Source organism: Hakea prostrata, chromosome 9 (genome assembly GCF_041222555.1).
Source record: "Hakea prostrata isolate BN-2017 chromosome 9, UWA_Hpros_2, whole genome shotgun sequence".
NCBI classification, from domain to species: domain Eukaryota; kingdom Viridiplantae; phylum Streptophyta; class Magnoliopsida; order Proteales; family Proteaceae; genus Hakea; species Hakea prostrata.
Genome location: NC_142608.1, coordinates 12542375 through 12664016, shown reverse-complemented (window position 1 = coordinate 12664016; position 121642 = coordinate 12542375). Strand labels below are relative to the sequence as shown.

General features: G+C 38.5%; 7 protein-coding genes and 1 long non-coding RNA gene across 20 annotated transcripts in view; 4 read left to right on the top strand and 4 right to left on the bottom strand.

The window, feature by feature from the left end:
* Window positions 1-26064: 26064 nt before the first annotated feature.
* On the top strand, window positions 26065-28173 carry LOC149004697 (riboflavin synthase-like). Of its 3 annotated transcripts, none has more exons than XM_089135657.1 (2): window positions 26065-27035; window positions 27969-28173. In XM_089135657.1, the coding sequence occupies exons 1-2, from the start codon at window positions 26207-26209 to the stop codon at window positions 28001-28003; spliced, it is 864 nt and encodes a 287-aa protein (XP_088991783.1). In that variant the 5' UTR covers window positions 26065-26206; the 3' UTR covers window positions 28004-28173. The 3 variants fall into 3 exon arrangements, with proteins under 3 accessions (XP_088991783.1, XP_088991782.1, XP_088991784.1); XM_089135656.1 differs by having other exon boundaries at window positions 27960-28173; XM_089135658.1 differs by lacking the exon at window positions 27969-28173 and having other exon boundaries at window positions 26066-27928.
* A 7242-nt stretch (window positions 28174-35415) lies between these two features.
* On the top strand, window positions 35416-36111 carry LOC149004696 (uncharacterized). The gene is made up of 2 exons (XR_016175713.1): window positions 35416-35775; window positions 35938-36111. It is a non-coding gene; the product is annotated as an uncharacterized LOC149004696 (long non-coding RNA).
* A 3723-nt stretch (window positions 36112-39834) lies between these two features.
* Window positions 39835-42351, bottom strand: LOC149004695 (uncharacterized). The gene has a single exon (XM_089135691.1). The coding sequence runs from the start codon at window positions 42349-42351 to the stop codon at window positions 39835-39837; it is 2517 nt and encodes an 838-aa protein (XP_088991817.1).
* Window positions 42352-45131: 2780 nt separating this feature from the next.
* On the bottom strand, window positions 45132-78101 carry LOC149004694 (DTW domain-containing protein). 3 transcript variants are annotated; one of them, XM_089135511.1, is made up of 8 exons: window positions 77757-78101; window positions 64872-65012; window positions 64586-64678; window positions 64377-64503; window positions 48279-48385; window positions 46581-46661; window positions 45503-45588; window positions 45132-45402 (listed from the first exon to the last, which is right to left on the bottom strand). In XM_089135511.1, the coding sequence occupies exons 1-8, from the start codon at window positions 78093-78095 to the stop codon at window positions 45156-45158; spliced, it is 1221 nt and encodes a 406-aa protein (XP_088991637.1). In that variant the 5' UTR covers window positions 78096-78101; the 3' UTR covers window positions 45132-45155. The 3 variants fall into 3 exon arrangements, with proteins under 3 accessions (XP_088991637.1, XP_088991638.1, XP_088991639.1); XM_089135512.1 differs by having other exon boundaries at window positions 45226-45402; window positions 45528-45588; XM_089135513.1 differs by having other exon boundaries at window positions 45345-45402; window positions 45486-45588.
* Window positions 78102-78581: 480 nt separating this feature from the next.
* Window positions 78582-91320, top strand: LOC149004693 (uncharacterized). Of its 2 annotated transcripts, XM_089169449.1 has the most exons (3): window positions 78582-78677; window positions 78833-79125; window positions 90677-91320. In XM_089169449.1, exons 2-3 carry the CDS (start codon window positions 78870-78872, stop codon window positions 90988-90990), a joined length of 570 nt encoding a protein of 189 aa, XP_089025575.1. In that variant the 5' UTR covers window positions 78582-78677; window positions 78833-78869; the 3' UTR covers window positions 90991-91320. The 2 variants fall into 2 exon arrangements, with proteins under 2 accessions (XP_089025575.1, XP_089025574.1); XM_089169448.1 differs by lacking the exon at window positions 78582-78677 and having other exon boundaries at window positions 78764-79125.
* Window positions 91321-106920: 15600 nt separating this feature from the next.
* Window positions 106921-110304, top strand: LOC149004692 (E3 ubiquitin-protein ligase RMA1H1-like). Of its 3 annotated transcripts, none has more exons than XM_089169423.1 (2): window positions 106921-107196; window positions 109086-110304. In XM_089169423.1, the coding sequence occupies exon 2, from the start codon at window positions 109131-109133 to the stop codon at window positions 109908-109910; it is 780 nt and encodes a 259-aa protein (XP_089025549.1). In that variant the 5' UTR covers window positions 106921-107196; window positions 109086-109130; the 3' UTR covers window positions 109911-110304. The 3 variants fall into 3 exon arrangements, with proteins under 3 accessions (XP_089025549.1, XP_089025550.1, XP_089025552.1); XM_089169424.1 differs by having other exon boundaries at window positions 106921-107206; XM_089169426.1 differs by lacking the exon at window positions 106921-107196 and adding an exon at window positions 107218-107990.
* A 2353-nt stretch (window positions 110305-112657) lies between these two features.
* On the bottom strand, window positions 112658-119068 carry LOC149004691 (pentatricopeptide repeat-containing protein At2g20710, mitochondrial-like). 6 transcript variants are annotated; one of them, XR_016175653.1, is made up of 4 exons: window positions 118587-119068; window positions 113974-117020; window positions 113642-113697; window positions 112658-113520 (listed from the first exon to the last, which is right to left on the bottom strand). XR_016175653.1 is itself a non-coding variant. In XM_089169241.1 (2 exons), exons 1-2 carry the CDS (start codon window positions 118869-118871, stop codon window positions 115812-115814), a joined length of 1494 nt encoding a protein of 497 aa, XP_089025367.1. In that variant the 5' UTR covers window positions 118872-119068; the 3' UTR covers window positions 113715-115811. The 6 variants fall into 6 exon arrangements, 1 of the variants encoding a protein (XP_089025367.1); XR_016175654.1 differs by having other exon boundaries at window positions 112658-113697; window positions 113974-114543; window positions 114993-117020; XR_016175655.1 differs by having other exon boundaries at window positions 112658-113697; window positions 113974-114125; window positions 114993-117020.
* Window positions 119069-121574: 2506 nt separating this feature from the next.
* Window positions 121575-121642, bottom strand: part of LOC149004690 (pentatricopeptide repeat-containing protein At2g20710, mitochondrial-like) — a 2940-nt gene continuing 2872 nt past the window's right edge. The window contains exon 2 of the mRNA XM_089168687.1: window positions 121575-121642. This exon is cut by the window's right edge and continues 1757 nt beyond it. The gene's annotated coding sequence lies outside the window, so the exon portion shown is untranslated.

Below are 121642 nucleotides of genomic sequence, written 5' to 3'. Positions count from 1 at the left end.
ATCCTTTATTGACTTATATTATTAAAGTAATTGAATTCAAAGATTTGTTCTTGCTTTTGATTATGTTATTGTGCTAAGTGGCTATGATCGTTCCGAAACTTGATCGGCGGGACCGTGAATCACTTCCCTGGGCAATCCAGATAGGGTAACCCTTGGTGGATTAGGGCGGGATGTGACACTCTTGACTGTTATACATTCTTGTAACCCTATGCCTAGGTGTCCTCTGTTTCTACTAAAAGTCTTATAATTATTATTGGATTGCAACTTAAAGAGGTTCTACTAAATTACAAGGTAAGGACATGCATTCTTATTTATATACAATTACATATACATGATGATTCAGCTATTCTATTTACTATTCTTTGATCATGTATCTTGATATAATTATATAAAGCATGTGAATCTTATTGTATACTTGTTGTTTGTGGTGTTCCTTGATGAACTTCATCTTTTATGATATTGCACAATTGTTCATGGTATAATAAAGAGTGATGTAGTGTAGTTGTGATGGAAGGGGTATTCCATTGGGATGCTTGGCTGGAGATATCAGAGGGCTGTGGTATGGGACACATGCTCACTGATGCCTCTAGCACTATCATGATTACTGGATGACATACCTAGGAGAGTCTAGAATTGCATGGCTAGGTACCCCACATGCTATTTGTCACATCCCGCCCTAAATCCACCAAGGGGTTACCCTATCTGGATTACCCGGGGAGTGAATCACAGTCCAGCCAATCAAGTTTAGGAATGATCATAGTCACTTAACACAATAATATAATCAAAAGCAAGAACAATTCTTTGTATTCAAATAATTTAATAATTAAAGTCAATAAAGGATCTCAGAAGGATCACAAAGGACATCAGAGTGCGGAAAAGATACCAATAAAATAAATGATCAACATACAAAGATGAGGTGGAAATTCCCTCTACAACATTGGCGGAAGGTAGATCGAATAAAATTAAGGGTTACAACCGGTTCCCAAAACGACAAGGGAACAAACTAAACTGAACTGCTCCAGATAAGTCCCAATCTTGAACTACTAGTCTTTAACAACTTGTACACCATAACCAGTGTGGTACGAGTCATCAACTTGGTCTTCAGAGTGTTGACTGTCATAGTCAACAGTAGTAGTACCTGCAATAGAGTCTAACAAAGATGTTGCAAAAAAGAGTGAGTTCACAAGAACTCAGCAAGGCAATTATTCCATAAAACATAAGCCATATGATACAAACCATGACATGATGCAATATATATGAAACACATGATGCAAGCATGATTCTAACTCTATGAATGCTAGTCTCTAAGGTAGACATGCTTTAAGTCATAGCATCATACTTCTTTAGATAAGTCTCAGTCACTCAATCACCGGGGGGAATTAGGTCCCACATCCCTCTCGGACAAATCCATGGTTGGGGTTTTGGTCACCGCTCTCTCACATCACTATTTGGTCTAAGTATTGGCGCATGTCACAGTAAAGCCTAGCCCAATGCAAGTCATCTACTTAGTCATATCATGTCAGATCTAGATACGTCCATTCCTCCCATCCCGGGATCCTTTTCGGTATCCTTCACACTAGAGTCATGGATATTACCCACCAGACTCATCAACCTTATTGGTCATCCACAAATAGTAGACAGGAAGCTCTCACATCCCCTCACGGATATGACCCACCAATCCTTAAGCGCCCGTGAGCCCAAGTCTATCCATTTGCAACCCTACCAATAAATGGCTCCCACAATGAGATTTATGACCTCTCACAGATCATCTCACCGGTCTTGAGTGCCCACAAATCCCCACTGCTACCACGGGTCGTTCGGTCTCAATGCCCTTCCGATTCGGGTCTGATACGACAGGGACATCCTAGCCAACCAACTAGACAATCCTATGTATGTCATCCAATAACCCGGGAAAGTGTCAATATGCATCTTCAGAGAACATCCCATACTATTCCCTCCGATGCCCAAGGACAGAAGCATCAATAGGACACTCCCCAATCCCAAGTTATACGTAAGAAATCACATACTCAAGTCCATCATATCACATACATTTGATACATCATCATGATAGAAGTTAAATCATAACATCGAAGTGATCCATCATATATACAAGTAGCAAGAATAATAAATCATTATAACAAGAGTATATGAAATCACAATACTACCGTTCTAAAATATGTATAGCAGTCCTATGATATTCAAAAGTAATTAAGAGGTTATGTTCACTAAGTTATGAGCATCAAGACATAAGCAATAGCCTATGTATTTATGGCGATAATCATCCTTACCTTAAGTCGCGATGATGATAATCCAACAATCTCAAAAGAATGATCCAAAGATGGTAATAAGACCTGATGCGTCCAAAATCTGCTCAGCCCTTAGATCTCCTCGTGATGACCTGCAAAACGAAAGCATCAGATGTGGCCCGACCGCTGGGGTCGGGAGTCCACCTCCGAAGGCTAAGTCAGTTGATGAACTTAATCACAAACAGCTCTGCTAGAAGCACAGAGCTAAGGAATGAAGAACTGGGAAAGGTGATTTAGATAGCAGGGCGCTGATAGTTTAAGTCTATCAGTATGTATCTGAACCTGAGTCTCAAATTGTGTCTTTTCGATCTTTTCTTCACCTCGTATGGTAGTGAGGTTTATATAGAGTGTACCTTTGAATCTCCTTCGTTGGATGCACTTGAGCCTTCTTCGGGTAGTCGTTGGATCTTAACAGTTAGATCCGTTGAGCAATAGACTTCTACTAGTTTGGACTAGTAGAGGACTCCTGAGATAACCTTTAGGTTATGTGATGATTATCCCTTCGATAATGATTATCCGCAGCCGTCAATTCGAGTCTGCCATCATTATGGTAATTACCCTAATCCATAAGTAGGATTAGGGCGTGCTTGTAGCTGAATTAGTTTTCTTCTTCAGCAAGCCATCTTCTGGATCCGGTTCGCTCGGGAGCGAGTCGGTTCCCTCTGTCTCGACCGGGGTCGAGGGTCGAACCAGGTATGAACCCAGTCTGATCATAATTTCTCCGTATCACGAGCCCCCCAGACCAAGCGTTCGGTCGATCCCGAGGGCTTGGTTTTTAACTGGGTTCTTCGTTAGGCGTTAATCTCTGCGTGCTTCATTAAATGTTATATCACATTTAATGCGGTGGTCACTTTTCCTCGAGCGTTGTGACGGTAAGGCCACGTGTCTCCTTGCAGTCGATCTGTCGTGGCTCACGTCATCCAAGCGATGGTTTCCGAACGCCTATTTCAGATTCGTGAGTTCAAACTTTCAAAACGTCTTTCAATCTCGATCGTTGATTTTGAATCAATCTCGATCGTTCAGATTCCCGAACACTCGTGCGGGAGTTTTAAAAGCGGTTCGTTGTCTTCGTAGGTTTCATTCTTCTTGTCTAGAATTTGAACCTTTGTTGTCTGCTTCGCGCCTTCTTGCTCTCAAGCTTCTGCGTCACTGAATCAGTAAGTTTACTGGTCTTTTTCTTTTTGTAGTTTACTGAAACAAGTAATGGCGGACGATGGGGCTTCTCTGGTACCCAGTGTTGGTAATAGCAGTGAGGCTTTTGCTTCTCCTGCTTCCGAACAGTCGGATAGTGATAACAAAACCCTAACTGTCCTCTGGCGCGAGTTTGCTGAAGTTTCTCAGAAAGGTTCAGAGAGAAAAACCGAAACTCCTTCTGCCTTCCTCGAGCCTGGATCTTCCAAGATAGTCGAGTCTTCTAGGCAGCCTCAAACTTCCAGGTCCGATGGTGGACCTGGCTCTGTTCCCTCCATTTATAATGAGGAAACCCTTCTTTCAGCCATCCAAGATTTTGATTTTCCTTCCTCTTATCAAGTTAGGGCTCCCCTTTCTGATGAGAGGGTTGATTCAACCCTTTCGGGTGAATTTTCTCTGTATATAGATGCACTGGAAAGCGGGGTTCGCTTTCCCTTTTTTAATCCTTTGTTCTTCGCAGTTCTGAATCATTGGGACATTTGTCCCGGAATGCTCCTTCCCAATAGCTGGCGTCTCATCATCGGCTTCTTGGGTTTGTGTTTTGAACTTGGCATTACGCCATCTCTTTCTCTCTTTGTACATTTTCATGTTCTTTCTATCTCCCATCCTCCCGGATGGGTTTTTCTGTCCAAACGCAATAAGGCTGAACTTGATTGGAGGGGTAGCATCCTTGTTAAAGAAACTTGCCCTTCTAACCACAAAAGATGGCGCGAACGATACTTTTTCTGTCGAGCGCCTCCATCAGATCTTAACTTCCCAACCGCCTAGAGGAGGTGTACTTCTTCTTCCGAGAATAACCGAGGCCTTCCCTTATCCAGAGAAGACGAGGCGGCCGTCAGGAAGATCAAATCCATTCCATGGTATCAAGAGATACATGGACTTGAAGTGGAGTATAACTCCATTCTTCAGTACTGGGGCTTGGCTCATTGTGAGCTTCTAACCATCATCCTTTAATTTTACTGAAGTGATATGTCTTTAATTCTGACTCTCGTCATTCTTCTTTGCAGTGCCTCCAAGAATGAACCCTGAGAACCTGCGAGTGAAGGCTGCTAGGGCCATTGTAACAGCCAAGCAACGATCACCCAGAGCCTTGACCGTAGATCAAGAGGCTTCTGTTCCCTCTCCCGACCCCTCTTATAGGGGTATCAGGAATATCAGGCTCGTGGCTGATGCTTCAGGTAAAGGGAAGAAGCCGATGGTGGAGAGGTCTAATGTCTCTTCCTCCGCCTGGACCAAAAGGAGGCATAATACAATTGATGCTTCCTCCCATAAAAAATCCAAAACAACGGATTGTGAGGAGGTCTTCACCCCCCCCCCAGTGGACCCTGAAGTTGACCGACAGGGTGACTCGGAACCCTAAGAAAGCTGCAGAGTGGAGCTCCCTCAGTCTTGCTCCTTCTGATCGCCAGGAATTTGAAGCCGTGGATGACATTTCCCTTGTTAGTCAATCCACAAGGTACCAGTCTTCTTGCTTACTTATTTTTTCATAATTTCTTATGACTTCTTCTGATATTTTCCGCCTTCCCAGGAATGCTGTGTTGAGCTTTTATCAACACATGGAAGCATTGAGCCGGGTTGGTCGCACCAGCTCCTTGCTGCAAACCTGTGAAGAGAATTTGGCCAAGGCCAATTCTGAAATAGATCGGCTGACTGCAGTGCTGAGGAGCTGCAGAAAAAGCATGAGGAAGAAGTGATCTCCCTCAAGGAAGCCCTCGATGCTTCGAAGATTCGTGCCGCTACTGCCGAGCGCGAGGCCAGGAAGCAAAAAGCAGCTGCAATATTGTTTGGTGACAGGCTTGAATTCCGATGTAGGGAGAACGAAGAATATCTGAAGTTGGTAATCCCTAGCAAGCCCAAGCATATAAAGCCAGAGCTTCGGAAGGAGTGTGTTCGGAAATACCTGAACAGCATACCTTTCTCCGAGCTGCTAGGTGCCTACAACATTCAAGCTTATCGTTTGGGGCAGAATGACGTTTGGGAGCAAATTCTCGCATCAATCCCTTCCTTCGATACTGCTCCCTTCAGTGAGGTGTGCCATAAAGAGGTCTTCGGGAAATTAGGCATGGATCTCCCGGACTGGGCTCGGGAAGAAGATGATCCTTTTCTAGCTGACCCTCAATATGAGGCATACCTGGCTGACGAGCTGGCGCTTCCAGAGGAGAAATCACAAGCCGAGTCTCAAGTTGCTGCTGTAGAGGACTCAGCAAATGTTGTTCTTGAGGAAGGCTCTTCTCAAGATCCTGAGAAAAGTCCTCCCGATCAGGGTCCCTCGGGCAACAATGAAGAAGAGGCTTAGGGAGTTATCTTTTATTTCTTTTGTAAAGATTGACCTCCTTATTAATGAATAGACATTTCTTTTTCATGTTTGGCCCTTCCATTTCCCTGTCTTCTGCCGAAATCTTGCCTTGAATATCAAAGTATAAATGATAAAACTTATCACTTAACTTTACATTCCTCGCCGAATAATAATCTTGTAGAAATATTGTGAAGATGCGTTTCGGAAAGATGCATTAATCTTCCCCACTACTTCATTTATTGCAAAGTCCACACGTTTCCCTTCTGCGAAGTTCACACGTTTCCCTTCTTGCTTTTGTATACCATTCACTGTTTCCAATGATTCGAAAATACATCCATTATTATAATGGCGGTGCGACGATTGGAGGTATCTCTGCATCGGGTGCTCGTTTCCACATGTTTCCATGTGGCATCCCTCCGACCGTTGATCTTGCTTTCTGCGGATTTCGAGCGTCATTTCGATCTGGGTTGTTGGTTATCCTTAGCCTTCAACCGTCGTCTTAATACCTAAGGCTATTTAAAGCCTTCATGGGTACTCTCCATCTATCCTGCTATCTGCAAGTTAGATTTGCTAAAGTGCTAAAGCGACATTCCGTCCTTCCTGCTGCTTCCGTATTCCTCGTACTCCAACAATAGCTCTATCAACTTCTACACAAGTGAGTTTTTTGATTACTCATCTCTTTCCCCACTTCCCCCCTGAGTAAACGACACAGTAGTAATACTTGGGGTTTATTTAATCGGGTTTTTCAAAGGTGATAGAGAACTAGGGTTTTCTCTCTTTTTTGTTGTCGTTGGATTTTACTACTGATACGGCTTTTTTGTTTGCATAGTGGCTCCCAAAATCAACCCGAACTTTATCAGAGCGAAGTCTAGCAAGAAAATCGTTTCGTCGGCGGTGGTTGGGGCCTGCGAGGTGGTTTCAGCAAGTGAATCCTCCCAACGTAGGGCGACTGCTGTTGGTGAATCTTCATGTCAGATTCCCACAGTTTCTATTGATGTCGTCCCTGCGCCTCTTTTGCCCGAAGTGATCGCTCGTCTTTCCCAAGAAGATCTTGATCACTCCGTTGTTGATGGCGCTGCCGACGCCCCTGTTGGTGAGACTGTTGGTGCACCCCCGAAGGAGACTTTTCGGGCATCTGAGGCAACTATGTTGGCATCTGATGAAGGTGTGGTCCCAGCAGGTGCTGCTCCTATTTCCAATTCTAGTGCTTGTTTGGCATCCTCCTCCTCTCCTTCCGAGTTGGAGGATTTTTCCACCAGGAAGCGCCGTCGGGTGACAAGTGATGCGGCTCATCCTTCTCTTGATGTAGCTCATCCTTCTCATCCTTCGCCTGAATTAGTGTCAAACGAGTTTGACAGAGCGTTGGAATGGTGTACTGCTGCTCGAATGACTTCTGAGAGCGCAGTTCTTTCCAAACTTCCAGATGAAGTCTTTACGAAGTCACTGGTGATGTAAGTCTTTCTTCATTATCTTTTGATTCTGAAAAATTACTCTTCTGCTCCTTTTTAACTCGAAAGTTGTTTGCAGGAGTCTTACTGGTAACTTCCACAACCAAGTGGAAGCGGTTTCTAGGCTCAGTAGGTTGAGCAATGAAGTTTCCAGGCTTCGGGAAATCTGCGAAGCTAAAGATGCTTGAGATTGCTCGCCTTCGGAAACTAGCTTGGGAGGTGGCGGGGAGAAAAGAATTCAATGATCGGTCGTCTTCGATCGGACTTGGATGATGCCAGGGAGAAGATCCGGCGACTGGAGCGAGCAGTTGGAAAGTCAGGAGCCAAAGGATCTGAAACGTTACCTTAAAGGCAAGCTGTCGTTCCTTTGCCCGAATCCCTTCCAATTGATCTTCGCAGAGCCTGCGTCTTCAAGTATTTACACAGTAAGCCCTTTGTTGATATGCTGAATGCTTATAACTTGCAGGCATACCGGGATGGTGAGAACGAAGTATGGGAATCAATATTAAGGAAGGATCCTCATTTTGATACGACTCCCTACAGTGCTATTTGCCATCCTGAAGTATTTACCGACCTGGGTATTCCTCCTCCTGACTGGACCAAAGATAAGATTGATCCTCCACCTTCCGATCCAGATATTATGCATTATCTGGAAGATTCTCCTGTTTATTCTCCCCTGGAAGAAGTCAATTATGACGAGCTCATCTTGAATGCAAGTTTGGTCGAGGACCATACTTCTCCTGGACAAGCTGGACAAAGAGTATGAAATTGCGGAGGATTTTATGCATACCGAAATATTTTTTGTAATCCTCATTTCTCCTCTTCTTTTCCTTGAATCCACACCAATGGTTGACTCATATGTTTGTTCTAGCAAAGTCGTGTCGATCTTGTATAACTTCTTAACAGTCACCGATGATGACTTTCTTTTTTTACCGAAGATTGTATCCAGCTCTTGTAATTGTTTTGATATGGCCTCTTTCGATCTTTTGAAGAAATAAGAAATTAACTTCATCTTGAACTTTGCTAGCCACTTGAATCGCTGTTGAATTAGGTCTTAGTTGTTTGAAACAATGCCTTTACTTAAAGATTTCCAGAGAAATACAATAAGTCTGACAAGGAACTCACTCGGGTTTTAAACCGATGCCTTTACTTAAAGATTTCTGGAGAAATACAATAAGTCTGAGAAGGAACTTACTCGGGTTTTAAACCGATGCCTTTACTTAAGGATTTCCGGAGAAATACAATAAGTCTAAGAAGGAACTCACTCGGGTTTTAAACCGATGCCTTTACTTAAGGATTTCTGGAGAAATACAATAAGTCTGAGAAGGAACTCACTCGGGTTTTAAACCGAATGCCTTTACTTAAGGATAATTCAAAAATTCAATAAGTCTTGAAGGAACTTACTCGGGTTTTAAACCGACGCCTTGCAAAAGGAACTCACTCGGATTTTCATCCGATGCCTCGACTTAAGAAAGTCCGAAAAAATTCCATAAGTGTTGAAGGACCCACACGAATTTTCATCCGATGCCTTATAGTTGGATCTTGTTCTTGAATGTGGTGTATGATGCCCCCCAATCAAAAGATAGTTGGTTGAAAGCCAAAAATTGCATTGATTGGGTTGAAAATGATTACATCGCTAACAAAATTGAATCATCATCAAGGATAAAACTTTTTGAGATGCCTAGCATTCCACGAATGATCCAACTCTTTCTGGGTGTTGATGTTCTTCAGCCTGTAAGCTCCTGAACCAACTGGTTTTACAACCATATAAGGTCCTTCCCAGGAAGGGTCCAATTTTCTTTGGTGACACGGGTCGGAAGCTAGGGTGTTTCTCAACACCAAATCTCCGACTAAGTACCGACGATTCTTCACTCGAGTATTGTAATGAGACGCTATCCTTCTTTGATAATGTTGAGTTCGTGCTATTGCCTTTGCCCGAACTTCGTCCAATAGATCAAGACTATCAAGCAGTCCTTGTCCATTTGCTTTTTCCTCGAACTCACGATCCCGTAATGTCCCCGCCATTATCTCCACTGGTGCCAATGCTTCGGATCCATATGACAACCTGAATGGAGTTTCTCCTGTGGGTGTTCGAACCGTAGTTCTATAGGCCCACAATACATTATGAAGTTCTTTGACCCAAGAAGCTTTGTCAGCTTCGAGTCTTCTCTTTATTCCTTCCAGTAGTGTTTGGTTAGTAACCTCTACCTGTCCATTGCTCTGGGGGTATGCCACCGAGGACATACGATGCTCGATCATATATGTTCCATAAAATTGCTCAAATTGCGGACAGTCAACCGAGTACCATGGTCGGTGACGATAATCTTTGGAATCCCAAAGCGATATATGATTGACTCAAGCACGAATTTCTCCACTTTTTCTCAGTAATTGCTGCCGGTGTGCGGCTTCAACCCATTTCGTGAAGTAATCAATTGCTACTATCAGATATTCCCGTCCGCCTGACGCCTTGGTGAATTTGCCCATGATATCAATTCCCCACATCGCAAAGGGAATGGGATCTAGAATTGAAGTCATGGTTTCCGCCGGGCGCTTCAATCTTGTAGCGTGAATTTGACAGTTACCACACCGACGAACATATTCCATAGCAGCCTCTTGGACCTTAGGCCAATATAACCCAAGTCTCAAAATTTTGTGAGCTAGGGCTCGTCCACCCATGTGAGCTCCACAAATTCCTTCATGAACCTCAGCCAAAGCTGATTTTGCTCCTTCGGGGCCTATACATCTCATAAGGGGTCCAGAATAAGATCTTTTGTATAGTCTCCCATTCTGAATGACAAATCTAGCTGATCGAATCTTGATCAACTTTGCCTCTTTCGGATCCTCGGGTAATTTGTCATCTCTTAGATACTCGATTATCGGATCCATCCAGCAACGTTCTGCTTCAATATAAGAAATTTCTTTCTCATGATAACTTGGAAAAGTTATCTCTTCAATATAGACCGAAGGGTCTAGATTCTTTTCTTTGGCATTGGCTAGTCGGGATAGCTCATCTGCCACTGAATTTTCATTCCTCGAAATCTGAGATATCTTTAAATTCCGAAATTGGCCTTGAAATGCCTGCACTATCTCTTGATATTTCTGCAAGCGTGGTTCTTTAATACCATACTCCCCCTGGACTTGGTTGACTATAAGTTGAGAGTCACTATAGATAGTAACATCTGCAATAGATAATGCTTTTGACAACCGAAGTCCTGCTATCAGAGCTTCATATTCTACTTCGTTATTACTTGCTTCAAATGCAAATCTCAAAGCATATCGAATAATAAATCCTGCTGGACTTTTTAATAGAATTCCAGCTCCTGCTCCATCTTTATTACTCGAACCATCCACATATACCTCCCAAGTGGTTGGTATAATGGGATCCTCGATAGTGGGTTCCACCGGTGCAGTAGTTTCTACTACAAAATCGGCTAATGCCTGAGCCTTGATTGCAGTTCTGGGCTTAAAGCTCACTTGGAACTCACTGAGTTCAACTGACCAGGCCACCATCCTTCCAGACAAATCAGGTTTATTAAGAACTTTACTAAGAGGAAAAGTTGTAAATACCTCAATTGGATGAGCCTGAAAATATGGCCTTAGTTTCCTGGCGGCCATCATGAGAGCCAGAGCCTGCTTCTCAATCTGCGAATATCTTGTCTTTGCATCTAGCAGCACGTGGCTTACATAGTAAATCGGCCACTGTTTTTTATCTTTTTCACGAACAAGTACCGCACTGACCGTTGAAAGGGACGTCGCTAGATATAGCTGTAATATTTCCCCCTTCTCTGGTCTGGACAAGATCGGTGGTTGTCCAAGTGCTTCTTTTAACTCCTCGAAAGCTTTCTGGCACTCTTCAGTCCATTTTGCTTCCTTGCTGCCCTACAAGTCTTTAAGTGCCCTGAAGAAAGGCAAACATTTTTCTCCAAACTTGGAGATGAATCGATTCAAAGCAGCAACTCTCCCTATTAAACACTGCACATCACGAACAGTTTTGGGAGCCTCCATATCAACCAGGGCTTGAATTTTGGCAGGATTAGCCTCAATTCCCCTCTGTGATACCATGAAGCCCAAAAATTTGCCCGAGGAGACTCCAAAGGCGCACTTTTCTTGGTTTAGCTTCATTTGATACTTTCGAAGTACTGAGAATACCTCAGTCAAATCTGCAATATGATTTTCTTCTGTAAAGCTTTTCACTAGCATGTCGTCAACATAAGCTTCAACATTCTTTCCTATCAGCTCTTTGAAAATCTTGTTGACGGCCCTCCGATATGTTGCTCCTGCGTTCTTGAGCCAAAAGGCATGACCTTATAATAATAGCTTTCACGATCAGTCATGAAAGCCGTAAACTTCTCATCCTCCTTATTCATAAGGATCTGATTATACTTTGAGTAGGCATCCATGAAACTTAAAGTTTCATATCCTGCAGTCACATCCATCAAGAGGTCAATCCGAGGTAACGGATAGCAATCTTTAGGGCAAGCCTTGTTAAGATCTGTGTAATCTGTACACATCCTCCACTTCCCATTCGCCTTTTTTTACCATTACCACGTTGGCCAACCAAGTTGGGCATTCAATTGGTTCTATGAAACCAGAATTCTTGAGTTTTTCAACTTCACTACGAACAGCTTCATATTTTTCAATGGAGAAATTTCTCCTTTTCTGTATCACTGGTTTTGCCTTAGGATCTATCCAGAGTTTGTGCTCTGCGACGGCTCGATCGATTCCTGGCATGTCCTCGCAAACAACCCAAAACCCACCGGGAGAGAGAAAAAAAAAGTGGCCCCCCGCCCGCACCCCCCCCCCCCCCCCAACCCCCGCCGGAGCAAGAACACCCCCCCCCCCCCCCCACCCAAACCAAAATAAAAAAGATGGCTTCTTGAAGAAGAAAACTGATTCAGCTACAAGCACGCCCCTAATCCTACTTATGGATTAGGGTAATTACCCTAATGATGGCGAGACTCGAATTGACGGCTGCGGATAATCATTATCGAAGGGATAATCATCACATAACCTAAAGGTTATCTCAGGAGTCCTCTACTAGTCCAAACTAGTAGAAGTCTATTGCTCAACGGATCTAACTGTTAAGATCCAACGACTACCCGAAGAAGGCTCAAGTGCATCCAACGAAGGAGATTCGAAGGTACACTCTATAAAAACCTCACTACCATACGAGGTGAAGAAAAGATCGAAAAGACACAATCTGAGACTCAGGTTCAGATACATACTGATAGACTTAAACTATCAGCGCCCTGCTATCTAGATCACCTTTCCCAGTTCTTCATTCCTTAGCTATGTGCTTCTAGCAGAGCCGTTTATGATTAAGTTCATCAACTGACTTAGCCTTCGGAGGTGGACTCCCGACCCCAGCGGTCGGGCCACATCTGACGCTTTCGTTTTGCAGGTCATCACGAGGAGATCTAAAGGCTGAGCAGATTTTGGACGCATCAAGACCATAGACAAACATAAATGAAAGGTTAGAAAAAAAATCGGGAAAATCGGAGATTGAACGGGTCAAAACAGAGCAAGGTTGCTGTCAGTAGCATGTTTGGTCGATGCTCTTTGGTCGATGGCATCGACCAAAGATGATCGACCAAAATGTCTTCGGGGCTGCATAATGGGTTTTGGGGATTTTGGTCCGAAATTGGTCTTCCGGGGTTCGGATCGATCCAAAACTTCGAGGGATGATTAATAACAATGTAAGATCACTACCTAGCAAGTATTATCAAAATCCAATGGTCCAAATGAAAACCCCCAAATTGAGGTCCTATGTTCTAAAGACAAGAATCCTAGCATTCATGAGAAATCGATGAAATTGAAAGGGAAGCTAGAGAATAAGCTGGGGAATGGGTTAGGAACAAGATTACAATCAATTGCAAGCCAGAAGTTAGGCTAGTCATACTCCACATTTCAGTCTAGTATAAGAAATCAAGTTGTTAAGCAAAGAATCATGGTAATGCATATGCAAGGATCAAGATACAAGTGAGGCATAGCAAGAATGAAGGAAAAACAAGTATAAATGGGAAGAGACATTCATGGCAAGGTGTTTGCAAGGTTGCAGCACCTTGGCCATGGTCTCATCAGTAAAAAGAAGAAGAGAAGTGGGTAGGATAGAGAGCAAGAGAGAGAATCATACCTTAGAAGATGATAGTTGGAGAAAAGAGACAATGATTCTTGTAAAAGATTATCACCCAAGCCAAGGAGGAGCCTAAGAGGAGTCTTTCCATGTTCTCAGGTGTTGAAATGAGTAAAATACAGTTCTAGGTTCGAGGTTTCACTTAAATAGAGGAAGGAATATCCAAAAGCATCTTTTTTTCTCGAATCTGGGCTTGTTTGGTCGATGCTCTTTGGTTGATGGCATCGACCAAAGAGGATCGACCAAAACAGGTTTCAGCAGAAAAGTCAGCAATAGTTCAACAACTTCGGACAGGGATTCGGAGGGCTATACGGGGTCAAATTGAGTGAGGTTTTCTTTTACAAGTCAATAAAGAAGTCTAGTTTCTAGAAATATCTTCGGATCAAGTATGGGAGTTCATTAGGTCCACCAACTAAGCTCACCTTCTTCGATGCGCAAGCAGGATTTTCCAGACATAGTTCAACAACTTCGGACAGGGATTTGGAGGGCTATATGGGGTCAAATTGAGTGGGGTTTTCTCCTAAAACTCCATCAAGAAGTCTAGTTTTGGGAAATACCTTCAGATTGAGCACAGAAATTCATTAGGTATTTCAACTAATTCACCCCTCTTCGGTGCGCAATCAAAACTAACACTGACAATGCTCTCAAGTGAGGGGCATCATCGTCAATGTCAATGGGCTTGGGCTCCGACACCAAATCATCAACCAAAAGGGTCCACAAGTCTCTTTTCCCCCACTTTGGGTCTTCGGACCTACAAACATAACAAATTCCGGGCCGGGTCAAGGTTAGGATAAGGCCAGATATTACAGATCTACCCTAAGGGAAAGGTTTGGCATGACTTCTTAAGGCTTTCAAAGATAATAACACTGAATCAAGGTCCAACTTCAAGGTCTAACATCATACAAGTCTTTCTTCACCCAAAACAAATAGGGTGTCCTGGCTAGGATTGGGTTGGATGTAACACTATTACCCTTTCGGCAGGGAATTGAAGCCGGGTGACACGTGACAATGGTGATGTGACTCTGTTTCATCCTACAGCAGTAACCAGTCCCGTGCGGAGATTCAGTGCTCCACTGTTAGTCATGCAATGGTAGGGTTGCATATGTTAGGGTTGGGCTCATGGACATCAATGGAGCGGACCGAGTGTCGTGAGGAGTCATGAGAGCATCCGCCCCAATAATATGTGGATGACCATAGGTTTAAGGAGTGGAGTCCAATAGCTGTAGCCAGTCCGTGAGGGTTCTCACTCCTAGGTTGCAAAGGATATTGAACCGAGTTGGTTGGTGCCATAGGGCAAGTATCTGGACTTCATATAGTATGTTACCATTATGACTTGCGTCGGATTAGAAACCCCGACATGCGCCAGTACTCATTGCCAATGGTCGTGGTGAGAGAGTGTTGACTTATCCCCAGCCATGGTTTGAGAGCCAGGTGTGGACTTACCCCTTTGCCCAGGATCCCTACAGAGGTAACCAGTCCGTGCCAGATCAGATTGACTAGACCTACCCAAAGGAGGGCTGGTGTATATCTTAAAGCATGTCAGTTGTTAGAGACTTGCATAGTTAGATCTTAGTAGCATTCATATTTCTACATACCATCCATATCATTTCATATATGTATTCGTGGATTGTATTGACATATATATGAGAATTGTTTGTTCCTTATTGAGTTCGTCAGAACTCATTCCTTTCATTGTATGTATTATATGAGTTGTACAGATGGTGGCACAACATCAGAAGTTGGAGATGATTCATATAAAAGAGCCCTCTCGTATGAAGCTGACGTGGCATAGACAGTGGTTCATGAACTTGCAGAGCATGAAGCCTCCTGAAGATGCTTGGTGTGCGCTTTTAACACCCATTGATGGCCGACGGAGACAGAGTGCCAGGATTTTGATGATCGTATGGAGAGAGATTGGAGGACCCCTTTACTTGCTAATTTAGAAAACCAATTTTTAGATTTAGAAAAGAAAACCGGAAAGAAGATTATTTAGTTTTGCTTCCACTGAACTCGATAATACATTTGATTCTTTCTTGGATATTTATTGGAGTATTTGGACTCCTGTAACCTTTTTATTAATTATTGCACTTATTTTTGCTGTTGATTGTCTATACTTGTGTTTATTATTATTGATGCGTAAGACCGTGGATCCTGTGACGGTTCACTCCCACGGGTTGTCGAGCGGATAACTGAGACCGGCGGGTGGGGTGTGACAATGAGAGTGGGAACGCCCAGTACCAGCTGCTGGAGGGAGAGTTTGTTAAGCAGACTGACGTGGAGTAACCCAAGCAGAGGGCCTTACCATATTGGGTGTGTACCAGGGGGAAGGAGTAATCAGCTGTGATTTTCCACCAGCCAATAGAAACACTTTGGGTAATGAAAGACCAGCAAAAGGAATGAAGCAATATTTCCATAATGGAAGTATTGGGGTAGGTGTTCGTACATGTCTTAATGGCAGAACAGAGCCAAGCAAGAATCATCCCTCGTTGTTTTAGAGAAGTTTATGATTCTTAGATGGAGATCTCACATGTCATGGTTCCAAAAATGGAGTGTGAGACCTCAGTCAAGCATTAGATGTGATGGGATGGGCACGCACAGAGGGGGATAGAAGGGTAACATAACAATTGCATCCCTGCAAACAACTTGAGTGTTATACATAAAATTAAAGGGGAAAATAAACCAACACTTAACCATCAATTTGAGATCTCAGAAGATGGCCTTTGGAGCCAAGGCCTATTCCCCCAGCATGATGCCTAAGCTATCATCAATCCGTTAACAAAATGAGACCAGCCAAATAGAAAACAACATCTATTCATGTTTGAAAAGAAGATAGCCAGGAGAAAGTGTAGTTTTTAGTTGAAAATTAAACGCAGATCTAGAAGATAGGTTTGGATGGAGATGAAAACTATTTGCAGAAACATGTACAAGGAGGGGATTCTGGATTTTAGTTTGTGATGTGTCCAGAAATTGTTAAGCCTTCGGAGCTATGAAGATAACCTGCAAAAGATGGTTAGACGTGGCCTGACCGCGGCGGTCAGGGGGCCACCTCCGAAGCTTAAGTCAGTCGTTGAACTGATCACAAAGCTCTGATTAGATGCAAAGCGTAAAAATGATTATGAGTACTAGGGAAATGATTCAGATACCACCGGAGTGAGTGAGTCACTCGTTTATATAGACTTTACCTCCAACTTTTGACCGTGAGATGAGTTCGTAATCTTTGCGGATGACTGTCTGATTGTAGGGTTCTTCCCTAGATATTCGGGGGTGCAGGTAGTTACCGATCTTATCACGATTCCCTCTCCGCCTTGACAATAGTTGCTTCCTATAAGTTAGCTCCGCCTACCGTAAGATTCGGAAGGTCGTTCATGACTGGTAACAATAGTGCGGCGCCCACATAAGATAGTGAGATTAGGTTGAAGTGGGTCCCGATTATGGTCTAATCGGGACAGAGGATGCGAACCCGATTCGATGGGTTCGGTGTAATTTTCTTCATATCAGTTTGATTTTGAATAAGGTTTTACCAGATCACAATTGGAAGGGAGGTTTAGATTTGTGATTAAAGTTCAAGAAGAGGAGAAAGGAAAGGGAAAACAGAGAGTGGATTCCGGCCTTCAAATCTCAGTGAAATTTGGGGGGGGGGGGGGGAGAACTTTTTCTAAAACACTAGGGGTAGGGGAGCACTTTGCTTGATGTGTTTGATCTACTCCTGCATCTAGTCAAAAGAATCTTAACTAACAGACTGCTGCCTTCCTACACCTTGCCTTTACCAATTCCTTTGTGGAGAAAAATGAAAGAAACAAAATAAAACAAAACAAATTGAACGGCCCTACCTGGCTTTTGTCTCTCACTAAGAACATTAGTCTTACCAACAGACCAACCCCACAATAGGATAAATTAGGTGTTTTATCTTTAGCCTTCAGATGGACATCTTACTAGTGGCATCTCCGATGACTTCACTGGGCACTCTATGGAGATATTCTCCTTGTCTAGCAAGATCGAATTAGACCTCTAAATGGACCAAAATCCACCTTTGGATTTGTATCGTATTAGTTTTAGGGTATCCGTATCCATAATTTTTCTAATTGGAAAATATCCGTCCGTTAAGCAACTGGATTCGGATAATTGCTTATTGGATCTAATAATATCCAGATAAAAATTTATCTAGATAGAGTAAAGTATTCACCATTTTTTTTCTTCTTAAAATGGATGATAAATCGGATTCGGAAACCGGTAAGCAGTAACCGGATAATTAGAAATTGGAAATTATCCGGTTAGAGTAAAGTATAAAATATTTTTCTCTAAAAAAGAGGCTAATAATCGGATTCAGAAACCAGTATTGGAAATAATACTTTTTAAAAATGATCATCACCTATCAATAATAGGATAGTTCACCGGACTAGATTATTATCAGATATCCGATAAAGTTTCGCATTCGAATTCGGATGCCTTTTCTAAATTTCTGTTCGGATTCGATTCAAATTTGGAGAGTGATTTTGCTAATAAGAATCGGATTCAGATAATGGTGTATCCGATCCAATATGTTTGCAGGTCGAGATCGAATCAGCCTAGCAAAATCGCCGATTTTGCTTCAGTCCAGCGCATTAAATGCGCTGGATGGTTAAGTGGGCCGTCGGATGCACTCTAATCAAATCCTAGCCATTGATCGTAGTTGGAAGGTTAAATGAACAAACGGTTCCGGTTTTCTCCATAAACCGAACTGGAGCACTGGACCAGACGAACCAAAGTTGTACGATTTTCAAAATCGTTTGAAAAAACACAAAACTAAAAGGGGCGGGCAAATCCTGATTTCGTCCAGTAACCTGATTTCAAAAGAAGACGCCGGGGAAGAAGAAGCTCCAGAGAAGGTATGCGTCGATTCCTCTTCTACCTAATCTCCCAACTCATTTTTTGAATGTCGTTGAAGGGAATTTTGATTTTGTCTTCTTCTATTTGATGGAGATAAAATGAAGAACACTGAACTAATGAAATCCCTGTTCCTGAAGAACTAGGGGAAGGTGAATGACGCTCATACCTGATTTCGTCTTCTACCCTGGTTTCAGAAGAAGATCTGAAGAATAAGAAGCTCTGAATAAGGTATGTGTTGATTTGTCTTCCACCTGATTTCTCAACTCGTTTCTGAACGTTTGTCCTATCTCTCCTCTCTGTTCTTCCATCGTCCTCATCTGTTTCTACTTTTTGTTAGGGTTTTAATCATTTTTTGGAAATTAGAATCATTTTGGTTAGTAGACTCAACTGCTGATCGACCAAGATTATACCGGAATTGCAAGATAAACAAATGGAGGGTTTAAAACTTGTCGAAGATTTCAATCAGTCCAGTATTGAAGATGGTAAGCATTTTACGTTTCTAATTTTTTCTTTGCTGGTTAAGGTTGTTCCAACCCATCCACCCCTTCCTTTTCTTCTTCTTCATTGCGCTCACTACACGCAGAGCCGGATTGCTATTGCAAATTCGGCAAGTATCAATTTCTTGTTTTGGTTGCTAACGACTCTTTTGCTTCCTATTTTCAACATATTGAACCTGATTTCTTTGATATTAAGTGTACTATTAGTTTGCTGTCTGTTGTTCATTCTTGATCTTCACATTCAATTATTTTGCTGCTTAATCCAAAACAAATTAAAGAGATACATTTGTATCTTCTAATGTTGTTGGCTACTATTTAGCAATAGAATTGTTCGATGTAATGCCTCAATGGGACAAGGGAACTCAGAAACCCTTATGTATTGCAAAGCTCACTCTGCTAGACCCATTCTTAGATGAGAACAATGAGAAGCAATCTTTTTTTCTTTTCTTTTCTTTTTCCAGTTTCACTGGATTTAGCAATGAAGTTTTAGATGGCTGGTCTCGCCCTTTTCTGTCTCCCCTTTGTATATTCTTTCTATTTGTTGAAGATATCAATACTGAAAGTGATTGAAATCAGTGAGAGCTTAGCAAATCTGAGTTTTTTTTTTCAATTTTTCCCAAACTTCATCTTGATGATGACTTCTTAAGAACTTGGAATAGAATGACAAGGTATTACCGAGTAAGCCTGTTCGAATCAGTGAGTTCCTTACTAATAGCAATAGAACAAAAGCTTATTCATTTAGGGATTATGGCTGGTCTCGCCCCTTTCCGTCTCCCCTTTGTATATTCTCTCTACTTGTCGAAGATATCAATACTGATTTGATTGAAATCAATGAGAACTTAGTAAATCTGTTGAGTTTTTTTTTTTTTTTTTCTCAAACTTTATCTCGATGATGACTTCTTAAGAGCTTGGAATAGAATGCTGCTCTCGCCCCTTTCCGTCTCCCCTTTGTATATTCTCTCTTCATCTCTTATCCTTTGGGGCTTTTTGTAATGATTATTTCTTCATCCAAAATAAATCTGAATCAATATATATTTTTATGCTTATGTTCTCAGTTTGTAAGAATACAACTTGCTTCAAGGGAGAAGAGATGTAGAAACTGTACTGACAATGGGAATCATGGAAGATGTTAGCATTATTTCCTTTTTTTTTACTAAATAATTTTGTGATATTGTAGCTTTATTTTTCACTCACATTTTTTCATTCTTAGAGATGGTAAACTTGGTTAAACTATGTTGTTCGAAGCAAATGAAAATACTATGGTATTCTAGTGATTCTTCTTGTTGATTTTATTATTATTATTTTTGGGTTCCATTTGTAAGTTTTCCAGTTATCTTTTTAATGTATTATTAAGTTGTCACTTCACTTAACTTGCATCCCTTTGAGTCCTAGGAAAAGTGTTTATATATATATATATATATATATATATATATATATATATATATATATATATATATATATATATATATATATATATATATATATATATATATATATATATATCATTTGTTTATATTTCCTATTCAACCTCTTTCATGCTTGTGCTTCATTTAAATAGCTCAGTCATTTATGAATTAGTGATGGGATTATTTATCTTTAACTTTTTATGCATTGGAAGCATATTAGATTAGTTGGCAGTGTTATGGTGCTATCATAGTCTTTCTATGTTGTTAGCCATTGAGGTATTACGTCTGTTTACTAGGGTTTTGCATAAAAGGGTGCGAACCTGGCGCCAAAGGCTTCCACACAGGCAAAGGCCAATGGCAGCTTCCTACGCCATCTTACCCCCACAATTTTTTGTGGAAGGCTGTTTTGATGCCTTGATCTCAGCTGATCTTAGCAACCACCATGGAAAGAAAAAGACTATGGGCTTTTCTTTTGTTGTTTCTTGGTGTCTATGCTAGAAGCATGTTATGTAAATTTTGTTGGGATGAAATCCTTTGTAGTGCAATTTTTGGGTGGCCATCCAACAGCCGTTGGATGTGCACCACATGTACATTTTAAAATCATGACCAGTGTTATCTTTCAAATGAATTTCTCTTTAAACCAGTTATAGTGAATTTGGTTTTAAACTAACCATGTATGGTTTATTCAACCAAAACACAAACTGTATATATGCACAAAAACAAAAACTGCATTTTGGATCGAAATGATCTAGGACTCTCGTCTCTGTCCGCCGGAGTTGACAAAGACTCCAGCGAATGAATATGACCACAATGGCGACAATGACTGATTATGATGACAAGATGGAGAAAACCGAACTTCCTAAATCAGTAAGTAGTATTCTCCACAATCTGTTTCCAAATGATGCATATTCTACGAACTGATTGATGAAATGTTTGTCAAACCTATATTGTACAACTTGGTTTAAATGTAAAGATTGACAATGGTATTTTGTGGAGGTTTTTATTTATTTATTATTCTTTTTTTTTTATATTGCTGATACTGAGTCCTTAGCTCAATATGGAAGAGCACTTGGAGAAAAACCAGGGGATGGTGGTTCGATTCCACTGGGATTCGTACATTATTGTTCTTTTTTTATTTATTTGTTCATTTTCTTGGAGAACTAAATTGGGCAGAAGCACATTGAAATGTCATACCAAATTTTATCCTGATTCTCTGACTTGGTTTTGGATAAACTTGTAGACCTTATCAAGAGATCAGAAAAGATTAAGTACTTCCAGTTCATCTATATCTTCTGCCATTTATCATCTGAATCATCAGTCAATACATGTTTAGACTTCCAACTCTCTCTAATAGTCTGAATCTCTTGGTTCAATGAATCAAACATGGATTGTTTTTCATCTGTTTCAAATCCATTGAGACCAAAATTGGTCAAAATCTGAAACGACAAAGATATTTATAAATCTTTGGTATTTGAAGCTTCTGAATGAAAATTTCTGCATCAGATTCAAAGTAAGCCCAAGAGGCAGAACCAGAATTGCTATCATTTGGCTCATAAACCGTATAGTCTGAACTCATTGGATCTTCTTGAACTTTGATAAAACACTGTAAAATGAAGGAGGTCTAAATGTTGAATGGAAAACTAATAATGAAAGCCCAAATGATATAAGCTTGACCCAAATCGTTCCAATTCCAAGTTCTCACTCTGATGCTTCTCTTACCTTGTTCTTAACTTCTTACAGGCTATCTTCAAAGCTGGATAATCAACAACGCCACCAATAGGAAGCATTCTCTGCTTCCCTCCAAGCATTCAAGTCAGAAATCTCAATGTACTGGTTCCAATTTTTCTAATTTGTATTCCAAACCCAGATCACAAATCCTCACATCGTCTTGGGTTCAGCAATGTCTACGACTCCTTCCCAGCATAAACAGAGCATTTAGGAAACTCCTATTGATATGAACAATCCCATGAACACATGGTAGGTCCCTGTGGCTGATGTATTTATGAAAGAGAGCTTGAAATTTTTAGAGCTCCTCAATTGCATGTCCTTCTCTCTTTCTCATCTGGGTCAAACGCACTTATCAATCTCTCAATGTAAAAATTATGGAGTATCCGTTGGTCATATATTCCCTGGAGTAAAGCAGCACAGGGTATAGGTACAAAATTAAATTTGAAAAAAAAAAAAAGGGAAGAATGCCCAGACGGCGCGCGCCTTCTTATCAGACGGACCAGTCCGTCTGAGCATTGTGATTGTGGAGCAATTACAGGGCGCGCCGTCTGAGAGTCCGTTTTGTGTTCCGTCTCAGATGGCTCGCCTTCTGGGGGACTTTAAATAGAGATGGCGCACCTTCTGCAGGCCTTCTTAGTAGAAGGTGCGCCATCTGCTCAAACGATCTAATCCGTCTGAGCTACTGTGATTCACTAGTTACAGGTAAATCACAGTGGCTCAGACGGACTGCTCCGTCTGATCAGAAGGCGCCGTCTGGGCATTCTTCCCTTTTTTTTCTTACCAAAAAAAAAAAAAAAAACCTTCCTCAAAATGCTGCACCTCAGGATCTGGACAAGACCTAGCCAGGCCCAATTTACTTTTAGACCCATTCCAAGTTATGAAGACCCAGGAAGTGAGCCCAAGTTTCTCTACCCTAAACATGCAATTTTCATTTCTTTGAAGTAGGACACCAGATACCCATCACTTCTAGCATGTCTCACCAACCATCACTGGTTTCCTTCTAGTTCAGTAAAAAAACTCTTGCTTTGAGAACCATTCCCTTGATGCTTCCATACCGGTCATGACAAATAAATGCAATAGTAGTTTTGCATTGATCTTCATATATAGGTGATTCAATGATCTCATCTATGCCAATAGTTTAATAATTAATGATGGATTTGGGCATATTATCCTTTGATGCTGGTGGGGCAATTGCAATTTGCAATGGTCAAAGGTGGTGATTAGTGACTTCTTTGTTTCATTTCACTACTTCCTTGCTTGGGCAAGGTTGAGCCCTTACACTTGCACTTGAATAAACTGTCAGAATTTTGTGGATTTCATTGATGTGTTACTTGTCAGAATCTGATAACAAATTCAAGAGAGATTAGTGAATCTGAAAGTAAAACACCTGGTTGAGAATTAGACTATTGCTTATTGCGCTCCACTGCTCATCTATTCACAGGGTAAGTTGTAATTCAAAAGCATCATATATCAAATAACAAATTCCGGTAGTCAATTTCAGCCAACATTTTGTAGTTGAGGACAATTCATTACAAATTGGAGCAAAATGGTTTCAATTTATTATGGAATTTAATGGCTAGTAGATGACCCCTTTGTGATGGTTACATTTTAAGATGGATATAAGATCAAATAACAATAAGAATTAATGGATACAAAATATGACATTCTATTACTCAAATGTATCATTACATTTCAAAGAAAATCATACAAAAAACTTTACCACAAAAATATATATGATCAAACAAAGTATCCAAACAAAAAGCCATATGAGACTCGACATCATCATCGGAAGGCTGTGGTGCTGGAGGAGGGATCTTCAAACGGTCCATGATATGATGTATCACGTGCTCTAGAAGTAGAGGCACCTTTACTTTTGCCTCGAATTGATGCATTCTTAGCACGAACCATTCTTGACAATAAATATCTGTCAACCAAAAGAATGAGTCAATTATCAACTAGAAATGATAGTTTGAAACTCATCAAAATGAATTTAGAGAAGTTAGAATAGCATGCCTTTGTAGCTCATTATCACAATTTATTGAACTTCCTATAAAGAGATTTATCAGTTTATTTTTCACTATAATGAATTTAGAATGAAGTTAGAATATCATGCCTTTGTGCTGAAGTGGGAATTTTGGCACAGAATGGTTACCATACAACCCCTTAATGTACCAGATGCAAATCTTGTACCTGTTACATCAACATTTAATGTTTTTGAACTGATGAACCCTGGGCAAAGAAATCGAGCAGTGAGTGCAACAGCCCTCAATGACCATGGTAGTCGATCTCATAGGTATGAAAATGTGCAGTTGCTTGAGAATTTCTTTCAGAGATTTCTCCCTTACTCTAAGGTCTACACAGAACAATACTGATGGCAAACACAAACTAAATAAGGCCATGGCATTTAAATAATAGCTCTGCCACTTCATTTCCCATTTTCATCTGTTTTGTAGTATTGGATGACTACTTATGTAGGCCATGTCTCCCTTAACTTCCCACATAGATGTAGGAAAGTGGAAGCTTACTATAGGTTTCTCAATTGTATGCAATCTCCAAAGTTCTTCCAAGAAAATGACTGAATCAAAACAAACCTTAACTCCAATACTATCTTTCAAAGACAACGTGAACTTTACTAACTCCCCTTCCAGGTATAAAACAGAGTATCAATACTTTTCATGCTTCAAGACATTTAGGGAAATCTTCAAATCACGTAGACTATAACTGAAGTAGCTTACATAAGATGAACTTAGAAGCTGAATTTAAGGCTCTCATGGTTGGATTACATCATGTTTACATGGAATGGGGATCCAAAAGCTATGGGTGAAGTGCCATTCAGATGCAGTGGTTGAGTAGATCACCAACAATCATAATTTTAAATTCAAAACAACAATAAAAGCATCCATTGATACCCAAATTAATAACCCATACCTGTGCAAGATAACCTCCAACAGCTGGACCAATAATCAATCCAATGCCTCTTGATGTACTAACCTGAAATCAAATGCATGCTGAGCTAAATTATATTCTTCTCCGTAAATGAATACATACCTAATACAGAAACTAAACTCTAAAAATAAAAAATATTTCAAATAGACAATCACTGTTTAATCCAAGTTCATTCAGCCATTAAACCCACAAAGAGAATTACAAGAACACGCCTTAAACCTAACATACATTCTCTATTTTTCTTATACAAAATTCAGTTTTAACTAAAAACCATTCTAATAGCAGAGCATGAAAAGGGTGATTTTCCATAATTTTAAATTTTCTTTTAGCGTCTGAAAGAATAAATAGCAGTGGCAATATAAATCAGAATACCTGAAGAAACCAGCAAAACCAAGGCAGCTACTGCACCATCAGCATATTCACAAGACAGCAAACCCAACCTGATCTCAATCGCATTCACCATTGATAACACCAAGAACACACAACCCATCACAGAAACAGATGAGGACGATGGAACGAGATAGAGGGACAAACGTTCAGAAACGAGTCGGGAAATCAGGGTAGAAGACAAATCGACACATACCTTATTCAGAGCTTCTTCTTCTGAAACAAAAGTAGAAGATGAAATCAGATAGGAGCATTATTCATCTTCCACTGGTTCTTCACTGGTTCTTAACGAGCAGGGATTTCAACAGGTTGGTGTTCTTCGTTTTGTCTCCATCAAATGGGAGAAGACGAAATCAAGGTTCCCTTCAAATATATTCAAGAAAGAGTTGGAAGATTAAGTAGAAGACGAATCAAACCAGCATATCTTCTTTAGAGCTTCTTCTTCCCCAGAGCATTTCTTCTGAAATCAGGATACGCAGAGCATTTCTTCTGAAATCAGGATACGCGCCCCCATTTCGTTTTGCTTTTTTCAAACAATTTTGAAATTAGTCTCGGTTCGTCTGGTCAAGAAGCTCCGGTTCGGTTTGTTGAGGGCAACCCAAACGGTTTCCTCTCTCAACCCATCTAATTCCAATCAACGTCCAGTATTCATTTGGCGCGATCGGATGGTCCGCTGAACCGTCCTGCGCATTTAAGACGCTGGACTGAAGCAAAATTGCAAAATCGCCACTACCATCTTGTGGGCCCCGCTCTTTCTAGGCTGGCGCCTGGTGGTGTGTGCATGCGCTGCAATATCCTTATCGCCCAATTCGTTTTATCGGATCGGGCAATCGATCGCTGTTGCCAACGTCTCTGTTCTTTCTTTCTTTACAGTAGGGCTCCTGCTTCCGCTCCAGAGGAACACCAATTAGTCCTTGGCTCTTATACATTGTAAAATTCGAGCGTTTTAAGTTTTTCTTCTCACCTTCCGGTTAAAAAACTCTCCGCTTTAGCGCCAACACTATGTCGGTTTTCTCTCCTTTCTTATCGGTATCAAGAACTTCAACTTCACCTCTACATATTGTTGCTCCAAAAACCCAATTGTTGCTTTTGAGATCCCAACTTCGGTTCAATTCCAAATTGTTATCTTCGTCTTCCAGTCTATGCTTTACTACCTTCAGGAAGTCAAAATCGCCGGTCCAATTCCTACGTCGTCTGGATTATGACTACTCTCGTTACAACCGGATCCAGTCCCTCTTCACAGGGATTGTTGAAGAGTTGGGTGAAATCAAGCAACTGGGTTTCGTGGAGAACGGTGGATTCGAGATGAAGATTGCAGCAAAAACAGTTATTGAGGACGTCAAGCTTGGTGATAGCATTGCTGTCAACGGAACTTGCCTCACTGTGACGGAATTCAATAAGAATGCCTCACACTTCTCGGTAGGCCTTGCACCAGAGACCCTGAGAAAGACTTCCTTGATTGAGCTCACCACTGGGTCGCTTGTCAATTTGGAGAGAGCCCTTCAGCCATCAACAAGAATGGGTGGGCATTTCGTTCAGGGTCATGTTGATAACACAGGAGAGATTGTCTCCATGGAGCCTGAAGGGGACTCGTTGTGGGTGAAGGTGAAGACGACTCCGGAATTGCTCAAGTACATTGTTCCCAAAGGGTATATAACTGTGGATGGTACTAGCTTGACGGTAGTATCTGTTTTTGATGAGGAACAATGCTTTAATTTCATGTTGGTTGCTTACACTCAGCAGAACGTAGTTATTCCTTTGAAGAAAGTTGGGCAGAAGGTGAACCTGGAGGTGGATATACTTGGGAAGTACGTAGAAAGACTTCTCAAAAGTAGTTCATGATAACTACCTTTAAAACCTTTTCTGGAAATTGAGAACTCCCTTCTGATTGTGTTTCTTGAAATAATGTACAATTTGATGTACAATTATAAGATTTACACTAAAATGTGGTATAATCTTTTGTTGATGACTGATTTGAGTAGGTTGGTCTGTGCATTTCTTGTTAACTTTGGCTTTTGTTTGGTTATGGTGGGAAGAGGGCGGTTTGCTTTTTGATAGCTTTAACCTGCATTATCATTGCCAGGTATTCTTCCCTATGTCTGTGCCGTATTAACACTTAACATTAGGGGTTTTCCCCCTCCTTAGTCTGTGGTGTAGCAATAGAGTCCAAATCTGCTGCTTTAGGCAATAATATTATGCCTTTTAATCTTGGGGAATTATGAGCTTTTCCATTTCAAATCAATAGTTGCACCAGTAACCAAGTTCAAGGATTTTAAAATGATTTCAGCATCATATCCTATTCTTAAAAGTTAAAGTGTAGAGATGGAATGAGGAACAAGGCTTGAATAGTAGATTGAACAGCGTTTGAACCAGCTCCTCTGCTCCCCAGAGATGCTTCTGATGAAAAAATTAGATTCCATATCAGATGTGATAGGCTGTTGAACAGAGCCTTAATAATGCCGTCTATTTGATCAGACATTTCAATTTCACAGAAACATTTTGGCTGAAACGAAGCCCCAATGCTGTCGGATACTGAGTGGCTGATTAAAGCTAGAAAAGTTTAGAAGCATTGCCAGAGGGGTGTTTCTTGATCAGAATGAACTTTTAATTAGATACAATAGGGAGCTCATGTGACAGTAAGGGACCATCTGTAAGTTTTGAGGTTGCTGGAAGCAGTTCACTCGCCTCCTTTGCTATTTTCTCTTGAATGTTTTCCCCTAGTTTGCTTTGATGGTAATGCCGGTGATTGTGCTAGGAACTGTAGTCTCCGAAGTCCCTGGAGCCATGGAGTTATGCTAGCTGAGCACCAATGAAGAGGAGAGGTGAGTTGAAGTAATAGGGTTGCATAGTTCAATGATCAATGAAAAACCAACAGTGAACCAAAAAGAACAGGTATGGCGATTATTTCATAAACTGGGTACATATGGATATTGTTGATTAGATTTGGAGGCACCTTTTTTCATTTGAGATCCAGGATTTTCATAATAAACAAATTTTATTTTTCATGCTTATTTGATACTTAAATATTAACAAGTATCTCTAATAAGCTAAAATCCATTCAGATGGATATCACCCAAAATTTGGCCAGTAACAAAAGACCATGACAATCATATTGCATTGACTGAGAGCTTTGGCAACTATAATGCTCCTGTTGAAATCTTTAGCTCTCCCAATTTGATACCAAACCGATGTGCATTCAAGGAGTAGAATTGTTCATAGATAAAACTTGAACTAACTGGCAACCACCAGTTAGCTCTTCATAACATATTTTAAGACTTTTGGGGGACTTTCTAGATGTTATTGGCTCTCTACTAAAAACAGCTAGAATGACTGATACAACAGTTAAATGCCAACCTTCACTGAAGGTACTCATATATTCATACCTAGAACTTAGCAAATACAGTTACAATTTTGGAAATCAAAACATCATGAACACACCTAGGTATAAGCATATGCCCAACTTTATTAAAACCATCAATAAAAGCATTGGTGAAACAACAGAAATAATCATGATACAATGGAGATATATATGCTACATAGGGCAGATAACAACCGATGAATTGAGGAACTGCAGAAAAGAACTTGAAGAGTACAGAAACAAATACAAATTAAGATGCCAGAATATGCGTATGCAGGTGAATATTATGACTGCATGTCTTCTTACGTCTGGGGATCTACTACAACGAAGTGCAGGGAAGAGTCCACAAGAAGGATATTGATGATAAGTAGGCACTTCATGGCCGTTATGGAGAAATTCCTTTATAAAGGAGATACATTACTGCTGTGTATATTAAATTGAGAAGCAGTGATATGTAACACATCTTCCGAAAGTGGAATAGGTCTTAGAAGATCCTTCACTAAGGAAATTAGCAGGTAGTTTTCAACTTCTGCTTCCTTTATAAAGGAGATACGTTACTGACTCGTATATTAAAATTGAGATCCAGTGATATAACACACGGTCTTCCAAAAGTGGAATAGGTTTTAGAAGATCCTTCACTAAGGAAATAAGTAGAGATTTATCAACTTTCTGCTTTCATCAATTATCAAGTGAATGAGCTCTGTCCCTTATAGAACACATGTTGATCAGTATACTCATCCATTAGGACCAACTACCAATGGGGGATCAGTGAGTGAGATGAGTAACAAACAAACCCAGTTCCTGTTGTTTTACAAGTCAAAAGAGCTATATGAGCTCAATCAGAAAGCAATATCAACTAAAAGTCATTGATAATTTTGTGTGAATAAACACAGAGCTCTGTTCTATACTTAGATCTCAAGATGTTCTAGCTAAACTTGACAAACCTTACTAACATAATAATGGAATTGGAGCTGATTCTCTCCTGTATTTGATATTTCACAATAACAAATATAAGCAATTTACATAGTTCTCTTGGGGGGGGAGAGAGAAAAGGAAGGGGGGGGGGGGGCAGCAGTCAATTAAGAGGGCGACTGGAAAGAGGAGGCTAGCCTCCAGGTACTAACAATCACTCTATTCTTTGGAGAGTCAATGACTTGGGGGGTGGGGGAAAAGTATAATTCTAGAAGAAACATCAAAATAGATGGCATTCCAAATCAATGCTAACCAATACAGTTACCAACAACATGATATAATTGGAGACTTGGAGATTATTGCTGAAGAAGTACTCTCATTAGATGTGGAGCTAACTAGAAAAAGCTTTGGAGATGGGTGGATCTGATTATCAGTATCTTGAGGCCCAAATTCTTAAGAATTCTTGGAAATACAGACAATGATATTGGCTTTCTGTGATGCTGACATGTAAATGATATCCTAAGAGTCGTTTTATTCTAGGTGACTGATGGAATGCAGTTGGTAGTTGGGCGAGTCCACTGTGATGAGTATGTCATCCTGGAATGGATAAGCTTCATCATCAAGAAGGAAACAGCCCAGACCACTAGCTTAGGACCCCAAATGAGCACTTGCAGAACACTAATAAGGAAAGTGGAAACCTTAATCCAATTGATATCATTACAACTGAAGTGAACTAACTGATGCCATTCTCTTTGACGAAGAGAAATGTGATCAGGTATACATTTTACAACTGCTACATTGAAGTCTTTGATGCAAGGTGAGCTGATTGTGGCATGCCAAGGTGTAGTGCTGGTGGGTGTGGACACAGATCCGTTATAGCTTTTGCCAATGTTGGATAAGATTTTCTAAAGTGCAGGTGGTTTTTATCTGACTCTTCAAATGGGCTTCTCCCATACCTCTTAAGAGTACTGAAGAGCTGCTTCTGCACCACTCATGGACCCATCAAGATTCTTGAAGATCTTCACATATGACATGTCTATAGGCTCTCAGATCTTCAGCTACAAAATAGCTGCTTCCTTTTCTTGTTTGGCTCAATTTCAAACTCTGCTGCTTCAACATCCTTTCAATTTACTTTTGTATCATTATGATGCCAGTTCTGTCAACGTTCTCATCTTCTTCATTCTTCCCTTCCATTGTCATGTTTATCCTTTTCTCTATCCTTTCTAATCTCTATCTTGATTCCTATTATATATGGGTCTCGAGTCTCAACTCTCGAGGCAATAAAAATAAAAAAAAGATATAATTATTAGGCATGTTTGCATTGTTAGTGTAGCGTTTGCACATGTATTTTGACATATTATGTGACCTTAGCAACTGGTAAGGCTTTGCTAAGGTTGTATCAGAGGGTACAACACTCAATACATTTGAGTAGGGGTGTCAACATTGTGGGGCTGAAAAATACCTAGTCCAAACACAGCCCATTAGCAAAATAACAGTTTAGGACGTTTGGTGCGGTTTGAGTTCGGGCTTACTAATGGTTTGGGCTAATGGCTTAGACTTGGGTTGACTATCGGTTTGAGCTAATGGTTTAGATTCGGGCTGACTAGCGGTTTGGGCTAACAGTTTATGATGCGTAAGAAAAAAAACAATAGAACACCAAAATTTCATGCAAAACAAAATTATTATTGGTCAGTTTCCATTAAAAAAATTAAAAGTCATTCCACGTTATAGAAAACCCACCCACCCTAGAAATCAAGAACTTAGTATCTAGTAACATAGAGACTGATAGCTCATTTCTCAGGCTCCATTGAATGGTCCTCTAGAAACAAATCTGTAAATCAAAAACCCTTTTAAATTACATTTTGTGCTATGAAATTCGTCTTGATTGTCTTGAAATTGTGTTATTGTTTCGTGAGAATGTAGATTTTTTTCACACTTTCTATGAAATTCTTTTTTTATTTTTTTATATGCAAAGATAAGCATTTACTCAATTTAAACAAACTTAATATATTGGGCATTTATACTTAATATTTCTAATTGTCCCTTACAAATAGGAAAATGACTATTTGATCTTTGAATTCATGTTTAGTTTTTTTAATTGTCTATAACAACTACCTAGTGGTAATATGATGATTCAAATAGTATATAATTTAAAATTACAAAACGAGTTATAAGGGGGCGGTTCAATTTATGGTTGGTGCAGGCTCTACCACCTTCAACCCATGCACAATTCATTAAGGTTCCGTTCGAGCTATAATAGGTTGGTGTGATTCAATTTTAACGGTTCGAACTACAAAATGACACCCCCTACACTTGAGCACTTGAGGAGGGCATTGGATGGTGCATCATGTTTTAACGTGAAATGATAATAACGTGACTTTGATTTTAGCCACACGGAGATTCAAATGCGCTGCGCTGACGTTTTAGGTTTTTTTATTTTTATCAATATTTAAACAAATTATGTGGGAAGATTGGAGGAATTGAGATTTTATATACTACCTTTACATTTTCTCAACACATAATTAACAGACTGTTTGACATTGAAGAAAGAATCCCTTGGAAAAGAAAATAAATATTCATTATTGAATATTGATCAAATTACACCTGAAGTCATTGATGACCTTTTATTCTGCAATTTGCACGTTTTTCTGTTCGGACTAGCGGTTTGCGTAAAATGCAAGGAATGGTCAGTAAAATATTTCTTATTAGCACGAAAAAAGAAAATGTCGAAAAGAATCATTTGAACTAACGGCCTAGATCGGATATCTAACAATCCCCTGTTGTCAACTTGTCATATTGCATTTCTCACAAAGTCCAAAATAACAGTTGGAAATTACTGTTTTATCCTCACCATCTTCTACTTATCTACCCTTCTCTTGGATCTCTCACGACTTCGTGTGGTGGTAGTTCAGAGTGAGGGAGTGGACAAGTTAGAGCACGTTATCTTAACCTTTTTGTCTTTTTGTGGTGGCTCACCTTACCTTCTGAATGTATGGTGGAGAGATGCACAACAACGGACCCATCTAGAAAAAGAGTTAATAAAACAAAAAACAACGCCCAAAAGGAGGGGGGGGGGGGGGGGGGGGGGAGGGGGAACTGATTGATGAATCTTTCATGTGGACGGTTAGAAAAACTCTGTAGGATTAGGAGTCGGATAAATGTTGCAGTGAAGGATTCACAGTGCAATGTGCTCTTTCATTTGAATTTGAAACTTTGCAATAATTAGGCCGAAGAGTGCTTCACTAATAAGTGTTTGTCATTGACAACTGAGCAATCTTGTGATGTTGAAATTTTTAGTCATTGTTTGAACTTTTTGTTAGAACCAAGAGAACTTTTTGTTAGAACCAAGAGACCAGAGGCACAGTACAGACAGACCAATTACAGAATCAAGAAGAAACAAATATATAAAATATTCTTTATATCAGAATCACTTACCCGAATGTAGTAGAATGAACGAAAGGAAAACAACGAACCACAGGGTAGTTGAGGGACGAACGACCGAACCACAGGGGAGTAGGAACACCCAAGGAGAACCCCCAGCCGGGGACCCGACGCACCCCAAGATACAACAACCAACCAAGCAGACCAACAGTCTACCAAAGGAGATCCGAAGGTAATACACAGACCGAATAAAGAAAACAAAAGAAGGAACAACACTAGATTCGAAATCCACCAAAAACGCACTAGACGAAACGCACCAAAAACGGAATGCCCTGTCGAGCTAACCCTATTACACTCGATGGACACCTCAGGGCCGCAATGACGTAAGGTCATCCAGAGAGTTGTGAATGACATCACCCTCTCACCGCAAAACCCAAAGCCGGTTTAGATCCAGACCCGCCAGATCCATGACCCAAGTCCCAAGCCCAAGTCCCACATAGACAACAAAATAATAAATAAGGTGCCTCATCAGTTAGACTAGGGTCTACGGACCACACCCAACCACGCCCGACTGGTCCACGGCATACGAGACCACACATAGTCCTACCAGAACACCCCACAGGAGCTAAACGATTAATAATCATATAACATTACTCCACCGATGTGGGACTAAACGCATATGGTAACTAAATCACCAAAACATCCGAAGAGCCTATAAAACAAGAGCCTAAAACAAAACAGGAGATAGAGTTAATGATTGAAACATCAAATAGAAAATATAGGGATAATTCTGCCCCCATACTGAAACTAATAAAGTCGCACAAAATACGGCCCCCCCAAACGGGTAAGTAGCCGTTAAGGAAAGTAATGCCACGTCCCATAAAATTAAGAAATCAAAAGACGAACTACCCCAATAAAAACCAGATTAAATGTCAAACCTAACTCAAGAATTAAAAAATATGGTCCACCCACAAACATATTGAATAAAGAAACAAAATCAAGAGGTTCCACCCCCCACAAGAGGGAAGGAAACCACAAATTTTTGGGGGGGGGGACGGGCTAAGGAAACGAAACAACACCTCCCAGGAATTAGACAACCCACAACCCACCACAAACCACAAAATCCCGAGAAGGAAAACAAGAGGTGATACGCCAAATGAGTAATCACCCCCCGTCTATTTAATTATCAATATTATTCTTTATTTGGTGATTTTTTTAGAGTAAAAAGATATAATATCCACAATAATAAGGGGCGAACGACAAAAGGGGAAAAGAAAGAGATAAGAAATGGATTTGGGATTTTAAAAATAGGAGACCACACACAAAACAAGGAACAACGAGGGGGCATAGTAATATAGACAAAGTAAAGGTGGATAGTAATTGCAAAAACGGGAACATTAGTAATAAAATCAAGCGGGGAAACACCACTAACCCCACAGGGCTATAACGATTAATAACATAGCTCCACCGAGTGGGACTAAACGATAGGTATCTAAATCACCTAATTACATCCGAAGAGTCCTTAGAAACAAGAGTCCTAAAACAAAACTAGGGAGATAGAGTTTTAATGATTTTGAAACTTATCTAAATAGTATATTATATTATATTATACATTTTTTGAAACAAAATCCAACACTTTTTTCGCTAGAATACTTTCTTTGAACCGTGCAATTATGTCATGTGAAATCTGTTGAGGTATTTGAGTCATACTCAACTTGTGTTAAGGTACTCAAGTTATACCCAACTTATTGTTGAGATATATGAGTCATACTCAACTTATGTTCTAATATGAGCCATCAGATTAGTTATGATTTAACGGTGTAATGAGCCTTTATAAGAGAGTCCAATTACCAATAGAATTCAGTATTTATTCTATAAATACTAGCTGAAAGCAGTGGTCTGGGTATTCCAAACTAGATATTCAGGATGTAATGCTTTAAGCAACCTCATGCTTAAACCCTAACCCTAACAATCTAAAACCGATACAAACGATATGACACCGGTACCGGAAAATCATGCCACGATTGTTCGGCCAAAAGATCACGGGAACTTCTTTTCCCTCCTGGTGGGCCCTGCCCTTGCTCTTTGGAGTTACGGTCATCTCCAACGTCCAAATCCACTGGTGTGGTTCTAAATGTCTACAAAAATTGTGAACCCGTTGAGTCCAAAATTAGTGATGGATTGTAAAGCTAGGTGGCCCCATCAAGACCATACACGTGTCAATGAGTAATTGAAGGAACCAAAAAAATCATACTCAACCTATGAGGTGATAGCTCATTAGCCCTGGCCTGGCATGACAGACAAGGTACCCTTAAGGGGAAAAAAATCAGATTTTTCAGATTCCCTGGAATTTTACCCATTTGCATTGGAATCCAGATCATCACCCCGTCAGTGAGCTCCACGACGGCTTTACCATCACAAATTCAGTGGGACCTACAGGTAAAAATAATAAAATTAAAATTTAAAAAAAAAAAATCCTATCACCCAATCCTTAGGTCCCTGTATTTATGGTGATAAAACCATTGCAGGAACACAAAGTTCTACCCCGATGGGTAGCTGATCCGGATTCTTTGCATTGCCAGTCAGACACGCTCAACTTGGAGTTCAGTAGGGATAGTATGGTAATTACACTTGAGAAAGCTTAGAAGTTAGGAAAACAGTTGCCGCGTAATTGCTAAAGCATTCGAACTTTAACAGGAATCCTTTCACTATATATACAAGAAACGCTCCGCTACCATCACAATTTTCCTGAGGTAAAAAAACAGAGAGAGAGAGAGCGCAGAGCTTTGAATCTTCGAAAATGAAGAAATCGGGAGTGTTCGTTGCATCCATGGCTGCAGTCTCGGCTTCTGCAATTTCTACTTCTTCTCCTAATTCTCCCGAGATCTTTTACAGTTCCAAGATCCAGCCATGTCGTGAGGTAGATATGTCGTTCCTTCTATTGATTGATGTTGATTTTGGTAGTTTTCTGTTTTCTTTTCTAGTCTTGAATTGATTACAGATTTCACAGATCCAATCGCTTCTGAACTTTTCTTCACTTCAGGTTTCAGAACTAAAGTTGTTTCGTTTTTGATTGAAGCAGGAAGGTGTGTCAAGCAAAGGAGGAAGCAGTTCTTCATCGCAGGGGCAAGGATCTTCCTCGACTGAGAAATTTGCGCCGAGGTTCGATGGTTTAAGATTTATTGAAACACTGGTTACAGCTCACAGATAAACAGAGTTCCATCATCTCAGTCGATATTTCAAAGAATTGAAAGTGGTGTGGCATGATCTGTGATTATTAATCTTTTTTTTTTACCTTTTTCTTACTTTTTGATTAGAAAAAAGGAAAAGAAGAACGCAGAGTGGAAAATCTATCTTCCTGAAAGGAAAAAGATTTGATTTACGGGGAAGATATTTGGGAATGGAATGTAAATGTAATTTAGGTTCAATGTTCCAGAAGTGTAATTTAGTTTAACATTTATATCAAAATGACTAGAAAAGTTCCGAATTTAGTCTTTGTATTCTGTCTTCTTCGAAACTGATCACCAGATTTTTCTGTACAGAAACAGAAAACTTGCGGGTGAGGACGGTCGGTTACTGAGAGTTGTCCTCTAACTTTGCCCGCCTTTCAAACAAAAGCATCCACAACTGCAGTGAGAAAAGAACAGGTTCTTTCAGGCCTATAAACACAATATAGTTACATGAATTGACGTTATCAATTATAAATTCTTCTCATTACTTTGGAATTCCCACCTGAAATTCAACAAAAGCCAACGTGAAAGAAGCATTGATGGGGGGAATTTGCTTGGTAGATGATTGGGTGTCTTTATTCTTCTCACTTGGGATTCTTGTGGTATTTTTTTTAGGGTTTTTAATGAAAAGTAGCTAGCCATTCAATTCATGATCCGTAGAAAAGGTATCTTTTTGTTAAAGTAATAATGAGGTTTTCAATATTCAAAGCCAGTATGAGCTCAGCATAAAATTAGGATTATTATAGGTATTCAATTACTAAAAGTTGGTTCAAAGGTAGATTATGTCATTTGATGTTGTTTTGCTGCCGCGTAATTAATGCGCATTACCTGTAATGGCAGAGATGGAGATCTCGATTGTTCATTTTTTTAAATGTTAAAAAACACATTTTTGCGAAACGGGTGGTCTTATATATAAATTTTGGTTGGAACCAAGATTTTGACCGTATATTGTGCAGTGCTGTGTATTAATTGTACATCAATAAAGCACGGCCCTTATGCCATATGCGTGCGAATTTGCTGAAGTGAAAAGTTATTCGTTATTGTGCTTATCTCGTTGAAAAATAGAAACATTTTGGTAGCAACGAAATGATTCTTTTGATTTCATATACACTTTTAGGGTTAAAGTTTGATATAAATTGAAATCTAGCATTCCAATCTTGAGTGCAAGAATAGAATTTTGAATTTTGACTCTATTGAAGTTAACACTTGGTTTGGTGACTATGATTGAATTTGCATGGTTAGTTTAGACAAGTCAGGAATAAATTGTATGATGGTTTTAATGCCCAGTATGTGCCTTTGATTTTCATGGGAAGGTTAATTTTTTTTTCCTCATTACTCCTTTAACCACTGCAATCAATATAGTATCTGTTTGGTATTAGTGTCAACAAGTGCAAAATTGACACGTTCTCACTAATTGTACTTTATTACTATTACTACTTTTCAATGTGTCTTTCTCTTTTCTCCTCCAAACAAGGAATCATAGATGCTTTCATGTGGAAAAGAGTGAGATTCTTTGGAGCACTAGCTTGGGTTCTCTTTTATATTTGAAGGGAATTTTTTAAGTTGTCTAAAAGTTGTGTGGGAAGGAACTTGTACGCTATACCTGTTTAGAATCTGATCGACTGGTTTGTTCATTGAACTTAAAGTTAGATTGTGCGCAAAACTAATGAATTAGAGTATTACAAAACAAATTAGTGCTTAAGGTCATGTTTGGTTAAACGACTCTGGAGATTTTAAATATCTAGAGATTTCAAATCTAGAGTTATAATTCATAAAATTAACTATTTGGTTAATTCAATTTGTAAAAATTTCATTATGAAAAACTGTTTGGTCGACGTGATTTTTGTGAATGCTCAAATGTTTAGTGTTTTTATAGTAGGAGTGAAATCTTTGGATTTTACTATATACCTATAGATTTTTATAGTAGGAGTGAAATCTTTGGATTTTACCATATACCCATAAATCTATAAATTCATATTTTTAATGTAAAAAAATGAATCTCTAGATTTCATAAATCCAGGATATGAATCTTGCATTCATGAATCTAGAGATTTGAAATATCTAAATTCATGAATTTGATAATTATACCCGTTTGGTTGTAAAAATCTCTAGATTCATGAAATCTAGAGATTCACCTTTTTACACTAAAAACGTGAATCTGTAGATTTAGGGCCCTGTTTGGTTATATGAATCCAGAGATTTCAAATATCTAAATTCATGAATCTGATAATTATACCCGTTTAGTTGTAAAAATCTCTAGATTCATGAAATCTAGAGATTCACCTTTTTACACTAAAAACGTGAATTTGTAGATTTAGGGCTTGTTTGGTTACATGAATCCAGAGATTTCAAATATCTAAATTCATGAATCTGATAATTATATCCGTTTGGTTGTAAAAATCTCTAGATTCATGAAATCTAGAGATTCACCTTTTTACACTAAAAACGTGAATCTGTAGATTTATGGGTAAGGGGTGAAATCCAGAGATTTCAAAAAAGCTATACATTTGCACATTCACAAAAATCATGTCGATCAAATAATTTTTTAGGATGAATCCACAGATTTGATTCCACAACCAAACATCTAATTTTATGAATTATAACTCCATAGATTTGAAATCTCTAGATATTTGAAATCTACAGACTCATGTAACCAAACAGGCCCTAAATGAATTAGGATTGAGCATTAGATGTGCATATCCTAGTCAGCAACGACGACTTCCGTTAGATTGTTCGTACAAGATATAGTAAAATGGTTGAAGAATGAGATATGACAAGATAGAAAGCAAGCACTGAATGCATGACCCAAAGCTTGGTGGATCTGCTGTTAGACGATGCAGTTGGTGTGCATGAGCCCTCTATCTCAATACATCCAACCTAAAATTGGTCTCACACCAAACTAGATCAAACCTCCAATTCAATGGCGTTTATTCTCCATTGATGACCAGACCAGTGGTTGGCATATTTTATCCCAATCGAAGGGGGAAAAAAAGTTACTAATCATCTGGTTTCCATATTTTTAGATAAACTGAAATAAGAAAAGAATATATGCATGCAGCTCTTCATGATCATGTTACATAAAAAAAAGTTTTTTAATGAATAAACAAAATAATAATTAATCATTTAATGAAAGTTCTAGTGGGTTCTAAAAAAATTTAATTTCTTAGAGAATCAAACAAGACAGCGGTTCAAACTTGAGTTATGTATTAGAGAAAGGGTGATTCTCATGACATCAGAAACTCCGCTAATGAGAAAGATATATTTATTCAATAAGATGTCTTTCACAAGAGAGTTGAACCGACTATTGCCGATCATATGTCATGAAATTCACGTTTCCATAATGAAAAAATCATTTCTTTTACATCAAATAAAAAAAGAAAACCTCCGCCGCCAATGGGAGAGATATTATTTTTGATCAACAGAGATATATATATTCATTATGAAAACATATAGTCTTATAGGGATCAATATAAAATAGTGAGTCAAAATAACATTATGTAAGATTTGCTCCTTTCCCTGCTCTTCATATTAGTACGAAAAAGAATTTCAGTGACATTGAGTTGAGAAAGAGCACCAATAAGAGGGTGGGAGACAGACAGGAGCTGAGCCAGGATTCAAAGTCGGGGGGGGGGGGTAATCATTACATAATTTATGCTATTAATATTTAAAAAGTCAATAATAATTCAAAATAGATCCTTAGAAAAACAAAAACGGGTGAAAAGCCACAAAGCGCCTCTCAAGTGTCAATATCATAGTAGAACTTGGCGATCTTTGAGGTCGCAAAAATCCTTAATGATTGATTCTGTACTAATTTTCTTTACAATTTCCCTTTCAATATATAAAATCATAGAATCTGTAAGAAAATCATCTTCCATCCTATTTCTCAGTTTAGTATTAATAATCCTCATGACAAGAAAATGCTCGTTCGAAGTTGCAGTAGAAATGGGGAGAGTAATCAAGAGTGTAATTAATCGATAAATAAGTGGATACGCCTCAGATCTTGTTGTCTTCACCAACCACTGACACAAACTATTGATGGTTGACATTTTCTGATAATCTAAACTTTTGACTACATCAATCTCATAGTGTCGCAGTTGTGCTTTCAAGCACTCTCTCTCATGCTCAGTAAAATCTTGGGGATAATATTTAGCCACAAGCTTGAAAATGTCATCAATTTGAAAATTCTCACAACCACTTCTAGGATCCAAACAAGAACTAAGAGTAAGTAACTCCATAGCATGCTCATTAAATCTACCATTCAGCTCATTCACCTGGCTATCAATTGTAGCATAAAATATATTTACTCGATAGTGTTGTTCAACTGTAAAATCATCTTGTTCATAGCGAGCTCGACCTTTCCTTCCAACAAACTGAACACACATGTTAGGGACAACAATGTTCTGCGTTTGACAAAAAACAATCACCTTAGCCAAAAAACCCTCCCATCTAACATCTCTCATTTCTTGGATAAGTTTTTTTGTAGAAGACACAAAATGAATAACATTTAAGATGTCTTCAAACTTCCGTTGCAAAGCTTGACAAAGCTCATCAGTGATGTCCATAATTTCTTTCATTAAATGCAGAATCAAAACAAAATCAAAGGAGATCAATGTATCATAGGCCGATTCTGCTTCAACTCTCTGTGATGAAGTAATCCCCTTATCAATCATGTTGATCAAAACTTCACATGTAGCACTATACATACTTATCAAACTTGAAATAGATTTCAAATGAGAACTCCAACGAGTATCTCCAGGCCGTTGTAAAGTTCCAATCTGATTAAGCTTGTTTCCAGTCTCAAGTTCATCAATGGAAATCAAGTAAGTAATTTCAGAAGCATGAACAACTTTTAACTCGTCATTTTGTTTACTAGATGCACTAACAAGATTAATAATAGACACCAATTTGGAGAAGAACTTTTCAACTAGGTCAACTCTTCTAGATGTTGCAACTAATGCTAATTCTAAACAATGAGCAAAACAATGGATATAATAGGCATATGGACAATCAATAACTATTAAGGCTTGTAACCCATTCCCCTCACCTTGCATATTACCATCGTATCCTTGACCTCGAATGTTGTGAATGTTAAGCCCATGATGAGAAAGAGTAGAAAAAATAGCAGTCTTTAAAGTCAAGGCCTTTGTATCTGAAACATGAACAAGATCAAAAAAGCGCTCTTGTACACATCCTCTTTTATCAACAAATCTTAAAACAATAGCCATCTGCTCTCTTTTAGATTCATCACGAGATTCATCAATTATTAGGCAGAACTTTGAATCACCGATCTCTTTGCAAATTTCTCTCTTCACTCTATTTGCTATAATATGTAAAATCTCATTTTGTATCTGAGGTGATGTAAATGATGCATTTTGAGGAGCGTTATCCAACACAACTGCTTCAACTTTATCATTGTAAGAAGCTATCAACTTTAAGAATTCAATAAAATTACCTCTATTGCTTGAATATTTGCTTTCGTCATGACCCCTAATAGCACAACCTTGAGACGCAAGCAATCTGATCACATCAATTGAAGCTTTCAAACATAACCGATTGTTTTCAATTTCTTGAGATGTATGCTTTTCAAGCATTAGATCATTGCGTTGATATTGCTTCATCAAGTTTGCACATTCATTTTGAGCAACTTTGTGACATGAGTTGATTTCTTTTCCCGTATGATTTATTAAAGCACAGTCTCTTCCACCGACTTTCTTCCAATTTTTAAATCCATCAAGAGTGAATGACCTTTGTCCCGAGTTTGCTCCAGGCTTATTGAAGAGAAAGCATAGCAAACAAAATACTGCATCTTTTGAAGGAGAATACTCTAACCAAGAAGGATGAACCTTGAACCACGAAGACTGAAAACGTCGAGGATGATTTGATGGTCCAGATCTCGGATACTCTTGAAGAATAGGTTGATATGGTCCAACTTTAATATAACAACGTCTAATTTCATCATGTTGATCAACCGGATAATCCCAAATTTGTTTCCTCAACCCGGGATCACGCTCAAAATAATTATTTTGCTCACTTTCAGGTATTGTAGATGATTTATGACGCTTTTCACTAGTTGATGTCTCAGAAATAGAGGTAGGGAGTGATGCATCAACTATGTCATTCTCAACATTCTTTCTTTTAAAGAAAGATTCAATGGTAGATTTCTTTCCCATGGTTAAGCAAACTCTTCTACTTCTAAGGACCGCACCACTCAGTTCTAAAGAAACAACAATAGTAGATCGTTCTCCTAAAGTCGCATCTGTATCCATTTAATTTGATTGATTGTTAAATTCGCAAACTCGAATAAATATTAAACTAAACAACTCAACTTTGTATTCCAATTACTACAAAATTTATTTAATTGTTAGCTAGTATATGATTCAAAATAGAACTCAACTAAAGAGAATAATAGTCATATTTTATCAATTAGTTCAATTACTTTACTTTAATAATTTTTTTAATAGAATAATTACTTCAATAGTTAATTCAATACCATATAAATATACAAATATACAATGTTAGAAAGAAAAAAAAACCTTAATTCTCAATAATTAAATTGAAACAACTTTCAATTAGGTAATTGTTTTCTAATAAGAATAAAAAATAAAAAAATAGAGAAAGAGAAGAAACAACAACAATACATAAAAACAAATAATAAAAGATAATTATAAAAAAAACAATGAAAAAAATACTAACGAAAAATCAATACAAAGAAAGGAAGAAAAAAAACAAGAAAAAACAAAGAGAAAAACCAAAGCTCATAATAACAAACAATACAACAACAAATTCAATACAACAACAAATTCAGAAGAATACAAATAAATTGAGAAAGAAAGAACAACAAAATAAAATAAAAATAAAAATTCAAATATGCTTTCTAGAGAGAAGACTAGAAAAATCATGATTGAGTGAGAAAGAGAGAGAATCGTGAGTTTCTACGACACCAAAAAAAAAAAAAAAAAAAGAGAGAGAGAGAGGAATAATTTGAGAAAAATTATAGTGAATACCTAATAAAAAAGAGATAAAAAAAATAGGGAATGAAATAGGAGATACAGGAGAGAATAAATTAAGAATGAAAATATGAGAGAATAAACTGAGAGAAATTCAAAGATCATGAGTTAATTTTTAATTATGATTTAACTTTTTGTTCCTTAAAACTAGGATTTAATGATAATCAAAAGATATAATTAAGAATGACATTTATACTTATCATTTTTATCATAAACTTTTATTTTTAATTTTGTTGGGGCCCAATAGTGATATTTAGAAGTGAACAAAATAAGGAAAGGAAAAAAAGAATATATAAATTTTGGGCGGTCCCTATGTGGCTCCGCCACTGGAGACTGATTCGTTCAATAAGAAACCCTAATTCATTTGTGACAAGAAAATAGATTCTTCGCAAGATATAATAGAAAAAAGAGTAACAAGCCAGATGAAGTGAATCAATAGATTTAACTTATCACAAAGGAACGAAAAAAAAGAACGAAGAGATTTAACTTTTAAATATATGTTGGTCCTTCAATCACCGACCACCAGAGAAAAAAAAATATAAAAAGAGAAGGTTTCTCCTCACCGTTGGCTTAGAGAAGTGTGGCTTATCTTCCCTGACGGGTGGTATATATTGCTTCCATCGGCTTTATAATCACAAATACAGGGGGCCAAAAGTGACGAGTATCTCGTCACTTCCTGTAGTCTTTGGTTGACAAGGGTGTTGTTACATAATTCTGTTCGTCCAATCAACCGAATGTACCTGCGAGAATGTGCTCGACCAGGGTGCTTGACGAGTTCTCTTGAAAGAATCTTTGTAGGAATGCAACAAGCAATAAAATAATGAGAGTAATAGCTCTACTCAACGTCCCTCTTTCTATCGTCTACTCGTCCTTTTATAGGCCTTTTTAGATCTCTTAGTCTTCAAGTCGAACTCAAACCTTATTTAGATTCCTCTTCAGACTCTATTAATTGAGTTTATCTCAAACAAGGGAGGGTCAATTTGAATTCCTCCTTAATTGGGAATCTAATTTATAAGATAAACAATATTATAAACGTGCTATCTTCCGACTTGTTTGTAGACTGACCACGATATGGTCGACTGACTTATAATTTCCTTATCAGAATGAGTCCGGATCTACAACCCTTATAATTTCCTTATCAGAAAAGAGTGGAACCCACGGAAAACACATTTTGAAAAGAAAAAAAATTCATATTTTCACCTGTGGGCCCCAATGTTTTTGTGGTTGGAAAGTCGTCACGGAGAGACGTGACGATCCCGATTCAATCCAGATTCTTATTAGAATATTATTTTGTTTGTTTGTTGTTTGGTTATTTTGGGAGTGCAGCTTGGAGATAACCTCTCAACCCTCACACTACCAGCAACTTCCAGAAGAAAGCGACTCCATGATCAACGCTAGCCACTGTGCAACCATATTTTTTAATACAAATTAAACACTCTTCCCAAGGAGTCCTCTTTTTCTTTTCTTTTTTCATTTTCCACGGATTATGCTTTTTATGGGTACATAATCATGGAAATTAGTATTTGTTCTAGAGTCAAACAACCCAATAACCCATTTATCTCTATGTAGAGAAAGCGAGAACATCTGTGACATGCCAGTTTCGCACTTATAAAAGACAGTTGATATGTCATTGTCCATTCAGAATTCAGATGGCATAAGCACCCACTTCAGCATCACAGGCCACTTCCATTCTTTATTTGCAAATGGCATTAAAAGTCAAGTCAATAGACTAGTGTGTCACCAAATCTGTCATATATGATTCATTCACCTTTCTTTTTATCTGACCACACCCACCCCTGAAAAAGGAATATTCTCCTCCCTGATCAAGGATTCAAAGTCAAAATTAATGAAAGGAAGAGGCGCCTCGTCTAAGTCCCCACTTTTTGTCATCAATGAAAAAATCAACATGTTCACATCAGATCCATCTATTTGAAACTCCCTCCCTCCCTCCCTTACATTTCCTTTGAAATTTGATCTCAAAACCAGGGAAATTTGAAAGCTTCCAATCCTACCTCTACATTTCCTTAGGATTAAGATACACGGAAGATCTATTGTGAAAGGGTTCATGCTTTCTCCTCCAAGTATGATGTTGTCAATAGATTGATGTTGTGCCTTTCTTTGCGCCTGATGGACCTACCCATACGAAGCCTCCTGGTTGTAAGTGCCTCTAATAAAACCGCCAGGGCGTTTTCGACTGCTTCAACATGCTTATCCAAGTCAATTGAGCTCAACTCAGGAAGGACGTGTAGTTCGGACAGGAGACCGGTGGCTGCTGCTGCTGTACAGGTACGGTCCCATGAAGGTTGGGGCCTGACTAAGAACATTCAGTACCATAGAGAAGATAGATAATGGAGGAAAACAGAATGGGAGAAGAAGAAACCAAAGACATGTACTGTGTTCAGCAATTCACCGGAGTTTGTGCATCACAGACGCACCTAGCATGTCCAGAGAAATGCATGGGAGGTTTTCCTCTCCCCATACCAACTTTGCTTGTTCCTGTTGCAAATCATAGTATCATAAGTAAACCCTGAAATTTGAAGTTAAAACTTAAAATGCAATTCCATGTCAAAAATGACAAAACAACTTTTGTCAATCAGGCAAAAGCAGGGTCTTAATCTTTTTCCTCTTTTACCCTTAAATTAAATACACCCTATGAACCTGGCATCTTTGCATGTCTCTGCAAATTAACTACAGACAAAAAGTGGTGTCAAAAAGTAACGATGGAAGTGGACACATGATGAGCACAGAGGTCTCAAGACCTGAGTTATCACAGTGTCTATGCAAGCATGACGTTTGAAGGTCAGGGGGAGAAAAGGAGACGAGGCGAAAGCTGGATGCCAAGGCACCACCAGAGTGCCTTGACACCCGGGCACAACTATGCTCAAGACATAAATCAAGAATGTGAAAACCACATCATAATTACCATTCAAACTCCGAACTGGTCAACCATTAACTATTCCTATAAATTATTGATCTGTAAGAAATAATGCAAGGAGAAAAACATTGGGGCAGATCATTCTGTCACATGTTTAATTTTGTCTCCTAGGTTTGTGTGCCTCAAGCATACTTGATACAGAAAGCAAAGATATGGGAAGAAGACCCTCTTCTCCCACTAGTGAAACCATAAAAATGGATCCATTTGGAACTTGTCCTTTGATCTCTCCAACCAGAAAGCTTCCTGGTGGGAAGTTGTCGATAATGTATTATCCATCATCTAAAATTTCTACACATCTGTGGATTTCTATTCACAAATAAGCTTTTAACTAGATGGTTAAGACTTATTTGGATCTGTTACTGTTCGAGACCAGACAAGAGAAAAACAATACATCCATTCTTCCATTCACATTTTTAAGGGTGTTTTGGGTTTTTTTTATTTTTTATATATATATATATATTTTATTAAAAAAAAAAAAAGAAAAAAAAGAAAAGAAAAGAAAAGAAAAGAAAGAAAAATAAAGAAGAAGAAGAAGAAGATTTTATCATGTTACCTTCAAACGACTGAACATTGCACCCGAGTTGCTCCATGTACCATCAATCAAAATAAAATTCAATGGACCATCTTCATACTTCTGTCCACCAGAACCAATATGAAGTTACGACCTCGTTTAACTGAAATAGAACATAAGATATTTCAAAGTAAGGAGACTCAAAAGAAACATAAGATATATCCAAGCTCATAAAGATATATTCTTGTACACAAATTGCTTTTGCAATATGTGAAATTAATTAGTCCTAGCCCCCAATACATTATTCTGTTTAAAACTGTTTTCACACACAACATTAGGCCTTTTTTAGACCTGCAAAAAGTAATTATAAACACCAGATTCTCAGCTGAGAGGACCCTAACAATTACTTAGTCATAGAATGGTACAGGAACATACCAAATCCTAATATAACAATAACTTAGAAGTTAGAAGGTACTTGAAAGTTGAAAAGTTGAAAACAACATCTGGCAGTATCGAAAGGAAGGTGCCAGCAGAGAATAATTCAACACCATCATCTTCATTGCTACAGTTGATTGTATACTCAAAAAGAAAACAAGAATAATAAAATTTTCTTGATGTTTGTCCCTCCCAAAATTAAATAAAACAATAGATGGCAGAGACAGGGAAGAAGCCAGGACTTGCTTTTATGGGGGAGGGGTTGAGTACAGAGTAAAGGGAGAAAAACTTCTTCTCATCTAATCTATCATCAATGTTACCACATGAAAGAACAAATGATTTAAAGAAATGCACACCTGGCATTCCAAGTGGTCCAGTCAGAGTCTGGTTCCAAACAATTCATTAAGTATGGTGACAAAACACTCTGGAAGTGTCAAACCAGTTAAGTTTCTTTTCAAGAGATTATCCATAATGAACTCTTGGTTGGCTTCACTATTAGGGGACTATTATTAATACATTACACAGTAGGAGAAGGTATAGTAGTATCATCAAACACCAACTCCTATAAACTAGTACTATTTCTCACTAAATAATTAAACATTGTGATGGGTCACATATTATTCTAATGTTATAAATGACCTCACAGCCCCCTAGGTACAAAACTGTTCTCTTGCTGCCTGTTGGTGCACTCCTTAAGCCACTTGCTCACAGAACCATCCCTGAATATATATAGAAGACCAAATTTTATAGAGGGTGGTGTTCCCATGGGCAGCTCTTCATTGTTTAAAACCTACTCCCATGAAAAGGGCAAACCTGGTGCCGAGGGCTTCTGCACAAGTAGTCTGGTGGCAATTTTCCTACACAACCTTGCCCTAGCAATTTATGGTGAAAGGCTATTTTGAAGCCTTGACTTAAGGTTACAACTGTTGACCACCGACCATTTCTACTTTTATCATCATTTTTATTTCCTTTTAATGTGTGAAACCATAAAACTTGGGCATCTCAAAAGTTTATAATTTCACACCATTTTCCTCACTAAGGCAAACAAACTTTACACGTGGAAGACTCTCTTCCCACATCCAGTTTGAAACCAATCAAACACGGCCTTAGGTAATTTAGATTCCTTGTGAGCAAGTTCATTAATGCACAAAGCAAACCCCACTCCCACAGTTGTGGGTAGGTGACTGGTCTAAAAAATAGTACCCTTCACCGTGCCTATTCATCAGAAACATGGAGATTAAAATATTAGATCAAACAACAAAATATATATTAAGAGAACCAGCACAAGTGTACAAGTCGGATTACCAACGACTGCTGAGCTTTCATACTAGCCAAAGATTCCTGGAAAGCATCCTGAACTGATTTGGTTGATAGGTTTGAATTAGGATAAAGGCACCAGACCTTGCTTTTCCCTGGAAGAACATCAGCTTTCATTCAGTAAACAGTGTACCTTTGGAATAATAAACAATCATGCTACTATACAAAAGTAGAACCTCAGTTATAGTCAAGGTGCGAAGTTTTGGCAAGATTTTGCCTTTTGCTGGTTGCCTAAACCAGTGAATCTGCAAAATCTCGCTAAGATTTCGCAACATATCTGCACAATTTCGTCTAAATTTAAAAAAATTGATAAGATAAAGGCAAAGGCTGAAAACGTCAAATCATTTCTTAAAGATCAAGTGTCAAGTCATTTTTTCAACAAAGCCTTAACAAGTCAAGTCATTTTTCAAGATATTTTGTCACCATTTTTCTTCTGTTCTACCACGTGTGTGGCTAGAAATGCCAAATGTCAGCTCATTTTCTTCACCAAGAAAGTGAATCCATGCACAGACACAGGGTGCAGGAAAAAGAATCGAAATTTTAACTCTTCTGTGAAACAGAAACAGAAACAGAAAAAGGAAAAGGGGCAGGTGGCCTGCTATTGCGTGATGGAAGACAAGAAGGGCTTTTTAGTTTTTCAGAAGAGAGATGATGATGAGACGACTCTTGAATGGCACTCGTCTTGTTTGAAGCCAAGGATTTGGACTTCACCACCGAGCTCAACGCGGAGATGGGCTGCTTCAACAACACAGAAGTTCTGTTCTTCATCTTGGTCGATCGAGAAGAATGAACTAATTAGGTCCCAAGAAAAGATCGATCAAACCAAAGAGGCAAAGACGAACACGTAACACGAACAACAGATCTGGGTCGCTTGGAGAGAACTTGATATGCAAGTATGCAATTGTATCTGCTCATTCAGTCTCCGGCAATATTTCTCAGGTTTGGCGGCGATTTTTGCCGATATTTCGTAGGTTCAACAATTTGCCAGCGACATTGATTAATCTAATTTTTCGGAGAGCTTTTCGGTTCGCTACTCACCGAACCGGGCTAATATTTTGGGCAAATTTCGTCGAAATGTTTTACCATGGTTATGATATGTTTTTCCAGTAGACCAAAATACCCCTCACCACATACTTTTTCCACATTAGCCATATCATTTCCAACCCCCTAGAACCCGTCCCCCCAAAATGAACACCATTTGAAACCCAAATGTCAGCTCCACTACTCCCAAAACAACTCCACGATGGAAACCCAAACGTGGCCTCCAAAAAAACAATCTACAATGAAGCATGCCTTCGAAATTGCTCTAAAACCTCAGGAAGGTTGGATCTTTCCTTTTCTCTGCTGATATTGATGGACTGGCGTGGTTTGTGATCAATATATTTAGCTTATCTTTGATTCCTTTCTATTGTTCTGATTTCTTTTACAGTTAATTAGAAGTTAGCACAGAAATGCTTCGTTTTGTTTCTGCTAATTTTGAAGAATGTGGGTTTCCTTTACAAGTCCTTAACAGTGGACAAAATGCGGTTCCTTTGGTAGTGTTAGATTTTGGCAATCAAGGATTTCCCTAAATTTTGTCTCAAAATACCACTGTGCTTTTGGGTTATCCAATCTTTACTTGCTCGGGACTCAAACTGAATTAATTGTGTGATATATTGAGGGGAGAGAGTGACAACGAGAGAAGAAGAGTGCCAGAAATTGGCAACAAGGGTGCTGGCCCGTCCGTCTCAGGCAGAGACGCTAATTCAGTGTGAGAAAGTTGAGGGAATCAGGACAAAGCGCAGGCCTCACAGCAGATGGCACTCAGTAGAAGAGGGATAGAAGCCCCACTGACAAAGAGAACAACAGATTAAAAAGGTTGGATTTTGCTCACTGCTTCATTTCATTTCATTGTTTTACACTAATATTCTCACTTATATTTCATTGCCTTTATTTCATTATTTGAATATTCAATGTGGGTTTGACTCTTGCTAATGACATATGTAATATCCCCATCCCCCATAGATATTAAAAAAAACATGAACCAAAAAAATTATCAAATTTGATGGGCTCTATTTTGGTTTTCCTTCCTTCTCCGTTGTCGTATGAATTGTTGTTATGCTATTTATTTATTCTTCTTCTTCTTCTTTTTTTTTTTGGTAGAAAGGAAATTTATTGGAATTTAAACTTAAACCCTCTCGGGTTCTTACAACCTAAATCATCTAATAAAGACCACATAACGAAAGAAGCCCCCGAAAGGGGGGGGGGGCGGGTACTAAGTCTTACTGTTTGTGACGTAGGACAGCCCTAGGTTAGGGTACGCTACAAGACAAAGGATCCTAAATCAAGAAGGGAGGGGTTTTGCCGAGCACACAATTAATTATCAAACTCAGAGAACTATACTAAATTAAAATTCCAGCAAAGAAATTATAACTAGCATGCAAGAATCAAACTTGAGGGCTGTGGAGGTGCAAATTAGATTTAAGATTTTATCATCCACTCCACAAGACTAGGCTAGAGGGATTGGGGCATTACATTCAAGGAAATAAAGAAATTCAGACAAGACATAATATAACCAACTTTATTCAATATAGAGTGAGTTACAACCAATGTAAAAGATAAAGACAACTCACATTCCCAAACCCAAATCAACTAATATGTAACCAGTAGATATTCTTATGTTGAACAAGAAGGCAGCACAGTAGAATTGCAATATGGATATGTAGCAGAAAATATATATAGATATAACTACTAGGAACAGGGCTGCAGTAACAATATAGCCAGCAGGAAATAGCAAGGGGCAGAAAAGATGAATGCCAAAAAAGACAAGAGGAAAATAACGGCAGCAAGTGGGACTGCTGTGGGAACAAGAAGATAAAAAGAAAGAAAAGAAACAAAGAGAAGGGAAGGGACACTAAAGACAGAAAAACAGAAGATTGCCGTAAGGTAGGAAAATAAGAGGAAATAAGGGAAAGAGGGAAGAAAAAGAAGAAGATTATTGAGCAGGAAAACAGAACAACCGTGGGGTTTGGGGAAGAAGAAAAAGATTTCCAGGATAGAAACTAGGTCTTTCTTGAGAAAAAAAGAGTAGGTCTTTGTAGAGGAGAGCAAAGGGAATTTTTCTAGTGGGAAACAAGGGTGAAAGGAGGAAAGAGAGCCTACCTGGAGAGAGAGGGAAGAGCTGGTTCCGCCAGGAGAGAGGGAGAGAGAGGGAGAGAGAGCAGCGTGAGTTCTTCTTTTCGAATTCTTCCATTTGTGCCTTCCTCTTGTGGCTGGTTACATACTTAAAAAGAAAGAAATAATTGAAACTATCACAAAATACCCTCAATAACTCAAATAAATGAAATAAAACCTAATAACTCTAAACTGTGGGGGGGGGGGGGGAAGGGTTTAAATTACCCTTTCAAAACAAAATCTGAAAGAATATGAATAATAATATAATATATATATAAAGGTGGCATGTGGACCAGTCCTCAGGGTCCAGATGACCCTCTCTAGTAGCCGAACCACATGGAAAGGTTCTGCCGCCTTCGCCTTTGGTAGAAACAAGTGGTCGACGGTCGTTGTGTGATGTCCCCATCAGCTTCTCTGCTGCGAAAGATGGTAAGTGATCTACTCCAAAGTTTGCCTTCCTTTGGCTGTACTGGCATGATATGGAGAGAAAGGAGGATCCTAGAGTTCTAATATCTTCAATGATGTTTCTAATTTTCCAAGGTATGGACTCTATTCCAGATTGAAGGATGGAAATGATTGCGTGATTGTCCCCTTCAACTATGACTTTGTGATATCCCAGTTCTTTGCTTTCCAAACTGTCCATTTAACTGCGACTGCTGTTGAGGTATTTGAGCCACACCCAACTTATGTTTTAATATAGGCCATCAGATTGGCCACAATCCAACAGTGTAATGGGTCTTATGGGAGAGTCCAATTAACCATAGAACCTAGTGATCCTAAACATGAATGCACACTCAAATAACATAGGATACTAAACACGCATCTTCTTGGGGTGTGTGCATGCATGTGAAGTGAGAACAATGTAGGCAAAGGCTGCAATTCAGGTTGACTGCACTTGATCACAGGTCATGGGTTAAGCATCCCATGACCTATAAGGTGTGGTACTTCAGTCCCATATGGCCTTTCAGTCCTAGGTTAGTGTGCATGCATGTGAAGTGAGAATGATGTAGGCACAGGCTGGAATTCAGGCTGACTACAGTTGATCACACGTCATGGATTAAACATCCCATGACCCATAAGGTGTGGTACCCAGTCCTATATGGCCTCTCAGTCCTAGGTTATTTTCTATTTCACTCTAGTAGTTCCTAGGTGTTTTATTTTCTCTTGTCTAGGTTTAGGCTACATTGAGTCCAGATTTCGCACCTATCTTGACTTATTCTAATTGGGTAAAGAGGATAAAACCAACAATCAGATAGGAATTGATTGAATAAGAAAGAAAAGTGGTTTGTTTCTATTGCCCAGTTGTATACGTGTCAACCAAATACACTGCCTTCTCTTTCCTCTCTCTCACTCTCCTTCCCAGGTCTGATCTCTGCTATTTACTCTTTCCTGTCCTGCCACTGTTTCTTCTTGTCCTATTCTTTCGTAGTTGATTTTTCTTGGTTTCTTCCTGATATTTCTCCAGTACAGGTAGTGAATAAGTCCACAAATTTAGATCGACCTCTATCAATTAATCTCTTTTCTGCCTGAACTTCTGTACATCGACTAACACTGCAAGGTTTGGGGTTGACATCCTGCATGGACTGTCAGATCTATTGTCAGCTGACTTCCATCAGACACGATTTACATTAATTCCCCACTTGTTCTTTTGGGGGGTTGTTAGTCGGATTCAAGAGGTTTGGGAGCTGAGAAGTTGGTATTGACACCTGAAAGATGATTGGACTACTGTTCTCTCACCTGCAATGATGGACACTCACTGCCAGTTCCTGTTCTGTAAGAATTCGGTTTTGACAAAAACCAAACTGAAATATTTCCACTGTTGAGCAAAACTTGGGCTCAACCCTACATGTTTCGGCTTCAGTTTAGTTTGGCCCAAAACTTTAGGGAGCTCCAATTTTTATTTTTATTTTTTTGGTAAAAGGAAGAAATTATTGACAGAGGCAAGACTGACAATTGACATCCTGGAAACATAGATCCGGAAGCCAAGTAGTGAAACACGGCCACACCATCGTACTTGCCAAAGATGAGGCCTTCCGGGCTAGAGCATCAGCTACACAATTAGCCTCTCTAGAAATGGACCCTAAAGACAAATTATCAGGCCAGCTAAAAACACTTTAATATCGTTAATTCGTTAACCCAAGAGAACTCCACAGGAACATCGCGAGATTGATCTAGGCAAAGCTGGACCCCCGCTCCACAATCCGATTCAACATGAACATCAGTAAGGCAGCAAGCCCATATGAATGGCCCAGATCGCTCCTTCTAAGATTGACCGGCAATCCATCTTGTCTAAGCAGGCCCACAACAGCTTGCCAGTGGTGTTTGTTAAGAAACGCAATGTTGGTAAAATGGCTTGTACTGATCAATGTGATCTCAAGCCCTCTATTTATAATAAAGTGGAAAGAACACTATTACATAAATACCCTTACTTGGGTAACAAGAAAATAGAAAATTACATGAATAAAAACTCTAATAGAGTTGGACTCCTAGTAGTACTACACCAACACTCCCCCTCAAGTTGAGGCATAGATGTTAGTCATGCCCAACTTGCCTACAATAAGAAGGAAATTTCCTTCTTTCAAACCCTTAGTGAAAATATCTGCCACTTGGTCTACAGACCTCACAAAAGGCATGCAAAAGAGCCCTTGTTCCAGCTTTCCTTCGACAAAAAACCTGTCAATTTCAATGTGCTTAGTTCGATCATGTTGTTCAAGATTATTGGCAATACTAATGGCAGCCTTGTTGTCACAATATAACATCATAGGGTTTGGAACTTGGATTCCAATATCTTCTAGCAAGCCTTTCAACCATAGTACCTCACAAACTCCACGAACCATAGTTCTATATTTAACTTTAGTCCTGGATAAAGCTATCACATTCTGTTTTTTACTTCTCCAAGTAACTAGATTACCTCCAACAAAGGTACAGTAACCTAAAATCGACTTCCTGTCAGGAGATCCAGCCCAGTCTGCATCAATGTATGATTCTACTCTTAGATTATCATTGGGTGACAAAAGTATTCCTTTTCCAGGAGTTCCCTTCAAATATTGTAGTATTCTAGTAACAGCCTTCATATGAGCTAAATGGGGATAATGCATGAATTGGCTTACTATCCCCACAGCAAAAGTGATGTCTGGCTTGGTGTGGGACAAGTAAATAAGCTTCCCTACCAACATTTGATATCTTCCTTCATCCACTGGTTCTCCCTCTTTTTCCTTAAGTTTAGCTCCGACTTTAATAGGGGTATCAACTGGTTATACACCCCCAACATTCCCACTTCTGATAATAAATCTAGGACATACTTTCGTTGGGACAAGAATATACCCTTCTTTGATCAAGCCACCTCAATCCCTAAGAAGTATTGTAACTTTCCTAGATCTTTAATCTCAAACTCTCTGCCAAGAAAGTCCTTTGAACTTTGAATATCTTCACCATTATTCCTTGTGATGACAATATCGCCTACATAAACAATGAGAAGTGTGATGTTAGTATCTGATTTCTTGACAAATAGTGTATGATTAGCATTGCTTTGCTTGTACCCAATAGAAGTCATTGCCTTCAGGAGGCGTCCAAACCAGCATCTATGAGATTGTTTTAACCCATAAATTGACCTTTTCAACCAACAAACTTTCCCTGTAGTATTGTCATCGGAGAAACTATATGAGATTTCCATGCAGACTTCTTCCTCTAACTCCCCATGTAAGAAGGCATTCTTTACGTCTAGTTGGTGCAAGTTCCAATGTTTGTTTACAGCTACAGAAAACAAAACTTTGACAGCGTTCAGTTTTGCAACAGGGGCAAAAGTCTCTTGATAATCAATCACATAAGTCTAGGTAAATCCCTTTCCAACTAGTCTAGCCTTCAACCTGTTGACTAATCCATCCATATTTTGTTTAACCACAAACACCCATTTGCAGCCCACGGGTTTTTTTCCTGGAGGAAGTGTAACCAGCTCCCAAGCATCATTTTTCTTTATTGCCTGCATTTCCTCTACCATAGCTGCCTTCCATTTATCATTAGCATAGGCTTCCTTTCAACTTTTAGGAATAGATATAGATAAGGGTGTCAAAACCTAACTCGAATCGTTAAAACCGGCTTGTTATAGCCCGAACCGGCTCGAACCGAAGCATAATGGGCTGTGTTTGGGCTGAACAACCTCAGCCCGCACTGGTTTGGGCTAGGCCAGGCCAGCCCGTTTGTGGCCCACTAGCCCGAACCGTTTGGCCCGAACCCAAACCAACCCGTTAAACCTGTTATAAATAAATAAAATAATTTAATTTAAATGTAAAAGACAAGAAAACCCCCCAGTATCCATTTGTTTTCCTTAATTGTTTTGCTTTGGAATATGCAAACAACAAGCCTGTCAAAGCCTTCGCCATTTGGAAGATGGGTTTAGTAAATATTTAGCAAGTGTATTATCATTTGAAAATATTTTAATCCTTTATTTTGATCCATTTTTACAAGTGCCAAGAAGGGTGAGGAGAACAAGCAGAGACAACCCCTTAAAATTCATTAAGATGACAACTTTCTTTTGTATATTAGTTCTATAACTTTTACTTCTTTGTAGAAAAAAAGTTTTTGGTTTTGAACACCCAACACAAGAGACTTGGAGAGAACTTAATGCTTATATGTGTTCACATGCTCTTGATAAATTCCACACATCAACAAGGTACTCAAAACATACAACTAATAAACCCGAACCCAAACCGTTAGTGAACCCCATTCTAAACCGTTAGCCCAAACCGTTAGTCATCCCGAACCCAAACTGCACCGGCCCGAAACCTTTATTTTCTTAATGGGCTATGTTTGGGTTAGGTGTTTTTCAGCTCGAAACCATTAGGCCCAGCCCGAACGGTTGACACCCCTAGATATAGATGATAGAGAGGATATAAAAGTACAGTAAGAGTCAGACAAAGAGTCATAAGAAACATATTTACCTATGGGATGTTGAGTACAATATCTGACTCATTTTCTAACAGCAATAGGAAGATAAGAAGAAGATACCTCAAGGGGAATAATAGAATTGATCCTGGAGCAAGAGACTGAAGTGGTAACGTGTCACCTTTCTCCACTTGCTTTAGCCAATTGTAATTCTTCCTCTAATAAGTCTACACCTCCTTATTATGGTCAATATTGTTTAGAAAGACCTTAATAGTGTACCTCACAAGAGTGGTCTCCCCCTGACCAGGTTCTTCACATGGTTTAGAAAACGGAGGGGGAGAATTAGAGTCCTCAGGTATACTTGTTGAAGTTTCCCCTTGGTCAGGAAACACTTCTTGAACTCCTAAGTTGTATTGTGGTGGTGTGATAGAAAGGTTTAGAGTTGGAAAAAGCACCTCTCCTCTAGGACACTCCCCTTGGAGAGGTGTATAGTAAACGCAAGACTCATTAAATATTACATCCATGATCCATGGAGATAATGGTTTTCTTGGAAGGAGGATGATAACATTTATACCCTTTTTGAGTAGCAGAACACCCTAGAAAAACGCAGCGTAGGCTACGGGAAACCAGCTTACTTTGATGGGGCTGTGATTCGGCATAATATACACATCCAAAAACCTTTGGGGAAATAACAAAAGAAGTGGTTCCCTGGAGAAGCTCATTAGGACATTTAAAATCAAGTATCCTACTGGACATCCTATTCATAAGATAAGAGGCAGTGAGTATAGCATCACTCCAGTATTAGTCAAGGACATTCATAGCAGTCATAAGTGAACGGGTTATCTCTAAAAGATGCTGATTCTTTTTTTCAGCAACCCCATTTTGGGCAACTGGGTCAACACAACTGATATGGTGTATTATGCCAGAGTCAAAGAGATATCTCTAAAATTCACCATCAATATACTATGTGCCATTGTCACTGCGAAGGATCTTCACAGTGGCATTAAACTGAATTTTAATCATATTTTAAAAATCACAAAAACATCGAAAAACCTCATTTTTTTGTTTTAAAAGATATATCCAAGTAGAACGAGTGTGACAATCAATAAAAGTATCAAAGTACCTATGGCCAACAATAGACAAACGTCGGCAAGGGCCCCACACATCAGTATGAATTAGTTCAAAATGAATAGATTTTCTATTATAAAGAGAAGGTAAGTAAGTAGAACGACTCTGCTTCGCAAAAATGCAGGCTTCACAAAAAAATTCATCATTTTTACAAGAAGAAACTAAATCAGGAAATACTATCTTAAGAGTTCCTAGAGGGGGGTGACCTAGCCTACAGTGCCACTGCTGAAGGTCTGATATTACATAATGAACTTGATTAGGAGATGTAGTCAAAGCATAAATATATCATCCAATTGGTTCCAACAAAAAAAGTTCATTGTCTAGTTTACCACGTCCAATCTCCTTCCCCATTACCAGATCCTGGAAGACACAGTAAGATGAGAAAAAAATCACTTTACAATTCAAGTCGTGTAAGACTACTGATAGAGAGCAAGTTAGTAGAAAAAGAGGAAACGTGTAAAACTTTAGATAAAGAAAGTGATGGAGAATGTTGAATGATCCCTTTTCCAGCAATGAAAGAATAGGAGCCATCAGCAATGCGAATTTTATCTTTTTCGAAAGTTGGTACATAATGTAAGAAAAAGGAGGATGAACCTGTCATATGATCTGTAGCTCCTGTATTAATGATCCAGAGCAGAAACTGAAGAAACATGGTAGCCAATAGGAGTTTTACTTGAAGTAGCAAGGTAGGAGTTGGTATGGGTAGTGAAGGAAGCAGTAGTAGAAGTTGTACCAGCAGTAGAAGACTGCAAAATACGTCGTAGAGTAGCTAACTCCTGTGAAAAACCAATGTTTGCAGGGGTTGTTGTGGAAATTGTCTCATAAAGATTAGCCTCGATTTTCCCCTTCTTTATGCTCTTTTTTGCTTAAAATCAGTAGGTTTCCCATGGAGCTTCTAACAATTGGCCTTGGTATGATATGGTTTCTGACAGTGCTCACATTTGATAATCTCCTTACCTGAATAAGTTTTAGTGCTAACAGACTGTAAAGCTGATTTCTACACCATAAGAGCATGAAGCGTGGCTAATCGACGGTTTTCCTCACACTGAACAAGGGCATATGTCTTAGTGTAGGAAAGGGAGAATGACTTAATACTTGCACTCTGATATGATCGTACTCCACATTCAATCCTGCCAAGAAGTCATATACCCGAATCTTATCAACGTGCTTCCTATAAGTAGTCACATCTAGGTTAGTGGGGTGATAATCCCCATAATGATCCAACTCCTGCCAAAGAGATCGCAACTCGGCATAATATTGGACCACAATCAGTTCCTTTTGGGTAGTCTTATGAAGCTTCTTTTATAGCTCATAAACCTGTGCGTCATTCCCCAACTGTCCATATGTTTCAGTAGTAGCCTTCCAGATTTGGGCTACAGTATCAAGTAATAGGTATCCCTGTGCAATATTTGGATGTATGAAATTCAAAAGGAATGACATAATAAGAGAGTCATTTGAGATCTATTTATCCTGTGAAACACCTGTGGTAGTAGGTTTGATAGTGGTGCCTGTAATGTGTCAAACTAATCCTCTTCCGGCAATAGTCAGGTAAGCAGATCAAGATCAAATCAACTAATTTGTACCATCAAATCTTACCGAAAGAGGATGAAGAGTGGGGTACAGATCCAATGGGAGTAGTAGTACCATCGGTAGTCGCCATGTTGGAAAAAAAATTGTCTACAATTCTTCAGTCTTCACCCTTTCAAAGTAACTGAAACGTCACAGAATGCAATAGCAAAACCACCCAAACAAATGATAGAATTCAAAAAATGCTTATAAAGAATACCATTTTTTTAAACTATGGGAAATTACAAATAAGCCCCTAAAAATTTTGAATTTGCAATTAAGTCCTTGAAACTATGCAAAGTTACATAAGGCCCTGAAAACTATGCAAAATTATTAATAGGTCCTTGAAAATATATAAATGTACACATAAGTCCCTGAAAATATGCATATTTACACAAAAGTCCCTAAAATTATGCACATTTACATATAAGTCCCTAAAAATATGCAAATTTACCAATAGATCCTGAAAGAATGTAAATTTACAAACTAAACCCCTCAAACATTAGTATTTGTTTGTTTTGTGGGCTAATCAAATCACAGGGAGGAGGAAGAAAAAAACCCAGAGTATGGTTCGATTAAAGGCAGGAAAGCGGTAGTGCAGCGCTGGGAAAATAGCGGAAGGTAGAAGAAATAACTCACTGTATTGCAGCGTTAGAGGAAGGTGGTGTTACAGAGCAGTGGTAGTGCAACGGCAGATTGCTTCTTCTCTTCTGCTTTCCTTTTTCTTTTTTTCTTTTTTTGTTCTGTTCTTGTTCTTCCCTAATCGTCCCGAGGTGGAATTGAAGAATTGCCAAAAAAGGTGGAACTGAAGAATTGGGATGGGTTTGAAAAAAAAATCAAAAGAAGGAGGTAGGTATTCAGCAGCGAGAGAGAAGAATTGCGATGGGTTTTTTTTTATCCTTCCCTAATCGAACTTAGGCTTTAATGCCATGTTAAGAAATACAATGTTGGTAGAATGACTTGTAATGATCAAAGTGATCTCAAGCCCTCTATTTATAATAAAGTGTAAAGAATACTATTACATAAATATCCTTACTTGGGTAATAAGAAAATAGAAAATTATATGAATAAAAACTCTAATAGAGTTGGGCTCCTAGTAGTACTCAACCAACAACATTCCTCAGAATGGCGCCGGCACCACCTATCCTAGACTCTTCATCCCCGGAATAGTAAACACTCATCTTCAAGCTATTAGATGCATAAAACACAATTCGGTCGAAACTTACAAAATTTTGACCGAAATCTCCCATTTTGGGGACTCTAAAGGAAAAACTAGGGGACCAAAAAAAATCCCAAGTTTCGATCGAAACCGTCCAAACCTTGAGACCTGTCAAAACCTGGTTCAACCCAGCTGGACCAACTGGTTCATGAGAAAATAAATTCTCAAATTTCGTGGGAAACATGGGAAAGTTCGTGGAAACTGGAGATATTTTATGGAAACCTGAGAAATTTCAAGGAAACCTGGGAAATTTCGTGGAAATTAGAGACTTTTTCCTGCAAGTTTCATAACTTTCACAAATTATCAATTTTTTTGTTTCTTTCATGTTTCCCCAAATACCAAGACAAATACCCCCTCCATCAAGACTTCCTTATCCAAATTACATATTCTCTTAGACTGGTTATCTTAGGCATGTTGATGACTAGACTTATAAAGTTGCACGTGTCAATTACCTTTGACAACCATAGGCATAAAATGTCATGGGATGTCTATGTTTGTTGGTTGAAGGAGAGGATGTATAGGTATAGTACTACTCAACTCACAGAATGGATCCACCAAGGCACTCCTCTTGGCACTGAGTTGTACTTACTTTTTATTGTCAATTACTTTGTATTTGATGTTTTGAAGTTATAAATTATATATTGAATGGCATGTACTTAAGTAATTAAGTTTATATTGTACTTCTCAGACAACTCTACATTGATGTTATGTACATTGAATGACATCTACATTAACTTTTTTAGTAAAATGCATGTGCCAATGTGTTCTTTATACTCTCATTAGCTATATGTAAAGTCCCACCCTAAAATACTCCCTAAAGCCTGTCAAAACTTGCAATAAAAAGTTCGAAGTTTCCTCGAAATTTCCCAGTTTCCCACCGTGTGCAAGGGGAGTCAATGGGAACTTGTCTCTTCACGAGATTCTACCCCTTGGCCAGATGTTGCGCCAACACTTTCCAAAAAAAATTCTTCAACTTCGGCAGACATTTGCAGTCCCAAATCTTTATCCAGACCTTAGGCTTTATAAGTTCCCAAGCATGCACCTTAGAAGAAGACGCCTCTTTCGCAGACTTGACATCCCTCCATTCGAAGGCAAGTGGTATGCCGACTTAAACTGAAAATCTACCATTTTTAGCAGCACCCCATACACACCTATCTTCTTGACAAGTACCTCCCAAGCTGATTTTTTGGATTGCCAAAACATCCTGAGGCAGAAATAACTGCTCCAACAAGACCCAGTTCCATGCATGATTGGCAGTGTTGATCAACTCAAATACCCACTGAACTCCACAGGGCTCAGGTTTAGGTGATAGAATTCTAAAATTGTGTGCTCAAGGTACCCAATTGTCATGCCAAATATTGATGTTCGCTCCCGAGCCTACATGCCACAATAAGCCTTTTTGAAGAACCTCCTTCCCTTTCATGATGCTCCTCCACCCCCCAAGATGGACAAGAACCTTCCTTAGCTTCCAAAAAACTGCTATTAGGAAAATAAATAGCCTCCATAATTCTTCCCCATGACAAGTTGGGATTTTCCTAGAATCTCCAAACCACCTTAGACAACAACGCCAAATTATGGAATCTAGGTTCTCTAAATCCCAACCCTCCTTTCTCCTTTGAACAACACAACCTTGTCCACAAAATCCAATGAAGCTTCTTTCCCTCAGCATGTTGCCCCCAATAGAAATTAGAAATGGCTTCCTAGACTTGGTCATGGGTGGACACGGGAAGCAATAATAGTTTGGCTTCGTACACTCGGTTAGTAGTTTATGGCATACCTAGTCATATGCTTTCTCCAATATATACCAAGGTTAGAGATCTTGATTTTAGGTATGGTTTCAATCAGGCCCAAAATCCGAGATTTCAGCCGGAATCATGTTCCTTTTTTTTTCGCCTCCGGATTTTGAAATATATTTCTAAGACTATCTCACCTAATTAGGTTATAAAACTTGTAGGACAGCCTAATTTAGGCCCTATAGACATGATGGAACCCATAGATTTTTTTACATCACATCCAAAAAAGTTGGCAGTGTGATGTTGTACATCACAATCTTAAGTATTAGGACACACATAATTCAAGATTTTTAAAAGAACCATAGAAATGGGAAAAAAATAGATATATATCAAGTGATAAACCATTTCATAAATCATACAGGCAACAATGTTTGTTACAACAGTTCCTCTTGTTCCGAGGCTTTGGCCAAAACAAACAGCAGATAGGAATCCTGGGAGCTGGGAGGGGGTTTTTCACACATGAAACCATCTGAGACCTGATTGCAATCACAACCCAGTCTCATCGAGTTATGGCATATAACCATTGTGTCAGGCCCAAACATATATGACATAACCTGAAGCTTATTTCTACTAAATAAGACCAAAGTGATCTACATCACTTGTACTGAATAATTGATAAACATGCATTTACCATTCTTTATTTGATTTACTTTCCCATACTTAGTTAATTAAAAGAGAGATAATTGATTATTTTTGTGTATTTTTCAGGAATAAGGGGATTTTGGTTATTAGAGATAATGTGGAGCAAAAAAAGGCGATTTTGTTTATTAGAGATAATTTTCATCTGCTTCTTTCAACAAAAAAAGAGATAATGTGGAGCAAAGTTGGCAAATATATTAGATATTGGAGGATTTTAAATCATGGGATTCAATCTTGCTGCCCAATAAATCATGAATGCTAAGATCCAACTTAATTTATGCAAGGAATCATGAATCTTAGCCAAATTGGAAACAAGTGGAGGTCCAAGGAACAAAATTGGTAATAAGATCTGAAAATCGGGTAAACAGACCCACCTTGAGTATTTTGGATATATCTCTCTCGTATTAACTCGGATTTCGGTGATTCAAGATGCTATAGAAAGATAACGAAAATATCTACAACTTTTTAGTTTTGAGTTTTTCCAGAATTCGAATGAATAAAGGTCGAACTGACGGGTAAAAAGAACAAATTCATTGTGTGCAGGATACAAAAAGGAGAAGCCAGCCACAGAGAAGAGGAGACGGCAAATGTGGATCTTGGCTCTCATCTCTTTCATTGCTCAAGAATAAGACCACATCTCTCTCTCTCTCTCTAAATTTCATCTTGTTTTATGAACTTTGTTATAATGAGTAGCTAGTTCCTTTTCTTTGGGATGTAGATGAACCATGCTTATTTCATTAATTTGATTGTTCTATATCTTCTAGCTGATTGTGTTTGAGTCTGGCCAAAGATGCTCTATAGCTCAGCAAACTAAGCATGCCAAGCTTCGGCGAAGGACGATAGTCTTGCAAAGATAGGCATATCTAGGAAAACCATCCTTAATTTGTTTTGAAGCATAGAATTATATCGGTTAGTGAAAAGCATTGGGGATTCGAAATCCCAAAAATCTTCACATATTCATAGTTTAAGTTTTTGCATTAATTAATAGATTTAATTTAAATTTAGTTTTGTTGAATTCAATCTTAGTAACTTAGCCTTTTAGTTCCCCATATTTCGACCCCGTACTTTCTGTTTGCTAGATTAGTATAGGATTTTATTTTTGATTGGTTAGCGACACAATCAATAATGGCCTTGAAAGTCAATGCACTGGCCAAATGCACCCACTTAGAACATTTTTTCAGACACTTAGCTAAAATTATTTACATGGTTGTTAGGGACAGAAGCAAAACAAAGCATCTGAGGGATATGTAGGTGACTCGGAGCCTGCACAAGCATTACCTAAGCACTCTAGGCGTGCAATATTTGTAATTGAACAATAATTGTACCTAATTATGCTTATAAGGCACACAAAAGCCATATCAATGCAATATGGTATAATTATGCTAGAAAGATACAGCAAACAAAGCACAGAATAATTAGAAGCATATCCATTGGGGGGGGGGGGGAGGGTAAGCAATGTAAACTCATGAAGTATTTAAAAAACTAAGATAAAACAAGACGTCTTGTCATGTGGAGATACTAAGGCATCCAAGCGGACCTTTAGGCAACGCCAAGGCATCCAAGGTGGCTCTTTCTTGCATCAAACAAGGCATGTTCTCACCTTGGACCAAGATGACACCTTGATAATTATGCAACTATATTCTTATTTCATGATGTTTTTCATTTTGGCATGTAAAATAGAAGACAATGTTTAAGGTTTGTGCAGACCTGCAAGCTTGAATGTATTCCACATGTTCTCTTCATGTTCAGCAATTCCAAAGAGGCACAACATTGCAGCATTAACTCCAAATACTTGCCACAGCAGTTTTCCAGTATTATTTTGCCGAAGAAAATCCTGCATAAATATGTGAATCAAGTAAATAGAAAATTTCGATGGAATAGGACAAAAAAAGAAATGAGAAGGTAACAAGTTCAACCTTTGGATGCATATACACCCAGAACCGTATCCCATGCCATAGGGAGAAGGGTGTGATTTTTGAACACATACAATCTTCCAGAGGAAGCCAGCACTGCAAAAGAACCAGACGGCCACCCTAAAATTTATAAAAAAGATATAGAGGAAGAAAAGAACTGCTAACAGCATCTCATCATAGCAATGCTTGATTGTTCTTGACATTATATAAACTTATCAAAAGACAGTAAACAACAAACTGTAAAACCCTTAAGAAGTTACCATCTCTTCATATGGGAGTGTATGAATACCTTCTGACAAAGGTAACCCCTACTTCCAAGTAAACGACATGCAATCTGGCGAGCTGCGAAAAATTGGAGTTTCTCTTCTGAATCGGCCAAAGCTTGGTATGTTGCCCTATGCTTTTTATCCTCTACAATCTTGAAATCTCCCTGAAAATGGCCAGGTAGAAATCATAACAAGCAAGTAACAATGATATTACTCTTTGAATATCAGATGATACAAACCAATCTCCCCTTCATGTGTATCATTACATGCGGCCAAATAATGATCGGAAGAAACCAAAGGATAAGCCTTTGTCATATGGCAACAATACACGCATCTTATCTAGGAGTAGGTTCAACCAAGAACCATTCTACAGTAGGATGGTCAGATCGATTAGGTTGCAGCACAACACTAAACGCCAAATTAATTCGAAAATAGAAGACAACAGACAAAGAGGATGGGCAGGGATAGTAGGCTATCTCGGCCTTGGCCTCTCAACTGCAGGTGTCTCAGCCGTTGAAGCAATGGTCTTAGCTATCTCAGCCTCTCATCCTTTCCAGGGACAATAAATTACAAAACAGCAACATAACTTCATTCAATCAACCAAATAAAGGCCTCTAAGGGCATATTACACTATAAAGACCCATGAGTTGAGCCCGAAATAGAAACTGGCAAACCACTAGCTACCAAGTAGCCTTATAACCAAAATGTAAACTCCTACAATAAAACTAGTAAACAAACTGAAAATACTAATAAGGCTCTACAGAATCTAGCCATCTAAATAGACATGTATACTTAAAGAAACAAAACTAGTAACTGCTATGCCCATTTACAACCCCCCCCCCCCCCCCCCCCCAAAAAAAAAAAAAAAAAAAAAAAAAAAGAGGAAGAAAAAACAAAAACACAACTAGATATTTAGATCTAACAACTAAGAGACCATATAAAGAATAATAAATAAATAAAAAGCTAACAGCCGCTAATGATAGAATGTTTACCACCAATATGTAGCAGCTAATCTTCATACCAACTGCTGTCCATATCAGCCTCCAAGTCCCTGTTCATGGGACCAAGTAACTTCTATTTTTTTATTCAAAAAATAAATTAAAATTTCTCTCTTTTTTTTTGGTGAATAATTAAATTAAATTAACAGCAAGAACAAAGTACAAAAAGGGAAGAGGGCAGGGGGGAACTAGCCTTCAAAACGGAGGCCGATGAGTGGAATCAAGACCCCATGAAACAACAATGAGCATGTTCTTTGGGATATTAACATCCGGGGAGTGGGGGTGGGGAATAAACTGGAGCCTAGTAGTAACATCAAAGCAGATGGCTTTCCAAATTGAGTCCAGGGATCGAGATTTGGATGCCCATCTCCTACGGTTGCGCTCCCACCATAGGTGGTGGATAGTTGCACTGAATATCAACTTAAAAACCTAATCACAAATAGAAGAGCCTAGAAAGTTTCTCAAAAACCAAGGCCAATCTCGAGTAAAACCAAAACAGCATCTCCAACGGGACCAAATGGAGGCTAGGGCTTTTCCCAAAAGGAGACGGGAGAAGGGGCAGGTGAAGAAAAGGTGCTCAAGGTCCTCTGAACCATTCCAACAAGGGATGTAGTTAGGATTCACGGGGATGTGACAGCTAGTAAGAAAAGCTTGGGTAGGGAGGCCAAGGTTGAGGGCTCTCTAAAGGGTTAGGAAGTGGTGTAAGATGTGCTCTTTAAACCAAACTAGGGGGTCCAGGGGATAGAGGGGGAAGGGGAGCAAAGTAAGTTCCAGGCAGAGGAAATGGAAAAGGTTTTGGAGGGGGAAGGTTTCTAGACAGTAAGGTCACAAAGAATATCCAAGAAATGAGGGAGGGAGGACCAAACCTATGTGAGACAGGGGTGGGGGATGGGGGACCAAGAACCACTAGCAATGAACAAAGAAAGGGGAGTTGACTTAGCGATGCGGGACTCATAAACAGTGCAAGGGCCCAAGAATGTGAAGAGGATACCCAGATGCAACAGATCAAGCCAGAAGGAAATGGAGGCTCCGGAGGAGATTTGGGTGGAGATGGCAAAGAGGGCAAGAGGTCTCAAGAGGAGTTTTCTCCAAACCCAAAAGGGGTTGGGGGGATCGCGATAGTCCAAATGGAATCAGATTTGAGAAGGTAGAAGTAAACCCTATTAACCCAAATAAAGTCATGCTTGGTAGCAATCTTCCAAATGAGTTTAAGCAGGGAGGCCATATTTACATCCTAGATGCGGAGGATATGCAAACCACCCTCGGGTCTCGGCCAATAAATAGTTGACCAACTAATGGCGTGAAGGAAGTGAGTAGATTCTTGGCCCTTCCAAAGAAAGGCACGAAGAGAGATTCCATAGCATAGATGGTAGTTTTGGGAATGGAGAAAATGCCACACCAGTAAAGGTAGGGAGATTGAAGGACCGAACGAATAAACACCACTCTACTAGCAAAGGAGAGAAGTTTTCCATTCCAAAGTTAAAGCTTTTTCCGGATGTGGTCAAGGATGGGAGCGGAATGGCCTATTAGGGATAAGGGGAAGGCCTAGATAGACCACAAGGAAGGAGACAAGACTAAAGCTAGTCGAAGCTGAAAGGAAGGAGCAGACTTGGTTAAAGACCCTCAAAAGGAAGACAGAAGGTTAAGATTGATGCGAAGGCCAAAGAGAGACTTGACAAGAGAGAGGGCTGAGAAAATAGAGGAGATGGAGGAGAAGTCCGCTTTGGAGAATATCATCAGGTTATAAGCAAAGGTGAGGTGGGTGAGCTTGAGGGATGCATTTAAGGATGGGGGAGATGAGGAGCTAGTCAATTTTAGATTGGAGAATACGAGAAAGGACCTCAAGAGCCAAGGAGAACAAGAAGGGGGAAAGGGGACCGCCTTGGCGAAGCCAACGCGGGAAGGGAAGTAACCCGTAGGAGAACCATTAGTGATAAAAGAGAGATGAGGAGTGAAAATACAAACCTTAATTCAGTGGATGAAGGGGGGGACCCCATAGCCGAGAGGACCTTATTGATAAAATCTCACTTGATAGAATCAAAAGCTTTGTGAAGGTCCACTTTTAGGAGGGCGGTCGGGGAGGGAGTGGTCCTATCAAATCCTCTAAAAATCTCCACACAAAGAAGGATGTTACCGGCGATACTGCAGCCGGAGATGAAAGCGGATTAATTTGCACTTACTAGGGCGGGCATGATGGACTTAAGGGGGTTGCTAGGACATTAGCGATGAATTTGTTAACGAGGTTGCAAAGAGAGATGGGGCGGAAGTCAAGAAGGGAGGTGGGACTAGATTTTTTGGGGATGAGACACAAGAAGGTTTGGTTGATAAAGGAGAGCTGGGAGGAACTGAAGAAGAAACTACGGGTGGCTCGGACAATATCCTATTTAATAAAGTCCCAAAAGGCAAGAAAGAAGCCCATACTAAAACCATCAAGGCCCAAGGCCTGGTTGACTTTGTGGGACCAAATAGCAATGAGCATGGTGGGAGATCTCGCGAGATATCTCACGAGACGAGATGAGAGTCCAGAGGGGAGAGATGGGAGATCTCGCCGAAGGTGGTCCAACCACCTATTTAGGGGGTTTTAAAACCCCCTGTCTCACTCGAGAGAGGCATATCTCACCTCTCTCAAGCCTCTCTCTCGCTGCAAGCTGCAAAATTGGCCGAAAAGTTGATTTTTTGCAGGAATTTGTTGGGGATTCAACTTCTAACATCATTAACACATCTACAACAACAGATTATCATCATTCAAGCCTATTTCAACTAGATCTTCAACAAAGGTAAGATTTTCCCCCAAATTTGAATTTTTTTCAAATAGAATGTTCTACAATGGGTGCGTGAGTGTAGTATAAATATATGTTGATCTACTAGCTTTGATCTACACTTTCATGGAAACGAATTTAATTTTTTGTTATTAATTTATTTTTTCATATTTAAAAAATAAATTATCGGGCAAAAAAAAAAAAAAAAAAAAAAAAAAAAAAAAAAATGCATGTATTTATGTAGTTTTAAAAACAAACATGTTTTTGGGGTTTGTTTTTTTGTTTTTTTTAAAAAAAGTGTGTTTTTTTTTTTTTTTTATATTTTTTTTTATTTATTTTTTTTATAAATATTTTTTTATTATTAATTTTAATTTTTTTTTTTTTTGTTGTAGACTTGTATCTTAAATGGCAACTAGTGGGAGTGGCGGCACTAGCAGTGGGACTCAGGACATTGCTTGGCAACATGGGGATCCACTGACTGCCGACAAGAAAAAATCCCGATGCAAGTGTTGCCTCAAGACCTTGAATTCTGGTGGTTCAACTAGATTAAAGCAACATTTGGCTAGTGGCTACAAGGATGTTTCTAAGTGTCCCAAGGTTCCTTATGAAGTGCAAAAAGCAATTGCAGCAACTTTAAAGGGAGGGAGCCAAAGAAAGGAGATGGCACAAAAGCAAAGGGAATTTGAGGATTCACTGTTGGCTAGACCTTTTGTTGATGTTGATGAGGAGTCAAACGATGATGAGGAGAGGAGGAAGGTTATGGGTATTGAGTCACAGGCCAAGTGGAGACAGATGAAGGCTGCAATGGAAGCTAGCAGACAGTCCTTACATTTTAAGAATGTGAGGCAATATGAACAAACAAGAGGAGCAGGTGGTTCGGGGTCAAGGGCATCCATGCCATCTAGACATAGTTTTCATGAAAGTGAGAGGACCGAAAGGAGGAGGAAGACTAGACATTATTATGCCACATTTGACCAAAACCCCTCCCTCTTCAAGCATCAAGACACCTATCAAAGAAGCATTCTATATATGTTTGCTAAAGGTAAAGAAGGCAGTAGGGAGGAAGAAGCTAGGTTGGCAATCAGCAAATTCATGCTCTACAACAACGTTGCAGCCAATGTAGCCAAAACAGCATACTATCAGGGGATGATCAATGTAGTTGCTAGGGTAGGTGTAGGGGTTAAAGGCCAAACAGCTTGGGAAGTAATGAATAAATATTTATCAAAGGTGAAGCAGGAGGTGGAGGAATACATCAGTTCATTGAAGGAAAGATGGACTACATATGGTGTTACTATGATGGCTAATGGATGGATTGGTCCTACTAGACAGTCCATCATTAATTTCATGTTGAGCTGCAATGGAAAGACATCCTTCCTTAAGTCAGTGGATGCCTCAGATAAAATCAAAAATGCTGACTACCTTTACAAGCTTCTTAGGTAGGTGGTCTTCAAGGTAAGGCCAAACAATGTTGTCCAAATTGTCACAGATAACGGTGCTAACTTCAAAAAAGTTGGTGAAATGTTGATAAAGAAGAAGAGCAGCAGGATTTGCCTCGTTTGGACACCATGTGCAGCACACTCGATTGATCTTATATTGAAGGACTTGGGGAAAAGAAAGTCAATCAGTGATGTTGTTGACAGGGCTAGAAGGGTAAGTAATTTTATTTATAACCATGGTTATGTGTTGAAGATGATGAGGAACCACCATAAGGGTGATCTAGTCAGGCCTAGATTGATTAGATTCGCCACCAACTATGTAGCTCTAAAAAGCTTCCAGAAGAAAGTGGTGGGTCTATGGCACATGTTTGCAAGTGAGGAGTGGTTTACTTGGCGTGGATCTAACCATCCTGATGTAGTAGTAGTCCAACAAACCATTGCTGATGATTCATTTTGGAGGCAGCTGAATAGGATAGTAGGCATTTTAGAACCTATTGTGTTTGTTTTAAGGATGGTGGATTCGAAGAAGAAGCCCACAATGCCCCACATATATGCTGCCCTCCAACAAATGAAAGAGTTGGTTAGAACTGCTGCCCCTGGCTCCTTCAAATCCTAGGAGAGGATCATTGATGATAGATGGGAGACACACTTGATGCATCCTTTGCACTTGGCTGGTGAGTCACTTTTAAGTCTTTAAGTTTTATTGTATACTTTAATTTACATTGTTAATTTGTTATAAGTTATAACTTATAATTTATAAACAAGTAGACAACCAAATCACTAACCAAATTTTTTATTTCCACAATAAAAGCTTACTACCTCAACCCAAAGTACCATTACAAGAATGATCTAGGGCTTAATGTAAGGTTGATGAATGCGATGCAAGATGTGGTGGAGAAGCTTGTGTCAAATCCCGTCATGCAGGGGACAATTAATGGAGAGGTGAGAACTTATTCAATTGTTTCTTCAACTTCTTGCATTAGTGCATATATAGTAGTAAAACTGTAAAAGTACAATAATTAAAGAATTGGTGTACAAATTAGGGAGTTCAGGGATGCCTCTGGGAGTTTTGGAAAACCTTCTGCAGTTGCAACTAGGCAAAAAATGATCCTGGTAAATAGTCCATTATTATAAGTCTATAACTCTGTAAGTGATAACTGATAAGTTATATAAGTATTAAGATTTACTTAACTAATGCATTCTTATATTTGGTTATGCAGCTGACTGGTGGGTGCTATATGGAACTAGTTCGCCAAATCTCAGGGACATAGCAATTAAAGTACTCACAAACTTGCTCATCCTCTAGTTGCGAGAGGAACTGGAGCACCTTCTCGCTCATCCATAGTAAGGTACAAAACAGATTGGGGAGTAAGAGGCTCGAGGACTTGGTGTATGTGCATTACAACATGAGATTGAGAGTAGGACTCATACAAGATGATATAGATGACGAAAATCGAGAACCGATTGAATTAACCGATATATTCCACAAGCCCCAGCAGAGGATGAGAAAGATGATGTCATATATCAGTGGGTTAGGGAACAAGGTGGCCCAATGCTGGATGGGCTAGGAGGGCAGCCGAATCCTACCATTGCTGCTGCTATAGGCTCAGAGGCTGTGGCTGACCACGAGTCTTCTGATGAGGATCAGGCTGCTATAACAGCATCAACAGGACCAAGTGTACCATTTGTGGAGCCACCTGGTCAACTTGAAACAACTGCGGTGACGTCTAGTAGTGGGAGTTCAGATGATGCCTATGATACCAGAGGGCCAAGTGGCCCAAGTCAGCCATCGAGTCATGGAGGCAGTCAGGCTGGTGGTGTCACTGGTGGAAGTCAGGGTCAACAAAGGGAGTCACCTCCACCAGGTCCGAATCATCCAACACATGCGAGCCACAATTCCCATATCTCTTGGACTTATACTAGGAATAGGAAGAGCAGACCAAACCAGGGGCAAACGAATAATGATGTGAGCGTGCAGGATCTTGAATTGAACATGGGAAGCATGCGCCTAGATCATGGCCACAGTGGTTCACAACAACAAAGTTTCGACAGTTGGCAGTCATCGGGGTACCCATACGGGGATCACAACACCGGGTCAGATTATACTGGGTATTCTTCTTATGGAGATCATGCTAGTCCTCAAGACCCTGCACCTGGAGAGTACGCATATGGGAGTGAAGGTGGGTTGTTAACTAAGTGGTTTAGAAACCCCTACCCATATATTCAACAGCAACATGAACAACAACAACAACAATGGCTCTTTCACCCAGCCACGATTGACGGTTAACCCAAAGTGTTATTCCTCCAATATTCTGACATGAAGACATATCGGTTCCATTTAAACCGGTATGTGACATACTACAATGATGAGTTGACTTGGGAGTCATATGTGGCTACCGTTCAGAATCAGTTTGATGCAGAATGTTGAATGATACTCTTGGTGTCTGGTAGACTTGCAGTCTTGTAACTTATAAGTTGTAAGTTGTAACTTTGTAAGTTGCAAATTGTAATCTTGTTACTCTTGTACTCTTGTGATTGTGGATTTATGGATTATGATTTATGACTTACTAAAAGTCTAAAACTTCTTATGGTTGTAAAATTTTGAAGACATTTAAGTTCTTTGATAGTTTGATGTGTAATGTTAATGTATTTGATACTTGATAGTTGATAACTTGAAATACTTGATATCTCTACATTACATGTTGTCTAACCTTGCATTTCACAGCATTTCGGTTTTATGCATAGGGTCGACTTAAAGACATACTTAGGGTTATTTTCTCATAAATCTAACGCCACTAATGCATTCAAAAGGCCTTAAATAGGCTAAATACCAAGTTTCAGCCCAACCGGGGCCCTAAAACTCACAGAGATGGGCCACCGAGATTACGCCAAAATTTTGGTAGATCTCGACCGAGATCTCGCCATCTCGGTTGAGATATCGCTATTTTGGAGTGGCGAGATCTCGCTCGAGAGCGAGATATCCCACGATGGCAGTGAGGACCTCATTAGGGGAGGGGATAGATCAAAGGGAACTCAGAGAAGAGGGGTCAATGAATTTGTTGATCGAAGGGGGGGGGAGGGGGAGCAGGGAGGGAGAGTGGGAGGGGAATGAAGGTCAGAGAAGAAGGAAACCACCCCAGCCTTGATACTGGGGGGATTCGAGATCCAAGAGCCATTACTCGCAAGAAGGAGAGGGATGGAATTAAAGTTGAGGCGGGACTTTGACAGAGCGATAAAAGTAAGCCAAGTTGGAATCCCCAAGCTCAAGCCATTTGACCTTCTATTTTTTTTGGAGAAAACTCTACTCTTGGGAGGAGAGAGAGGAAAGCACAAGAGAGGGACTATTCTTCCTCCGCGAGGGAGGGGTGGATGGGGTCCACTAGGAGGAGGGTTTGGACCCAAGAGAGGTCAGAGTGACAAAAAGATAACCCAGGTATTGCTATTTCTAAAAGTAGTGGAGTTCCCAGAGCGGAAGGCATCCTTGTTTTCCGAAGCTTTTAAGCAAAGGACAATGAGAGGGAGGGAATGGCAGTGGACCGGCTTATTCCAAGCCTCCTTGACCATGGGGAGAAAGGAGGGGTTAGAGGGCCACATATCGAAGAATTTGAAGGGTTTAGGACCAAAGGAAGGGGTGTCTTGCAAGTGAGGAGGCAAGGGGAATGGTTTGAGAGGCTTTGGGGGGAGAAGGAAACATGGGAGGAGGGAAAGAAGGAGAGCCAGGGGTCATTTACAAGGAAACAATAGCGCTCAGAGGCGATACGGTTAGAACCAATCCGACGGTTTTGCCATGTAAGGGACTAGCCAGACCAATGAAGATCAGTAAGACCGAGATCATCAAGGCAGGAGTTTTAAGGCATCAACTGCTACAAGGTTATGCACATTATGGATCCTCGCTCTTCAATTGGTTCTACTCAAACTCATATGGACGAGATCTGAGCAATGCATTTCTTTCCTCACTGATTCACTTAATTTTAATTTAGGCATACCCCTAGCGCTTTTAATTTTTTCAATTTGAATCAAATCACTCCTCCAAAATGGAGCATTCCAAGCCCACCACTGAACATGACCATGCCATCATAAGTGACTCTCATAGCTTATCACGTATCAAGTTACTCCCAAGTCAGCTATAATATGGACATTTTTTACTTTATCATTCTAGTTTTGCCAGGCATCCAACTCAGCATCCTATTTCCAATACATTTTTCTTATCTATATGTTGCTTCTTAACTGCAACACACTCCATAGCATATGTCACTCCTATAAAATTTTACTTCTAAGCTTTAAAGAGATAAACTAATCAATAGCACTCTGGATGCACTCCTTTGCATCCATCCTATTTTAATTATGTGGGCAACACCAACCTATGATCCTCCCTATATTGCCTTATTTATTTATGACATAGTCCATGTGTCTAAAGCGATCACTTTGAGGAATCTCCTCTCATCAATATTGACCACCTTGCAATCATATCATTGTGGCTAAAGTTACACAAGATGCATTTTGTCTTTGTTATACCTAAACATGATCACATGCCCTTTTCTAGTATATACTAGAACTCTGTCATAGGCCTTTAATAGGTCAATAAAGACCATAATGATATCCTTCTTACTCTCCCTATACCTTCCATGAGTCTCCTAGGTAAGAAATATCTTCATTGATCTCCCTAGCATAAGTCAATTGGTTATTTGAAATAGTAGTTTCCTCCCTCAAGTGGATTTCAATAATTATCTCCTGTAGCTTCATCATATGACTTGTAAGCTTTACGCCTGTATAGTCATTGCTACTTTGAACAGCACCTTTATTTTGTAAATTGCAACCCCATACTAATGTGATCTAGAAAAAAACTGCAAATATACAGAACTGATGAGAAAATCTGTCACTGCCGTATGTTACTAGGCCCACACAAGTGAAGAAAAAATTAAAATAATGTGGTTAGGAGCAATTCTGTAAAGCTGGAGCAGTTCAAGATCATCTAGGCAATATACTGAATTAAGAGTTAAATGGTAGATGCAAGTTGAAATCAAAGTAGCGTCTGTGAAATTTAAAATAATAGAGAAAGAGATTAGAAACAAGCTGAACAAATAAGGGGCTTATCAGTCATTCTTTTGAGAATGGAGATCAGGTTTCTGCACAAAATAATGAGAAGTGTCATCTTCCTAGCCACAATAAAATAAAAATCCATGCAGCCAAGAACCACTTCAATTAAATGATTTCCTACTATCTTAGATCCAATAGATCATGGGCCTCTAGCATCAAGTTGGGTGTGACCTGATCAGAGAGAACCCCCTGTTATGTGTAGAGAATGGTGTGAGGTGCCTTCTTTCCATGTTATATCATTACTGCTTATTAGCTAGTAGTGTTTGTTTGTTGGGAATGGGTTCAAGTATATAATAAACCTAGTAAATGTAGTTACTAGGACAGTAAACTTGATGTGAACAGCAAAAAGAGGCCCAGCAGATGCCGCAAGCCATGCGCACCCCTCTTTTTCCTTTTATTTAGTTAAGTGTCCCAGTTGGAGTTGGAATCTGATTATAGACTCCCAATTAAGTTTCTTACTTCAGTAGAGTTAGCTAGTTGGTTAAGGACTCCAAGTTTAAGTCAGTTACGACTTTCGAATTTGATTTTACTTTGGAGTCTTGTAAAGGCTATAAATTCTCATGCCTACCACAGAGGAAATCACTATTGATTAATAAAATTATTGAGAGCTAACGCCAAGGAGGTATTCGCAGGGTTCCTTTGAGGGGACCCTGTGGTTGTCTACGTTTCTAGTTTTCCAGACTTCTCAATTCAATTCTACAGTTTCAGCCTTCAATCAGCAACTCCAGCAAGCATCTTCGGTCTTTCATCTGCGAATACCAATTCAGATCGATTCCAGGTAAGTCAGTACCCTTACAACCCATTGCAACGCTCCCCTCCCCTGTTCTGCATCCAGCCCTCTCCTGCCACCTAGTTCAGGCCTATAGCAACCCTCTCACCCTCTTGCAACCCCCCTAGACCTATTCCCAGCCTCCCCAGCCCCTGTGATACCCCCTATAACCCTCCCTCTCTCTCTCGGGTTCTCTGTTCTCACGACAAACCAGAGAAGAAAAGAAAATTCAGAAAAAAGAAAAGAAAGGAAGAAAAGAAAGAAAAGAAAAGAAAGGAAGAAAAGAAAGAAAAGAAAAGAAAGAAAAGAAAAGAAAGAAAGGAAAGAAGGCAAGATGAGAGAAAGTTTGGTAAGATCTCTGATAGGACACCATGTTGAGGGTGTAGGGTGGGGTAGTCATAGGTTATCAAAATAATCCATGTGGGAGGGACACGTGGATAATAGGTTTGTTAGGATTTCTTGGGCCCATATTATGTTGTAGGAGGTAAGATTGAGGGGGAGGAATTGAGTTTTGTTGGGCAAGGTTACTTATGGGAAGAGGAAGGCCCTTGCATGGCCATTTGGAAGGTAGAATTCAGATCTGTAATGGAGTTTTGTTAACGAGTTTAGTACAATCAGCCATTTATATATCTTTTACAGATCCATTTCAAATTCTGAAAGGAAAGAAGGAAAAGAAGGAAAGAAGGAAGAAGGAAAGAAAGAAAAGAAAGAAAACAGAAAATAAATAAAGGAAAGAAGGCAAAAGAGAAAAAGTTTGGAACGATCTCAAAAGATCCACCTAAGAATTCCCCATTGACCAATCCCACAACCATTTCCTTCTCACCCACAAGCTTTTGGGAAGATCCCCAATATTCACGGATCCCTTAGATCATCAAAAGTTTCCCCAGATAGATATTCCCATGACCTATCAAGATCACCCAAACCCAAAGCCCTAGATGTGCCCACAACTGGAAAGATCTGAAAGTTCATACCTCCCATCCTCCTTGTTTTCCATCAAAACTACAATTCATATCCTAATAGTTATAGTTATAACTAAAAGGGGACACTCTCCTCAAGGAAGTATGTTTGCATCTTTGAGTGTCACCTCCTGGTCCTACAGCTAGGGTTGAACCATATGAAAGGTCAGGTAGGTTAATAATGAGTGGCTGCAAAGCAATAATTAGTGGTCTAACCATGGACATCATAGACATACCTAAAAATTCCTCCAGATTCAAGAGTGAGGAATTATATTCCCCGACCAAGTTAGTTATAAAATTTGCCATGTCACTGGAACTTTTAAGTGCTAATTCGTCAACTAATTTAATATCCATATACTATAGAGGAAAATAGACTTGAACCATACTTCCATAACATGAGGGAAGCAGGCAGGCCATTCAGACTACATAAAAAAAATCAGCTATTTCAATGACGTTCAAAATTTAAGAATTTATTCACCCATTTTCCCTTTTGCTAATTGAATGTAGATAGAAGACTGAAAAAATTGGAAATCGCCAACGTACATGTTTTCAATAGTTCCAGTAATTCAAAATAAATCATAAGAAATCATATCCATGAAACTCTCAAAGCTTACATAAGCATCCAATGCTCATAAACAATGTAAACAACTACCCACGTTGGCTAAGCATTTCAAATAACATGAACATGGAAACAAATGGATAGAAGAAAGCATCAGACGAAGTAACATTTATCTGACTGTTCTGAATTCAACAAGTTACCCGGCAAAGACAACACAATGAGAAATCTAATAAGAAAAATAACATCATTAGGTTGGAAAACCCTTTCATTAAGCTCTCCAAATGAGAAGAAAATAAACATTTCCACTGTTAAGCAACGTTATTTCATTACATACCTGAAGCTTCCCTTTACCACTAAAATTCATCTGGGAATCCATGGCTCTTTCCAAATCCACCATATCCTTTACAATATCCTTCACCATGACGGGAAACTGAGACGAGGTTCCCCAACCTTGCCACTCTTGCGGAGTAATTACAGAGTCATCACTCCCAATTTTGCAACCTTCAGGAGCAGAAGAAGAAGAAGAAGAAGAAAATGATTTTGGACAAGAACCATGGAGGGTTGTAGGTCGAGAATCCATCTTCGTACCGCTTCCCACAGGGGGCACTGACTCTGAGTAGCTTTTCAATCTCAAGGCGCGAGCGGCAGAAAGCATCTTCAGCGAGTAACGCATTGTGTTACTCGCTCCCTCAAGTCTAGACTCTACAACACTTCCAGAAATGAGATATGTGTGATCATACAGAATCATAACTCTTAAATTAGAATCTTTTCGAAACTATTTGTGTAGACTGACACTGTACAAGCATCAAATGCAATCTCTCTTAGGAACCGTTGGATTGGTATCTAGCTTATGCCAATGATGTCAACCTTTCTCAAAATTCCCAACGATTCCCTGGAATCTCGATAGATGCAACACAATCTGACAATGACGGACATGCACAAGGACGGCCGAGGAGTGAGTCAGACCTACGAGCTAAAAATCACGATTAAGGGTGGGTCCCACTATTTTTTTGTCCAATGGGTCCCACTATCTAACCAGTAGGGGTGACACTGGCACATATGTCCACGTCAGCACCATCGGTACCGTCAAGGAACGGATCCCTAGCGAAGCAGACTACTTACAGTGACTTATGCCTAGTGTAGACATCTGATTGGTCCAGGGCACCAATCGTCATTCCTCTACCAATCTGGATAAATGACTCTGTTCTGTCTGTTCTGTTACGCTTCAATTGAATTTCTCTCATGCCCTTGTAATGTAATCCTGTTGGCCGGGCTCTTTCTGTTTAAATTTATTTAATTATTTATTTATATATTGATGGTAACAGACTGGATCCTCTTTTATATGTGCAATTGTGTTTTGTCTCTTCGAAATTTGTTGATTTGCTCGCTTTTTTTTTTCATTTCTTCCAGTGGCATTTTCTGTAGATTAGTTTGAACGCAAGAATCCATGGCTACCGTTCTCGAATCGGTTACAGTTCCTCGTTCATCTATCTTCACAGCCTCTCTGCCTTCATCGGCGAAGGTATCGTCGATTCGGGCTCAGTCTAGCGCTCAGAGAAATGGTTCTTTGCCGGAATTCAGGGGCTTAAAGGTTCACTCCCGTCCTCTGAGTCGTTCATCTGCAACCGTAACCTCAAAGAATGCAGGGAGTGCTACTAAAGCAGGACGGATTGTGTCCGAGTCTCAGGAGACAGCTCTGGATGGTTAGGTTTCTGCTGTTTGAATTTTTATTGACATGGTTTCCGTTGCTCTCTTTTTTGTTAATTATTATGGATCTTTGAATTTATTTTTTTTAGTGTCATATCACAACCGATTTAGACAGCAGATCGTTGTGGTTTCATCTAGGTTCCCAAATGATTTGCGAAACCTACTTGGACTCTTGCGTACCTGACAGCTCAGGGGAATACCCATTTATTGGGTACTGGACATTGGACTAGAATCTTTATAATAGTTAGAAGCTTGTGATTGTGAATTCGATATAACCTACGGGAAACTATTTTGGTTTTATGGCAGGAAGCTTCTAACGAAGCTATTTACCTATTTAGAAAATTTATGGATGGATGATTGCAGATTACAAGAAGGATCTCAGTATGGTATTAAAATCCCTAGAGTGTTAATTTGGCAACAACTACTCTAGAAAATGTTTTCAAGTAAATCTATAGACATATTGGAGAGTTGATCAGAAAGATGCTGGAGAATTTGTTTAACTACTTATAGCCAGCTTATGTAGCTGCAGGCAAACCTAAATGATGATTAGCGTTTGGGCTTCAGTAGGAAAGAAGAGGTTGTACCCAGTTCACACATTTGCGGGGTTTGGAGAGGGTCAAATATAAAGAGCGTTACTCTTAGATCTATTTTGGGCTTCAGTTTTTTTTTTTTTTTTTTTTGGGGGGGGGGGGGTGGGAGAGAGGAAGGAAAAAAGAAAAAGGGTTTACGCAGTAACCATTGATCAAGGGTTCAGGAATATGTTTAAACAAGTTTTTTGGAAGAGGCTCCTTATTTTTGCTTCGTTCTCATGTTAATTTTTTTAAGTTTAGCAGGGATGGAATCTTCCTTGGGTAACTTGCTTTTTTGATAATTTATCCTAGGAATGAAGGATTGAGTTATTGTTTTGCTAGTTCGACAAGAAATGAGTTTATTGCACAGGATACATCCAGTTTAACATCATTACTTATGCACAGTTATATTCTTCCACGCAATCCTAAGGGGCACGCCTTGACATAACAGTTGGTGGACTAAAGTTGTAGCCTGAGGTCAAGGCATCTAAACAGCCTCTCAACAAAAAATTGTTGGGTTAAGGCTGCACAGGAAACTGCACCGGGGGGGGGGGGGGACTGAACTTGTGTGGAAGCCTTCGGCACCAAGTTCACCCTTTTAATCATAAGGGGCTTTGGTGTCGGTCTTGGCTCAGTCAAAGTATGTCAGGTCCTTTTTTCTTGCATTTCTCATGTGTCAATTGAAAGGATTTCTCATATTTTTCAAGAAACATAGCTCAAGTCAGAGTTAAATTGGCTAGTAATAGCTTGATTCTTTCCTAATTTTCTTTAGTCAGTCTCCTAGTATTATCTTATTACAACAAGCCTTATTGCAACCCTCCCTACCCCCTCCTACCCCTCTTCGATACCCATTTATTTTGTTTTGCTTGAAGTCTAACCAGTTACATTGAGACACTTAACCTCTGATCTGAGAATTCTATTTTCTAGATTTTCCATCCATTAGCGTCAGCCTTCCTTTGGAGGAGACCTTCCCCACTGCCGCCCCTCCCTTTGTTCTCAGTTTCAGCCCATGCCAGCCATTAAAACACCATTGACTTGTAGACCTTAACTTTTCTGACTGCCCTAGTTTTCAGAAAATCTGATTCAACTATCAGAGACCTTTCAACTCTGGAGAATACCATCTTTACAAACCTCTCCACCTCCTCCCTCCTGTTCACTCAATATTATATACAGTTTATTCTATCCCATTGAAAACCCTAGTTTTTAACTAACCCTAACCATCCAAAATTTCAATAAACCCTAAACAATGTGTTTTGGTTGGTTTTGGTTTAAGATATTGGTTATGGATCCTCAACCCTATTAAGGCTACATCAGGATCCTATGGGTTTCTTGTTGGTTGATCATTGAAGCTCATGAATAGTTCTCTATTTATTCCTTGCAGAGTTATGTGGATCTCAACTCTGCAAATTCGAAGTCCTTTGCTACGGGTGTCATTCGTTTCTCAGATCTTGTTCTCTAGGATTGTGATCAGTTTCAATGCGTAACCACTAGAAGGTTGAAACTTTGTTAGCACAAGACAAATGCCAGAGGTCTTTGTTGGATTGACATGCAATTTATATTTTATGTACTTGATTATTAAATTTCGTGGAAGTCTTGAGTTAATTAGTCAATCATGTTCTTCAAACTAGAATTGATATTGGAGCCTCCGTGCATTATTTTTCCATGGACTTCAAAGCCTGGTTGAATTGGCACGAATATATGATACTGTTTTCCGTACTCCATCCGAGGTTGGCTTAGCTCAAGGTGAAGCTTCCCCACATTTTCACTAGTTTTAGTAAGCATGTGGGATACCCACTGTGTGAGGCAGGGTGGTACATGTGCCTGATCCTAACCAATAAGAGTTATTCCATTCCCTAGTTTGTAGGGACAATGTGAGGCGGGCACCAATTTATCCTGCTTTGTTGCCATCCCCAACCCCTCTCCTCCACTTTGATGTAAAATTACTATCCACTTTCCTTGATATGAAATAATTCAATAATATCTGAAAGATATTGATAGGAAAATCCTCAAAAACTCAAAAGATGAGGTAATGCATTCAACACTATATTTTTTTCAGACATGGGCAATCAGCAGCATGATATTGTTTTAATCCAATCACTTCTACACCACCCAAACACAATTAGCATAAGATTGCAAGGAAAAGTGTATGATCTTAGAGGGTTGGAATTCTCTTTGATATAAATCTAGTTTTAGGATTAGGGAATTTTCCCTTGAGTTTTTTATGTGTGGGTCCTCTTAGTGGACCATAAACTAATGTTGGGTCCCCTTAGTGTAATATATTACATGTGTCCCAACCAGACTAACACCATTAGCCACCATCAAGTATTTTCAAATTTTAAATTTTTTTTTGGATAAAAGGAAAAATTCATTAGAAACTAATAGCACTTACAGATATTATATGTTATTCTATTACAGTCATCCACTTGATTGGCTGCAATATTTGCATACTGTTCAAAAAAAGGTCTGGAGTACTGGGTTTGGGATCTTATCAAATTTCATCAAAGTTGTTGTCTTTGCCAATTCTAATGACATTGATAATTCCCCTATTGGCCAGCTTTCTCTTGTTGGTCTTGGTAATAGAGCTTCTAGGTATGGATTATTAGTCCAAACTTCTTCTATATTTAGTCCCCTCTCTGCTGCCTCATTCAAACCTTTCTGTATTCCAAAAAGCATGGCTTCCAAGATATCTTTGTTTTTCCTTTTCCAAAATTGACTGACTGAAGATGTCCATCCTTGCTTATCCCAGTACTCCATCCTGCTATTCCTAACTACTGGCTAGGAATCCCTGCACAAATTAAAACATTTTTATTAAGTAGTGGTATACAATAGCACCCATTCTCATCTAACATATTAAGTTTATCACAAATAGAGAAAAAAGGTAAATGTGAAGTTTCATCTTCCCTTTGTAGTTTTAAAACCTTAATACAATATTTAATGTTTTCTAAAACCTTCACGGGATTAGGGATTTTCAGATTGGACACCCTTTCATTACTTTCTTTCCAGATGAAATAATATGCTATAATGAAAATCGACATAAACCACTGGTAGTTAGCCTTATTCAGTTGCAAACTCATGTTATGACACCAGTTCAGAAGAGATATATCCGTCCAATTTTCCGTTCGTAGTCCCAACTCCCAAGGGGCCTACCACATGAATCCTTTTTCCCCAGTCGCATGAGACTAGAAGGTGCCATATTGTTTCTTCTTCTTTCCCGCACATAGCACATTCCGATTGCATTCCCGACCATTGTGCAAGTTTGGCCCGAACCGGTATTCCTGCATTTAAAACACGCCAAAAAAAGACTTTAAACTTGGGATGAATTGGTAACTTCCACATGTGATTCCACCAACTCGAAAATTGGTGTACGTGGTTCGTGAATCTTTGTTTAATTATCTCACGATAGGCCAATTTGACCGAAAATTCTCCATTTGGAGAAATTAAAGAGGACCAAGAAGATTCTTGGTCCGAGAGAAGTATTGGGGGGGTTATTGGTGGGGCTGGGTCTGTAAGAGTTGACAAAATCTCCCGATTAGTGTTTTGTATTTCCCCTGCCACTGTTGCCTTCCGGGGCCATCTAGTGAATTCTGATTTGTTGTTGTGTTGTGTGCTTATAGCCGTTCCCACTGATCGAACCAAAAGGAAGTCCTTCGACCATTTCTGACTTTTCTATACACCATTGTTCTTAAATGTGGGATGATACTTGTAGTACTATTCCAAATCCAAGACCCTTTCTTTGAAGCTATCTTCGGATCGAAAAAGCATTGATCCTTGAAGTATTTGGCTTTGATGACTTGTACCCACACTGCTTCTGGGTTCATTAGTATTCGCCATCCTTATTTAAGTAACAATGTTGTATTGTAGTCTTCCATTTTTTTGGAAACTCATTCCGCCCATGGATTTAGGTTGACAGAATTTTCCCCATGCTATAAAATTTATCTGCTTATTCTTCTGAGGTTGTCTGTTCCAAAATCTTTGGCAAATAGCATCTATTTTATTACAAGTGATTTTTGGAAATCTTAAAAATTGCATCTGATATAGCGCCATTGATTGGATCGACGCTTGCATTAGCACCCCTCTCTCTGTGAAAGATAAGTTTGTTGCCTTCCAAATTGACATTTTCTTTGTCATTCGATCCACCACTAATTGCAACATTCTCACTTTCACCCTACCTGGCATCAAGTTCAAACCTAGGTACATCGTTTCACCCTTGATTTCTGATACCCTTAAAATTGATTGTATCACAATCCTTTGATCATTGGGAACCCTCCGGCTAAAAAACACACCACTTTTCTCATAATTTATTTCCTGCCCAGTAAAGTCCGTGAATAGTTCCAAAACTGCTTTAAGAGCCAAGACTTCTTCTGTGTCTGCCTTGCAAAAATGAAAAGTATCATCTGCAAAAAACAAATGAGATATTTCCGGTGCCCCCCTTCCGACTTTGATTCCACTTAGGAGTCTCAAGAGACTGTACTCATGGAGAAGTCGTGAGAGCACCTCCATAATGAGCAGGAAGAGATAGGGACTGAGGGGGCATCCTTGTCTCAACCCTCAGGATCCAGTAAACCATGAGAAAGGGGATCCCTTCAGTTTAACAGGGAAAGTGGGAGTAAAGATGAGCTCGCTGACAAGTTTGCACCACCTATCATCAAACCCCAAAAACTTGAAGAGTTTGATAATAATTCCTCTATCAACTTTATCATAGGCCTTTGACATGTCCAATTTTAAAGCATTGAAACCTTTCTTTTCATTTTGCTGGTAAGCTGATAAAATTTAGTATTCCTATCCCCATCCAAGATAAACAAACTACGAGACTTCTGAAACCATAACATTTCTTCAACCTCGAGGGCCCAAGCCAACCTTATTTTCTTTTCCTGAATGAGTCCCCAATCCAGTTTCCCACCCTGTTCTAAAACATCAATTTCCAAAGTCAAATTATGAATAATATTATCCACCAAACCAAACACCGAGCTATTCCACTTATTCAAAAATCTACACACAACGCCTAGTTTCTCATTAAGAGGTAAAAGCGGGTAATTAGCCCAAGCAGTCATTAAATCAGAGGAAAACAAGGGGTGTGAGAACCAGGCATTTTGAAAATAAAACAATTTTCAGTTGTGATAGGGAACACCCAAAGGTTTAACAATCAAGGGATTGTGGTCAGAGCCAGCAGCCAGTAATTTTTCAACTTGCTGGGATGGAAACAAGCTAAGCCACCTAGGGGAAGTGAAAATCCTATCCAATTTCTCCTTAACCAATTTAGGGTGTTTTTGTTTATTTGTTCAAGTAAACGAGCACCCGGGTGCAGAAATTTCGACTAGATTTTCTTCATCGATAATCCCTTTTAAACCAGACAAGGCACCTGAAGCTCGAAATACCCCCCCCCCCAATTTTATCCCCCTCCAAAAGTTCATTAAAAATCCCCCATTATTACGAAGGGTTCCGTCATCAAAGTCAAATTGGAAGCCAAATTAACCATAACCCTTTTCTCTCAGAATAACAGGGTGGGGCATAAATGAAACAAACCACAAAGCAACTCCCATTTACCCAACACTGGATAAAGAACATCGACGGGGCCGAGAATAACCTCAGCCTTGCAATTGATAGAGTTAAGAACTAACAATCCTCCCTTCAGCCCTTTAGAACCTAAGCTTCCTTTATGGCCCGTTACCAAATTTGATTAAACAAGCATTTTTTCTTCTCCACAAAAGCTACATGATCCAGACACTTAGTCTCACACAGAAATACCAAATTAAGTTTATGCTTTTTCAAATATTTTTTTAAGCATTGTTGAGTGAAACACCCATTAATACCCCTCACATTCCAAGACATAAACTTCATTATGAAGAGAAAGAAATACAACGAACACAAGATTGTATTCCAAAAATCACCAATGAGCTTCCACCTCCTAAAGCCCCATGAAGCCAACCGAGCACAGATGATCTTAAGAAAAATATTCAGCAATAACAATAATAGAAAAGGATCACCGAGAAGAGAATAGCACAAATTAGCTAAGCTAACCACTTTCATATTGAACAAATTATATGAAAACACATAAGAAAGTAACACAGACAACCTAAGCATAGAACCTATTCTTGGATTTAGGGTTAAGCTTCTTCCTCCAACTATTAATCACAGCAAGAATAGAAATAAAAAGCACAATGCAAAAGTCAAAAAACTTAGAGTACTGATGATACGGAAAGACCTGGGGGAAGCCCTTGGGAATGCCTACTTCTGGTTCTTCCATTGGGTTTGGAAACATCACTTGAGGTACGAGTTGAGACTGGACCACCGGATTAGGATTGAGAAGATAACGAGCCTCCATGGAACTCCATGTTTTTCCCAGAAAAGGGCTTTAGGATCAGAAGACTCTTTTAACAGTGCATCCAAGAATAGATTGAAATGCTCAATGGGACGAAGCAACATGTAGTTAGGTATTCCGGGAGAGGTCCTATAGCGTTTCCTGCTGGGGAGAGTGGTGAGTGCTTTCGTTTCCGCTTCGATACCGTCGTTGGGAAAGAAATCTTCAGTTTGTGTTTGTGCATCAACATACTGAGGGATTCGTTTCTCCAGAGTCTCATTTTTTATTGGATCCATTGTGGGACAGCTATAGTTGGAAACAAAAGTGACCTTATTTGCCTTCAGAGCCTTGATAGACACCCGTTCAAATTTCTCTAATCTCTCTACAATTTTAAACACTTTTTTTTATCATTTCTGCCTCTTCTTCCTTCCTTTCTCCCTTCAGCTCTGCAATCTCTAAGTGAAAGCCTTATTTTTCCCAACCCTTAACCTGTTGTGTTTCAGCCCAGACCACCTCCTTTCCTTTTGGTTTCATGTTATTTTCCTTTTTTCCTTGTTCATCTGGTAGTTCGACTGCATCAGCCCCATCCCTGTTGTTGTCCTCAGCTTCCATACCTGTCACAACCTCATTCATTTTTTCATTATTGAAACTAGAGTGCTTCGACGTTTTGATTGAACACTCATCCATACCTTCTGTGTTTGCAACCTCCTGAGACATTTTGCCCAAGCCATCACTGCCCAGAAACGATGCATCCTCCATATTCTGTTTTTTCCCTTTCTTTTCTTTTTTTCTACTCGATTTTTCTTGGAAAAGCGCAGTCTGAAATTTTTGGATTTCTGCGTCTTCTCCCTTCCCTTCTTCCCTTTCAGCGCCCACCTCACCGGAACCATTTTCTAACTTCTTTCTCTGTTTCTCAACTTCCCCTGTAATCAGCCCTTCAACTGAACCTTCACCAGCATTAAGGAGGCGCCAGTTCCCTTCAGCCTTCTCCGCATTCTTGTCTCTACTACCCATCGCCTCCCTCCTCAACATCACAGGAAGAGTAAAAGGGTCCTCAAGATTTTTTGTAGATAGAATCCTGTTGCGCCCAAACTTAATGGGCTTAGTTAATAAATCTTTGTAAATATTTCCTTCATCACCTGATATATGCACCCCTGCAGAATCAGGCACCGAGCACCACCCAGAAAGATGTGTAACTTTCCCACACACTTGACATAACATCAGAAGTTCATATTTCACCAGGACATGAACCCACTCATCCCCATTACTTTTGATAAGAGCATACAGCTTCACTGGTTGATTAATGTTAAGCATAATTTTCACCCTAGCCGAGTCTTTAGGCAGCTTCATCGCTTCCACCTCCAGTTGGACTTCCATCACCTTCCCCACTTCATTCGCTGCTTTCAGAATCAGACCATATTCATAGCAGTCATATCTGATTCCTTGAAGCTGGATCCATACCGGTAATGGAGGATAAACAACATCCCCTCTCCCTTCAGGTATCGGTTCCAATGCTAGCTGCAGCATTCCGTTGCCCATCCACCACGGAGCCTTGGACAACACCACATTTCTGTTTAATTCCGATGCAAAAAAGGCACGAAAACCATTTCTAATTTTGCTTCTCTCATGCTTCTCCTTAGAATGACCTTCATCTCCATCTAATTTCTGCTCACATTCAAACCAATTTAAAATTCAATTCGATGAAAAAGAAGACTATGATTGTGAATAACAGCAATCAATAGAACAAATGATCAAAGAGACCTAAAGAAAAGGTTAAGAGGAATTATTATTGCCTTAGCAGCTCTGATCACTCCTGCCCGCCACCGACTCATTTTCAATTTCCTTGGCAGACGAAACTGGAAGAAGATGAAGAGAGAAGCAAATAATAAAGGAATTGAAGAAGCTTATTATTGCAAAGCTGAGGTTCTGGTTTTGGTTGTTCTCACCAATCAAACTCTCCCATCTCTGTTATATTTGTTTTATATATATATTTTGTGGATGTCACCGATGGTGATTCGAGGTTGCGGCACTAAAGGGAGAACTGGAGGTGACGATGGTGGAACAGTAGGTAATAAAATAATGATTAAAAACTAATTTAGGTTTAAGCATTAAATATCTGGTTTTACAAAAATGTATGTTGTGAATGAAAAAGGGTATTTTGATCACGACACATTGTGTTAAATAATCTGAGGGGCATTTTGGTCCCTCTAAGTTTGAAATTTGAAACCACTTAACGGTAGTTAATGGTGTTAGTTTGGTTGGGACTCACGCGTAATATATTGACTAAGGGGACCCAACATTAGTTTATGGTCCACTAAGGGGACTCAACACGTAAAAAACTCTTTTCCCAAAAACTAAGGGCTGTGCAGAATGTTCCAGCAAAGAGAATGATTATTCTAGGATGTGTAGGGTGGTTCTAAGCACTTAAAACCTTGCTGTAACACAAGTTCCAGATCTGATTTTTAGGGATTGAAAAATAGGGTTTAGGGTTTTGGCTTGGTGGGAGGATGGACTATTTCTGCTGTTTTGTGTTTTCAGACCTTGTTCTAATGGGTTTGTAGGGAGAGTCTAGGATGAACTAGGGTTTTGATATGGAGGTTGCAGATGAAGTGCAGGAATTTTTCAGACCTAGGGAAATAGGGGTTATCTTAGAAAATAACTGTAGGACTGATGCCTAGGGGTTGGTGCAATCCTAGAGGGAGAGAAAGGAGGTTAAGGGGCTAGGGAATAAAGAGTAGCAAGGGCTGGGGGTTTAGTGCTGCCGTGGGGAAGAAGAAGGGGCGGGGAGACCTGCGGGTGTGAGGGGAAATGGGGGACAGGGATGAGGAGTAGAGGCTTAGGGGTGCTGCAGGGGGGATTGGGAGCTGATGCTGTGTTGCAGCAGCAAGAGGGGGTTACAAGGGTGTGCAGGATGGGGAGGGGCAGGGGTAGGGGATTCTTGCGTTGGTAGGGAAGAGAGGGGGAAAGGGGCTGTGGTGTTTACTTGGTGGAAGCTGCTGTGATAGTCTAATGGCTGCTGGACTTGAGAATATTTGCTGATTGTCAAGGATGAATGCTTCAAAATCCACCATGGCCCTCCCAAAGATTACCATGACCTAGTGTCTTACAAATACTCTAATTTTATTCAAGCAAAATTAAAAACCATTACAAATAAACAATAGGCTATTTATAGCCTACTAAAAGACTCTAACACTAAGTGGGATTCCTTAACAGATTAGTATCCCACCACATATTTGTACTCTTGAACTATATAATCTAAAAATCTAAAAACACATGCTGAAAATAAAAGATTAATTAACTTAAAACTCTATCCAAAGAAGTTCACTTGAAAAAGAACTCCTAGGATACTCAACTACTAACTACTAACTCAAAGACTCAAGTTAAGAAGCAAAATCCAAATAGAACTCTAGGAATAAATCAGTAATTAATTCCAGCAATCAAAGAGGGCTGAAAATGCCCTAAATACCCCTACTAGGGGGTTCAGCCAGCCTATGAGGGCCTCTTGGAGCCATCTAGGGGCATGGTTATCAAAGCGTCAAAGTGGTTTTTGAACCGCTTAAATTGTTGGCACTTAACTAACGGGCTGATTTCTTGCCGCTTTTTTGCTTAGGCACTATCCATTTGCCGCCTTTTGCGCCATATTGCCGCCTAGATGCTAAAGTAACCGCTTTTTTTACATTTTGTAATTTGTGCATATTATTTTTTCTTTTTTTAATCATAATTTATTCTACAATGCCATATATAAATTTAAATATGTGAGCCATTTCGGAATCGAGGCCCAAAATGCATGTCGGCAACAGAATGTGAAGCATGAGCCATATTCAACATTGATAATCAATGAATCATTAAATAAACAATGACTTGAGAATCGGAGTAATGAGATCTATTAATTTATCATGTTGGCATTGTTTGGTTAAAAAAAGGAAAAAATGGATACATCAATTCTAATTACTGATCTATGCACAAGAATACAAGACACTTATTTGGCGTCACACTATCATAGAAGTAAGTAAGAATGTAAAATTACTACATTCATTTTCATTTTTCACATTGATTACTGATATAGTACATATTACATAATTATTGTTATGAATCTTATGATGCTTGATGAGATGAAGTTATGTTTTTAATCTTTTTTTGGATAATTTTTCATAATTGTGATTCTTGATTTTATTTTATTTTTTTTCATTTTTATGAATGTGATTGTTGAATGTTTGTTTAGTACTTTAGTTTATTATAAAAAGTATTTGTATTAAAAAGTAATTTAAAATTAGTTATATTAAAAATATTGACTAAACCGCTTTTGTCGCTTTATTGCTGCTTAGTCGCCTAATCGCCAAGACGGAACCCCAATCGCTTTGGTCGCTTTGCCGCTTTAATAACCTTGTCTAGGGGACCCCACCTAAGGTTTTGCCCAGAGGTCAAACTCATGGTCACATCAGTCTTACTGTGAATGAAGAACCCGATCAGGTTTATGCAGGAAACAAGTTTGATCCGGTGATCTATGCTTGTGTCTAGAACCTCTGGTTGAATGTGGATGATCTGAACATCGCTGAATTGTCTTGGTCTATTATGTCTTTATTCATCTTTGTGGCGTATTAATCTTCATTCGTGTAAGGTTAAAATTTCTCATCCCCCCCCCCCCCTTTCCCCCACACCCCAATCCCTATATAAATGCAGTGCCTGCTGTGACTGAAGAAACATGGAAATCGCTTGTACTTGATTGTGATCTACCTGTGCTGGTTGAGTTCTGGGCTCCATGGTGTGGACCCTGCCGCATGATCCACCCAATTATTGATGAACTATCAAAGCAGTACGCTGGAAGGATGAAATGCTATAAATTGAACACTGATGACTTTCCCCCAGTGGCTACTCAATATGGTATTCGAAGCATTCCAACCATCATCATCTTTAAGGACGGTGAGAAGAAAGATACAGTTATTGGTGCTGTGCCTCAAAGCACGCTGACGGCCAGCATTGACAAATTATTGTAGAGAAAGTAAGCTCACAATCAATTGCCTGTTTCTAGTACTGCCTGACAATCTCTTTTAAGGTTTTGATGTGGCATATTTTGACATATGTATTGCCTGGTAAGTCTTTAGCATGATGTGTATAGTTGGGGGATGCAGTATATCTTGGTTTTGTCATATAAAACATGTTCCCTACATGCTAGACACATTTTAGCATATCTTTGGAATTTTGTTTTATTGGTAAAGAATAATGTTGTGCCGATGCTTCACATCGAGCCCTCTTTCATTGTAGTTTTGCTTTGCTGCACTTGGTGAATCAATATCCTGCAATATTTGGACAGACCAATGGAAAAACCTCTTCTTCTTTTTTTCCTTTTCTTTTCCCTTTTCCTTGTCAGATTCACCAATGCATTCTAAACAGTTAAACATGTGGTCAGTATAGGTCATATTTTCACCATGTTTACTATTTTTTATTGGTAATACTGGTTTGACAAAGATAATCTTGTATAGCCAACATTGATTCTCTTGGTTTCAGACTTGGTACAACCTTAAGTCATCATTCCCTTTGGTTTATAGAACCAAAAAGTCTTGGGGCTGTGGACCAAAGATCTCCAAGCCACTGGTCTGGCAGAACAACTCAAAGATGAATAGAATCAGTAGGTGGGGTATGGATGATAACGTAGCCATGGATATTGATTGATATATTGTTGATAATAGTTTGAGCGACAACATGGACCGTAACGGTTCTGTTTATCGTCGAAGTGTTGATACATATTCTCGCATTTTTAATTCTCCTGAATTCTGTTTCTGTTTGCTGAAACCTACTTGATAGTCTGGAGGCAGACACTTTTTTGAAAGATGCTATGCAGGTGCATCTTGCACTGCATTATGGCTCTTGTCCAAGTTTTCAATTGATTATATAAGTTGATGTAGGCAATCTCATCCCAATTATTTGAAAACCCAGGAATTCTACTCTTCAGAATTCAGAGTACACACACTTCGCAGTACTTGTTTAGGCATGCAACAACAGTGCTGTTGATTTGGTGTGAGGATTTTTTTCCCCTCTATTTTTTTAGGGTTTGAATATGAGGATGCATGTAGAAAGGCTTCATTTAAATTTAAGTTTCCCTTGGTTGAAAGAAATCTCTGGTTTTCTTCCTTAGTTGAAAATGAAAGAAGACAAACCTAATATAATGTACCTCCAAATTTAAGATTTAGCCAATCCAAGGAACTCTTGCCATTTGCATCCAGAATCTCAAAATCACCAAAACAAATGGTAGAAATTGTATCTGGAGAAAGAGAAAAAAAATTCATGCCTCTGTTTCTAGTGCCAACATGAGCAAATTGTTACTTGAAAATGAAAAAACATAACAACCTTAAAGCAACCTCACAACGAATTGAGATGGTTAGTCATCAACTTAATCATACTGAGATGGGCGTCAACCATAAAGCAGACAAAATCAAAAGCTTGAATTGGAGTAGAAGTGAACTGGAAGTCATTCTTTTCCTTTTTCTTTCAATGCAATGCATGGGCTTTTAATTGTCGATGTTTTAAGATGTGGAGTCCCCAAGAAATAGATTAGTCAAAAACACCAAAAATTTCTGATTACTTGAAACAACAACGACAACAATAAGCCTTGTCTCAATTAATAGGGTTGATTACAAAATCCAATCTTCTGCGTGATGAAAAAGGGATTTGCTCCTTGTCTTCTATCAGTTTTATTTGTTGTTAGATTACCATTGCTATCTTCAATCCGTTCTTCATCTTTTTAATTCCTTCAAAATTGATTCAAAACCTAATTAGGATCAAATTATATTATCTAGTTTATAGTGGACAACCCTATCCGAATACTTAAACAGAAGATCTTTTCTTGGTGAAAACTTATTAAATAGACAATCATGATAAAGGAGTTAAGCACCATTAGGTTGATCTAATATTTTTATGTTCTTTCTTTTTTTGGTGAAATAGAACGAAATGTACAACAAGTGCGGGACCCACATTTGGTGGATGATGTGTTCTAGGTTTAATGGCAAAGAAACCAACAAATAAGGTTAACTTGTGGGTGTGGGTGGATCATTAAGAAAAAGATTGTGACAGTCCACCACCCAGAAGATAATAATTCCATTCTTTCTTTTTAAGTTTTGATGAATTAATCATGCTTAGCAGTTCTGGGTTAGTTAATTGTAATTGCTGGCTGTGTTGACCGCTAGTCAATTGTTAAAGACTTGAAAGAAAGAAGAAGAAGAAAAAAAAGGAGAGAATTTTTGTCTCCTATACTTATTTTTTTTGTTGAATTGTTGACTAGTGACAATGATTTTCTTGGTACTGGTGCTTTTGTTAATACTGGAATTGCAATGCCATGCGCAATAGGTCGAATCCACAACCTCTCCATTGAGAAAGTATGGATCTTACCACTCAACCAATCATGCGTTGACAACCATTTTTTGTCATGGATTTTTTTAAAATTTCCATGGATCGATCCATCTATGAGATTTTTGCGTACTCTATAAACACTCAAAACCTATTTACGGTGGTAAATCCCCTTTTCATGAATTGAGAGAGAATTTATGTCTTTAAAATAGAGATAAGTAACTTTATAAGAGGCAGACAAGATGAGAGGCAGGATTGAAAGACTAGAATCATTTGGGTGTGTCTGAATCTACTTTATCATTTAAGCATTTCTCAAGATCCAAACATCTGCTATGGTAATTTTGCTTGGCTCATAGATTTTGGACTGTCAAATTCGAAATCTTGGTCGAAATTGAATCTCAACCGTTGAATTTCAATGGTCGACATCAAAATTTTGACCGAATTTCTAATCCAACTACTGGCTTGACGGTCGTGTGCATTAAATGCACAAGACCCAAGCAAAGTCCCTACTATAGGCCCTCCACTTCTACTTCTATTGACTTTTGGAAAAACATTTGGAATTGGGACATCAACTCAAAACTGAAGTTATTTGGGCAACCAATCTTTCAGGCTATATAACAGGGTTGTCGGAATTTCTACCAAACTGCCCTGTGCTGTTTGATGTTGATGTCAAAGTCAAGCATCAAGGCATCAATCTATATTGTAACCATGCATCAGCATGCTGGAATAAGGCTACCCCCTTGCTTATTGACTCTTCACAATTCCTTGGCTCCACCATTCAGGATGCTACCCCCTTGCTTATTGACTCTTCACAATTCCTTGGCTCCACCATTCAGGATTGGGCATGGTTTCTCCAAAACAGCTTATGCTCCATAAAGTGAACAACATCTGGCCCACCTTAATGTGGCAAATTGGTAAGTTTGATGGGAAAGGTAGCATTTCAAATGTCCCCACCATTCTTGGTATTAATAAAGAATGAGAAACGGTTTGGGTGGTGCACATTTACTGCAGCAACCGAAATTTTAATCTCGACCGTCTATTTTAAAAAAAAAATATTTCATACTTTTTAAGAAGTAGATGGTTGATATCAAAATCTCGGTCGGATCTCCGATCTCAATTATTCGCAACAGATTGTTGTGCATTAATTGCACAGCTGTTGAAGGAAAATCTGTTTTTTCAACCAACCCCGGCTCTCCTTGGTTTTGGTCCTCCTCAACTTCCTAAAAACAAAGCAAGGGTGAGAATGGGCCGCATCTGAGGATGGGAAGCCACCTCCAATGAAATGTCATTATCAGACATAAATGGCTAATTTTCTCGTTTAGACTTTAGACCCTTGAGGCTTAACTCAAGTTGTTTTAAATCCAAAATAATCACTTCTTGCACTTAAACATTTTGTGGTTTTTTTTTTTTTTAAATTTAATTAAAGACAAAACTATCATTTTTACAACCAAAATATTTTTATATCCTTTCAACCATTAAATTACATCATGTATGACAACTTTGATCAAAAATTCTAATAAAAAAATATGATATGTTTATAATTATAATTTTTTATTTTACATGAAGAATTTTAAATTTTCAAATTTACAAAAATGAACCCGTTCAAGAGCTTAACCTCTGCAAAACCTAGCTCCACCTTCTTCACCTTTGGTGTAGACATCAGCATGAAGGGGAAGCCTTTATCTAGCTTCTTGTCGAAATTTGATGTAAAATTCTGTTCAGTTTTTTATTTTGGTTGGTGTTTTGTTTTGATTTTCAAAGTTTAAAATGATTTTGATTGGTGTTTAACATGATAAGGTTCCTCAAATCTACGAAGTTCATTGTTAAGCAAATGTTGTTTTCAATTGAGTCCAACTTGTCCACTAGGTCTTCAGTTGTTACATCCTCTTGGTTTATTTGAAAATTCAACCTTGTTCTACAGCTAGACATGAAGAGGGTTTTGGTAGAACTTTCTAAATTTGAAATTTTAGAATTCTTGGATGTCAAATTAAAATGTCATAATTATAAGTTGTTAGGTTTTTTATTAATATCTATATTAATTAGTTTTTGCATTTTTTTTCGTAATCGCAGGGGTGATTGATTCAATCGAGATATAATCAAAGCGATAGGAGACAAAGATTTGATTACGGAGTTCGGTCCGAGGACCTACTCTCCAGGACTCAAGTGTGAGTCCAATCTACTATGGGATTTTGGTCTAAAATACTTACAGATAACAAAGAAGAAATCAACTACAAGAGTAATCAAATAAGAACCGAATGTTCTTCCAATGGTCGTCGGGTGCTCATCACCGTTGCTGGACAAACACCAGTTGCAGCGGCAAACAATCTCTCCAAGAACAAGAACAAAACCAAAGAACAGAGGAGAATCAAATAAACTGATTCTCTCCTTTCTTCCGATGACTCCATCAAATCTCAGCATCAATCACTTCCTCTTGCTCTGATCAAGATCACAGAACCAGGAATGAAGAACAGAGAAGAACCTCTCAAAACGAAACCCCAAAACCCCCCTTTCTAATTTTGTGTGATATGAATTCTAATCTAACCCAGTGACCCAAACCAGAAATATATATATATATATATAGCCTGAACCAAAAAACTGATTCAAATACATGACTCAACCCTGAACCGAACCGGTTCATACAGATTACCCCAACACTTTTATTTTAATTGTTTGGAATAATTACTGTTGCCCACTGTAGTTTGATTTTATTACTAATAAAACCCTGTTCTTTACGAAATTATTGTTGCCCCCTTCCTTATAATGGTGCTAAGTAGCTATTAAGTTTGAATATGTAATGTCTAATAATTTGACCTTCATTAAAATTAAGAATCAAAAGACGATGCTACCCATTTATAAAAATAAGATTAAATGTCAATTTTACCCTAAACTTCATTTATTTTGAATTAATGAAATGGAAAAAATACAAATCCGATTTGGTTTCCCACCTTCATTAAACTTCATTTATTTTGAATTAAGGAAAAATCCAAATCCGATTTGGTTTCCCACGTTCACTAAACTTCATTTATTTTGAAAATATTGTAGGTGATATTCAGTTTCCAATTTGAGTTGAATTCGATTTTCCTTCCTCTTCAGTTTCTATTTGAGTTTTATTCAATCATTCTTTCTTTATTGGTGGTTTTTTCTTAGAATAAAACGGATTATAGTTACTTTTTTCTCCATAGTTAATTAAGGGTACTACTGTAACTTGACAAAAGGGTAAATAAGTAAAGAGATAAGTATAAGGGTATTTTGGGGTTTTGGAGAAAATATAAAGGTGCCACATCATCAGTAAACTAATGGAATTTAACAGTAGGGGGCAATAGTAATTGTAAACAAAGTTAAATGTTGGATTAGTAATTTTGAAAAGTACAGGGGATACAGTAGTAAAAAAATCAAAGTACAGGGGGCCAATAGTAATTATCCCTAATTATTTTATTTGCATGTGGGACCCATGAGGTAAGGATGGTAATGAAGCACCCATGAATAAAGGAGGCCCTTCACAACCTTGGTTATGAGGTTCTTCATGACATTGATCATGGTGATGAGGTGGGCTTACTTGTAGAGTGGAATTTACTCAAATTCTAACTCTTAACTTTCTATTCTTATTTCAACTTCATGACTATTCATGGCCATTACCATGAATGGGATTAAGGTTATTAGATGCATTAAATTCAATTCATACAAAAGATGTGAATATGAGAGTTAATTCTCCATTTAATGGGGAGATTAGGTCAATGTGGTTTATTCTCATTAGTGAAGAGGGACAAACTCATTAATTCTCCCTCTTGTGAGGAGGTGAATCATTGTAATTCAATGACCCAATTCATTGTATTGAGAATCTCAAGGGATATAAAGTGTGGTTTGGTTTGAGCATATATAAACTCAACATTTTCTTTGCATGTTGTGTGGAATAGAGACACTCTTCACACTTGCATTATTTGTTACTTATTATTTTAAAAGTTTCTTCTTTTGAATTTGTCTAAGTGTTGTGTTGCAGATTTTAGCTCCTTAAGGGACTAGAAGAACTGTCACATCTTCTAGTTGGAGGTTGTTTTATTTTGGAAGTGGTGGTGCGAAGAATCCTTGGTAATAGGGGGCATCAATTACTTTAAAGACATCACTAAATGTCTGATTCAATTTCGTTCATTGGTGGTTCGTTCGATTGCAACATCAAGCTTTCCAGATTGGTTAAGGATCTTCATCTTTCAATTATATTGCAATGCCATTATTGTGTTTTTAGGATTTGTAATACAATTACCCAAAATATGTATATCCTATCTTTTTTTATTAAAACTTTTTGTCTATTATGGATTATGGTAAAAATTTCATTATCTTCATTTATGTGCAAGTTTACTTAAAATTTTCTAGTTAAGATGAAGGTAAAATAGTTAATACACATTCTTTTAGAAAAATCATATTTTTTCCCTTTTTTCTCTTGCTTACTATTATTTTTGTAACAATTTTTTATTTTGACACCAAACTTATTTTTTATTCTATAATTTATTTTCAACAAAATTCACCAAACCAATTTTCGTTCTTGACCAATAATGAATTATTGTACTTATTTCTTTTAAATAGACATAATAGATGTTGCATCTAGAACTTCTTCGAGAGCCGAATATTGAGATGACCACCTTAAGAGCTCTCCAACCAAGTTGGAATAACTGGGATGCCTGCACACACAAAGAAAGCAAGAACGGTCCGGCCTAGTTTTGGCCGGGCCCCGCGTCCGGCCCCCTCAGGCCGCCCTAGGCAACAATAATGGTTCTTGAGAGAGTTCTCAAGAACGTAATGAGTAAGTACTCAGATGAAAGTTCTCGTACCTTTCTCCATGTAGGAGGTGGGTTTATATAGAGGTTACCTGGAGGCGGCGATTCCTTAAGTTCCGATCGATAGTTGAGGAGTGAGTGGAGTAGTGGCATAACGGCTCCTTCTTTGTCGCACCTGATAGTGCCGTTATACTGACTCACCTCCCCAATTCTCGGAATAGATATGCTGAGTGTTTATGCGTAACTAACTCTTCTTGACTTGGTCAAGAGAGTCTTCTGAGAAATGCTAGAGTTGGATATAGATATATATTTTTCCCAAGTGTGGCACTCGGAACCCTTCTCCAAGGAAGAAATGAGCCTACCCAAGAGGGAGGTTTCTCTCCCGAATGAGGCCCTCGGGACCTTCTTCAAGGATGAGGTGAGCCATCCCACATGGGAGGTGTCTCTCCCGAATGAGGCCCTCGGGACCTTCTTCAAAGAAGAAATCAGACAACCCAAAGGGGTGCATTTGTCCCGAGTGAGGCACTCGGGACCCTTCTCCAAGGAAGAAATCAGACAACCCAAAGGGGTGCATCTGTCACGAGTGAGCCACTCGGGACCCTTTATGAGGGAAGAGATGCACCAGCCCGAGGGAGGTGTATCTCTCCCGAGGGGGGGGGACTCGGGACCTTAGTTCCCCACAACAATAGAGAACAATAATTTATACAAAAAAGAGCCTTAATTATCTTGGATTTGCTTTTTGTTGGGCATTGGCTTCTTCTTCTCTACTTCATCGCTTCCTTTTACCTCTCTTCACTACACATTTAAGAGGAGCGTCTCTTTGAAAAAGGGTTAGTCTGATAAAAAATAGACCTTTTGAGAACGCAAACCTTTATATATATTTTTAAAATATATAACACAAAATTGTTTTAAAAAATAGAAAAAGTTAGCTTTTTCAAATACTACTGAGATGCCCCTAACAAAATTTTATTATAAAATCTTATTAACTTTTACATGTCCCAAGGACCACAAAGAAAGCTAACCCTAGAATTATATGATGAAACTTGGGTTTCATTTCTAAATCTTCCTTTATTTAAATCATCATGAGATCCAAGCCATTCAAAATACTGTGGGAATGTTCATCATAACACAGTTGTCATTCCTGAAAGAGAATGGTTTAGGGTTTCTTAAACTCAACAAAAGTTTCCTCATGCTCTCTTGCTGGTCAAAATATCTTGAGATACCTTTCATAAGAAGTCAAAAAAGTAACACAAAAAAAATCTTAATTCATTAGTAAAGATAGTAAAAATATTTTTAAATTTACATATTATTTTATATCTTATGATATCAAATAATAAATAAATAAATAAATAAAAGAACAAACTAATGAACACAAAATGAAATTTAAGATTGTATTTTAGAGCTACACTACAAAGTTAATAAATCATAAAAGATTAAGAATAATTTAAGAATTATCAAATTATTTTGGGTGTCTCTAAATTGTACTTATTCTTTAAACTTGATTTATTTTATGATTAAAAAAATAAAAAATAAACCAATCAACATTCAGAAAAAGGTGTTTAAGAACTAGTCAACAATATGTTACAAGAAAGTTTTTCTACGTATATCTAGTAAGAGCATGCTTGATTGCAAGGAAAATGAAAGAGAAGTCAAAGAAAGTAAAATAAAGTGAAAATAATTATTTTTTCTTTTATATCATTTAGTCACACCACCCTTTCAAAAGAAAAGAAAACAAAAATGGTGGTTGAAAAGATTATAATAGGCCACTAAAAGACACTTGATAATCCAAACTTTTTTAAATACCTATGCACCATTTTTATTCTTTTTTTCCTTTTTGATGGTATATATCTACAGACTAATTTGACTAACAATTCACTTAGGGCCTGTTTGGTTACATGAATCCAGAGATTTCATGAATCTGGAGAATTATACCCATTTGATTGTAAAAATTTCTAGATTCATGAAATCTAGAGATTCACCTTTTTACATTAAGGGCCTGTTTGGTTACATGAGTCCGGAGATTTCCAATATCAGAGATTTCAAATCTATAGATTTCAAATCTATGGAGTAATAATTTATAAAATTAGATGTTTGGTTGTGGAATGAAATATGTGGATTCATCCTAAAAAACTATTTGATTGACGTGATTTTTGTGAATGTGCAAATGTATAGCTTTTTTGAAATCTCTGGATTTCACCCCTTACCTATAAATCTATAGATTCACGTTTTTAGTATAAAAAGGTGAATCTCTAGATTTCATGAATCTAGAGATTTTTACAACCAAACAGGTATAATTCTCAAATTCATGAATCCAGAGATTTGAAATCTCTCGATTCATATAACCAAACAGGCCCTTAAAAACGTGAATCTATAGATTTATAGGTAAAGGGTGAAATCCAGAGATTTCAAAAAAGCTATACATTTACACATTCACAAAAATCATCGTCGATCTATTAGTCTTTTAGGATTAATCCAAATATTTCATTCCACAACCAAACATTTAATTTTATAAATTATGACTCCATAGATTTGAAATATCTAGATATTTGAAATCTCCAGACTCATGTAACCAAACAGTATTAAAATAAAAATGCATCGGCTTTTTAATTATGAATTGTCAACTAAAAATTTAGTATCTCAATTAGTGTCATCTAGAATAAAAAAAAAATTAAAAAAATTGATCCCTTGAATTTCTTCATCAATGTTCCATTAGAAACTAAAATTAAATTATCCTTGAACCATGGTTATATTAGTTACTTCTTATTCATGATGAATTTCAATCAAATCACATTTTTTATACATAATTGAACAATCTATTATAGATAAAGTTAAAATTAAAAGAAGCTCATAAATCATTATAATTGCAACCACAGTGATAGACCAAATTATACCCATGATATATGATTTCTCCTTCTTTCTTTTTCTACAGTTTGTATTCAAATGAGTTATTAGATCCTTAATTGTTCATTCTCATTTTTTTTTCTTTTTCTATTGAATGCTTGAAGCATAATTTATCCAAAGGTTTGATGGACTTAGGCCACCCAATTTTGTTTTTGATATTTCTTTCCAAATCCACGAATTGTTCTCACTAGATGAAAATTTAAGTAAAACTCAAAGATATTGAAAATAATGCAACACTTTTACAGATGACACAAAGAGCAATTCATTGCATGAAAGAGACTTGATTAATCTTTTAAGGGTTTTCATTAACCTTGAGGGGACTTGATTCAACCTATTCTTTACTTAACACTAAAAAATTAATAACTTTACCAAAAATTTGAAATAATGTATGGGTAATTTCAATCTGGACCCCCTGAGGTTTGGTTTATGTCATTTTTAGTCCAAAAAAACTGAAACTTTGCATCTGCCTCCCCTGTACTATGGAAAAAGTCAATTTAAGGACAAATTATAACTTTCATGACAAATTTACCCTTTTTTAAATTTAAACAAAAACATAGGAAATAAAAATGAAAAAAAATAAAATTTATGTTAATATTCATTTGTGATTCTCAAAACAGCCTCAAGAACCGTACGAAACACCACAAAGCAACTGTCTAAGAACATCAAACACTTGAATGTTTCTTCATTCAACTCATCTAACTTTGAATCCCTAGCTTAAAGCTCTCTTGCTTCACCGGACTACTTTGGAAAACTCAGGTAAGTGGAAACAAGATTCAAGGATTTGAAAAAGGTAAATTTTCATTAAGTGACGAAGAAATCCGAAGAGAAATAAAAAGGGAAAAAACCCTAGTTTTGAAAAAAAAAATTATCTACGAATTGCAGAAAGGTTGATGGAGCGTCAGATATGAGAAACCATGGCTAAAGTCGAAGATGTTGTGAAGCAATCATTGGGGATTTGGGAGAAGCTGTTGTTGGCATGTGCCATTAACCGTTATGGAACCAATAGCTGGGATTCTGTGGCTATGGAAATACAGAACCGAAACACTTATCTTCATCTTCTGACGCCACGAAACTGAACAGAATATCATGACCTCAAACACCGGTTCATGGCGAAAGATGATAAGAAGACAAATCTGAAACGTCCGACGATAAGAAAGATGTGATTTCATGGCTCGAAGATTAGACTGTGTCGGAGAAGACAAATCTGAAACTTCCGACGATTCCATTGCTCGAAGGGTTAAGAAAACTTCAAGTGGCAGAGCTTAGACGCGAGGTTCAAGGGCATGATGTTTCGATCTTAAACAACTCTTTTGCAAGGTTCAAGGGCATGATGTTTCGATCTTAAACAACTCTTTTGATTTCGAATGGCATGATGTTTTGATCTTAAACAACTCTTTTGATTTCGAATGCTAACAATCGTATTTCTCTGGTTCAAAGATTTGAATTTGAATTTGAATTTTTCATTTATATTTTTCATGTTTTGTTTAAATAAAAAAAAGAAAAAGAAAAAATAAGGGCAAATTTGTCATAGAAGTGATAATTTGTCCTTAAATTGACTTTTTCTTTAGTACAGGGGAGGCAGATGCAAAGTTTCAGGTTTTTTGGACTAAAAATGACATAGACCAAACCTCAGGGGGTCCAGATGAAAATTACCCATAATGTATTAGAAGATTACTCATTTCACCAAATAGATTAAAGAAGTAAACCCTAGTAAGTCAAGCACTACTCATTTTGCTTCATTGTTACTTTAACAAGATAGTGAAATGATCTGATGATATTATAGAGATGTACGTGCTTCTCATTGAAAGATGACAATTTTTTATGTTGAAGCATCTAAGAAAATCTTGAATTCGAATTCCATTCTTTCACGCCTTTCCCTTTCTTCTCTCTCATCCCCTGGGCCTATGGGTCAATCCTCGTGACTCGTTCACTGATGATCGAATAAAGAAAAATGGTTGTCATATTTAAACTAGTTTATCACACCAGCTGATAATGATTCAATATCTATTGTATCTTTAGTTTTCATTTTACTCTACTTTACTTCTTAAGTTAGGAAGTATGAAGTCTATTTTTTAAAATAAATTGAATTGAGAAATTAGGAGATTTTACATGTCACATTGCATATTCTGATTATTTATATGTTTTATTTTTTTTAATTTTCTGTTAGCTATAAAAAGATTGAATAAATGCAAATCTGTTTAAACTAGGGTGTTAGGCACATAGGGACATTTAACCATAGTGCATGGAATCTACAGTAATTCAACAACTAGTATCCAAGCAAACAATGCCTATCATATTCAAAGAAGTTTAAAATTTTTGGACAAAGGCGAGATAATAGCTAAAAATATAAAATACGTAGTAAAAAAATAACACTGGAAGAACCGTTGCCCCCCCCCCTCACAGACAAATTTGTGGGGGTTGTTTTTTTTTTTTTTTTTTTCTGGGGCCCCCCTTGGGCAAAATTTTTTTTTTTAAAAAAAAAAATTGATCTCACGAACCTAATGAACCACCCAAAGTTGTTCCAAAGAGTCTCTAGACGCCCAAATATCCTCCACAATCCCCATAACGTACCAAGAAAGAGCACTCTCACCATAAGAAACCAAAAACCAGAAATCCCCCTTTATTTCAAATTATTGAAAAACACTTTCATCTTTTGTTTGGTGCCCATATTTTATCAACATGGCACAAAAAGAGTTACACATCATCTAATGTCCTCAAAATGCTTCTAATCTTAGTCTTCAAAACTTGATCCGAATCCATCCATACGAAACTAACAATGGTAAAGGACCCACCCAAAAAAATATCCAAAGTCTAATAAAAAAAATTCAATTAGGGGTGTAAATTGATAACTAAAACCCGCTCTGAAATTCGCATCCGCATCCATTTAACGGTATTCGAATTTGTCCAATTACTAATAGGATGTGGATATGGTATAGCACTTTCTTATCGACTAATATTTGTCTAATAAAATTATCTGATTAAGTTACTTATTTGGATTTTTTTTAATAATTTTTTATTTGAAATATATGATTATTTTTAGAGCAAATTGAACTGACACCCCAAAATGAAAGCCTTAAAGCACTGACACCCTACTTTGTGTTTAAAAAACACATAGGTCCTATTCTGTTAGAATGATTATTACTTGGTTAGTCTTATTTTTGTAAAGACTATTATACCCTTCACTTATTCTTCAAGAGCTCTATTGGATTCCACCGGAAGAACATCAGCGGCGGTGAAATAGAAAAGAAACAGAAAAGAAAAAAAGTCGAATCCTTGGACGGTGAGATGGAATCATCGATCCGGTGTTCGTAGGAGCTTTTATATCGATCAACGTTTCAATTCTATGAATGCACTAGAGATCTTGAGAGAAAGTTAGAATCCTTCGGTTCGAGAATGACGCCTTTCATGGTGATTGGTATGTCAGCTCTTATTTGCCCTTTCCGCCGTAACCTCTCCCATGCTTCATTCAACAGCCATCGTAAAGAGACCGACTCTTAGGCTTCTTTTGGTGGCACACACTAGGGTTCCTTTGAAGCCTTGTATCAAACCGTGGTGTCAACGGTTATCGAGATGGCACTTGCGACTTCTTTTTACTTCCCTTTGTTCATAACATAACATTTTCATTATTGTCCAAAGTCTGTTTGTACTCTTGGCTGCACCTACTCGTGGTATCAACTTCTTTGGAAGAGGAAGAAACAAAAAGAACAAAAATAGATCTTGACTGTTAGCCCGCACTGCTTGAAGAGGAAGAAACAGAAAAAAAAAAAAACGAGTAGCGGCGTCTGCGCCGCTCGCCTGGAAGAGGAAGAAATCAAAAAAAAAAAAAGAAGAAATCGCCGCTATTTGGAAGAGGAAGAACGAAGAAAAAAAAAAAAAAAAGAGCGAAGTTAGCACCGCCGCCGCTAGAAGAGGAAGAAACAGAAAGAAAAAAACTGGATGAACCCCTATTGATAGAATCGGCGCCTAAATTGCGCTTTTGCTCTTGCTCTTGCCTCGCGGATGGATTGCTCGGCGCTTGAAGTCGAAGGAGATATGGGCTCTAAACTGCGTCAGTCCGATTTGGTTTGACATCGCAAGGTCGCAAGTGTCTTGCTATGGCTTGAAATCTCGAGAGATTCCCACACCATCACTTCCAACAAGACTACAAGAGGAAGACCATCGATGATGGTGTATCACTGCTGCAATCCGGCGACCTAGACTTGACTTTGACGGCATGGTTTCATAGCAAGGGTATTTTTGGAATTAAAATAAATTTAACAATGGATTAACAGTTTCACTAACAGAATGGACTAGTGTGTTTATTGAATTGGGGTGTCTGTGTTTTTTAAACATAAAGTGGGGTGTCAGTGCTTTAATGCTTCTATTTTGGGGTGCCAGTGCAATTTGCTCTTATTTTTATCGACTTTTTACTAAAATAACTACCAAAGTTACTAAATTATTAAATTTCAAACGTAGCCTCACAAATAAAATGGTAAATATGTCAACAAGTAGTCGAAAACTTATATTCAATAGGTATACATGCTTTGCCAATGTAGGATTGCAAGTGTCTCCCCCCTTAAGAATGTAATCAAGGTGCGCATAAATTGATCCCCGAATGAACCTCAACTTAAAAAAAAAAAAAAAAAAGGAATACATTGCCCATTTAGAAGAATATACTTAAGAAAATAATTATCCGATTATCATCCGAATCCGACTGAATACTTCAAAAAATCGATAGAATATTATCTGAATTCATCCGAATAATAAGATGCGGATACCGTATTATCACTATCCGATCCAAATCGGATCTGTTTACGCCCCTAGTCTTAATAGGTTTAGTTTAAACTAAATTTTTAAAATATAATATTAAAAGTTTTTGTCCACTTTATATTTTAATAAAATTCAAAAAATTTACCATAATTAAATCTGACTTTGGGTCACCAACCAAAATTTATACCCTTGACTAGTCAAACTGACGTGGATATGCTTAAAGAAAAAATAAAAAAAAGCAAGCAAAGCCGACCTGTTCTTATGATCCGCGTTAACGAGTCCGATCACCTCCTTTCCTTTGCGGAGAAAACAATGAATCCATATCATTTTCCGGTCAGTCTGTGCTTTTCGACGACTTTAACACTACAAATCCTGTAAGATCCACAGATAAAAAATAAAAAATAAAAAAAAAAAGCTCTCATCTCCCAATCCCTGGATCTCTGTATTTATGATGGTAAAGTTGTCGGGGAGAACACTCTTTGAGCTCCCGGATGGATAGCTGATCCGGACTCGAAAACAATTTGCTCTCCTGACGGTTTTGAGCCGCAGCTGTAAGTAAGCTCAACTGTAAAATATTAAAAAAAAAAAATAAATTAAAAAAGAAAGTTTTCGTAGATTTTATGTGGACCCCACCCCCACCCCTTATTGGAATTAATTAGCACATTATCGTTAGAGCTAATATTCCAAACTCATCAAAATTACCATGGTTTTCTGTTCGATTTATGGGAAAGATCTGGCCCAACAAAATGAATGGTTCATGGATCGAAAAAGAGGAAGATCCAACGGCTGTAATAGTAAAAATTATGTAGATAAATATGTCCATACCTTGCCAGCTGGTGATTCTAATCAGACGTCTCAAAAAATGTGCCTGGCCCACAGTATGGCATAAAACAGAAAAGATGTATATCGAAAAACGAACAAAAACAGCTTTGGCTTTTACTTCAGAATTAAACCCCCTATTTATTTATAGAAGAAAAAAACATAACGAAAAAAGAAGAAGAAGAAGAACAAGGGAACAACGAGTGAGAAATTTGAGGTGTGGACCCCACACGATAGAAAGAAATATATATTGATGTGGGACCCACTGCGTATAGTTTTTTCTAGAGATGGATTATCCGGTGAGTTAGCCTATAAATAAATAGCCATCGGTGGTTGTAAGGATACACTCTGCTCTGCGGTTTCTCTATCGCACCGCTCCGCTTACCAAGTCATCTCTCCAACAACCCATCCATCCTTAGTTTCTCTTCTCTCTTATCTTATCATTTTTCATCTTCTTCGTTTTTTCTCTTTGGATTTGTTTATATAAATCTCTCTCTCTCTCTCTCTTTCTTTCTCGGGAATCAATTAGGTTTCACGCCTCTGTTTTTCTTGGCGAACTCTCTTCCGGATTCGCCATTGGAGTTGATCTTCTATTTTGCTGAACTATCATCCAAGCCTTCGGTATGTATTGGTACTTGTTCTCTTTATGCATCTCTATTCTTTAATGGGTTTCGTTTGTTTTATGTTCCTGCATGTTTTTTACCTCTCCTCTACCTTTCCCTCATTCTCGATGCATGATGCATGTGCATGACTTATATGATTTTTTTTTTCTGGGTTTAAATTGGGCAACAATAATCGATAATTGATTTGTTCGTTCGGAACCTGAAGCCTTAAATGTGGATCGCGCTTGGGTGCAAGCGATTACATGAAAAGGATCGGTTTCTTGCGGTTTTCTTGACTCCCTTCCAGTTCTGCAATGAGGCTTACCTGTGTTCGGAATGCATCTTTTGAAACCATCGGTTCCTGTGGATCTGGGTTTCCCCCCTTATTTATTGAAATCTTTGGATTTTCAGGCGATTTTTATCAGAATATAGGATTTGATTCGTGTAATTTCTCTGCTTTCCATTTTTATTCCTTATGATTTTTTAAGGGTTTTCTGGTGTTAGATTAATTAAGGAAGAGACGAAGCTGTTTCCACCTTTTGTTTTTTATGAACCATTAATTCTTCCTTCTTGCTTCCTTTGATTTGTTAAATCTCCTTTTCTGGTCATTACTTTCCTTCCGCTTAAAAGTTCTCCACTTGGAAAGTGAAGATTCTTCGTTTATGTTTCCTTCGTCTCAGTCTCAACGTTCGTACTTCGAATAATTCTAAGCAGCTCTGGCTTTGTTGATTGTTTTGTACTTCCAAGGTTCTTGACCTAAAATTCTCGAATGCCGGAAACTGTTTCCCATCTTCGTGATTTATACTCTACCGGGTAATGAATCTCTTACTTTATTTTTATTTTGTTAATGGTGGCAGTTCTTAATTGCATTAGAGTCGTCCCTCTGCTATTATTTTACAGGATAATCTTCCTTAAGCGCGAAAACCCTCCACTTCCAATTTAGTTGTTGGTGTCGTTTTGCTCTTATTTAGATTCTGGGTCCCAATTTTTTTTTCTTTTTCTTTCCTAAGGGTTCATATATTCCTTCAATTTTTATTTCCGGTACTGGCATGTCCATTCGGTTCAAATATTAAAAGTTGGGTTTTATAGTTTCAGATCTGTATGATTCTACTTCTGAAAGTTTTAGCACTTTCAGTTTTCTGGGTATGTTTTTTTTTGTGCTTCAGTGTTTGATATTTAAGCTGATTATAGTGTTAATACTTAAAGCCATCAGCACCTTGAACCTGATGAATCATTTTCCTGGAAAAAGTTTGAAAGTTGAACAACAACCTGGTAGTGAAAAGCAGGATAATTTTCTCTGTTATGACTCCCCACGTCTAGTTTTAACCATATTCGTTTGAAAATTTTGGTTTATAATTTAAATTTTTTTATTTGATATCAACTGGACTTGGGATCCAGTGCCATAAAACATCACGCCTGTTTGGTAACTAGGAAATTAAGAATTCCTCTCCTCTCTTCTTCCTCCTTCTCTTTCTTTTTGTTTGTTATTCTCTTTCATCCTTTACTTATTCGGAATTTGGAATTTTGGGGTGTTTGATGGTGTTATGTAGGATCTCTTTTGCCTGTTGCTTATTTCTTTCAGAGATGTGAGGCTGCAAGTTTTCCTTGTCTTGCTCCAAATACTGTTGTTGCCGTTCTCTTTATTCTTTTAGTACTCTTTTGCCCAAGTAAATAATCTGTATTGGCTATAATATAATGGAGAATTACCATTGGGAATCAAGTCTGAAAGGGTAGATGAATAATAAATTTGCATGGCTAATCATTGATATTTTCAATTTTTTATTCCCCTTTTCTTCCAGATCATATATTTCACATCAATTTTTTACCATCTTTGGCTGTGCATTGTTCCCATAATCCTTCTGCTATAAATTTTTAAACTAACTAGTCCCTTTTTTCGTTCATTAACAGTTGTTCTCAATTCGGAAGCCAAGACAAAGGTGGGAGGCAGAGCAGATGGATATTGAACAATACTTCCAAGGGCCAATTGCAGAACTTCAGGTGGATGGTGATGAGTCACCACTGCAGATGTGGAAATCAGGCTCTGATACTGCTAGTCCTTCGGACAGCCTTTCTGGGTGCTTCGACTGCAACATCTGTCTAGACTTTGCTCAAGATCCCGTCGTGACACTCTGTGGCCATCTATTCTGTTGGCCATGCATGTACAAATGGCTTGACTTCCAGGGTTCCTCCAATGACAAGCATCAAAGCTGCCCCGTATGCAAGGCTGATGTGTCCCCCAGCACACTGGTTCCCCTCTATGGTCGAGGCCATTTGCCAACAGGAGCAGAATCTGAAGGCAAAGGTTCTCGAAGTTGCCTTAACATACCTCAAAGGCCACCTGCATGTGGAGTTCATACACTGATAACAACTAGTACATCGACTTCATCATCAGGCCCAAGACGACAGCCTCAACGCGATCCTTATGAGTTTGAGCCACCACTCTATGCTGATCAGCAACAGCAATACAGGAACTATGCAACAAGTGCATCAGCCCCATTATTTCATCTTTCTACTAATGTTAGTCCTCCAATTATTGGTATGCTTGGTGAGTTGGTCCATGCAAGGGTGTTTGGAAACTCAGAAACAAACTTGTACGCATATCCAAACTCATACTACTTCATGGCTGGTAGTAGCCCAAGACTGAGAAGGCAAGAGAGGCAGGCTGACAAGTCACTGAATAGGATTTCTATCTTCCTCTTGTGCTGCCTTGTCTTGTGCCTTCTGCTGTTCTGATTGTTGCTGTGGCACTGGCTCCTCCCTCCCATCTGTATACTTGTAAAAAAATCAAGACACCCATAGGCTAGATATTATATATCTGTGAGAAGATAAAGAGATAAGCAGCACTAATTTGCAGTTTCTTTCTTTTTATTCTGCTTTTAGACAATCATGTATCGAGTATATATCCAATGAGAAGAGTCAGAACAACACATGTAGTAGAAAAGAGTGCATGTTCAGCAGGGGCAAAAAGAAGAAGAACAATAATTCCTGGCTAGAATTTTTTAGCTTTTTGGGTGGCTAGATTTCCTGACTGGACTGTCGTGTCTATATGAAAGTTTAGCTATTATTCTTGTACAATTCTCTTGTCTTTCTTATTATTAATAATAATTTTATTTTATTTTTCTCTTTAGGGTGAAATTGTTTGTCTTATTGAGGAAGTGGGATAGGGTTTCTGCATGATCCTCCTGAAGCATCTTATCTTGCTGCGGAAAATCTGAATTGTCACAGGGCCAAGATAACTTTTTGTCATTTGGTTGCAAGATATCTGTAATTTCCTCGGCAAAAAAAGAGATATCTAAACTTGACTTTATTCATTATAAAATGAGGGAAACCATAATTGTGCAACTCAACCCATTTGTCTTTTGTTAAAAAAATCTGTTACATTCTCCACGTATATTCTCAGTGCTGATGAGAAATTTGTCTTTAGGGATTCAAGATGGGTTCTCTGGAGGACCATGTAGTTAATGAGGACACTGGATAAACGTTTCTTCACAGTTTTTCCAGATTTATTTTTCCCATAAAAAGTAAAAAAATAACTTTTTTTGGTATAAAAATTTATTAAAAGTAATTGAAACCATGAAAAAAATGTGAAAATTTGATATCTGAAACTTACCAGGTCGATTTGGGTTAGAAAATGAGGGTGGGATTAGATATCCTCCCCGGGGCAAACAAACAAAATCCTTAGACCATTTGAGAGTTGAGATTGAAGACTACCAATTAGATATCTTTCCTCCATGATTCTTTTAAACCATGTTTTATTGTAGTATCATTCAATTTTTGTTGGAAGTGGTGGCCGACGATGAGTGAAGAGTTGCGTGCACGCATGTTTCAAGCTGTTGAGAATCAAGGAAATGGAGGCGGTGGTGCAAAGCATAATCATTGAAAAAAATTCTCCATGGTACATCGAAAGATGTGAATTATGGAGGTTGTTGAAGATCTAGCATCTCACTAAAAAAAAACATGAACAAACAAATATTAGAGAGGAGGAACACGTCACAAGCCCAGAGAAACAAGCCACTAAAACAGAAAACTTTCACACAAAATGAAGGTTAAAGATCAAGATAACAGATAGAGAAGTTGGGAATTTGGGGAAATTTATCTGGTAAAAAATGGACCATCAAATTCCTTGTAGATGTGTGACATATGTCCCAACATCACATCAAATGGTTGAAATCTATTTATAAGTCACATCAATGATGAGTCCGAGAATTGGGTTAGCGTTTTGGTCTCTCTTACGAGTTACGATAATGACTAGTTGAGAGTGAGATTTAAAGCTTGACTAGAGTCCTTCAGGGTCCTTTCGTGTAAACATCCATCAAATTCTGTCTCTGGTTAAAGAGTTGCTAGACAAAACCAATCAACATCAACCGTTCAAATTCACAAATAATTCAAAACCCACTTGCATTTCTACGGCAACCCTCAGCCCAACTTTTCGGTGGGCTACATTTTATCTACCCACAAGAATTGAAATCTCACCAAAGTGTTACAAATTGGTCCCCATTTACATCTATGATGAATCGTGGAACAAGGCTGTGATGCCTAACATTTATTTCACAGAAAAAGAGATTTCTTCATTAATGCAGCTATAAAGTGAGGTCGTTATGGGCCTTGGTTTGTTGTATTCACAGGTCTTGATCTTGGCTTTGGTGTTCATGAGATTGGGTGTGTCAGATGGGTTGCCATTTTTTTTTTCTTTTTTTCTAGTCTTACATGTACTATTTCTAGTAATTTTGCCTGTACAAGTTTCTATTGTATAAATTAAGAATAGACAAGTACATGAGAGATAATAAATAATTCAACAAATCTATCATTTATAGATAGTAAAGTAGATCTCATCTTTCTTGATTTGTTCAGGTCGCCAATGCAATCATAGTAGTAGTTGACAGTGACCAGAAAAAATCTCCTGTGGAAGTAATATTTTGTTAGTTAGAATAGGAATCTATCAATAGTTTCAAGGTTAAGTAATTAACCTAAATTGTAAAGTGGGTCATCTAATTTAAAGGCATTCTATCCCCCCACCCCCCAACCACCTATTTAAGACACCCATGTAGTCCTAATATTTGAGAAGAAGTCTTTAATTTTCAGTTGAGAGATTGGTGAGGAGGTAGACCATGCAATTCCAGCTTCTCTAACCAGAGGATTAAAGATTATATCACTCTCACACAACCTTCCATCTTAGGTTCAAAAGAGGTATTCATTGTAAGCACCGTCAAGTTGTACAGAGATGAACCTCCTAATAAATATGTGATAGAGAAGTGTGAAAGTGATGTGAATACGTACAATCCTCTACACTCACACTCGCAGATAAAAAAAATCCCAACTCGACCGGGCAATTGCTTGGAATCCAATGTTTATTCATTCATCATTCCCCCGAATCAGATTGTACAAAAGGGGTTCACAATTCATCATAGCTTTAATTATTCATGAAGATCCTCAAGAAATTCACAACAGGTAGACAAGGTGAGTAATGCAGATATCCTCCAACCTAACCTTCTCAACACCCAATGCTCTTTGGGACTTTGAAAGTTTGTTTCCCATGGCCGGCCCATACAATGCTTGGATACCATTTGATATAGGGCTTTCAAAATACATCCCAAATTTCGTCTCACCCAAGTGTTGATGAGAAGTCTTTCAATTCTTTCTTTCTTTTTTATGAGCAGAAAACACACAAGAATTCCAATTCAAACTCCCAACATTGAAAATGGAGGTGCAATGACCGACATATGCAGTAATGAGCAAATTTTAGTGAGTAGGGATGTCAAAAACTAATCTAAACCTATGAAATCAAGTGAAATTGATCAAAACTGAACCATACCAAATCTGATGTGAGAGTCTGGGATCACGTTTCATGTTGTGTTCTGTGATACTGAAGTGCATCAAAAAATCATAATAACCTGATAATAAAGAGAGAAAGATAATATTGAAACACAATTTTCCTTCAGTTTATGTGGTAAATGGAGACCAATCAGTATTACAGCATTAAAAGAAACCAAACTAATGAAGTTTAATTGGATCATGGTTTAGATTCACTCATCCTCAAACAAAAACCAAACCAAACCGACCGATCAACATCCCCAATGTGGATCCCATGGAGGAGAGTTCTCAGGTTAAGGATAACTGTGACGGTAACGGTTTTACTTTGAGCTTTTGAGTTTCTTTTACATTTCAGAAGGTATATCTTTTTCCTTCTCTGCTTTCCAAGCCTTGTGTTTGTTTGTTTATCTTTCTCGCAATAGTTGTTGTTCTAGAGAGGTCTGAGGGATGAACCCAATATGGAACTTCATAAATGCTATGGCCTGGAAAGATGTCAAAACATGGGTAGAGGCCACCATTGATAACTTTCTACCTGCTTATACAATATAAATTAAAATTATAGTATAGTTTGGTTATGAATTGAAAAGTTGAATCATCAAAAGTCAGGCTAAACATGGAACAATACAAGAAAGGATAATTGAAGCAAACTCCACCTGGGATGACTCGAGAGCTGCATGAAACTTTACTGTTGACATAAATAGTTATGTACCTATGATGCCAAGGAAATTGAAGATCACATCATGAGCAAATAGAGCCAATTTAACAATGGAATCTTCCAATTGGAAATGCTTCAGAAGTACCAAAATAAAAAACCAATTCACATTCTCAACTAATGGAAAATTTTCATACAGTAGTTGTTTTGGTGGAAGAATCTACCTTTATCAACTAACAAGAACCTTTTTTTGGTGAGAGTTAACATGAACTTAATGCCCTGTTTAACCAGAGTTGGTAAAAGTTAAAAGAGCTCAGAGATTGAGTGGCGGACCTAGAAAACCTGTCTCTTTGTAGATCAGGAAGGGATGGCTTCTAGCTGCTAATGTTTATGATCATCATGCATCCAAGCTGGCCGTAGTTCATGTGAGAGAATTTCATAAACCTACTGTGGCTTCATAGAAAACTGCTAGTCTCCGTACCAACCTGTACTCGTACAAACGAAAAAGAAATAAGACAAGATATGAGCAGTGTCCAACAAAAACAAAAACAAGTTGCACACAGCCAAATAGATAAAAAAAAACTAAAGCTAGAAGCCAAGCTAGCACTTGTTTGGCATTCATGGTTGTCTTTAGGATTTGATAATTCAGCTGTTTGGCATTGCAAAGTCTTTTGAATAGGGCAGAGTGATCTCCGTCTCTTGGAGTTATTCCAACATCCCGGAACTGTCCTTCTCGGAAGATAATGGAAAATTGTTGATCCCCTCAACTAGCATTTGTACCATCAAAGATACCATCTATGAGCAATTTAACCCATCATCCACTAGGAGGTAAAGATGGCCAAAAGATGAAGGTATGTGGATAGGTGGAATGTGCTTCATCAAATTATAAGCAAAAGCAGCAACCTAGAAAAAAAATTCTGTTAGCTGTTAGTTATGGACAAAATTAAGTCGGTCCAAACTCCAAAGAGACATTTAGAAAATTAACACTGACAGATAACAGTAATTCGATTTATAAGGCTTTTTAGATTAGCATCATGCACAGTTTAAAGTATAAAGTCCATTATTGACCCTGGGAGCTTCCCTGCCAATGATGTGCCAAAAATGAAGTTGTAGTGAGAAGAGAGCATCAATTAAATATCACAAAGTCTCTAAACAATAAGAAGAGAGCATTCTTTGTTTTCAAATATTTTAGCAAGATGGCCAAAATACTTATCCTTAATTTAGCAACCAGACAGACCTATTCTGAGGATCTCTGAATGTTGGTAGCTGGGAATAATTGATAGCAAATTAACAAAGTCAGAGCATCAATTAAATGTGAGACATAGAAATTCTAAACTCTGGAAGAGAAGTACCCAGAGATCACTCCGTTGGGTGAAAGTATGAGACCAGCTTCTGATGATGAGAGGATAACCTAGGCACTTGTCTGAATTTTAAAGGGCAGCGACACTCAAAGATCTAGAGAGAAGAGAAAAAACAACAAAGTCAATTTTGATCCTTGTGAACATTCAAACTTTGCAAATATTGACATCTTAGCCTGACGAAATAGCAAAGTCGTGTATGATCAATTCCAGACAATAAACTAGCCTCAGGCCACCAACATCTCATCCAGGACTTCTCAATCACGGTTGCAAGACTTCAATAGAGAAATAAAATTAAGAATCAAGACTCTCAAAAACTAAGAAATAAAATTTCTGAAAATTAATTCCAGCATATATTTAGGGCTGGAATTGACCAAAGTACCCCTCTAGGAGGCTTCAGCCAACCCTAAAAGCACACTTTGGAGTGGCCTTGGGGCCCACTCCAAGGTTTCAGCCCTTCTTCACATCAGAGTCTAACTAGGACTATACCTCATGTAGGAAACCAAATAAGTGTCTAATTATAAAATAGCACCAAAAGACAAAACCTATAAATACAGCAGTCCATATCAGCACCCAAATCACTGTTCACATGAACAATTGTGCATTGAACTGTTCATAATAATGGTGAAACCCCCTCCCCCCAACCCTCCTTTTCCTGCTCTTTCTTTTAGTGTTGTTCGTGCTTCAATCTACATCCTTCCAACAATGTTCAAATCTATCAAAGGTCAATTGGTCCTGATAGCAGTGGCATCACAACCAATGGTCAATTTGAGCTCTAAGATACCATACATTGTACCTTCAGAAGTCCCAATCTCACTTTGGGGATCCACTGCCATCCTTATCACCAAAAGCATCCTCTATGATCTGATTAAGTTCATCAAGCTCCAGCTCTCCATCTTCAAGATATTTCCACAACTTATCACAAACATCGGAGGGTAAGAGGGTCCTAAGTGACTTGATGAACTTTTGTGCCTCTTCTGTATCCCCTTGCCCTCTCAAATATTCCAGGCAAGCAACCAAAGTTGAATAGTTTGGCCTCCACCTTGGTCGGCTTGCCAGGAATGCCTTTTCCATTGACTCCACTGCTTTTGGCATTTGATTATCCAGAACATAGCCCGTTGCCAAATAGTCCCATGTCGTTGGGAAAGGTTTCGTCCCCTTCTCTATAGCCCTGTTTATAAATTCTTCAGCCTTCTCAGGTAGACACCTCTTGCAATAGGCAGAGATTAACAAGTTTGGAACACGGAAATCATATGTAGTGCCACCAGATTCCCACTCTGCTATGATCATCTCGGCACCCTCAATGTCATCCAACTTCAATAGAGAGCCAATCATGCACATGTATGTTGAGTTGTAGACCTTTTCTGAAGTTTTATGCTGATTCCAGACTCGGTACAATTCATCTTTCTTTCCTGTATTAGCATACAGCGTGAGAATGAAATCAACTGCAGACCTCCTTTCTTTGCGAGGGACCAGTTCCTCCGACTTCTTCAATGTTTCTAATGCTTTGTCTATCAATCCAGCTTTTATGTACACATTTGCAGCAATAGCATACAAATTCCAATCTACAATGACCTTAGGATCTGCTTCCATTTTCTCTAGAGTTTTCTCCATTCCTTCGATGTCAAGATTGGCTGCAAATGCACTTAGGTGGATGCCGAATGTGTAATTGTCCGGAGAGATGCCCTTTTCTTCCATTTCTTGAAACAAGATATCCAACTTTTCATGCTGTTCCAACTGACAGTATAGATTCATCAATACGTTATAAGATACTGTTGACATTTTAAACCCCAAATCCCGCATCTTCTGCATGTGAGCCTCTGCTTTCTCCACAGATTTATGATATGTGTAGCAGTTCAGAAGAGCACCATATATCGAGAAGATTCTTAAATGTTTTGGAATGTTATTAAAGTACTCTTCCGCTTTTTCTAAGCCATGAACTTTTGCAATCAAGTCCAGCCTAATAGCAATGTCAGTTGGTGATAGAGATAAGTACCTACGATCGCTCATCCACTGGGACATCTAAAAGATGAACAAGAAACAAAGTCAGGTGATATATAGAATTGAGGAGATTCATAGTTTCTTATTGTTTTTTTACCACAGATCTTTCCTTGGCACGTTGAATACTTATGACACAAAATAGTATGTCCAGAGAGAAAGTATCAAGCAATTAGCACAATTGGTGTCAAGACATGCCTGATTGCAAGATTTTGTTAAAAGTAAGCTATTCTTATACCATCTTTGAGGGAAAATAAATGTGAAAACCTACAATGCGATAACTTTTCATAGACTAGCATGCTAACACTCCAATATTTCTTGAAGGCAGAGCAAAGAACAGCTGTTATTAATAATATTGATAATTGGCACTTCTACCATAAAGTAAGCTATTCCGGAAGGGAAAAGGGGAATGAAGCAATCATAAAGCCATAAATGTAGTGATAGGTGTTGTAAATATGTTTAAAACTTAATTAATATTATTTTATATTTTTATATAAATATATGTCTTTAATCGTGTCTTTTATCCTATGGTTTTTATTTAGTCCACATTGGGTTGAAAGGAGCTGATTATATCATTTATATATAGTAAGGGCCTATGTAATATTAATTTGGGGTTAAGGATCGAACCCTGTGCGAAGCGAACCAAGCCTAAACCTTGTTGTGACCCTACCATGGTTATATATATACATATATATATATATATGACTTGGGACTTGGGGAATTGGGACATGGGTTGTGGGTCTTAGGCCTTGATCCGGAAGGCCCATTTTGTCATGGGCCCTATTCCGGAAAGCCCACTGCTGGGTGAAAACATGGAGATGCCATTAGAGAGGCACTTTCTTTTAGGGAGGTCAGCTGGATAAGTACATTCCTGAAAATAGTTGAGCTGAATAGGTATCCTCATAAAGAGAAGTGACCTTACCCATTTCACCCACAGCCTTTGGGGCTCTATATAAACCTATTTTTGAGTTCATTTTGGACACTGAATTTCCTCCTCCTCTTTCTTTCTCTCTCTCCCTGTTGTTATTCTGTTAAGCAGTGAACATAACCTGATTACACCTTAAGTAACCTTTTTGGGGTGCAACCTTAAAGGTTTGGCCTGCTGATCTTGGGGTGAAGACACAATTAGAACCCGTATTGCACAATTTGGGATGTCTAAATACCTTAAAAAAAGTACCTCTGGTACGGTTCAGCTCTGAAAAAGTATTGTTATTACAACAACCGTGCAAGTGTTTGTGCAGATTCCTCAACTAGATTCAACAAGAGGCTAACAGAGGCATTGAATAGTGGTGTTTGCCTCACCATGTAAAGCTAATAATCATAATAGTTCTTCATGGTCCTATTCCATCAGCTACGTTTTAAACTCTTACTTGCTTCAGCTTCACTATTTCCATTTTCAGTATGGAATAAAAGGTTTACCTCAGCAGAAACTTTGGATTAAAATATATAAACTAAAGACATCAAACTAATTCGTTCCGTCTGAAAAGAAATTGAAATCATAGCAAAATAAATCCTGAACTACGCTTGATTGAAAGATAAAATGGGGGTATACAGAAAATGAATATATAATTAAGAAGCAGAAAGCAGTACCTCGAGAGCATGTTTGTATCGTCGGTAATCTCTGAGGGTCTTAATCAACGATTGAAGTTCCTTTTTTGAAACAGTTTTTCCTTCTAAAATCCATTGATTGAGAACTGGGACTATAGAAAAACTAGGATTTCCAACCGGAGAAATCCTCTCGTACAGACTCTGACCAGAAGTAGCCCTTGAAGTAGTGGCGACAGCGGTTTCAGTTGAATAGAATAAAATCCTAATAGGTCTGATAAAACCAGGCTGCGAGTAGAACTTGTACATTCTTGAGCAAACACTATTCATCTGACCTTCCGCGTTGGAGCTCGGGTGGAAGATTGTGAGTGCCGAGACGATTCACGAGAAAGAGAGGTTTCAAGGTGAACTGTGTTGTTACATGTTACAGAGATCAAATGAACAAGGCGATGATTTTAGGGTTCAGGGTTTTAGGCCATACATGGGAGTATGGGACTTCTTCAAAGGCACAGTGCTTGTCAAGCTCGTTTCGCCTTTGAGGCTTGGGCTCAAGTCTTACGTTATGGTTTCCCTTATTATTGCAAATCTCCACCCATTCCTTAATTTTTCTTCTTTAAAATCATACGTGCACCCCTGGATTTTTAAATTATTGCATTTATATTCTTTGGAATTTTTTCTATTACATTACACTCCTTATATTTCAAATTATATATCAATCGCAATTATGGTTAAGCGATGACTCAACAACTATTATATTTTTCCTCGGATTTGTCGGGTTATGAAGAACCCACCGAATAGAACAATCAGCAAATAAGAGAAAAGAAGAACACAATAATAACCAGAGAAAGAGCACAATAATATAGGGCGGAGAAAACTCCCATAAATAAGAAATATCCGGAGAAGATATTTGGGATGATTAAGGGGAAGAGGCATTCTTTATAGCCTCCTCTCCCATATTCCCACACGGCGTGTGGGACTAATATTACAACAGGATTGGATTCTGAGTTTTTGTTCATATTTCAATCATGTCCTTGTTTCTTAATGAAAGCTTGATTACCAAAAAAAAACAAACAACTATTATATTTTTCAAAATTTTAAACTAACCCCATTTACCCTCAAACTTGTTTGAACTTCAAGTGAAAAGAAGAAGAAAGAAAGAACGTGAAGAGGAGAGGTTAAAATTTAAAAAGCAATGAGAGATTTTTAAAATATTTTTTAAACATTTTTCTCACTTATAAAAAAATTCAACTTGAATAAATATGTATTTTTTATTTAAAACATATGATGCTAGGCATAGTGTGGCATTTGTAATAGAAAAAACATTAGAATTTACAAATCTAGGGATGTAAATAATTGTAAGCATTATAATTTACAAATCTACGGATGTATAAAATTGTTCTTTTTTTATTATTATTGTAGGGAGAGTGGGTAGATTAGAGTGTGGGCCCCACAATCGTTGGGACATGATTTCTCTCCCTTACATGGAGGGGCATTCATTTTGCCCTTTTTTCTCCTATCATTTCACAGCAAGAAAGTATATACCACCGGGGGTGGTGGTCTAGTGTTCCTAAGCTCACTTCCAAGTGGTTTGGAAAACCTCATGTCCCAAGTTCGAATCTCCTCTGCTCCTCTGTTTCTTGCATTGGACAATTGTGTGCTCTTTGGCTTGGGCATGGGTCATACTGGCTTCTCTGGACTATACTATGCCTCCGGTGGGGCTCCGCTGATGGAGCCAGTGCTTGCGCGCGCTGGTAGGCACAAAGCTAATGCTTGCATAGGTCGCATTCGATAAAAAACTTGAACATTGCGTAGTGGGGGGCGCTAGGTCGCCGCTATTGCATCCCCTCTTTTTCTACCCAAAAAAAAAAAAGTATATGTTGTGCCTGAGGTGCTATCCCGGAAGGATTACAATGAGCAAGTGGATGGTTGGAATGTCAAAGTTATCATGTACACAATGTTTGCGAGAATTCATCCTTTTTACTGTGATTTGACAGCTGAGATATTCATTGCAGGGCTTCGAGGGTCTCTTCGCTTTCCAACTCAGATCTTCAATCCATGTCTGCGGCAATGAAGGATGGTAGTTCAAAAACTAGCTCGAACCCAGGGCATAGCTCAGAACCAAGCTCGAGCCCAGTTTGCCCTGATTATTTTCAATGGATTCATCCTCTTTCAAATCCACTGTAGCAACAACCTTCTGCACAATACTGGTGCTACCACTGCAACAACCGAGTCGCCATCATTGTTTCCCCACTTTGTGGCGTGTTTTCTCTCCACCCTTGTAGGGCGTCAGTCGCCACCTTCAAGGCATGTCTTTGCCTATTTGAGCACTTGTGATGGAGGATACGTGTTTCATATCTCTTGAGGTTAATTGTTGTTGAGGTTATTACAATGTTCATTTTAAGGTTCTATTAGGCTTGACCAATACCTTAGTCCGAACGACCTTGTCTATTGCTGTGTGACAGTTCGGCCAATTTTCTCTCCTTGGTTCGGGTGTTTCCAATTGAACCTTGTGTTTTCATACATCAATCTTGTTGTATTTATTTCATTTTTGGTGTTTCTGTATTCCTTTCAAATTCAATGAATGAAGTTTTTAACTTCCTACCATTAAAAAAAAAAAAAAAAAAAAAAAACTTAAAAATTTTTCATTTTGGCTACATTCATTTGACGATTCTTGTCACGGTTGGCTATATTCCTAGACAATGAAAACTCCCCCCCCTTCAATAATTCAAAACTATACAAATATTTGTGCATTTATTATGCTTTGTTTGAGACAAGGGAAAGTTTCCCCACAGCACTAATGTGGGGAAAATATTTTGCACTAAAACCAATTCAGGCATGTAGAAGGATGTCATTCACATAGGAACTATACATTCTCAAAAGTCAATAAGAATGATTTGGTTGGAAGGGTGGGGGGAATAACTCGTTGAACAGGATCATGACTAATATTTCTATAATTAGTGCATGCATGGATAAGCTTCAAGTTACTTAGCCTCCAAAACAACTTTTCTACCATATGAGCAACGCTGGTATGTCAAAAAACTTCAGTACTACAATGGGTGAAGAAACCTTGGATGTGTTTGATAACAATTCCGGAAAACAGA

Excerpts from the sequence above, each read along its gene's own strand:
- LOC149004697 (XM_089135656.1), top strand. The coding sequence starts at position 26,207 with ATGTCGGTTTTCTCTCCTTTCTTATCGGTATCAAGAACTTCAACTTCA. Across the intron at positions 27,036-27,959 it reads CGTAGAAAGACTTCTCAAAA|GAACTGTAGTCTCCGAAGTC; the intron begins GTAGTTCATGAT and ends TGATTGTGCTAG.
- LOC149004695 (XM_089135691.1), bottom strand. The coding sequence starts at position 42,351 with ATGGATACAGATGCGACTTTAGGAGAACGATCTACTATTGTTGTTTCT.
- LOC149004694 (XM_089135511.1), bottom strand. The coding sequence starts at position 78,095 with ATGCGTTACTCGCTGAAGATGCTTTCTGCCGCTCGCGCCTTGAGATTG. Across the intron at positions 65,013-77,756 it reads GTGGTAAAGGGAAGCTTCAG|GGAGATTTCAAGATTGTAGA; the intron begins GTATGTAATGAA and ends GGCCATTTTCAG. Across the intron at positions 45,589-46,580 it reads CAATGTTCAGTCGTTTGAAG|GAACAAGCAAAGTTGGTATG; the intron begins GTAACATGATAA and ends GATTTGCAACAG.
- LOC149004693 (XM_089169449.1), top strand. The coding sequence starts at position 78,870 with ATGGCTACCGTTCTCGAATCGGTTACAGTTCCTCGTTCATCTATCTTC. Across the intron at positions 79,126-90,676 it reads TCAGGAGACAGCTCTGGATG|TGCCTGCTGTGACTGAAGAA; the intron begins GTTAGGTTTCTG and ends ATATAAATGCAG.
- LOC149004692 (XM_089169423.1), top strand. The coding sequence starts at position 109,131 with ATGGATATTGAACAATACTTCCAAGGGCCAATTGCAGAACTTCAGGTG.
- LOC149004691 (XM_089169241.1), bottom strand. The coding sequence starts at position 118,871 with ATGAATAGTGTTTGCTCAAGAATGTACAAGTTCTACTCGCAGCCTGGT. Across the intron at positions 117,021-118,586 it reads GATACAAACATGCTCTCGAG|ATGTCCCAGTGGATGAGCGA; the intron begins GTACTGCTTTCT and ends TTCATCTTTTAG.